Source organism: Nuphar pumila, chromosome 15 (genome assembly GCF_984573655.1).
Source record: "Nuphar pumila chromosome 15, dmNupPumi1.hap1.1, whole genome shotgun sequence".
In the NCBI taxonomy this organism is placed as follows: Eukaryota; Viridiplantae; Streptophyta; class Magnoliopsida; order Nymphaeales; family Nymphaeaceae; genus Nuphar; species Nuphar pumila.
The window spans coordinates 1,652,938-1,764,735 of NC_143263.1; the positions used below are offsets into that span (position 1 = coordinate 1,652,938).

At 39.0% G+C, this 111,798-nt stretch overlaps 2 protein-coding genes, 1 non-coding gene and 1 pseudogene across 4 annotated transcripts; 1 reads left to right on the top strand and 3 right to left on the bottom strand.

The window, feature by feature from the left end:
- Positions 1 to 268: 268 nt before the first annotated feature.
- LOC149814085 (putative manganese-transporting ATPase PDR2) lies at positions 269 to 47,650 on the bottom strand. 2 transcript variants are annotated; one of them, XM_089990173.1, is made up of 22 exons: positions 47,473 to 47,650; positions 46,347 to 46,665; positions 45,429 to 45,521; positions 41,497 to 41,708; positions 25,785 to 25,857; positions 25,520 to 25,692; positions 25,244 to 25,415; positions 23,467 to 23,571; positions 23,291 to 23,401; positions 23,115 to 23,201; positions 22,521 to 22,703; positions 22,375 to 22,425; positions 22,113 to 22,238; positions 21,904 to 21,983; positions 20,084 to 20,192; positions 19,763 to 19,891; positions 13,981 to 14,046; positions 13,730 to 13,801; positions 13,507 to 13,658; positions 12,899 to 13,010; positions 12,700 to 12,816; positions 269 to 1,638 (listed from the first exon to the last, which is right to left on the bottom strand). In XM_089990173.1, exons 2-22 carry the CDS (start codon positions 46,593 to 46,595, stop codon positions 523 to 525), a joined length of 3,588 nt encoding a protein of 1,195 aa, XP_089846299.1. In that variant the 5' UTR covers positions 46,596 to 46,665; positions 47,473 to 47,650; the 3' UTR covers positions 269 to 522. The 2 variants fall into 2 exon arrangements, with proteins under 2 accessions (XP_089846299.1, XP_089846300.1); XM_089990174.1 differs by lacking the exon at positions 13,730 to 13,801.
- A 13,043-nt stretch (positions 47,651 to 60,693) lies between these two features.
- Positions 60,694 to 65,795, bottom strand: LOC149814086 (uncharacterized). The gene is made up of 2 exons (XM_089989876.1): positions 62,172 to 65,795; positions 60,694 to 62,084 (listed from the first exon to the last, which is right to left on the bottom strand). The coding sequence occupies exons 1-2, from the start codon at positions 65,793 to 65,795 to the stop codon at positions 60,795 to 60,797; spliced, it is 4,914 nt and encodes a 1,637-aa protein (XP_089846002.1). The 3' UTR covers positions 60,694 to 60,794.
- A 20,710-nt stretch (positions 65,796 to 86,505) lies between these two features.
- LOC149814087 (putative inactive receptor kinase At5g10020 pseudogene) lies at positions 86,506 to 94,708 on the bottom strand (annotated as a pseudogene).
- An 8,378-nt stretch (positions 94,709 to 103,086) lies between these two features.
- On the top strand, positions 103,087 to 103,160 carry TRNAE-UUC (transfer RNA glutamic acid (anticodon UUC)). Its single transcript has one exon. It is a non-coding gene; the product is annotated as a tRNA-Glu (tRNA).
- Positions 103,161 to 111,798: the final 8,638 nt, after the last annotated feature.

Here is a 111,798-nt window from a genome sequence, read left to right on the forward strand (position 1 = left end):
ACTCATTTGAAAACAGCCACTCAATGGTTCCTTGTTCTGGATGCAAAGAATTCAGTAAAATCTCCATTTTCCTACATAAAATCAACAAAGGGGCCCTTTACCTGCAAGATGAGCCAAAATTCTGTAGCATCTGAAACTGCTTAAAACAGCACCCACGAGCAGCTTTTCAACTACTCGACCACCCCCAACCAGATCTGAACCGGCCTATCATGCAACAGTTCAGCTACTCAGTGTTCAGAACACTAGTGAAAGGCTACAGCAACACGCAGGACAAAATATGTTTCATGCCCTTTTGGTACAACTTTGGATTATACTCCCTAAGAAAGAAAAAAGAAAAATAATAATACAGTTTCATGCCTTCAAAGTGTACAGATCTATCAACGATCTGCAAATAAAAAATGTTCTCCAACCCCTACCCAAGCATAACTCTAAAGTAAATTAAACAATGCTGATGATAAAACCCTCTAAAGAAAAAAACTATGAAAATTGTGGTTAAATTAACGAGATGGTTACTAGGATACACTACAAGTCCTTCTTTTGTGCCACCGTGGCCTGCCTTCGCCGCCTTTTCCATGCTGGAACTTTCCCTGGAAATGCCCACCGTAGTGTCCGCTCCCATACAAAACAACTTAAAATCATGAGCATTGCCCATCCAAGCAGCTTCGCACCAAAAGGCTGAGGCAAAGGTACCAACTTCAACCAATCATTCAAACTCCTGAACAGATCAGATGTAATAGCTGTGAAAAACACTACTGATGCCACGAGTGCATAAAAGAAAGGCTTGTTCTCCCTTATGCTCTGGTTAAAAGGATGACCCATGTAGTTTACAGCAAAGGTTGCAACCTGAATCATCATGCTAGCCATGTAAGAGACGGTGTTCACCAGATTGGGATGGAAGCCCGAATCTGGCTCTACGCATTCCTCAGGCATGTACTTCTCGGCTTCCTTCACAGATGAGATGAGGAAAAACAGGTGAATGGCAAACTGACCAAGCAGGGAAAGAAAGACGTAAGCACAGAATATGTTCGGGTGTGGTCGCTGGGGCGACAGAGTGGAAAGTGGCCGAGCATGTGAGATGAAGAGGAAGAATGCTGCTGTGAAGACACCACTTATGGTGGCTTGCATGTCACCAAGTTTAACACCATCCAGGTACATTACGCTCAGAACGTAGGCAGTGGCCAGGCAGTTGAGGCCAAGAATCTTGAACATCTGAAGTGTGGTTACAAGTGTACTCCGACCTTGGCGGATTATGTCCAGTGTGGGTGAAACTGATGCATGTTTTGCAGTGAATGGTGATGCCATTGATGCATCTCCAAGCTTGACAATGGGTGGTGAACGGCCATCACCCTCTTCATTCATCTCATCCATGAGCTTCTTCAGTTTGAGGTGCTTCTTCTCAGCCGCAGTTAGGTGGCGATTACTGGTGGCAAGAGAATCTGATTCTGATGCCTTGGATGGTTGACCGGGTCTATTTTTACTCTGCCCAAATTCATCTCCATTCAGATTCAGTGGCTCCATCCCTGGCCTTGGCTTCTTTGATTTGCCTACCTTCAAATCAGCCTTGGAAGACTGTGCTGATGATGAATCATCTGGTTTAGCCGGTGGCATTGCATTCAAGAGGGCAACACCAACATGGGCCTGCAAAATGTGTTTAGCCCAAGAAATATTAGGCTCAGATCTAAAATATTCCTCCTGAAAACAGAAGGATTTTAACTACTGGAAGTGTGGCTACTAACTGCAAGGCCAGATTAATAAGCACCAACTCCTAAAGCACATGCACGATAAATAAGAATTCAAAAGATCTATGATAATTAAAAAGGTTTTGGCTTTAGGATCTGTGCATCAAACCTGAAGTTCATACATGATGTTAGACTTTAGCCTACATCAATGGGATACGTGCATAAGAAACAGGTAACACGGCTTTGACTAGAATTTTTCATCTCAATTGTGCTAGCAGGATACTATATTTTAGTTTCCACCATAATATACCCATGTAGTAGCCTTAAAAAGTATATATGATGAGTTTTCTGTTTCAATATCCTGGTAGCATAGCCTTCATGGGATATGTTTAGAGTAACAGTGAATTATCATATCAACTTAGACTTAAACATGATCTAAGGGGTTTTGGCCTAGTGGGGTGGGGCCTTGGCTGATAGACGGGTAGTCAAGGCTCGATCCCATGGGCATCACCCCTCTCCGCAAGCCAATGCCCAGCATAGGCCCCGGGGGCAGGGGTCTCAGCCTCGGAGTTTTACACCACCAGCATGAAGACCATAGGTATGGCAGGCTGAGCCAGCACAGCCAGATCTTCATGCTGGGTGCAGTTTCTTCAGGTTATAAATCGAAAAAAAAAAAAACTAGTCAACACCAAGTCCTCAGCTCATCGAACCTCATATTCAGGTTGAAAGACCCAGATAGGTGTTAAAATGTAATCTCGTATTTGTATAAATATATATATATATATATATATAGAGAGAGAGAGAGAGAGAGAAAGACATTTACATATATACCACACTATGTCACAGGGATTCGGCCAGACAGGTGCCGCACCCGCGTCGACACGACGCGATGCGATGCGGGTGCGGTCAACCCGACCCTGGATGCGTTGACCGCACCCAGCGTCATTTTGGTCCAATTTCTTGATTTTTTTTTTTTTTAAAATCCCTGTGAAATGGGCTGCGGAATTTAAAAAAAAAATCTGCTGACAGCTGACCGCGCAGCGGGACCCGCCCCTTGCTGGATTTTGATTTTGATTTTGGCCTTGATAGCTTCAGTCTCTTTAGAGTTGCCTATTCCCTGACGAGGACTTCCAGATTCTTCACCTCTCCCCACCCCTTGCTGGATCCCTGCAGGTAGTGATGAGAGAATGAAAGGACGGAACAGCCGATGCCTGCTTGCTGCTGCTACTCTTGTTTTATAAAGGGGGCACTTGTGTCCACAACATCTGACAAGCTTTGTTGGCATCCCATGCTATTCCTGCCTCCAAACAATGAATTCGCAGCGTTGGTTAACTTGGAAATGATGATCCATCTTCCTCAAAAATTAAAACCAAAATTCAAGAGCCTTTTGAAGTCTTTATCCTTCAACCATCCAGATCTTTCTTCGTCAAGGATTTTCTCTCTCCATAATAAATGATAATGGTGGTGGTAGCCTTGGTGGCTATTAGTATTCACTTTTCTCCTGACGAGATGGGTGCTTTAGCCGTAGCCTAGTGTAGACCTCTCTTTTCCACATGTCAAATCCAATAAATTTCTTTTAGCTGTCATCCAGAGTCTAGACTGGAGATCTGTGTGCAACTGTATATAAAATGAAATTTGAAGAACCCTAGGCAGTGGCGGTGGAGCCGTAGGCCTCGTGAAGACTCTCTCTCCAACAAACCACATCAAACCTTTCGCTTATATTTTTTTTCATGAAGACCAAAGAGTTTCAAACATGATTGAATCATGACAGTCAGCAGAACGCAGCAGGCTGGGTCGATCAGATTGTCAATCCTTTCAGTTCATCAATTTTGTCCCGTTGCGCCAAAGTACACAACAAGCAGAACGTACGTTACAAGTCTTCAAACAAACACACCAGCAAAAAAAAAACTGGTTATAAGTCCTATATATATATTTTTTGCCGCACCCCCTCACCCGGGTTTTTTGGAAGTGCCGCATCCCCGCACCCGCACCCATGTGACATAGATACCACGTATATATGCAAATATATCTCTATATATAAATATATAGTAATTCTTGTAAAACACGACAAGGTATTTTTGTCTTTTTTGTTTTACGCATATTCCAATAGGAATATGTTGTATTTATTTTTTATTATTTAATTTTTTTCATATTTCATTTTTCTTTTGGTCAAACCTTGGGGGGCCAAATATAGTCGTTGGGCCCCTCCAACGACTATGTTGGAGGCCCCTCCAAGGCCTCCTTTGGTTCCTTATAAATAGGGGTATTTCCCCTTGTTGTAAGCAAGCTTGTGAGCTCAAGCTATTTTCTCTTTTTCAAATATATTTCTTTTTCATGCCTTTGTGCATGATTATTTTTGTGTGTACTTGTTCAAGTGTGATTTGAGTGCCTTTGTGCACATCTCTTGTGAGGTATTTGTGCTTGCATGTGTATTGTCTCTTCGTAGACATTTTTACATGGTATCAAAGCTTGGTTAAAGATTGAAGATCGTGTGATTCTTTGTTTTTTGGGTGCCTCAAAAAACGTGCCTTTGGCTTTTTGGAGTTTGGAGTGGGGGACTTCTCTTCCTTCATTATTTTAGAAGGGCCTTACGACAAATAAGATTTAAAAATCTTATTGGGGTACGTATTTCTTCTTCCATCTTTCCTCTCTAATGGATGAAAAAGAGTCTCATTTCTCTCTTTGATTTAAACTCAATGGCTTCAACTATTACGCTTGGGCCGGAAATATGGAGGCTCACATAAAAGGAAAAGGTCTTTGGGGTTATGTGCAAGGCACAATCCCGGAACCGGAACCCAAAATCACCGTGATAGAGAAAGGTGAAATCAAGATCCTTGAAGGGGAGGAAAGAATCAAAGCTCCTGAGGAGTATTCGAAGAAGCATGATGAATGAGAAATGAAGAATTTCAAAATATTGTCTTGGATTTTTTCTTCCGTTGAGACCAAAATCAACGTGAATATTATCAAATTCAAAAAGGTTCCTCAAGCATGAAAGTATCTTGAGAAAATGTATACTTCTAGAGACTTGTCTCATAAATATTACCTTCAAAAGAAGGCTCTAACTCTTCTTCAAGGCGAAATGACCATTAGAGAATATTTTGTGAAACTTTCTTCCATGTGGGATGAGCTTGCTATGCTCGAACCAAAATAGAGTGGAGAGGCGATTGAACTTCGCTACAAACAATTAGAAGAAGATCGATTCTTCAATTTTTTGAATGGGCTAAGGCCCAAATTTGAGCAAATAAGGTCTTCTCTTTTGTCATCTTTCACTACTCTTGAAGATGTTATCACCAAATTAAGTGGGGAAGAAACCCGTATGGGTCTAAGTAAGCAAGGCTCTAACGTGCTTGCGGTTCCATCCAACTCCGAAGACAATGATGGGGTCAATGCGGTGTCTAGACCCAAAAACAATTTAAGAGCCTATCGTCCCCCTCATTTTAAAAATCAAAATCAAGGAGAAAATGGTGGACAAGGTGGAAAAAAGGATTATAGCAAAATTATTTGTCATTTTTGTAAAGAACTGGGGTATATCAAACCCGTTTGTCCCAAATGGAAGAAGTTGTTAGCCATGACCACCACTAAGCCGCAAAAGGAGGAGACTTCTTCAAATGGATTTCTTTCGCTAAACCAAATTGTGGAGGCACTTCAACCTCTCCTCAAGGGAGCCATCTCGGGAGCCGCTATATCTTCTTTCTCTCCTCCAGGTAAAACTTTTTGGATTTTGGATTCGGGTGTGTCCTTTCATATGTCCCCAAACATGTATACTCTTTCCGAATATTCAAAAAATAGTTCTCCATCTTTTGTTTCTACTGCGGATGAGACTTCTCTTGAAATTAAAGCTGTTGGGAATTTTGAAACTCAAAACTTTTTCATCCCCAAAATTAGATTTATACCAAAATTAAACTTGAACCTTCTCTCTGTTTCTCAACTCTCGGATCATGGATGTGCTATGTCACATGGGTGCGGGTGCGGGGATGCGGCACTTCCAAAAAACCCGGGTGCGGGGGTGCGGCAGGGGCAAAAATGTAAATATATATATATATATATATATATATATATAATTTTGAAGTTTTAACAGTTTAACATTTAACAGTTAACATTGTCATAATATGATTCATCATGCATGCAGTATATCAACATAAATATCAAATTATCAATCAAATAAGTAAAGCAATTACATAAATCGACCTAAATATCAATCAAATAAGTAAAGTATAAAAGAACTAAATTACATACCAAAGTATATCCTGATGAAGTAATGGATGTTAATAATTTTCTTCTTCATCATCAAATGCATCATTAAAAGGAATACTGGGCTCAGCTAAATCCATGTTTGTTATGTTGAAATCATGTTCTCCCTCGAAGTCACACTCTTCTAGGTTTAAATCCCAAAATTTGGATGTTCCTTGTCTGCGTTATAAACCCAATTTGAAAATGATAAATACAATACAAGTATATTTAAATAAAAACTAAGAAATAATCAAATAACTAAGAGAGCAAATTAGTACCTATATTCATCATTGCTTCGCGAAAGAAATCGAAGATTTGAATGAACATATATTAAATCCTCTGCACGCTTGCTAGTGAGTTTGTTTCTCTTCATGTTGTGGATTTGAGAATATGTGCTACAATTTCTTTCACAACAAGATGAACTAGCAGGTTGCGATAGCAATCTTAATGCAAGACATTGGAGAAGAGGTGTTTCTGATCCAAATGTTGACCATCATGTGATATGATCTATATTATCTTCTTCTCTCGAGAATAATGTCGGTCCATATAATCTCGAAGATGAAAATTTTTCAAACTCTTGTGTGACTTGAGGTAAAAGATATGCTTCTAGAAAAAGTCTTGTCATACACATATTTCTATGTCTTGATAGCTCTGGGTCTAAATTTGGAGGGACACGACCAATACCACCAGCCCGCCACTTATTTGCATAATATTTTGGATTAAGAGAATGTGTCATTCAATGGAAATGAGTGTTGCTCTTATCCCATCTTCTGACTAAAATTGAATGAATATGATTAAAAAAATCTGAATCATCCAATGCAGGATTTTTTTCTTCATGCTTGAAAGTTATAACTTGTATTTTTTCAATCATATTATCCCACATTTCATAAACTCTGTGAAGCATGGGCTTATCCTTATCAACTTCTCTTAACATTTCCCAAATAGATTGCGTAAATTGAAGAAAGTATACCACTCTGTCCCAAAACTCATCATCAAGAATGAATTTTTTAATTTCTTGAGCCTTGATATCATCATCAGCACGATAGAATGTCCAATTTTCATCAGTCACCATGTTAATCAAAGCATTCTTCACTCTTTTAATCATCTTCATCATCACAATGATGGACGCAAAACGTGTTTCAGCGACCTTCAACAATTTCAGATCAGAATGCCTATTAAATATAGCATTAGCACGATGGTGGTTAACAACAAAATTCCTAATGCTTTTGACATTTCTTTTGAAATCTTCAATCCATGAACATAAAGCATATGCTTGTGAATTTTCTTCTTCTTTGGGGTTGCAGATGCTCTTTAGGGCTAAATTTAAGTTGTGTGCTACACAGGGAGTCCAAAAAATACGAGGGTACTCACTCTCTAAACTCAACGCTGCACTTTTACAAACTGGAGCGTTGTCTGTAATGATTTGTACAACTTTCTGATCACCCACTTCTTTTATCACTTATATAAACAATCCCTTCAAATACTCTGCATTTTTATATTCCCCAGATGCATCAACTGCTTTCAAGAATATTGGGTCACTAAGCGAACAGGCAATAGAATTGATTAATGGACGCCTTTGAATATCTGTCCATCCATCAGACACAATAGAAACTCTATTTTTCTCGCATGAATATTTTTTAATCTCTAGCAACCTCTCCACATTTGCCCTCTCTTCTGCAAGAAGTGTGGTTCGTATTTTTTCTGAACTTGGAGGCACATAACCACTCAAATTACAATTTTCTAAGGATGTTACTAAATCCTTTCAATAAGGATTTCTAGCCGCATTAAATGGGAGTGAACCAGAATAAAAATACCTCCCAACTTTTCTATCCAATTTTTCTCTTCCATATGTATTGAATGATGCTTGTATCGTTCCTCTACCTCCTACATTGACTTTTCTTTTTTTTCAGCATCTTCTTGGTGGCTTGCAAATGACACACTGAATGCAGAAGAATCGGCCATTGCCTTTCTCTTCTCATATTCTTCTTGTATTGTCTTCGCATTGCCTCATCAACTTTTCTGCAAGCTGAAATGCCATGTCATGCTATCTTCAACAAATGAGCCTTCACTCTTGTGTAAGACCCAACAAAATCTCTTTCGCAGAGCTTGCATCGAAATCTCTTGTTTCCACCACCTCCTTCTCCAGTTTTTGCAAGTTTATCTGCATGTACCCATAGTGGCCCCACATCATCAATCCCACTGCAACTATCAGCAAAACTAGCAGCAGAACTCACATGTTGGGATGAGGATGACGCAAGTCCTTTCCCTTTATCCGTCATTTTTATCCTGAAAACACAAAAAAAATACATTAAAATTTTCAAATCAATTATACTCGACCCCCTCCCCCTGTCGAAAACACAGGGAGAAGGGGGGGCTCAGCCCCTCCCCTGCCAACCAAACAAGAGAGCGAGAGGGGGGGGGGGGGGGGGGGGGCTCGGCCCCTCGCCTGAAATCAAAGGGAGTAGGGTGGGGGGCTCGGCCCCTTCCCTACCGAAAACAGAGGGAGCAGGGGGTTCTCAGCCCCTCCCCTGTCGACCCAACAAGAGAGCGAGAGGGGGGGCTCGGCCCCTCCCCTGTCGACCCAAAAAGAGAGCCAGAGGGGGGAGGGGCTCGGCCCCTCCCCTGTCGACCCAAAAAGAGAGCCAGAGGGGGGAGGGGCTCGGCCCCTCCCCTGCCGACCCAAAAAGAGAGCCAGAGGGGGGGGGGGGGGGGCTTGGCCCCTTCCCTGTCGACCCAACAAGAGAGCGAGAAGGGAAGGGGGTGCTCGGTCCCTCCCCTGCCGACCCAAGAAGAGAGTGAGAGAGGGTACATACCTGCGAAAGGAGAGGAGGAGCCTGAGAGGTGGAGCTGGCAAGAGAGAGCTCGAGCTCAGGGGGAGAGGAGAGGAGAGATTAGGGCAAAAAAAAAATTGCCCTAATCCTCCTTTTCATCGGGGAAGAAAAAATTTTAATGTCAAAACAGTGGACAAAAATGACCCTGGGTGCGTTGACCGCACCCAGGGTCGTGTTGACCGCACCTGCGTCGCGTCGACGCGGGTGCGGCACCTGTTTTGCCGAGTCCCTGTGACTTAGTGGATGTGATATTAAATTTTTCTCTAATAAATGTTTAATACAGGATCGTCAGTCTGGAAAATTGATTGGGGAAGGCTCTAGGAAGGGAGACTTATATTATATGGACTCTCTTCAAGTTCCTAAAAAATCTTTTTATAATGTTGCCCAACATAAAGATATAAGTGTTTGGCACAAAAGACTTGGTCATCACAATATCACCAAGTTATCTTATTTGCATTTTGCTAAAAAATCTTTGTAAAGATACATTCTCTTGTAATGATTGCATTTTTGAAAAAATGAGAAGTATGCCTTTTGAACAAAGATCCATGTTTACTTCAAAAACTTTCGAAATTGTTCATTCGGATGTTTGGGGACCGACACCTGTTGTTTCAAAGGGAGGATTTGCTTATTATGTGATTTTTGTGGATGATTTTTTTAGATACTCTTGGATATATTTTCTTAGACATAAGCATAAAGTTTTTTCATGCTTTAAATCATAGCATGTGATGATTAAAAATCAGTTTAATAGCGGCTTAAAGATTTTTAGAACCGATTCCGAAGGAGAATATCTCTCAAATGAATTCAAGAAGTATCTTGAAGATAGTGGTATTGTTCATCAAAGGTCATGTCCTAAAACCCCTCAACAGAATGGGTTGGCCGAAAGAAAACATAAGCATATCATTGAAACCACTCAAACTCTTCTTATAGCTCAAAATATTTCAAAAAAAAATTGGGTCGAAGCAGCTCTTACATCTGTCTATCTTATCAATCGTTTACCATTTAGAAATTTGGGTAAAATCTCTCCTTTTGAAACACTATACAAAAGGGAACTTGATTATAACAGATTGTGAATTTTTGGTTGTAAATGTTTTGTTCTTACAGATAAAAATGACAAACTTTCACCTAAAGCTATTCCCTGTGTCTTCCTTGGATATTTCGAGACTCAAAAAGGCTTTCGTTGTTACGATTTTAAAAATGATAAGTTATATGTTTTAAGAAATGTGACGTTTTTAGAAAATGAGAGTGGTTTTGAAAAAAATGAATCTCACCACGAAAATGTTGATTATTCTTTTTTATTTGACCTATTATCCAGTAATGATGATATGTCTAGTGATGATGAAATATCATCAAACCATGGTAATGATAATGAAGTAGACATTAACGACTTCAACTCACCCAGTACTCAAGAAAACAGAACAACAAATGACCCAATAATCTATTCTCGTAGAGATAGAAATACTTTCAAAAGTGCAATTAAGCAATATAGTGATTCTATTCCCACACATGATCCCAGACGATCTGAAAGAAATAGGAAGTCTCCAACAAGATTTGTCTCTTTTGACTATTTTTCACCTAAGTATAGAGTTTGTCTTAGTGCTATTCATTCTTATTTTGAACCAAGAAATTTTGAGGAAGCCAAAAAATGTGTCGAATGGCAAAAAGCTATGGAAAATGAACTCAGAGCTCTTAGGAAAGCTAACACATGGAAATTTCAAACTCTACCCTTTGGAAAGAAAACTATAGGTTGTCGTTGGGTGTTTAAAGTTAAGACTAAGAGCGATGAATCTCTGGAGAGGTATAAAGCTCGCTTAGTCGCGAAAGGGTATGGTCAAGAATATGAAATTGACTATGAAAAGACATTTGCACCCGTAGCACAAATGGTTACAGTCAGATGTTTTATCACTATTGCGTCTATTAAAAAATGAAACATTTTTCAAATGAATGTTAAAAATGCCTTTTTAAATGGTGATCTTAATGAAGAAGTTTATATGGATGCCCCACCAGGTATGAAAGTTCCTAAGGATAAAGTTCTTCATCTTCGGAAAGCTCTTTATGGCTTGAAACAGACACCCAAAGCCTGGTATGACAAATTTAACAATGTTATTTTAGAAAATCGATTTTCTTCCTGTTATACAGATACTGCATTATTTATCAGAAAATCCGATGCAGGTATTGTGATATTATTATTATATGTTGATGATATGTTAATAACAGGTGATGATGTCAAAAGAGTCAAGGATATCAAATCCGGCTTGACTTCGAAATTTGAAATGTTAGATTTAGGGTTTCTAACATATTTCTTGAGAATTGAGGTTGCTTACTCCCAATGTGTTTATTTTCTATCTCAAACTAAACTTGCTTGTGATATTATTGACAGGTCAAGAATCTTAGATGACAAAATTTGTGAAACTCCTAAAATAGTGGGCTAAAAAATGAAGATTGATGACGGGATCCCTCTGACCGATCCTACTCCTTACAGACAATTGGTAGGCTCGTTGATGTATCTTAGCATCACACGGCCTGATTTGTCACATGTGATTCATATTGCCAGTCAATTTCAACATGCTCCTACAACGGTTCACATGAGTGTCGTTCTTCGCATCATCAGATACTTAAAAGGAACTGCAAATAAGGGAGTATTTTTGTTTTCATCCTCTGAATTAAAGTTAATTGCATATATTGATTCTGATTGGGGAGGTGATACCAATAACCGTCACTCCACCACTGGTTTCTGTGTTTTCTTAGGTGAATCGCTGGCCTCTTGGAGGTGCAAGAAGCAACAAAAGGTCTCTTTGTCCTCCACCGAAGCTGAGTATAGAGCCATGACATCTACAACCATGAAAATAGTATGGATTAGGCGTCTGCTAGAAGATATGAGAGTTAATATTCAAGAACTAACAAAGCTATACTATCACAATAAGAGTGCAATATACATTACCAACAATCATACTTTTCATGAGTGCACAAAGCACATAGAGATGGACTGCCATTATGTTCGAGAAGAATATTTGAAGAAGGTTATCGATCTTCCATATGTGACATCTGAATATCAACTAGTAGACTTCTTCACCAAGGCGCTTTGCTCCCCTAGATTTAATTTTCTTTTGGGCAAACTTGCGGTCATCACACTGTAAGTTTGAGGGGGGGGTCAAAATGTAATCTCGTATATGTATAAATATATATATATATATATATATTTATACATATATATAGAGATACATTTACATATATACCACGTATATATGCAAATATCTCTCTCTATATATAAATATATATAGTAATTCTTGTAAAACCCGACAAGGGTATTTTTGTTTTTTTTGTTTTGCGCATATTCCAATAGGAATATGTTGTATTTATTTTTTATTATTTCTTTTTTTTCTTTTTTTCTTATTTCTTTTTTCTTTTGGTCAAACCTTGGGGGGCCAATATAGTCGTTGGGCTCCTCCAACGATCACATTTGTGACCGTTGGAGGGGCTCCAACGACTATGTTGGAGGCCCCTCCAAGGCCTCCTTTGGTTCCTTATAAATAGGGGTATTTCCCCTTGTTGTAAGCAAGCTTGTGAGCTCAAGCTATTTTCTCTTTTTCAATATATTTCTTTTTTATGTCTTTGTGCATGATTATTTTTCTTACGCCTTTGTGCGTACTTGTTCAAGTGTTATTTGAGTGCCTTTGTGCACATCTCTTGTGAGGTATTTGTGCTTGCATGCGTATTGTCTCTTCGTAGACATTTTTATGGTAGGTTGCAGCCTCCCACTGCACGGACTAAAACTTGAAACACCATAAAGACAGTACTTACCAATTCTTCCTTTTAATTTCATGTTTGCTTTGTAGCACTAAATTGTTACTTTTGGCAAGAGTTCCACATAGGATGCACACATGCATGGCAAATCAGACTTATTTTATACTAATCCAAAGATATGAAGGATTGTGCAGCACAGAACATGTTAGGATGTTAACCTGCTTTAAAGCCCCAACATCATTTGTCCCATCTCCACACATTAAAGTTATCCTTCCGACTGTCTTGAAAGTGGTCGTGATAAGTTCCTTTTGATCTGGGGCAACCCTTGCAAAGACCTAAATTTGTTATGGGAAAATATATTATTAGATGAAACAAATATATGAACAGAAGTTTCAACCCAACCCTGAGGATGCTCACCTTCACAAATGGAATGACTTGGAGGACAGCTGAAGTTTGTTGCAACATATCAAAGCAGTCTCCACCAATACAAAGATCAAAAGACTCCGACAAAGATTCCACTTCATTCTGGCTGCATAAATGACTATGACATGTAAGGAGCAATCGTTTATAGTTTGGCAGAAAACATCACTGGCATTCCTAAATTCTGCTCAGATGCAAAATTTCATAGCAGCTCATCACATTTCTTTCAAGTACCAATGGGAATGTAACATACACATAACAAAATAGATGAGTCCTTATGATGACTATGGGAGCAGATGGATTCACATCAGTGAGATGTATTGGATTCTTGTGACCTAATAACGGACTAAGTTCATAGTGGCTGGTTGGGTATGGATAGCCATAGGTTGCCAGAGCACGATATGCTCACAACAGGCTTGCACACAAGGTTCTTCTCATGTAGTGCTCCAGATGGGCAGGGGAAGTAGACCCAGAAAAGTCGAACAGGTGAGGATCTCTGGCACTAATTGACTTATGACTATTTTCATAGAAAGATCCAAGATATGATAGGGGATGCCTAAGCAAATTTTGCCACAAAATTTGAAGTTACTTTACCATATGCTCACCAGTAAGAAATTATCTCACTTTCCTCTGGAGAGATCCATTCGAACCCCTGGGAATTCTTCACTGGAGTCAGAATCAATGTTGGTTTAGAAATTATATGAACTTGGCTTGCAACATGGCAGGCTGTCAAGGCTTGATCTCCAGTGATCATCACCTAGAAAGAAACCATGGTTAGGAACAATGTGAACCATGAAATACACCAGTACTAGATTTTACGTGGTTTACCAAATCATGGGATGATCCTTTCAACTCAGACAAAACAGCAGCAGAGTCTGCTCTAATAGGACAATTGAAAACCTGATAGTTAAAGAAACAGTAATACCAAATTAGAACCACCAAATTTGCATCAACCATAATCACTTTGCATTTGACAAGCAATCACCATGACCTTGCATATTGTGCAATCAGAACAGCCAATCTGTACAAACAGTGAGCAAAAATAAGAGTGAAAGGATAATCTGTTTGAAGGTACTCACCGCAAAACCAGCAAAGATCAGATCACTTTCCACCAAATCTCTATCCAAGTTCCTGGCCTCGCTGATCTGTGTCCCATAACCATGAATCAACACTTAGAAGGTACAAACAAAGGTCCACATTTTAGGTAAGCTGAACTCAAGAAAACACTAGAAACAGCAATGACCAGAATTGCTTCGTGGAACTTGTTTTCTACTTTATAAGCATGGCAACACGTGGAATCCAAATTACATGACTATTTTGAAAGTTCTCCAGATTATAAGGAATTCCGATTATATGATGTTCTTGTTAAATGGTAGCTATATATATATATATATATATATATATATATATATATATATATATATATATATATATATATATATATATATATATATAGTGATTGGTAGCTGCAAAATCCATAGGTACGAAATCCGTGGTCAAACATGTTGACCGTCCATCGTGCATGTTGATGGACGGCCAGTGCAAAACAAAACAAAAAATCATGTTTTTGAGGAGTTTTTCTGCCAAAGGGGCATTAGCAGCGACAAAATTGTTGTCGCTAATGCTCTGAGCGGAAAAATGCATTAGCGGCGATTTTTGTCGCCGCTAATGCCCCTTCGGCGGAAAAACACATCATTTTGATGCTATTTTTTTTGTGCGTGACCGTCCATCAATGTGCGCGATGGACGGCCAGCGCGATTGACCATCGATTTAGTACCTAAGCATTTCACAGCTACCAATATATATATATATATATATATATATATATATATATATATATATATATATATATATATATTCTTAGGATTCTATGTATTTTTTATTTTGTATTTGTAATAGGTCATGCCATTAGGGGCATTTTTGTAGTTTTTATTTTTTCATTTTTTTGAAACCCTTCTAGCCATTTAGGACTAGCCCAACTAGTGTGGCTAGATGGACTAGCGCTCTTGCTCTCTTTGTTCTCTCTATATATGGGATCTCTCCCATATATTTTTGTGTGGTTTTCTTACGCATTTTATATTGAATAAAATATTATTTTCTATATTGCTTGTGTTCTTTTGTGTGCTATTGTGAATGTGCCTTAGTGGCCGTGTATTTGCATTGGTGGCGAGTGTTTTGTCTTTGTAGGCTTGTGCTTAAGCACTTTCTTGTATGCTCTTGGTAGCATTGTGAGTACTTTTGTTTGTGATTTCATTACATGGTATCATATTGTACTTGCTTGTGGCTCGTGATTGTGGTAATTTTTAAGTGTCGCTTGTAGCTTTCTCCTCCAAAGATGGCTGAGAAGGAACCCGTGACGGTGATCTCATTCAAGTTCAACGATTCTAACTACCTTATGTGGGCCGCTGCCATGGAGAATCATCTCAAAGGAAAGAAACTTTGGGGGTACCTGAGTGGCACTACTTGTGAGACAACTGATACTCACAAAGACGGTGATCAAATTAAAGTGTTTGATGACGATGAACAAGAGAAGGCCCTTAAAGAATATCATGTCAAGATGGAGGATTGGGAAGCCGAAAATGCCCCAATTTTGTCTTGATTCTTAAATAGCATGAAACTCAAGATTGCTGCAAATATTGTCAAATTTAAAAAGGCATGTGAAGCTTGGGTTTTTTCAAGAGTATGTTCGTGTAAAAAGATTTAGCATGACAATATTTTCTCTAAGAGAAGATTCGGACTACGAGACAAGGAGACAAGCATGAGGGATTATTATGGAACCCTCTCCCATTTATGGGATAAGTTGGTCTTACTTGAACCTAAGTAGAAAGGCTCAACCATTGAAATGAGGCAAAAGCAATTAGAGAAAGAACATCTATTCACTTTTCTCTTCAGGTTAAGACCTGAGTTTGAACAAGTTAGGTCCTCTATATTACATAGGACCATTGCAAATTCTCTTGATGAAGCTCTAGCCGAGGTATACCAAGCGGAAACACGATATGTCCAAAGGAGGAGAGAAAGTTATTGTTGTATCAAGACCCAATAACAACATTAGAACATACAAATTTTCTCATTTTGGAAGAAACAACAATGGTGTAGAAAAAAGAATCATGTCATTTTTGTAATGAACCGGGGCATATCAAACAAGAATGTCCTAAACTCAAGAAGGCGACGACCATTGAAGAATCATCCAAAAAGGGAGATGAGACAAACAAAAAGGAGGAGATCTTAAGGATGTTCATCAACCAACTTGCGAAGGTTCTTCAACAATTCCTTAAATCATCTTGAATCTGAATCTCTTGTATTAGATCTCCCATATCCAAATAACCTAAAGCCCTATTTAAATCAAACTTGTCAGTCAAGGATTCGAGAAGCAGAAGCGGAAAGCAAGGCGCTTTCAAAATTTTAAAAAGCGAGAAGCATGGAACGACTTAGAAGCGAAAGAGGAATTGTTTTGAAAGCGACCTAAGAAGTGAGGGGAAAGCGAAAAAAGAGAAAAAAAAAACCAAAAAAAATGAAAAAAGGGGGAAGCGAGCTTCCCATTTTTTTGTGCGCCTCCCAGCACGTTTCAAAAGCGCGATGTTTTGCGCTTTCGAAATGCGCTTCGGGGAAGCGCACTTCCCCACTCCCTACGGCGCTTCAGATAACTCTAATTTAAAACAAATGGACCCTTACTCAATCCAGTTGAATCCTATCCAAAAGGATCCCCTTACCTATCTAGGCTTGAACTCAATCCATGGTCCAAAATTAACCTAAACTTTAGGTGTCCCCAGGGCACGAAGGAAAACCACACGCCTATGTCCTAGGGACTCGGCCAACCGGGTGCCGCACCCGTGTCGACGCGACGTGGGTGCGGCACTCGGTGAGGTCAACCTGACCCTAGGTGTGGTCAACGCACCCAGGGTCATTTGTGTCCAATTTTTGAACAAAAAAAAAGCCCGATGAAAAGGCTTAGGGGAGGAGGATTAGGGCAAATTTTTTTTGCCCTAATTTTCCTCCTGCCCGAGTTTTTCTCCTGAAGCCTTTTGACGCCGACGACCCTGACGCCGACGCATTCTGACCTCTCCTCCTCACTCCTCAGGTACTCGCTCTCTCTCTTCTCTCTCACTCGCTCGCTCTCCGTCACTCTCACTACCTCTCTTCTCTCTGTCTCTCTCACTCGCTCTCATATAAGACCTTAGGATACCGAGATGATGTTGGGAAGAGCCCGTCCCATCTAGAGATGGTCACTGTTTAGGCTGCAGCAGGAACCATGGCCGGTGCTTGCTCATCAGTTCTGACTACTCCGTTGGATACAATAAAGACGAGGCTTCAGGTGATTACTTCCACACTGTATTTCATGTGACTAGCTTTCACACTGTAAAGATGGATTAAGTGTCTTGACTTGCGAATACACCCTGTAGCATCTTTTGTAAAAGAAGAAATGGGTCTTGTGAGATTGACAACGTATAGCCTTCTTCGACTTCACATTGGCAGAATAGAAATAATATGTTGAATAGCTTGTTAATTTGTATCTTTATCTCTTGTTTTTTTTCTTGACAGTGATCAATAGTCCGAATGTTGAGTGCTGAATTCTGACTTTCTACACTTACCGGGGTATTTTATGCGTAGTCAAATGTATTGGTCTTGATATCATGGGAAAATCTTGGCAATTAAAAAAAACAATAAAAATAGTGGAAATAAGTAAGAAAAATAATATGTTTAGGTAATAAAATACATGTGTAAAAAATAGGGAAATAAGTAAAAAAAAATATACAAAGGAGACACATTTAACATATAGAAAAGAAATAAAAAAAAAGTAACTGAAAATATCATGCTATAAATATCTTTGAAAATACCACAATATTTTATTTTATTAAGATCCATTACTTCATCATCATATACATTATAGGATATACTTTTGGTATGTAATTTAGTTATTTTCTGCTTTACTTATTTGATTGTTTCTATAATATATTTAGGTTGATTAAATTGTGGTGTTAGTTTTTATGATGTAGAATAGAATTGTAGATTGTTAATTTGATTTATTGCATGCATGATGAATGATATTATGATAATTGTTTTTTATTTCATTAGTGTTACTGTTGTTAACTGTTAAAACTTAAAAATTATATATATATATATATATATAAATTTTTATATTTTTGCGACACCCCCGCACCCAAGTTTTTTGAAAGTGTCGCACCCCTGCACCCGCACCCGCACCCGCACCCGCACCCATGTGACATAGCCACACGCCTAGTGTTTGACCCTAGAAGTGACAAAGATCAAATACGACAACATTTTTCAGAGAGCCATCGCCTTGAGGACAAGGCGAATTTGAGAAGGGTGAATTGTTACGAACCGTCCTAAATCCGACCCTGGGAAGTCATTCTGGATCTAGATCCGCTCAAGAGACCCAGTTTGACAGGGACTAGAGGATCCCATTGGATTCTTATTTTTTGTCTTTTATTTCTTTTAGGACTCTTAGCTGGTCTTTTACTTCTTTTGCTCCAAACTCAATTTTTCCAACTACATGAAGAAAATCATGTTTTGACATTTCCTTTTAATGAACCAACTTAAATAGAAGGATGTTGATTTTTCTTTTACTATCGATGAATGGCTGTATGTGTTATCAATGTATCATCCATAATGTTTTGTCTTTTGGAAAAAGCATCTTGTTTTCTATAATCAACAAGCATGATCCATTTTAGATAAGATGTATATACCAGTGTCACCTATATCGGCGATATTTTGAAAATACGGTGATATCAAGTCAGCTGATATTATCTGCAATTTATCATGATATTTTCAAAATATCTCCAATATTTAAAATATTGTGATAATATCATGAAAATCTCATTTTTTTAATATTTAAGCATACATTTTCTATTTTTTGTTTCTTTTATATTTTAAAACCTTTTAAAATTTGTTTCTTTAGATTTTTGCAAGAAAAATTATGCAAAACTATTATTTTCCTATCTTTTTTCTTATTATTTATTTTTCCAATATTTTAAAACTTCTGAGATTTTCCAACTTTTGAAAATCTCTTCATGAAATACCTTCGCACAGAACATACCCTGATATAGGTGACTATACATATTGCAGTATGAATTACTTATACTCCATTAGCTAGCAGATAAGAAAATGGGAAATGCCATCCATAATTTGTTTCTAAAAGCTATAAATCACACACATTTAAGGGAAATCACAATGTGATTACAGCTAATGTGTTTCCCTTTACGAAGAGCAGAATTTGAAATGAGAAAGATGTATCCCATCACCATGAGGATGATAAATCAATGCCTTACACAACGTGTGAATGAGTATTGCACCTATCAGAAGATATCCATGGCAAAAGAAAGAAATGAGTTTCCTTGACCTATGTACAGAAAAAATCCTCAAAGATTTAGTTCATGCATGAAAGCTTTCTGAAGAAATTACTTTCATTTACAGGAAAATTTATGGTGATGCATCACAAAGACTTTTTCCAAAAAAATATTCTAGCATTGCTCCAAGGAATTCATATTCCAGTCATGATTAAAACCATGGTCGAGACAGAGACTAGAAACTTGAACATTTAAAACACCTTTCACTCTTGAAACTAATGCTCAAAAAAAGAAGAAAAAGTAGACGGAATCTTTGAAGAGGAAAAAACCCCAGTATCACTACACCATGAAGTCAGTGATACTTCTGTTGCATGTGCTCAAATGTACTCCTTGCGGGATACCATCCACATGAAGTCAGTGATTCATCAATTAACAGGCACACATAAATCAAATAGATCTTGCAGCACTCCTTTAAATATATTAAAGAAAGAATATCATAGCAAGGCAGAGCTGCAGAACACAGAGCTTCAGCAATTTTAATTGATAATTTACTTACTGTCATTTCAGGAATAGATTTGTATGCAAGGGCTAAAACTCTAGAGCCCTGCAGAGTAAATCGCTTGTAGGTCTCAACATACTTTGGTGGTAATTCAATCAGCCTCCCTTGGATGGTTTCTGGAGCACCCTGTACAGTGAATCAATTAAGTCACTGCTAAAAGAGCAACTAAAAGCATAACAGATGATCAATTGGTATATAAAACAACATTTGACTAAGAAATAGGGATTCAGTTTTCAAGAACATAAACAAGTGCAAGTAACAAAAAGCTGCTAACAAGTACAAAAGAGCAGCAACAGGTGATGTTCAACAATGACTGACCTTGACAAAAGCAAAAAATTCTTCTTGAACGCGAACAACAACTGCCATTCGTTTCAAATGAGATGCAAAGTGATGCCTTTGTATGATTTGTACAGCATTTCCATTCCCCCTGCCATAATGAACAAATAAGAATTAAATGCGTTTGCACAATTTCCAACTCACAAGCCATTAGATGTTGCACAATCATTGGGCAAAGACAATCTCCAAGATAATAATGTTCTTTCCTAAAAGTCTCAGCAAAAACACTTCTAGAATGTAAATGACATTTGATTACAAATTTCAACTTACAAGTTGCACGATAAGTTTCTAATTGCAATATGCATGAAACCATCAACCATGACTTCATTATACAAACAAAAAAATAAGTTCAACTTGAAAAAAAGGCTCCCGAAAGAATTAACAACCAAAACCTACAGGTCATAAGCATGTAACAGCTTGCAAAGTAAGAAACCATGAATTATGAAGGTATTCATTAAAGTTTAAATAACTTAGTATAATAATGCATTTTCCAAATTTTATTACCTGCATATTCATTTTTTTTAAATTAAGAAAGCCAAAAAACTCCCCAGTATACTTTTCTTCAATTTTGATTTCTCTCTTGAACAATCAAGTGATTTTTACAAGGTAACTTATTATCTATTTTGTTAGTCATTTCTATTAACTGAAAAGGATATTTCAAACCAAACAAAGAATCATAAGTTGCAAGAGCATTTTATCACAACATTTTTGCTATAAATTCAGCAAGGTTCACACAGACGTGCAGGGACAGACAACTGCACACACGCCTATGCACACCCCCCTCCCCCTCCCCTCTTTCAGAGATGCACTCTTTACTAGATAATAGAAACTTAGAAAGTTTACCACATCTTTTGCCCCTAATGAATTTTGAAAGTAATGGTGGTTAAATACATGAATTGTCACCAGCACACTGATTGTGTGTTTTCATAAAAAGTAACAGAAATACTTATTAGTTGCACTATGATAATTTAAGGCATGTTTTAATTTGTGATTTCATAAATTTATTAAAATGCCTTCAACATTGACAATTAATAAAAAGAGACATCATGATATTCAAAAATCTGTTAGCAACCTGGGGGGAAAAAGAAGTGGTGAACCTGTAACTTAACATCAATTAAATATCGTGGACATTTTCTAGAACACACCAATATCCCGCAATGAGAGAATGTTCTCAATTTGAATCTACTTGAAGTGATGCTTTTCCCCTTCATGTAAAGCATAGGAAAATTGTCCTCATTGTTCAAACTGATTTCTCATAATCAAGCATACTTTACTAGAAAATATGGGCTGCTGTCTCTCTTCTCTGATCACATTCCACAAGCATTTCACAACATAATCAAGGCACACCTCTTCCCCAATGAAGTTCAGAAAATTAGGCCATAGCACATATGAAAATTCCAGTCCCTTTGAGTATCTTATTGATAAATGAACTGTTTCTCTAATTAATTAATATACCAGGAGACAGTCATATTTTTAATATATTTGCTCCTACAGGAAATGCTCCACAACACCTACCCAGGTCCCCAGTTTTCTACTTCACTGTTTCTAATGGCACTTTAGTCATGTCAATTATGATGTCTTTTCTTTTTTAAAGAAGTAGAAAGTTGGACACAGGACAAGGCCCAAGTACCCCTTTTCCTTTCAAAGAAAAAATCTATCCTAAACTGGACAGAAATGGCACAAGAAAGTTAAGGCCAAAATGGAATGAAAACTCTCAAAAGCTTAAAAGATTAGCTGCTCAATTTAAGAACAATGCCAGCTGAAAAGGATTAATTAACAACTGTCTATTGAGATCAGCTTACTTTTTAGGTATGGCCTTCTCATCGGATGTATATGTCCATTCTATTCCTTTAAGTGCTGCCTTCTCAAGTGGATCACCAACCTACAGATCCAGAAAAGTCTAAAAATGTATCAGCAGAGAATTTTGTACAGTCCCTCCAGAAATCTTTTAATGACAAAACCATGACCTAGCAGAAATTACCAACTAGGTTATTCAATGCTCTTGATTTACCAGTTTATTGTCCACAAATACTAAGGCATGACAAGCAGCAAGAACTTCCTGAGTACGTGCTGGGATTTTACTTGTATCAGATTCTAAATCCATACTTGAAGTCAGGCCAACAAACCCCCTAAACTCCTGATAAGTACTATCTGTGAATCAGAAGCTTGAATACATATAAATGTTTGTGTTTGTGTGTGTGTGTGTGTGTGTGTGTGTGTGTGTGTGTGTGTGTGTGTGCGTGCAAAATAATTTTCAAAGTTGACTGTCATACCATGTCATCTGATGTAAGAGTACCAGTTTTGTCAAAGCAACATATATCAACCTAAACATGGTAAAATGCAATATTAGTAAAAATGAGGCTATATATTGCATGCACGAGGGCAACTTCAACAAAATTCTGGGAGAAACAACACTAACCTTCCCGGCAAAGGGAATTCGAAATGGCTCTGTGCAAAATATTCCACGTCGTGCCAGTGCAATCAATGATGTATTGACGGCAATGGAGAGTTCCATAGGAAGCTCAGGGGGGATTACAGAAGTAATGATTAATGAACAACTCAGGAAAAGTTTGTATTTGCTCCTTGATGGATCCTCTAATTCCTGAATCAGAAAATTAATTTATCATGACTCATGAGGTATTAATAATAAATAGTCAAAATACAAGGACATCAGAGTACCTTAAGGGTGTGTTTGATACGCGGGACACACCCGTGCAGGGACCAACCGATCCCTGCCCGGGCACTGTTCTGTGTCTGCTAAGCAGGGTGGGCCATATTCAGACAGCACAAATAGCGTCTTGTGCAGGCACTTTGCAAATCACTGCACAGGCCAGTCGCAGCCCCAGGGGTGAGACTGGAATGTCCAGGACAATTGCCATGTGTGCTGCCCACGTGGCAAAGAATATTCTAAGAGATATGTACAAAGAAGGTCATTTCACGCAATCATGCTTCTAATCGAAAAGCTGTTGAAAGTAAATGTTTTCCAGAGTTCTGATGGAAAAGGAGTTTTAACCTTTTTTAGGACATAACCAGCAGCAATAAGCGCAAACACAACTAAGAAGAGAATAAACAACCCACTTTCCCAGCTGTTTGCAGTGACCTGAGAATAGAAAACATGTTTGAGCTAACCAAAACAATTGAAAACAACACAACCAAAAACTTATTCAAGATAATTCAAAGGTTGTCTACCCTCTCAGTAGAGAACAAAATTGTCCGCATCAACTTCCCTTGACTTGTCTCAAATCCAGTTCGTATTACAATGGCCAAACACCCTCCATCAGGTGTTTTTAGATGAACTGCCTACAAGTTCCAAAATAATCACGTTATTATCGAAAGGCTCAATAAGAAGAACAAGTTTGAAATACCTTATCTGGAGTATGAAGCAAAATCTTTGTCCCCCCAAACAGGATATGATTTTTATCTCTCCTTACAGACAATTTCTCTTCCTTTCCTCTCCCTGCAATTGAAACCTAAAGTAACAGAAGTAATACAACACGTCATTGGAGTAGAAAAATTATATAACATAACCTAGGGAAAATAATCAAAGATCATGGTACTGATATAGAGAAACCCACAAAATCTGTCAATACACTTGCCGCCAAGCCAAACCAATTTTGAATAATATACACTGAGAGGAAATTGATTGAATGAACTAACACCATTACGAGGAACATGACTTAGAAAAATATTTTATCTGTGGATAAATCTCCCAAGACAAATAGGAAAACATAAGCATCTGAGCCCAAGCTTACATATGCCAAGGCCAGCTTGGTATAGCTAGGCCAACAAAACCCTAAGGCTATGGTGCATATGGGAACTCTAACATTTTATGCAACCCTACAAAAGCAATGGTGTGACCTGATGGTACCCATAGTGACCCTAAGGTCATAAGTGCAAATATAACATTACAAAATATCTCTTTTGCTTTTTTGCTTTTTGGGTGGGGTTGCAGCTATGTCACATAGGTGCGGGTACAGGTGCAGATGCGGCACTTTAAAAAAACTTGGGTGCGGGGAGGATATATATATATATATAATTTTTAACAGTTTTAAGTTAACATTATGTGTATTTGTGTGCATTTATGTATTTATATATATAATATAGATAAAAATGGACTTGATTAGGGTTAACTGAATCTACTTTTGGATAGAAATGGACCTCACTGTGGTTGACTTCACCTAACACAAAGGAAGCTGTGTCCAAGTGTCGCACCCGCCTGGGTGCGGGTGCGACGCGGGTGCGGTGCCCTGTTAGAAGAGTCCGTGTGACAGGTTTGGAGTGTAGCTGCGGGCTAAGGGGTGGGATGATGTTTTCATTTGAACAAGAGACCCTCAATTTAGTTTGGCTTGAGCTAAACCAAGCAAAACTCAATCTCAATTTAGCCAAGCTCGAGTTGACCTCAAGCTATGTAACCAGAGTGTCCCAAGCCTAAATGGCCCAGGCTCTGGTTCAAGCTATAGCACTACACGTACACACATAAACTGGTTTTGTCAGTCTCCCTCTCTCTTTCAAGTGTATAGGCAGCCCTGTTCATTGGAACAGTTACCAGCAAATAGTGATGCCAGAAACCAAGGTAGTCTGCATCATCTCCAAAGGTGTCACATCTTCTATATATAGGCAGCCGTATTCATTGGAACAGTTTCCAGAAAATAGTGATGCCAGCAACCAAGGTAGTCGGCCGGCACCATCTCCAAAGGTGTCACATCTTCTAATATTCTATATATAGGCATCCCTATTCATTGTAACAGTTTCCAGCAAATAGGGATGCCAGCAACCGAGGTAGTCTGCACCATGTCCAAGGGTGTCACCTATTCTACCAGTATTCATCTTTGGCATGGTTGGAAACCTGTGGTAGCATGCTCTTTGGTTTGAATATCCTTGGTACTACTAGTTGGTTCAATTTTAGATCCAGTCTGACCAAAAACCATCCTTCCGACCAGCAGATTCCAGTGTCCTATTGGCCTGAAAGTGGTAGGCACTGACCATGATAGCTGGTGCCACCCTACTGGTTCCCTTCTAATTCATCACTGGACGGCAGTGAAAATGCTTTCAGAAACATTTTACATATCTGTGCGCGTTTACAATACAAAGATCACAAATAATGACATTCAAAAATATATTCATGTGGAAATAAATCACTACCTTCCACTGAGGTGTAGACTCGCCTGTCAGAATTGCTTCATTTACTATTGCACTTCCTGCTAGTAAAAGCATATCCGCAGGGACAGATCGATCCTGCCCATTCTGACCAGAAGAGCGCCCAATAGAAACAACATCTCCAGGAAGAAGGTCCATTCCAGTAAGCTTCACCCACCTATACAGTGAAACAGAAAAATCTCAACAAAGCAGCCATCTGCAGTGATAAGATTATGATACTATTATACTAACTGCTATCAAGCAAAAGATTCCATAACGTACTTCCCACAACGATACACCATAATAGTCTGACCATCCACCCTTACACGCCTAAGCTCGGTCAATGTTTTCAATCGGCTCTTCACCATTGTTGACTCAAACAAAAACAGCATGAACAAGGTGAATAAACTGTAGTACCAATACTCATCAAGACACCAGAGACCCACACAAAAGACCTAAAAACAAGAAACATACCAAAAAATGTCAGCAAGTATAACTTAACTCAGAGCTGAATACAAAAGCTATTAAGAAGCTACAAACTACTTGCCTGGAACACAAAGAAAGGTTCCATGCAATGCTCCTTCATCAATTTTTGGAAAGTTGGTTGAGGGTATTCAAATCTACACAATCCAAGGACACCAGAAATTGGGGCATTCAGTTGATTGGCTTTAAATTAAACACAACTAACCTAGTCTAACATTAACTAAATAACAAGAAAGAACTAAAATATTAACGAAGATCAAGTGGAAAATGAACCAAGTTCAGTAAATCAGTGTTGCATGTCTCTCCCTCCTGAAGTGCATATAGCTTGCCTTTTTCTAACACACTATCTTTCTGATTCTATGTTATCCTCTTCTCGTATTTCTCGAAAGAGAGATGTAAACATGAACCCTCCATTAATCTTTTTAATGGTATCAGATACCAAGCAAAGATCTGTAATTGCAGATCTGAGACAGGTAGAGGCAAATTGCTTATGCTTAAAATTTTCAAAAGCAAGTTTTCAGAAAAAACAATGAAGTAAGAATTCACAGAACTTCCAGATTGGATAGGATCTGGATCACTCAGATGATTGATGCTGGACCCAAAAATGAGATTAGATGAGCCAGTACAAGCCTGAAATGAGGCACTCAAAAGTTAAAAACAAACTTCTGTTAAATTGTATCAACTCATGTATATATATATATATATATATATATATAGCTTTATGTAGCTCCAGGGGCATTTCTGTTATTTTCCATTTTACGCATATTCACACTTGTGAATGTGCATGTAACTTTTCTTCTTTTTTCTTTTTCTTCTTTTCTCTTCCCTTTTCCTTTTTCTTTTTTTCTTTTCTTTTCTTTATTCCTTTTATTTTTTCTTTTTGACTAAAAGTCAAAGGAGGGGGAGACGTTGAACCCCCCTCCAACGGTTAGATTTCTAACCGTTGGAGGGGCTCCAACGTTTAGTAGGAGCCCCTCCTTTTGGTCTCCTCTTATATTATAAATAGGGGTGTATCCCCACTATTGTAACTCATTCTTGTGGGAGCCTTTGTGCTCACCTTTGCTCAATAGATTCAATCTTTTGCATTTTAAGTGTTCTCTTTGTACCTTTGTGTACTTTTGTTCAAGTGTTCTTGGTGTGTCTTTGTACACATTCCTTTTGTGGAGCTTCTGCTTGTAGTGCACATCTTTGAAGATATTTTTACAACTTCCATGTCACAGTCAATGTATGCTGCGTATTTTCAAATTATCTGTTCCTAGAGGTTTTTTCCTCAAAAAGAATAAAACTCAAAATATCACAATAAATTGAAAATTATCAAAATGAAATAACATGATATTTTCATTAAAAGATTTTTTCCATATTTTAATTGAAAAAGCTTGAGCTCTTCCTCAGAAAGAACCATTTTTTGGAGCTCAAAGAAAATACATGAAACATCAGCAATCTTTGCAACCAAGTGCATATTCATGCATCTAATATGCACTTCTTCAACGATATAAAAGACAGCTAAAACCTCAAAGATTTCAGTTTTCACAATAATATGAAGCAAATGCATGACTTTGAGTATGCCTCTGCCTTGTAGTTAGTCTAGTAGAGTCTAGTATTCCAAATGCCTATGTACTACAGTAGAGTCTTTCTATGTCACAAGGGGCGCTTTGCACCCCCAAAGTACCCATGCAGATGTTAATATATATATATATATATACACACATGAAAAATGTTGGCTACCCTTGTGGGTTACAAACTCATTAGGTACTATTTGGATGCACCCAAAACCAGGTTTGGGCAAACCTTGGTTTTCAACCGAGTTTTGCCTCAGTTTATCAGGTAGGGGGGGCTATTCCCACCCCTTTTTGCCTCTCTTTTCCCTCTACCATGGGATGCCTCCCCCACTAATGTCTTACGACCTGCTATTTTCCCATCTGTGATTGACCGAAAAACACTAATTTTTTTTTTACGTTTTTTATTCTTTTATAGCTAACCAACCATTTCCTGACCAGTGGCTGGCCGAAAAATGAGCCGGTTGTGCCTCATTTTTTATATATTTCTTTAGTTTTTTTAGTGTCCGGTCATTTTCCCGCCAGCTACTAGAGATGGCAGTGGACCGGAGAAAAATGGGGCCCCGCCGCGCCCCGTTTGGACCGGGGATGGAGGACATGAAACGGGGATGGAGGCGAGGATGGAGGTTAAAATCAAAACTCATGCGGGGATGGAGGTTAAAATCAAAACTCGTGCGGGGATGGAGGTTAAAATCAAAATTCATGCGGGGATGGACTTATGCTTTCCCCTGCCCCGTTCCCGTCCTCGTCCCCGATCCCCGTTAGTGAAATAACTAAAATACCTTTAATGATTTAATAAAATTTCATATAACTCCCTTATATATATTCCTAATTTCTAACCCTAAAGCTAAAACAACCCTCTCTTTCTTTGGGTCACCACTTCTCCAGTGAGCTCTCCTTCCTCATTTCAACATCCTTCTTTAGGGATGATAGTGGACCGGAGAGAAACGGGGCTCCACCTCGCCCCATTTGGACCGGGGATGGAGGTTAAAATCAAAACCCGTGAAGGCAGGGATGGAGGGCAGAATTTTGAGACGGAGCGGGGATGGAGAACTTGTCCCCCGCATCTGCCCCTAATCCACTGCCATCCCTACCAGCTACTGGCCGAAAAATGGCCAGGCCCAGCCATTTTTCAGCTGGTGCCTGGCTAGAAAATGGCTGACACTATTTTATTTTGTTTTTTAACCTTTTCTATTGAAATTTTTAGGCTAGGCGGCCATTTTCCGGCCAACCATCGACCAGGAAATGGCCGGCCTTGGTTTTTTCTTTTTTGAAACCATGTTTTTGGTCACCGAAACAGCCTGAAAACCATGGTTTTTTCGCAAACCAAGTTTTTCCCTTGTCATCCAAATAGGGCCTTAGTTGAAGAAACTCATAAGAAGACGTTGTAATGAAATATGCGGAAAAGAAATGTATGTCCTACAATGGACATTCACACATAGAAATCAAAGAACAAGTCCAAAAGAGGACATACACAAAAGCCAATAATGGCTAGAAAGCATAAAATCTTATAAAGGCACAAAGAGGCTTGAAGAAGCCACACTTACAAAGGGAGAGACCCCACTTATTTATAGGCAAGAGAGGAGTGAGGGAGAGTTAGAGAAAAGAAAGAGAGAGGGACCATTGGGAATCCCAACAAGGAGTCGTTGGGCTCCCAACGGTCACAATTGTGACCGTTGGGGGCCCAACGACTCTTTGTTGGGGCCCCCAATGGCTGTGCATTTAATGCACAAAAAGTACAAAAAAAAGGAACGAAAAAGAAATAAGAAAAAACAAAAAAAAGAAAAAGGAAAAAGAAGAAAAGAGAAAAAGTCTATAATGCCCCTATTGAGCGAGTTTACAGAGCTACCCCTTATCGGGTAGTGTGTGATAAATAAATAAATATATATAGATATAGATATATATAGATAAATATATTGATTACATATATTTTAACACCCTCCCTCAAGCTTTACGGGGATACAACCGAAAGCTTGTTGAGAAGAAACATGAAACGAGGAGCAGCAAGAGCTTTGGTGAAGAAGTCCGTCAACTGGTACTCGGATGTGACGTAGGGCAGTGCTATGGTTCCTTTTAGGTATTCATCTCGAACATAGTGGCAATCCATCTCTATGTGTTTAGTACGCTCATGGAAGGTGTGATTGCTTGCAATATAGATAGCACTCTTGTTATCGCAACACATCTTCGAAGGAATTGAGATGACGATGCCCATATCACAGAGAAGACTTCTGAGCCACACAAGCTCCATGGTTGTAGTGCCCATTGCACGATACTCTGCTTCTGTTGAGGATAATGACACTTTATGATGCTTCTTGCATCTCCAAGAAATCATAGAGTCACCTAAGAAAACACAAAAACCAGTGGCTGAGACTCTATCATTGGGATTTCCTCCTCAATCAGCATCCGTATAAGCAATTAAATCAAGAGATGATGAAGAGGAAAAAAATACTCCCTTAGTTATGGTGTTTTTAATATATCTGACAATCCTTAAGACTGCACTCATGTGCACAGTTGTAGGTGCACGTTGAAACTGACTGACAGAGTGAACTGCATGAGTTATGTCTGGCCGAGTGATGGATAAGTATGTCAGAGACCCAACGAGTTGACGGTAGGGAGTAGGATTCTCGAGAAGTGTCCCATCTTCCAGCCTTAGCTTTGCATTGATAACCTCAAGGGTTTCTGTCTTCTTATCATCCGAAATTCCAGACTTGGAACAAATGTCAGCGGCAAGTTTCATCTGAGAGAGAATATACCCTCGGGGAGAATATGCAACTTTAATACCTAGAAAATATCTTAAGAAACCAAGGTCAGACATGTCAAAATTTTCTTTTAAAATTTTCTTAATATCATGGATTCCTTGCTCATCACTTCCAGTGATGATCATATCATCAACATATAGTAGTAGAATAACTACAGAGGACCCTGCACTTTTCACAAACAACGCAGTGTCAGTATAACATGAACGAAAATTTAAGCTAGTCATTACATTGCTAAATCTGTCATGCCAAGCCTTTGGAGCTTGTTTTAACCCATATAGTGCCTTTTTTAGTTTAAGAATTTTATTTTCACCAATAGATACTCCTTGTGGAGTATCCATATAGACCTCTTCACTTAGTTCGCCATTAAGAAAAGCGTTCTTAACATCCAATTGATAGATAGGTCATTTTTTAACGGATGCAACCGCAATAAGAGTCCTAACACTAGTCATTCTAGCTACGGGAGCGAAGGTTTCTTCATAGTCTATTTTGTACTCTTGAGCATATCCTTTGGCTACCAACCTAGCTTTAGAACGTTCTAATGACCCATCACTTTTAGTTTTAATTTTGAAGACCCATCTACATCCAATAGATTTCTTTCCAGTGGGTAATGAAGTTATTTCCCAAGTTTTAGCCTTTTCAAGGGCACTAAGTTCTAGTTTCATGGCTTCAACCCATTGAGGAATGTTTTTTGCTTCATTATAGTGTGATGGTTCATGATAAGAGTGTAATGCAATTAGGCATGCCCTATATTTAGGTGTTAGGGACTCATAGGAAACAAACCTATTAGGAGGATTGGAGATTCGGCTAGATCTCCTTAAAGAGGTTTCTTCTATGTTGGAATTTTGAGAGTATTTTTCTAAAGCACTTATGGGAGCTTCTTGACCACGCCTAGCATAGGTTTGAATTGACCTATTCTCAAAATTATTACTTTTATTTTCAACATTACTAAGAGGAGTATCCTCTAAATCATTAGGAACTTCCTCTTCGTGAGGAGTCACATCTTTTTGAGAGAGAAGATCAAATAAGAAAGCATATTCGCTTTCATCAATATCTTTATTTTTCTCAAAGCCGTTCTCATTTTCTAAAAAGGTAACATCTTTGGATATATATAGTTTGTTGCTTTTGGGGTCAAAGCACCTAAAACCTTTTTTATTTTCTTTGTATCCTAAGAACACACATTCGATAGCTTTTGGAGATAACTTATCTCTTTTATGTGTAAGGACAAAACACTTACACCAAAAAAATCTTAATCTATTAAAATCGGGTGTTCTTTCAAAGAGTTTTTCATATGGAGATATATTTTGTAGGGATGAGGATATCATTCTATTTATCAAATAAGTGGAAGTTAAGGCGGCTTCGGCCCAATAGTACTTTGGAATTTCTTTGGAAATGAGAAGAGTCCTAGTGGTTTCCAAAATGTGTCTATGCTTTCTTTCGGCTAGACCGTTTTGTTGAGGAGTCCTAGGACATGACCTTTGATGACAAATGCCATTAGTTTCCAAGTATTCTTGAAATTCATTTGATAGATATTCTCCACCGGAATCGGATCGAAGAATGGAGATATTACTTGAAAATTGATTTTTGACAATCATATGAATTTTTTTAAAGAAATTAAAAACTTCGGATTTTAGATTGAGAAAATAGATCCACACATATCGAGTGTAATCATCAATGAAAGTAACATAATATGAGTATCCTCCTTTTGATATGACCGGAGAAGGACCCCAAACATCTGAATGGACTAATTCAAAGGGTCTTTTGGACACAAATGTTTTTTTTGGAAAAGGGGTGGATTTCATTTTTCCAAAAATACAACTCTTGCAAAAAAAATGTTTCAAAATTTAAATTAAGTTAAGGTACTACCCTTACGTTTGGCACAAAAAAGTCTTTTGAAAAGTCTAAAGTTCCAAAACTTTTAACTTGTAAAGAGGTACCATTGGCGGTGGAAACAAAAGAATTTTTGGAGTTGCTACATACATTGGATAGTCCATTTTCAATAGGGGTCATATGAAAAGATGCTCCAGAATCAAGAATCCAAGAAAGCGTACCTGGAGGAGAAGAAGAGGCAATGGCGGCTCCCGAAGTTGACGGCGATTTGAGTAGAATTTGAAGTGCTTCGGATAGTTGAGCAAGGGAAAATGACTCTTTCCCTTTCATTGGCTCCTCCTTCTTTTGTGAGATTTCTTCAATACTAGCAACTTTACCTTTTGGAGGTTCATTTATCTTTGGACAATTAGGTCTTATATGACCCGGTTCTTGACAATGATGGCAAATGGCTTTCCTATAATTGTCATTATAGTTATTTTGCCTACCAAAGTGTGGAGGCTTATAAGCTTTCATATGATTGCCGGGTTTAGACACGACTAGAACTTCATCTCCTCCTTTAATCATGCCAAGACGCGTTTCTTGGCATATTTCGGCTATGGCATCTTCCAATGGAAGCGGTTTAGATCTATGAAGAAGGGAGGACCTAACTTGTTCATATTCGGGCCTAAGCCCATGTAAAAATTGGAAAAAGTGTTCTTTTTCCATTTGTTCTCTTCTTATTTCCACATCTTCACTAGATACCCATTTGGGTTCAAGAAGGGATAGCTCATCCCATAAAGGTTCAAGAGTGCTATAGTAATCTCTTACACTCATTTCACCTTGCTTAATGGTACGGATTTTTTCTTGGCTAAAGAATTGACGAGCAAGATCTTTTTGGGTATACATACCTTTCATAAAGAACCATGCTTCATTGGCTAGGCGGAATTTAGCAATGTTGAAGCAAATCTTTAGCTCCACGTTGTTCATGAACCATGCAAGAATTTTTGCATGCTTACTTTCCCAATCTTCTACCTTGGATTGGTGATCTTCAATAGCCTTCATGCGAGCATTTCCTTCTAGAGCTTTTTCTTGATCACCATCCATTTTCGTAAGTTGAAGTTGAGGTTCCCTAATGGTGCCCATAACATATCCCCAAAGCTTTTTACCTTTGAGGTTGTTCTCCATGGCGGCGGCCCACATCATGTAGTTAGTACCATTAAGCTTGAAGGAGAGATCAATCTTTTGTTCTCCTTCCATCATATAATCAAGAATGGAGGACAAACCAAGAGAGAGGTATAACTAGTCAACTAGCTATATGAATCAAGAGCACAACCAAGGCTTTGATACCATGTAATGAAATATGCGGAAAAGAAATATATGTCCTACAATGGACATTCACACATAGAAATCAAAGAACAAGTCCAAAAGAGGACATACACAAAAGCCAATAATGGCTAGAAAGCATAAAATCTTATAAAGGCACAAAGAGGCTTGAAGAAGCCACACTTACAAAGGGAGAGACCCCACTTATTTATAGGCAAGAGAGGAGTGAGGGAGAGTTAGAGAAAAGAAAGAGAGAGGGACCATTGGGAGTCCCAACAAGGAGTCGTTGGGCTCCCAACGGTCACAATTGTGACCGTTGGGGGCCCAATGACTCTTTGTTGGGCCCCCCAATGGCTGTGCATTTAATGCACAAAAAGTACAAAAAAAAAGGAACAAAAAAGAAATAAGAAAAAACAGAAAAAGGAAGAAAAGAGAAAAAGTCTACAATGCCCCTATTGGGCGAGTTTACAGAACTACCCCTTATCGGGTAGTGTGTGATAAATATATTTATATATATATATATAGATAGATAGATATATATATATAAATATATTGATTACATATATTTTAACAGTTTTGACCAAATCGGACCACATGGATGTGTTCAGCTTGAGGCATGAAAAGTTGCATGCTCAAAATGATAATTTTAGTGGTGCTAGTGAAAGGCATGTATACAAGGAAATAAATAAAAAGTGTAAGGAAAGGCAAGGAATCTGAAGGAGTTGATCGAGATGCTTTGGCATTAGGTGGTAAGCATGGCAAAGCAGCTATTGGAAAGAGAAAGATGGAGAACAAGGAATCTGAAGGAGGTCATGATGCAGGCCACGTTGGATGAGGAGTGAAAACAACATCCCACCGTGAATCGGTGTGGCCCAACTCTTTATTAATCTCAATAAGGTTCAATAATTAATGGGGAAACAATCAACAGTAAAAAAAAATGAAGGGAAAACAGAATGCAAATAAATAATGAAGAAACAAGAATGCAGGAAAGAAAAGTGACGGCTGAAGCTTTTCAAAAATCTCCCCCACGCAACCCTAGGCGTGAGCCTTTTAAAGGCTATTTACTGGACCCGGGTCGCGGGTCCAGACTTGGATCCGAACCGCGATCCGGGTCAACTTCCATCTGCTGCTGGTTTTGGGACGTGCGAACTCCACCACGCCTGGAGTAGGTGCGCAGAGGTACCTCCCTGTGTTGTGGCTCCGTCCCTGCAAGTGGGTCATACACGCGAGGTCGCTCATCTGTCCTTTGTGGCGGATCGGGTGGCACGATGGGCCCAATCGAGTCCTGCCCTGCATCATTCTCCCCTGGTTGGGAAGAAGTCGACTCTGACAACTTGTTGTTACCACAGTAAGCATATAGATCAGCCACGTTGAAAATAGGGGAAATATGCCAATCATCGGGCAGCTCAAGGAGGTAGGCATTCGAGCCCAATCGCTGAAGGATCCTAAAAGGGCCATACTTCTTAAGACTTAATTTGCTATAGGTGCCTACAGGAAAACGCTATGGACGCAGATACACCCAGACGAGTTGACCGACCTGGAAGTGGACATCACGACGACCCTGATCTACGAAAGCTTTGTAGGCCTCGTAGCTTTCAACAAGTTTGGCACGGACTTGTCTGTGAATGTCACGCATACATTCGATGGCATCAAAGGCATCCGGAGCTAGAGCTGATAGATCTGACACAGGGGCTAGGTCAACGACATGGATGGGTGACCGACCATACACTACTTGGAACGGAGATTTACCAGTAGAACGGTTAATGGAGTTGTTATATGCGAACTCGGTTTGGGGCAATACGAGGTCCCAAGTCTTGACATTTTCCCCCACTAGGCTCCGTAACAAATTTCCTAAGGTGCGGTTCACAACTTCGGTTTGGTCATCAGTCTGGGGATGATACGCACTACTGAACTGAAGCTTAGTCTTCAACAGGGCCCATAACGATTTCCAAAAGTGACTCATAAAACGTGTGTCACGATCAGAAGTGATTGTGTGAGGTAGACCATGGAAACGGGCAACGTCCTTGAAATAATATGAGGCGACTAAAGAGGCATCGGTGGTTCGCTTACACGGGACAAAGATAGCCATTTTGGAGAACCGATCAACAACTACTAAAATTGAATCAAAACGACGTGGTGTGCGGGGAAGGCCCACGATAAAATCCATGGATACGTGCTCCCACGGCCATTCAGGAATGGGTAACGGAGTATACAGACCACTATTCTGACGGTGACCCTTGGACACTTGACACACATGACACCCTTGGATGAATTTGACAACATCTTTGCGCATTTTGGGCCAAAAGTATCGTTCATCTAAGAGAGCGAACGTCTTATCATGCCCGAAATGCCCTACTAACCCTCCTTCATGTAATTCAGAAATCAACTGAAGCGTAAGGGAGAAATCGGGCACACATAATTTGTTCCCACGGAAGAGGTAACCATTATGAATACAAAAACAAGGGTCAAGGGTGCGATCTGAAGAGATGCACCCTTCCCAGACTTGGTAAAAATCAGGGTCCGTGGGGTATAATTCCTTGCATTGTTCGAAGCCAATGACCTGCACTGACATAGTCATCAGAAGGTTGTTCTTCCTACTAAGAGCGTCAGCCACCTTGTTCAGGGTACCAGATTGATGGCGAAGCGAAAAGGTGTACTCTTGCAAGAAGCTGACCCACTTGGCATGACGAGCACTCAACTTCTTTTGACTATTCAGATACTTCAAAGCCTCATGGTCCGTGTACAAGACAAATTCCTTATAAATGAGATAATGTCTCCAATAACAAAGGGCTTGTACCACGACATAAAACTCAACATCGTAAGTGGAGTATTGGCACCTGGCCTGAGTCAGCTTCTCACTAAAGAAGGCAACGGGTCTACGATTATGACTCAAGACAGCGCCAATCCCCACTTTGGAGGCATCACACTCAACCTCAAAGACTGCACTAAAATCAGGGAGAGCTAAGACAGAAGCACTGGTCATTTTTTCTTTGATGATCGTAAAGGCTTTTCCAGCCGCGGGCGTCCAATGAAAACTAGTACCTTTTAGGCACTCCGTGATGGGGGCCATGAGGGTACTAAAATTTCTCACGAAACGGCGGTAAAAAGTGGCTAACCTGTGGAGGCTACGGATCTCTCCTATAGTCTTTGGGGTAGGCCAATCGACAATCGCACGGACTTTTGCGGGGTCGGCCTTGACGCCATCAGATGACACAATAAAACCTAAGAACACGACACTGGACGTCATAAACTCACACTTTTTTGCATTGGCATACAATTTTTCCTTCCTCAAAATACCTAATACTTGACGCAGGTAACTCAAATGATCGGACAATGACGAACTATAAATCAAAATATCGTCAAAGTAGACAACAATAAACTTCCCAATACACGGACGCAAAACTTGGGTCATCATGTTCATGAAGGTACTGGGGGCATTAGATAACCCAAACGGCATGACTAACCACTCGTACAATCCATCACGTGTCTTGAATGCCGTTTTCCACTCATCCCCTTCTCGTATACGAATCTGGTGATACCCACTTTTTAAATCTATTTTAGAGAAAATGGAGGCACCAGATAACATATCAAACATATCATCCAAATGAGGAATGGGAAAACGGTATTTGACTGTGATGCGATTGATCGCGCGGCTATCGACACACATGCGCATGGACCCATCTTTCTTAGGAGTGAGTAAGGCAGGTACTGCACAAGGGCTAACACTCTCGCGAATGAAACCCTTTTGCAGTAATTCCTGAACCTGTCTTAATAACTCGGTGTGCTCGAAGGGGTTCATGCGATATGCGGGAAGGTTGGGTAGACTCGACCCTGGCACAAAGTCAATGGCATGCTGAACTACCATTGTCGAAGGTAATCCATCAGGTAGGTCATCCGGCATAATGTCGTGGAACTCCTCTAGAAGAGGGGCAACGTCCGCGGGAATGGACACTGACGAACTCATCACGGGCTTTGCCACCAGGGCATAACAATAGCCATCTTCCTGACAATGGTTCAAGAAAAGCCGGTACGAGAGGCCTGCGAGTCGGGGGACTCGCTCAGGTTTGTCCACGGTGGGAAAGTCGGTCTCCTTGATAGGTAGAAGGACTATCTTATGGCCATTAAAGATAAAAGAGTATGTGTTCTTGCGGCCATCGTGAGTTGTCTGGCGATCAAACCGCCAGGGACGTCCCAAAAGAATGTGACACGCGTGCATAGGGGCTACATCACACCACACCTCATCGTGGTAGTGTTCCCCCATGGAAAACCGGACTAGGCATCGCTGAGTGATGGGAACCTCGTTTCCTTTCTTGAACCAGGCCATCTTATAAGGTTGGGACAACTTCTCGGTGTTGAGTTTCAAGGTAGAAACCACACTTTCAGACACCATGTTCTCGCATGCTCCGGTGTCAATGATGACATCACAAGCGTGACCCTCACAGTTGCACCGGGTCCTAAAAATGTTATTCCTTAACCATTTCGATGGGGCCGATTCTCGGGGTGTGGTTAACACATGACGGATGGACAACAAACTTTCGACGTTATCGTCGAACTCTATAACTCCCCTCTCATCCTCGTCTTCAACTAATGACTTGTCGTCACTATCACTCTCACTTGCAGATGCAGACTCTACAATTCCTTCAACAAGATGGGTGTTCTTGCTCACGGTGGGACACTTGGACGCGACATGCCCTAACTCCTGACATCTAAAACAACGAAGGGTCGACTCACTAGGTTTGGCTTTGGACCGGGTGTGGAAAGTTGGGCCTGACTGGTCAGCTTTCCTAAGGTCTGCTCTAGGCTTTGAATCACTAGGGGAGCTTGCTCCCCTGGTTAGGAAACCCGACTTAGGTCGACTGGTGGGTTCACTACGGGAAGTCCTATATTCTTGCCTCCGCTTTAGCTTGTCCTCGATGTTCATGGCGTAATTGCTGGTCTGATCTAATGTCTCAACTGTGACACAACTAAAATCATCAGAGATAGCAGGACGGAGACCCGTAATTGCTGGATCGGGGTTCGAATTGTGGGGATAATAGGCTTGGTTTGAACTCGATCCCCGATCCATAAGATTGTGGGTCTGGTTTTGACCCGGCTCAAATCCAAACTGGAGCTCCGTCCGGGTCCGATATGGGTTAGGGTCGACATGGGGTCTATTTTGAGGGTCGGAATTAATAGGTTGGTTCTGGTTCGGGGCTGCCCGTGAACCGGAACCAACTAGGTAGGTTGGGTAAGGGGTCTCTAGACCCAAACCCACTCTCTGAGACCCAATGGTTGGTCCCAGCGAAACAGGCCTGGGTCTTGTTGTATCAAAAACTGGATTGATTCCTCTTGGGTCTGGCCCAATCAAAAGGGGCTCGCCAACTCCAGCTCGTAGGGATGCGACTACAAAGCCTCCCCGTGTGGGGTCGGGAGGGAAAGGTAAGTCCCTCCCGAGCCGGGCTGACAAGACCGGGCCTGCAGCAGGGTCCAGCGTGACGTTGGGCCCCTGCCGACTCCACTCAACCTGTGACGCAGCCCGCGCAAAGCCCTGCCACGACCCAGGGCCTGCAGGTGGACCCAGCGCAACGCTGGGGCCCTGCAGGTTCGGGTTGACCTGCTGCGCAGTCGCCATTACACCTGGCCTGCAGGTGGACCCAACGTACTGCTGGGGCCCTGCAGGCTCGGGCCCACCTGCGAGATTGACGCAGTTACTCGCTGTCGGGGGTGAGGTATTCTTACCAGGGAATCGCTGTTCGCCGAGACCCCCTGGTGCTGTTGAAAGGTGTCCGGGTCAGGCATGGACGCTGGAACTGGTGGGAAGGCAGCGATATGTCCTTGTTGTAGGGGTGTCGGCTGATATGATTTGGCAGCCTGGGGACTCAAATTTGCAGACGCACCATCAGTGAGGCCTGCATCAGGCACTGCGCACGGCCCCTTGCGCGACTCGACTGTTGTCATGCGATTATCCAACCCATCCAGCCTTTTCGACAGGCCGGCGACATCCCGACTCATGCGCAACATGTTCTCCTGTATTTTCGTCAACACCTCCATTACGCGCAGCATTGGATCTTCGCTGCTCGCCTCCTCACGCGCTTCGCCTTGTACCGGATCAGTTCCCGCCTCAAGAGTCATCCCGCTGATGAAGGTGGAGCGCCTGCTCTTATACCACTTTAATGCAGGCCACGTTGGAGGAGGAGTGAAAACAACAGCCCACCGTGAATCGGTGTGGCCCAACTCTTTATTAATCTCAATAAGGTTCAATAATTAATGGGGAAACAATCAACAGTAAAGAAATGAAGGGAAAACAGAATGCAAATAAATAATGAAGAAACAAGAATGCATGAAAGAAAAGTGACGGCTGAAGCTTTTCAAAAATCTCCCCCACGCAACCCTAGGCGTGAGCCTTTTAAAGGCTATTTACTAGACCCGGGTCGCGGGTCCAGACTTGGATCCGAACCGCGATCCGGGTCAACTTCCATCTGCTGCTGGTTCTGGGACGTTCGAACTCCACCACTCTTGGAGTAGGTGCGCAGGGGTACCTCCCTGCGTCGTGGCTCCGTCCCTGCAAGTGGGTCATACACGCGAGGTCGCTCATCTGTCTTTTGTGGCAGATCGGGTGGCACGATGGGCCCAATCGAGTCCTGCCCTGCATCAGGTCATCGAGACGCTCTGGCATCAGGCAATAAGCATGGCAAAGCAACTATTGGAAAGAGAAAGTTGGAGGGCCATTCAACTCCTCAGAGAAATGAAAAGGTTCATCTTAAAGTTTATGTTGAGAATTTTGTTTAAATGTTTTTTCTGCTTAAATCTTGGGTGGAAATCTCTTTTACCTATTGCTCTTGGTAATCTATTATTGGCAACTTCTTCCCATTGGGTCATACTTTTTCCAAGTAAAAAACGACCTTTTGAGGGTTGGAAGTTTAGTACATTGTAGGTTGTAGATTTTTCAACCCCCCAAAAATCTGAATACACATTGGAAAAACATGATTTAATTGTCGGTTTCTACTAAACCAAACATATAGATCACATTTAGAGGGTTAGATGTGTAAAAAAAAAGTAAAAAATTAGAGTTTTCCACCAGGGGATTTGGAACCCAAGAGGGTAGCAAACATTTCCCCACATATATATAGGGAAATGGAAACCTACAAAATGGGAATGGTGCTAAATGAAACATGCTATTGGATTTCTTATGCTTTTTAAAAATTCCGATCGTACTAATGTGATCTATATGCTTGTTTTTATAGGAATCGCTTCTTGGAGCATTTGATTCTGATGCATGGATAGGTTTTTATAAGGTTTCAAAAATGAATGGCTTACAATTTTCATAAAGTTTCGAGGCTCCAAATGCCATTTTTTTCATCCAAAATGCATGATCCAAGTGTCCATTTCCACTAAATCAATCATGCTGAATATATCTATGGGAACAGAATTTTGAAAAAAAAACAACAGAAATCTATTAGAATGTTTCATTTAGCACTGTGCAAATTTTGTAGGTTTCCAATATATATATGAGAAAATCTGTTGTGGTTCGGAACCACAATATCATACGGTGGTACACTTGTTTGGATCTAATCATATACATGTGTTTAACATGGTAGATTTAATCATCTTCGATACATAAATGAATTCAATTTATGTATTCAAGAAGATGAGGGTCATTTAAAATGACCCAAAACATCAACTTGGAGTCAAGTTTAATGCATGAGAATAGTAAAGGGATTATGCTAAGCATGACCCAATGGTTAGTTTTTCATGGTATTTCCGTCTAGATTCTTTGGCTTGTATACAGAAAGTCTTCCGTATGTATACTCTGCATCTTTCGCTTATCATTGCATCTTCTCTTTCATCACCCCTATTTCATTGTTCTGAGATTAGATTATATGTAGTGCACCATCATAAGTTATGGTGGTTCAGTACCATAAAGCACCCCTGCACCTAAGTTTTTTGAAATTGCAGTGTTACACCCTTCACACCCGCATCTACATGACAGCCTATATGTGTTTTGGGCCAGATACATGCCACTGTACAATCTATAGTATTCAGCAGGACACGTACCCGTATTAGTTTGGTGTTCGACTATTTATAGATGTAAATACCATGATATTCCATTACACAGCAATAAGTGTTATGCCCCAGGATGATTTGACACAGCGCCACCTCTAGGAACTCTTGAACCTAAAACCATGCTTGCCATTAAAAAGGAAAAATAAAATGAATATGGAAAATTATCTGTGTTGCGACAAACATAGGATGATGAACTTTGGACACCCCACATAACTAGCAGCAAGGCACTGGACATGAACACACAAATACCATTCATCAGAAAGAGCAGCAGCAAAGAGTAATAGCTTACACATTCCGACCCCATTTCTCAGTGGCGGCAGCAACTTTTGCTTCTGAGCCATGCCCAGTGCTTCTAAGATAAAAACCAAATGCTTCTTTTGATGGATAAGGAAGCTTGCAAAATGTCCGCATCTCATCTGAAAAAATGAACCTTTGCTTTCTAAAATCAAAGTATATTTCCTCTGAATCAACCGTCTGGGATGGTGAAGACCCTGCCGTTTGCTTATTTGTGAACCCATTCAACCAGGAAAAGATTAAAGTAATCCAAAATCAATATTAAGAATATAATTGAAGGACCCAACAAATAAATAGCAACAAAATTTAACGGTATTATAACAAATGACTATAAAGCTAAAACAGCAGGCTTAGTTGAACTGCTCATAATTCAAAAATACATTATCCAGAGAACATAACAAAGAATAAAGTTTCAGGAAAACAATGTCGAAGTAAACACCATGGGAAAAAATTGCAGATGCTAGACTAGAAAATAAACAGAAGGACAAAAAGAAAAAGCAATGTTCTACAGAACAGCATGATACACGCACGAGGTACAAGCATCACACATACAACCATGCTTATGCATGTCCAAGATCAATCATTTGCGAAGGTTTTCACCCAAAAGAACACTTCTCTTTTTTCACAATGAGTCACAAGGCAAATAAAAATGGCAAAGACTATAATAAACTGCAGAAAGCCTTGAGGCTGAAAACCTGAGTTATGTCTACCCATTTGCATACCAGACCAAAGCCTTTACATTAATATACATAGTTCTAAAGAGAAAGAGAACTTGCATCTTTGTAAGTTAAAACTAACACATACATTAGACAACACTTACATCACAAAAACAGCAATAGTTATGTAATGAAATGGGAAATAGAATGCAAGATAATGTCTCTTATGTGCTTACAAGAATACTATATCAAATAGCACAAAGACCACTTATGGGTCAACAGTCAGTCACATAGGCCACACAAGGGCTAAGAGCACACATAAAAAATATAGGAATTTATATTACAAAATGCTTGAGAAAGCATTGGATTTAGAAGAAGGGGAATACCCCCATTTATACACAACAAGGGGCCATATAGCCATTGGGATCCTCCCCAGCAGCTAGAAATAGAGCCGTTGGGGAGGTCCCAATGACTCTATGGACACTTTACACTAATGCCCTTAAAGAAAAATAAAATCCCAACAAAGGAAAAATAAAAAATAAAAAGACTGTCCTAATGGGCACAACCTATTATATGACTTGTGAAAGGACTTGGGTCCTGTCTTACTGGGATCAATGCATGCTGATACGGCTGCACCGGAGATAGAAGAGGCTTGATTTTTGAACATTGGTTGAAGTGCTTTCATGGTTGAGCCCACACTTTCACCATTTCTTTCAAAAGATGATCCCACAGAAGCCACTTTCTTTTCATCTCTTTGATCTTCTTTCCTTTTTGAGAAAAAATGCTTGATGTGACCCGACTCATAACAAAAATAGCATATCAATTTGTCACTCTTCTTGTATTCATAGTCTTTTCTTCCATGATTATTTGAGCTTCTTCCATAATCATTGGAGTTTATCTCATACTCATTAGAGCTTCTTCCATAATCATTGCTTCTCCCAAAGTGAGGCAGCTTGTAGACCCTTGTGTGGTTTATGTGCTTTGACATAGCAATAACCGACTCTCTGTCCTTAGTAGAGGGAGGTTTCTTCAATCTATTTTCCTACATAGTTAATTCTTCAAAAGTTTCAACTATGATTGCTACACCTCATCCATGAAGGAGGGTCGATTTGGTTCCTTCAAATTTGGGTTTAAGCCCATTAACAAATTGGTAGAAATATTCTCATTTAATTTGTTTTTCTAGAGTTTTATGTCTTAAGAGCAATGCCACTTAAGCTCTGATAAAGCCAATTTATCCCAAACAAGAGAAAGAGTATTATAATATTCTCTAATACTCATTTCTCCTTAGGTCATAGTTCTAACTTTATTTTGCACATTGCATATATGAGCAATGTCTTTTAGACAATACATATCTTTGAGATACTTTCATACTTCGCTAGCAAAATCAAATTTTGTCAAACTTGAACACTTCTTGATGTCAACACTATTGATGAGCCATTCAATGATCATGGAGTGACTCATCCTTCATTCTTTCTATTTTTTCTTATTTTCGGAGACGGCTTTAGATATCTCTTCTCCTTGGAGTGCTACTTCTTTGCCATTTTCAAGCTTAGTAAGCATGAGCTTTGGTTTTCTTTCAGTGCCATCAACCAAACCCCATAAATCCTTTTCTCATATTTTGTTTTTAACTATAGATGCCCACATCACATAGTTTATATCGTTGAGTATCACGGGAATGGAGATGACAACTCTTTCATCTTCCATTTTTACAAATAAAAAGTGCAGAGAGGGAGAGAGAAAGAAAAAAATAGAAAGAAAGGAGGTAGAGTGGAAGTAGAGTACTCTTTGGACACCATGAGCTCGTGATCACACGATCCATACTCTTATGTCCACACAAACAAGTTCTTCAACCAATGGCTGTGATACCATATAATGAAATGGAAAATAGAATGCAAGATAATGCCTGTTATGGGCTTACAAGAACACTATATCAAATAGCACCAAGACCACTTATGGGTCAACCCTCAATCACATACACATAGGCCACACAAGGGCCAAATGCACACAAAAAAAATATAGGAATTTGTATTATAAAATGCTTGAGAAAGCATTAGATTTACAATAAGGGGAATACCCCCATTTATATACAACAAGGGGGCATAGAGCCATTGGAATCCTCCCCAACTGCTAGAAATAGAGCAGTTGGGGAGGTCCCAATGACTCTATGGACACTTTACACTAATGCCCTTAAAGAAAAATAAAATCCCAACAAAGGAAAAACAAAAAATAAAAAGACTGTTGTGCCCCTAATGAGCACAACCTATTACATGACTTGTGAAAGGATGAGAATACCCCTAATGGGTATTTGTCTATTACAATGAATACACACACACACACACACACACACACATATATATATATATATATATATATATATATATATATATATATATATATATATATATATATATATATATATATATATATATATATATATCATATATGTACAAATATATACGCATATATGTATATCTTAACAAGTTGTACTTTGGATTCCCTTTCAGGAACAAAGATAAAGGCCATGTGAAAATGACCAAAATACCATTGACTAGAAAAATTAAGAAAACAATAACCAAATAAAAATCTAGTTTCAGATGTTTCACCCATAGAAAGCCTCAAGGCTGAAAACCATCATTTATGTCTAACCATCTGCACACCAGATCAAATTCTTTATATTATATTATTAATACATATGCCTTGAGAGAATGGAACTTACTTTCTGATCGCTTAAAGTAGATAAGGTTATATACATTTCAACTAAGGAATTTGGACCATGAACCATGATTTTCTGATGATTTAAGCTGGGTGTCCAACCTCCTGGTCTTTCTAGTGTGCTTATTTTCATCTTCGGCTTGATGAGATATGTCTGCCTCACTTTATGGTCTACACAAATCCAATTTGAAAATGGATTTTTATAAATAAAATTCACGTTTAGGTAACTGTAGAACATAATGTTGTTTATGACATAATCCATGTTTAGGAGTCATATCAAGCCATAGCAAGCCTTGGACATATGTTATCTGATCTCACAGGGGGAAGATTTTGAGAAAGGCGATCACCACCGAGTCCTTTTTCCTTGGACAGGATAAGCCAAATAAAACTAGCTAAGAGTGTTACAAACTGACAGTTGAGAATTCAATCATTCAAACAGAATCATATACAAAATCCATGAGACAGTCGAAGAAAACAAAGAACATGGTCTATCCAGGAATTTTATACAGCTATTAAAAAAATAAAAATAATACCAAGAAAAAGGATGGACGGCACCTACAATTTTACGATGATAAAGTGGCACGATTTCTTTTAAACCAGAAAATTTTGAAGGAGTAACTTTGCAAGCATCCGCATCATGAATACCCTTAGCCTGCACAAAAGATCATAGCTTATCAAAAAGACAAAGAAAAATAAAGATACCAACAAGTTATACACGACCATAAAAAAACAACACTCCGACAACCCAACAAAAAAAAAGGTAGTCATGCTAGGGGAAAGCCCCGTGGAATTCGAACCCGAGATCCCCCAGATCTGATAGTGCGACCCAACCATCCAGCTATCTCATTTGATCCCTCCAACAAAAATAAAGAAAGAAAGGAAAAAAATGGAAGTAGCGATGAATTGAAGAGTGTGCATTCCATGCTTCAACTGCCCATTGAACCTTATGCTCTAACCCCACTTCAAAAATGACTACTAAAACTTTAACAGCCATATGAAATAAATCTTAACTACTAACAACATACACCACATCAAAGCAAGTGATGAATGTGTGTCGACTTCTAATCATGAATTTGGAGCAGCTCAAAAAGGAAGGATCAGGAAACTTCTAGTTTGATGATCTTGAAATCATCTTTACATGACAAAGGACCTTTATGACATGCACAAAGCTTAGGTAAAGCAGAAAACCACAGTCCATTAAATTCCATAAAATGGCATCCTAGACTTGCTCATAGAATTACCAACCTAACAACCAATTATAAATAAACGCTAAAGCCAAATCAAAAGATAAAATTCTTATCTAAATAATATTATTTAAATGTGAAAGATGATACATGAGATGCTATAAAATATACAAGGGATGATCAATAGAATGAAGGATCATGACATTCAGATCAACCAGTTAAGGTTCCATGACTGGTTCATACACAATGATGGGGTTCTTAATCAGAAGCTTAGATGGCATTGATCATCATACCTTACTAGACTGAACGAAGCATTTGAAATCAACTGACCAAGCAGTGAACAAAAACGCTAGAATATGAACAACGGCCATCCCACCAAGAACTATAGCTGCATCGGTAAGGTCCAGGCTAGGCAAGAGCGTAAACACCCAAAGAGAATATAGAACAGCAAATGGCCACACATCCAAGCGCCACACCCAGTTCCTCCACTTCAACAAGTCCACTCTCTCCACCACTTTACCATCAACCTGGAACCTCGACATATTTTGCCTCGAAGAAATTCTCTCAAAGACCCCTCTTTTCAATATAACTTCATGATAACAATACTGAAATCTGCAAAAAATCAGACCGAAAACACTCGGATCATCCGATGGCCCACTAAAAGCAAATTTGCAAATAATTACTTCTTCTTTGTTAAATGTAACCAGAAAACGAAATTCAAAGTTCATAAAAAGAAAGAATTTAACTCTAAAACCGGCCGGTTCATGTGTAGATAAATTTCTAAATTCAAAATGGTACATACATAATAGATGCATATTAGCTCAGTGGTGTAGTTTTAACGTCCATAATTGTTAACTAATTACTAAAAATTTAAGAGGAATTTGAATGAGAGGAAAAAGATTCGATCTTGAATCTTGAAAGAGTAGTGGAACACAATTGCTATGAGGTTGATTCACTTTTTTGCTAGATCAATTTGAAAATGTCGAATTTAATTTGTCTTTCCCTTAAACAATCGGGTAAGGAATACGTGGAGAAAAAGGTTTTAGGATGAGAAGCCGATAAGGAGGCTTGTAATTTTACCAATTTATCGTTAAGCCACGACAGAAGCCTCTGAACTGCACTAATTACGTGATAAACGGATCAGAAATCTATCGACAGTATACTTTTAAGAATCAGAGAAATGGAAACGAAATTTGCAGAGGTTACGGTAGTGATCTGAAGGACAATACAAAATGTCACCTCGATTTAATAAAATATCTTCCGCTATAGCAAAAGAAACTAAACAGATCGCCAGGAAAACCAGAAAAATCAATAAAAACCATAGTTTTGATCGCTTAGTTTAATTATAGTCCAAAAAATCCGAAAAAAAAAATGGAAAATTTGTGAGAAAAAATATCCAAGTTTCCGAAGAACACTTACCTCGCCTAACTAGCTGAATGATCATACATCAAAAAACACTAGAAAAAAAATGAGAAGGCGAAGATCGAAGATTCTGGAAACCGTTTCTAGGGTTTCGCCAGGAAGAATAGCGTCGGGAGTTCGGGGGTTGAAGACCACGAAACCGCGGATTAGAAGGGGCAAAATCGGAATTTCCACTGGGGAATCAAAGGCAGCCTTCTCCCTCAAGTAGGGATGGCAGTGGACCGGGGGAAAGCGGGGCCCCGCTCCGCCCCGTTTGGACCGGGGATGGAGGGCATGAAATGGGGATGGAGGCGGGGATAAAGGTTAAAATTCATCCCCGTGCAGGGATGGACTCGCACTTTCCCCCGCCCCGCCCCTTTATATTTTCTCTTACTATTTACTAACCCTAAGTTCCTAACCCTGGACTGGAGCTGTCGTTGTCGCCTCTTTCCCTTCTCCATCTGCATTATCGTTGGAGTCGGGCCGTCGCCAACCACCGTTGGCCGACGCCATCTCTCCCTCCTTCCTTTCTTCTTCCCTCACTCCATCTCTGTCGTCGCCCTGTGCCGCTGTCGTGAGCCTCCTCTGTGATGTCATCTCCTCCCTCTTTTCTTTTTCCTTTCCCCGTTTGTGGCCTCGCGTCGCCGACCCCTCTCCTCACCTTCTTCTCTTTCCCTTTCGTCCGAACGTCGGCCATTGTCAACGCCCCTCCTCTTCCCATCTTCCTCGCCTTCTTTTTCTTATTCCCCTTCTTTCTTCTTCTCCCCATCTTCCTCACCTTCCCTTTCTTCTTCACCTTCTTTTTCTTGAACCTAAGAACTACAACCAATGAAGATTAAACTCATTTCTGACATTGTACATTTCAACTTTAAGGGAATATGTTGTTGATGGACGGTTGACACTGCCTTAAGTTAATGATTACGAAGGAACTATCATACAGGTTTGTTTTCATTTTCTTTTAAAATAATAATGATAACCATTGGTGGTATTCTGGCAAATTGGTGGTTAATTTGGTTGAGCAACATCAAATGGTTTAATTTCCAGCAATTCCTAAGTTGAACATGGATAGGCAGATCTCAAGTTACAGTGCCATATTGATAACCATTTTCACTCAAGTCATTTAAAGTTTGTTTGTTATCAGTGGACTGACTTTTTCAGATTTAAGTCCAATAGTAACAAAATATGGTGAAGGGTGCTAAATATGGGACCCTGATATGTATTCAAATGGATCAGCATGAAAGAAGGCATCACTGCTCTTGTAGTACAAAAGCCTAGTTTCACCTGTGTACATGAGTGATACAATTGAAGAACAAAATTGCATGCACTGCATGCAAGAAGAATCTTACCATATACTATAAAACTTGTACTCTAATTTTAGCTCAAATGAACATGTGGAATGAATGTCTTCATAAGAAACCTTTCGTGAATTGTGGACATGGAATGTCTTCAAGTTATTGATTTCATGTGCTTCCTAAGTCCTTTGTCCCATATTGGTGCCCTTTTATTTTTCAACACTAATATTAGTTACTTGTGCTCCATTGAACCAAATATGAAAAAATAATCAAGTGTATAATTGTTCTTTTGTGATTCTCTTCAGAAAAAGACTGAACCCACATCACAAGTTGAACTATTACAAAATTCCAGTTCTGACCTCCCTAGGCTTTTCTGAGTAATGATATTGTACTTCATTGTCTTTCATATTTGGTTATATATAGGTCAAGCATGAGATTTTATGGTCTAGACATTTGAGTGAGTTGCTTCTCTGGTATTAGCCATTTATATTTTTGTAGCCTTCTCTTTGATATTTTGTTGTACATATTTCATTTTTTTCCTTTGACTACAGGTGGATTGCACAATCTTTGGACTTTAATAAGGAGTGTGAAGCTAGTGTTTTTGAGACAACCATAAGGTTGCATTATACGGTTTAATTTTCTGGTTCAATTAGTTTTTGGATATCCAAAGTGTAGAGTTTTTATGTTGTGCCGAAATGTTATTACTAGGCATTGTAGATTTGATTCTCATTTGTTTAGTGTCTTATGTTTCCAACACCACTGGATTTCAGAGTTGTTGGTGGACTTTTAAGCACATATGACCTATCGGGTGACAAGATATTTCTTCATAAAGCCAAAGACATTGCCGATAGGTTGCTTCATGCTTGGAATACTCAGTCAGGAATTCCTTATAACCGGATTAATTTGGCAAGCAAACATGCATATAATTCAAAGCCATGTTGATGCCTAACAGTGTCATATTGGTTTATCAGATTAGTATTTTCTTTTCCATATTGGTTCAAGTTGTTACTGTTTTTGTTTGTTTCCTGCATTTCAATTTTGGTTGGTTCAAGTTGTTTCTGTTTTTGTATGAAATTTTAATTATGGAGAAATTAATTAAAGTTCACATCTGATAAGCAGTCTGGAAATTTATTGATAGTCCCTTTTTTGTGAATGTTTTGTAGATATATAAGTTGGTGGGCACTAATTTGATATGGAAGAGGAAGAACCAATGACCAATAAATTAAGTTCTCAACCTTCAAGTTCACATAGTATGTCTCAAGCTCTGGTTACACCAATTGATAGCAACCATGTTTCAATGGAAGATAATGAAGATCAATCAACTGATTCAGGTAGATTTGCACCTGAATAGACAAGTAGGCATAAATCAGTTGTATGAAAACATTTCACTAGGAAAAAAATTGGTGGAAAGGATAAGTCAGAGTGCAATCATTGTCATAAATGTCTTGCTGGTGGTGCCAAGGATAGAACTACTCATTTGCATGATCATATTAAGATTTATCCTAAACTTAAGCATAATAATATGAAGCAATATATTTTGGCTACAAACAAAGCTACAATGAATGCCAAAAGAACAATTGAGAATTGACAATTTGTTCAAGATGCTGGAAGAAGGGATCTTGCTATGATGATTATTCTACATGAATATCCTCTTAGTATGGTTGATCATTATGGGTTTAGAAAACATTCTAATACTCTTCAACCCTTGTTCAAAATGATTACTCAAAACACTATAAAGAAAGATTTTTACAAAATTTATAATGTGGAACAAGACAAGACAATAAAGTTGTTGGAAAAAACTAAGAGTAGAGTTGTCATCACTACAGATATGTGGACATCTTCCAATCAAAAGAAGGGATACATGGCTATCATTGCACACTTCATTGATAATTCTTGGAGCTTGCAAAGTCGAATCATAAGGTATTTGTCAAATGTCAATCATTTTTTTTTCAATTCTTACTAACATATTTTTTCAATATCAATATTTAATCACTTTTATTAAATTATGTTCAAGTTTTTATATGTACCTTATTGACATACCAAAGAAGTTATTGTTGAGTGTTTGATGAATTGTTTGTTCGAGTGGAACCTTAATAGAAAGTTGATAAGTTTGACGATGGATAATTGCACCACTAATGATGCAGTTGTAGATATTTTATTGGATAAACTTCTATTTGGTTCATTAATATTACATGAATGGTTGTTTCATATGCATTGTTGTGCCCATATTCTCAACTTGATTGTCCAAGATGGTTTGACTGTGATTGAAGAAAGAATTGAAAGAATTCGTGATAGTGTTGCTTATTGGACATCATCTCCCATGAGAATACAAAGATTTGAAGAGTCTGCTCATTAAATGCATATTTTAATTACCAAAAAACTTGCTCTTGATGTTAAAACTCGATGGAACTCAACTTTTATCATGCTTCAATCTGCTTTGCTTTATAAATATGTTTTACTCGTTTGACATATCGAGAGCCCCACTACAAGCGTTGTCCGACAGAAGAGGATTGGGAGGTGGCACAAGATAATTGTGAGAAATTAGAGTTATTTCATCGTGCAACATAATTATTTTCATGTACAAAGTATCCTACAACAAATGTCTACTTTTCAACTATTTGTGGGATTAGAGTTGAGATGACTAAGTTATTAAGTGATCCAAAAGATGTGGTGAAAAACATGACGCTTAGAATGCTAGAAAATTTTAATAAGTATTGGAGTGTGATTCATGGTATTATGGGAGTGACCATTGTTTTAGATCCAAGATACAAGTTGAGCATATTGAAATATTATTACAAGAAGATTTATGAAGACAATGAGACTTTAAATGAAATTATGAGGATTAAGAATCTTTGTTTGGAGTTGATTAGTGAATATGAAAAACAAGAAAACAACTCCAATGAACCTGAACTTTTTCCTCCTCCTCGATCAAGTATTGGATCCAAATGTTCACTAATTGATAATCTTTCTGACTTTGATAACTTTATACAATCTAAAGATATTGAAAAAGCATATGGGAGATCGGAATTGGAACATTACTTAGAAGATGGGATGATGCCAAGAACTCCAGATTTTGATATACTATCTTTTTGGAAGTCAAGTGGTCCCAAGTATCCTCTTCTACAAATGATTGCAAAGGATATATTTGCTATTTCTGTCTCCTCAGTTGCCTCAGTTGCTTCAGAGTCTGCTTTTAGTGTAGGCAGAAGGGTGATCAATCCACATTGTAGTAGACTTCTTCCAACTACAGTAGAGGCTTTGATGTGCTCTCAAAATTGGTTGTGGGCTGAAGCACGAGGTAATGAAAGTTCATTTTTTATAATTAGTGAATGCTTATGTTATAATGTATAACTAATGCATTATTTTTTCATTTATAGGTTCATCATCATCGAAGGATCCACAATGTTACACATTCTTAGAAGATATGGATGTGGTAAATTTTGTTCTTTTACTCACTCTTTTATCTGCTACTATTATTTGTTAACAAAATCTATTTTGTTTGGTTCATAGGAAAGTGAAGTAGAATATACAAATGTTATCAATGCTGATGATATTTAGAGTTTAATGAGCTAATGATAATTCTTTATTTGCAAGTTCATTTAGCAAATTGTTAAATTCATCATTTTTTTCTTCTATATTGTGATATGTGCATTAAATCATTGTTGAGGGGGTGAGTAGCCCCTCGAGAATCATTGTTGAGAGGGTGAATGGTGCTGGTTGCACCAGTAGGCTGAAGTTGAAGGATTGGAATTTACCTGTAAGTTTAATTTTTTACAATTAATTAGCCGATTTTACAAGGGTAAATTCTGCATTAGGAAGTAGGGAATAAGGCTTATCCAAATGACCAGATATCTTGCTTTTGGGGAGAGAATAAATATGTAGATCATGCTGATCGGAAGGCAGGGAGTTAATCTTATTGGGTAATTTCCTTGAGGTAATCCCCTTGGATGTGTAATAACACCATTGATGTGTAATTTTCTATTAAGAATATAAAAGAGGACATGGAACATGGTAAGTCTTTCAAGGGGCACTTACAGTATTTTTCATCATCATATAGAAGGTATGATGTCCATTACTCTAGCACCATCATATACAACATCCATTGAACTTTACACACACACACACACATACAGAGATTGCAAGAAATATCTACCTGGGAGGCAACACTTAGATTTGAGCTCTTCTCCACTAAACTATCCAGCTTCTCACCTTTCTCAAGGACACTGTCAATTGTTTTATGCTGCATTTATTCCAGAGATCCATGGCACATAGTCAGTAAACTATAGACATTGTTGTTTGCACTTGTATTTGTTTACTGGTAATTAAACTTGTCTAGCAATTAGATGTATCTGGCATCCAAAATGTTTACAAACTAAGAACTAGTCAATCGACTAAAATGATTTAGCAGTGGATATATAATTCTGGAACATTCAAGGAAAATAAATAACAACAGTCCAATGTTGTATTAACAGTCTGAAAGAAAGATGTAATAACATAACATTCAAAACATACACAACAATTTTACTCACAAGAATAATTTTGGTTTCATCCAAATCCCGCTGAATTTTCAACAACTTATCAGCCTCGGCAGGGTCCTGAAATTGCAAGAAGTGCTTTCTCAATATCATGTCTCACAAGACATGAACATTCATTGTGATGAATAAGAGCTTTTTCTACAGCAAACTTCCTTGTTTGCTACATTGTTGCATATGAAACAACCACATTGTTTTCAAGTCAATTTATCTATCTATACTTTAGTACAGTTAACAGATGATCATGCTATATATTTTGTGTGGGTATGTGTCTGTGCATGTGCACTTGTGATGATTATGTGATGCATTGCATGCACGCATGTATAGGAGCAAAACAACATCCATGACAGATGGAATAGCAAATAAAACATGAAAAAGCCCATGCTATTTTTGAAGATAGTTGCTAGTTATTACAATTGCTCGCATATTTTCTCTATGGTATATGTTCTTGTGTTGCTCATTATTTTATTACTAGGGGTTGGATATACTTAGAAATTAAATAACTGAGATTTTATTTTATTTTATCTTGCTTCTATTTGGTTTGTGCTTCGTTAACATATGCAAGTGATAATTATTGGAGAAGGGTTTGTTATGTGGTGGACATTGAGGAGGGATGATAAATATTGAAGGGCTTGGGCATTAGTAGTAGGGTCTTGCTGAATTAATTTGCATCATACCAATGTTATACAACTCTCAATATCACTTATTGTTGTATTGCAGCTAATGATATGGTGCATTTGACTATTCCACAGGTCTTGGTTGTAAGAAATGACTTGAAGATGGGGAAAGGAAAAATTGCTGCTCAATGTAGGTAATGTAATACTTGATCACACTCGTTCATGTAATTCTGTTGCAATATTCTAATAAATTGAAAATATATTTTTCATGTCATGCTTTTTTTGCTTTCAAATTCTTTCCTTCTGCATCAGTTATCTTTCAAATAATTATTTTCATGATTCAACAAAATCCATCAACTTTCAATTTATTCAGTATGTGAACATTTTTTAATGTGTGAATAATTTATTCATTTTTTAATTCATTTTACATGTGAGCATTTTTTCTAATATGCCATGATACAATGTTATAGAAATGTATTAACTTCTTTCATCTCTCTCTCATGCATAAATACATCACACACACACACATAGCTCGGGTCGAATGAAAATATATTGCTGACTTGAAATACATTGAGAGGAAGACACTATGGTTGGAACAAATACATTGCTAGTGCAATTTATTTGGTTTGTTTTCTTTCTTGCTGACTTTATTAGTTTGTTTCCATTTAAACAAGTTACAAAATGGCTTCATTGTAGATTTATTATCTCCTTTCTAACTTCTTTCAATGAGGTAACCTGAAGAAACTGAAACAGAGAAATCTGGTTATATATGCCAGAGCTTGGAAATATCTTTGGGTTGAACGCATAGGTTGGTGACAAAAAAGGGTGAATTTATAGATTTAATATGCTGGCCAACTTAAGCATTCTCTCTACTGTTTCATCTGCTTATTTTCTTCTTCTTTTTATGAATCAAACTTTAATTCATGCACATTTCTACATTGTTTTCATGTGCATTATGAATATCTTGGGCATGACAAAATGACACTTGTAGCATATGTAGAACATGTCAGCTCATCCCGAGATTTCATGGATGACTCAATGTTTCTCATCATGTAATCTGAAATAACTTTCACTGATGATATGATTGGGTAGGGTTGAGTCAGTATCTAGACGAGTTTGGTCCTTGTGGTCATAGTTAGAATTAGCATAAATACATCCAAGGCCTCTATGGTGATAGCGGATGACTGACTGTAGGTTGTCATTGTTGTCATGGAACTGATCATTCTAATACCTGTAATCACTTACTGTAATTACTGCTTTTGTTGTTCTGCATTGCCGGAGGTGTCAAACTTGCATTAATAGCCCAATACTCTTGGCAGGCTGGGCCTTACCGGCAGGTTAGGCCTGTGATTTGTATTAAAAGCTTAGAGCTCAACAAAATGTATCAGCTTGCTTTGTGTAACTTTTGTAATGTGTTTGCACACAGATATTATCAGACCAAACCTTTTGGCTGTGGAATGATATTGGCTTAGCTCCGACTAAGTGAAATCCTATTCATTCCTGTATGTTGAAAATTATGAATGACACTGTTCAGATTTCCAATTAATGTTGAAAAGTTGTGATAACAGAGCTTTGCTTGATGAATTGTTGGGGAAAGAAATCCTCATATGGATTTTTCGCAGGGTGCATTTGGATTTTGAGATGAGCATTCTTGTAAATGAGAATTCTCACTGGCCCTCACAATTTTATTTTGTTTAGGAACTCACGAGAATCCCAATTTCACCATTTTCTCATGAATTCCCCAAATCAAGGACAGAAATATACCTTCACCATTATAATTTAATTTACCATTTGTAAAGGTGGCAATTGTATTTTTTGAACCTTCAGGTGTCATTAATTTTATCTTTTCTTATGCACTCACTTCTGAATTCACAACTAGCAGTTAGCAATTACAAGCATATTTTGTTTTGGAGAATTGGTTTTTTTATATGGGACGGGGATGGGGTGGGGGCGGGGGTGGAGGTCCAAAGTCTCCCCCACCATGGGGGTGGACCGGGGATGAAGGTTACATTTTAGAGACGAGGCGGGGGTGGAGACCTTGTCCCCCGCCCCGGTCCACTGCCATCCCTACCCTCAAGGAAAGCTCTCCCAAAGGGCCGCTTCGAGTAAGGCCTCCTTAAAAGATGACAAAATCATGAAGAATCGCCTGATCTTTTCAGGAAAAGACCAACGGGGCCTCTGCTTTGTGTTTATTCAACCGCGAACAATGATGTAAAGGGGTCGGGTCAGATTTTACACTAATAATAGAATCCTACATAGACTGATTCGGTCTGAAGTCCGCCCACGGATAGCGACGGGAGAGATCTTATCAGATCCAGTTCCTATCAGTCGTCACTCATTAGTAGGGGTGCAAATGGGTCGAACTCAGACTGGGTCTTGCCATCTCTGAATCTGAATCCAAAATATAAATAGTAGATCTGAATCTGTATATGAATCGGATTCGAAGAGGTAAGGTTGAATCCGAATCCAAAATACATGCCATAATACTGGATCTGGCAAATTTTGAATGAAAACTAACTATTTACATGTAAAAAAAATATGATCGGATAATATTCTGAATCGGATCAATTATATATCCGAATTAAAATGTTGATCTGGATCTGAAAGTAATTCAATTGAACTGATCCGAATGTACATTTCGATCATACTTAAAGGATCCATATATGAAAAAAAAACATGTCGAACTCAGATCAGATATCCAACCATATTTGATCCATTTGCAGACCTACTATTGTGGTTTCGAACCATGATCATCTCATGTTTGATGACAAACCTTGATTACCCTTAGCCAGAGAGGCATAGCCCATGAAGGCATACGTTTTTTTTATTATTTACACGGAGAAACTGCCCCTATAAGCATAGCTCTGGCTGCCATACTTACTATATCGTTGTCTTGGCAGCATAAAATTTTGTGGGCTTGACCCTTTAAAGGCATAAGTTAAAATATCTTTATAAAATAATAACAAAATTTAAAAAATATAACAAACAGAAATGTATACATGCATATAGAATTAAGCAAGGTGAAAATAACACAATTTGTACTTTGTTAAATTATTTTTATTTAGAAAAATTGATAATACTTTTAAAATACTATGACTTTATTAGAATTTATTGCTTGTTCAACATATCATGATAAATCACAATATTTTTCAAAATATCGCATCTGGGCTTTGACCTAGACAGGGGTGACTGTCTAGCTTTACTTAATCTAAGTTTGGATGCAAAAAAATAGTGTGAATATTGTTTATCAGATTAACATATGGGAACAGCATATGCTTGACTAATTGCATTTGCAAGGGAAAGTATTTGCTACCCTCATTGGTAAGAAACCCTTTAGTTGGAGTGAATGTTTTCAACGTAGTAGAAATGGACTATTGTATCTTATTTTTTTGACATAAAATTATGTTTTCTTTTTTATAATTGAAAATTCACTACATTGTAATCCATTAATTTTCTACCCCCCAAAAAATCCAACATACACGTCCGAGAAATATGATGTAAACCATTCAATTTCTACTAAACCAAACAATGTTGACCACGCTTGGAGGGTCAAATGTGCAAAAATAAAAATAAAAATTACAGTTTTCCACCATGATGACGAGGGTAGCAAACCTTACCCTCATTTGCAAGGGCTTACCAAAATCAACTGAATGAATTTGGGTTTGTCAATTAACAAACACAAATCCATTCCATACCATTTATATTTCTTTACCGGGAAGTGAGTTGGGTGGACCTAGATTCCCGAACCGAACCGGCATAGCTAGCTGGGTTTGGACCCATAAACAATTGTTGGATCTGTCATCGGGATTCCTACTCATATGGAACGGACAAGTAAAGGGCATCAAAGAAGGGGTCAGGTCCAAGTTAGACCCGAACAACGTGCAACTCAGATGCCACCCACTGGGCTACAACTTAAAGTATTTTTTCAGTTTTAAATCTGGAAACGTTTACTAAAATACAGGTACAGGTCAATTCGGACCCGTTTGCATTAGGGCTGTCAAATGGTCGGGTTTACCTGGACCCGACCCGTACCAAACCCTATAAGAAGACTCGATTAAGACCTGGGTCTGAACCCAAAGGCCCGATTAATATATTGAGCCGGGTATAGTTTATGAAATTTTAGACCTGACCCGAGTTCCGATTATGACCCATAAATTTTTAATGTAAAACTGAAAAAAATTATTATTTTACTGCATATGGCCCAGGTCTGGTTCATGTAGTTCTTATTGGGTCCGGGTATAGTTTCTCTTATGGTGAGTCCGATAGTTTCTCATTAGTTTCTCTTATTGGGTCCGGGTATAATGCCTCCTGTCCTTGGTAGAAGTTAACGAAGCTGAATTGGTGGCCAAACGATTCAGGGCCGATATCGATACTGACCACATTGCCTGGGCGTAGTGGAACAGAGGCTTCAATTTTTGTCAATTCATGAAAACCGAGGCTTCATTTATAAGTAGATTTTTTGGCTGATAGCTAGTTTTTTATGTAAAATTTATTTATAAAATATAGTTAGATTTTCATGAGAGGAAGCTTTTTCCCAATTGTTGTCAATAAGCAGGCAAGAATGCAAGAATGTGAGCTTCCATGATAAGTGTGTTACAGTACACAAGTGAATCTCTAGTAACATGTTACAGTCACAGAAATACTACAATCTTAAAACCATATAACTAAGAGTTGATCAGAACCCGCCCATATAACTAATAATCGGGTTCTGCTTTTGTCCAGTCACGAAAATAAGATCCCAAAATCTGGACCCGCATAATTTAAAAAATATATATAGTGGATGCCCAATCATCGAACGAAAATCAGGCACGGCCAGAGTGTTTGAGTTATTATAAGAGGACATTTAGATGGTCTTTGACCGCACTAAATGTCTGGGCAGAAAAAAAGATTTAGTGACAAAGACCGCCGCTAAATCCCTTATATCATATGAACGCGTGAAGCATGCGTGCCCGATGTAACATCAAACTCGTAGAGTTCGACATTATGCCTGCCCTACTCTCTTTGGTTGCCTATGTTATATATATATATATATATATATATATATATATATAGATAGATAGAGAGAGAGAGAGAGAGAGAGAGAGAGAGAGAGAGAGAAGTTGCCTATGGCAGCCTACCTCAAGTTGTTTTTTCCAAATATGACTGCCCAGATGCATTCAACATGATCGATTTGCTAGAAAAACAACACTTGGATTGTGTTTTTTCAATAAAAAATATATTTTTTAAGCCTCAAAATATTTATGATATTTATACAAATTTTACGCCATCCATTTTTAAACCTACATTGAATGATGCAAGGATTTATTCCTGTAAAATCAAACACCTGGAACACATCTGTACGGTCAGATTAGAGAAAAACATGAAAACTAACCACTCAAAAGCCCTGTAGGCTAGGGATGGCAGTGGACCGAGGGAAAGCGGGGCCCCGCCCCGTTTGGACTGGGGGTGAAGGGTATGAAACGGGGATGGAGGCGGGGATGAAGGTTAAAATCCATCCCCGTCCGCGGGTGGAGGCGAGGATGGATGTGCACTTTTCCCCGTCCCGCCCAACCATTTTTCCCCGCAATATCCCCGCCCTGCCCCGCCTCATCCCTGTTTGAATCGGGGATGGAGGACATGAAATGGGGATGAAGGCGGGGGTGGAGACCTTGTCCCCCGCCCCGCCCCACTGCCATCCCTACTGTAGGCAGAGGTAAGTACGGATAGGTGTAGGCAGCTACTCCCTACTTTATATATGAGAAGGGAGTAGCTACCTAAGGGAGTCCATCATGACTGAAGGAGGGGTTTCCAAGTTTTTTTTCTCACATATGACCATACAGATGTATTTACATAGTTGATTTGCTAGGAAACGACACTTGGATCATGTTTTTTTTTTTCGATAAAAGACATATAATACTCAGGTTGGGTTCGGGTCAACCAGAACATTATTCGTGACAGCACTTTCCATGGCCATACCAGGAAAATTGGGTTTGGGTCAGGTTGGGTACTCAATACAAACCAAACCAAACCAAACCCGTTGACATCCCTAGGGTCCGGTGGGGAGGGAGGGGGATGTATGAACTCATTTTGATAGGAAAGCTATTTTTTTGCATTTATTACGTGGGTCTCACCATATATTTTTTATAGACATGTTTGTTTTACCTTTTTTGTAGCAAAGAGACCTTATTTCCTATGAAAGAGAGTCCCTTTCATGGGAAAGGTTATGAAACAAACGCCCCCCTAAATGTCCCTAGCGATAATCTTCCTCACCTTGATCAGAAGCAAAAGCAATCATCTAACCACAAATGCCTCTTGAAATGATACCATGAGATATCAGTGGCGCTTTTGGTATTTATTGTCTTATAAGAGCTTCAAGGCTATCATAACATGTAGCCTGTTAGTGTATATGCAAATGGAAGTATAATGATAAGGGTGGGTACCAATGGAAGTATAATGATAAGTAATGGTATTTGAATTTGGATACTAGATATTTTGAGTTCTCTCCATTTGATGAACTAGCCTTGTACAGTATAGAAAAGCATTGACATCCAACACGAGTTTGATTTATTGGGGAGCAACACAGATCCATACACGACAACCAACATCGCCCAAAAAGGAGAGAGAGAGAGAGAGAGAGAGAGAGAGAGAGAGAGCACTCATCAAACGTTGATTGCATTACAGGCAAGAAACCAAACTATACATTGTGAAAAATGACTGACAGAGAGAATAAAAAAAATATCAGCATCACAAAGTACACAGTAAAGCTCATGCCACTCAAAAGATACATGATGCCCAGAAAACAACTGCCACTACCAAAAATCCTAAACACTCATATTAGACTTCCATACAACCATGAAATCTAGAAACTATATAAAAACCTTAAAGTCCAATTATACAACCAACAATTCTCAACTCACCTTTCAATCTGAATCACTCGAACTAGAACTAGAGCTGGAGCTAGAGCTAGATGATTTCTTATGTTTTGATTTCTTGACCTTTGACATTATGTTCACTTCATTTGAATCATCTATCCGTTTGCTGTCTTCAGTCATTGAATTTTCTGGGTTTATTTCAGAACTATGGCAGGTTTCCTCTTTATTAACTCGATCAGATTCATTCATCTCTTTGAGCGAATGAACTTCAACAACAACAGGTTGGAGATTTGTTTCAACCTGTTCTGGATCAGATATCTCAGCATCAGAGTGTGTTTGTTTCTCTTGTTTTTCAGTAGGTTCACTAAGAGTGGGTTCTCCAGGATCCTGTTTGCTAAATGGCTTCAATACCAAGTCGATATCCTCAATAGTTCTTGCTTCAAGAACTTCCTGTGCTCCATGATTATCAGGCAAATCCAGAAACTGTTGGACATCTGCATGAGAACCACACTTTTCGCAATCTCCTCCGGAAAGCTGCTTCAACACTGACTCTATGTCATCAAGAGATCTGGCTTCATCAACTTCCAGTTCTGATAGATCATACCGCACTTCCAAATGCTCTCCTGCAGACCCACCTTCATAATCCATTTCATGTTCAACCAAACGATGAGTGTTCGGTTTGCTAGCCTCTCCTTCACAGAACTGTTTCAAAGCAAGATTAATGTCCTCCACTGATTTTGCTTCGAGAAGCAACATCTGTGTCAAGGAACTTGTTTCATCAGCTTCTTTAGATTCTTCACCGAAATGCATTTCCAATTTCTTCTCTGGCTTTTGCCCAGAAGGCATCTCTTCTGCAACTCCAAAATCACCAATTGTATCCAATTCTGACAGCAAGCCTTCATCAATATCTTTGATGAATTCAACCTCTCCTTCTCCCATGACCCAGACATCATGGTCAGCACCCAGGTGCCCATGGGAAATCCCAGTAGCATCTAGCTGATTCATTTCATCATCCGCAATTGAAGAATCTAATGTAGTCTCTTGAACCCTTGATGTTTCCATGTATTCTTCCTCTGCAACACATTGTTCAGTTGCATCTGATGATGACACATGGATATGATTTGGTGATTTGTCATCAAATACACTTTGCTTTATTTTAGAATTGTCATGTTCCATGTCAGCTGAGACTGCTGATTCTGGAAGTTCCACAGGCTCCAGTAGATGTGAACCAGTTAATGCAGTAATAGAAGCAGAGGCGTGATCCACAGAAACAGCATCATCAGTAGATAACTGCACATAATACTTGTATACATTTCGAGCTTCATAGGATTCTATCACCTGCAAATCAGGACATATGGATTATTTCATGCTTTGAAAATCTTCTAGAAGATCAATAGAACACAAACAAATGCTTAAGGAACTGACCTTAAATGCTCCTTGATTATCAACAGAGGTCAGACAAAGAGATGACTCATCTTCTTTCATATGCACTACATCTGATGCTAATATAGTTTGATCATCAAGCGGTGACGAGCCATCTGGCATGGAAATGACAGCAGAATCTGATTTCTCCTCAACATCGGAGGAATGGGCATCAACATGGACAAAATCTTCATCATCCTTGGTAAGTAATGGCTGACATAATTCAGAAGTATGAGCAACCCCTGAATATTTGACAGAGCATGATGGGATTGTTTGGATCTCACCAACATTATGACCTGCATCTTCCAAAATAAGCAGCCCTTCTGTTGTTGGCGGTACCCATGCAGGTGAATCAGAAACATTCAGAATTGCCTCCATCTCCGTTGCTGGCTTTTCTAGTACAGAAGAATCTGGTTCTATTTGAATTGCCTGAATGTTCTGATCTTGAACTGCTGGTAAGCCAACTTGTATCACATTAACTTCTTCAACTACTGGGGCTTCCAGTGACCTCAACTCCATCTCCTCTACCACAAACAAGCTTGATGATGCCTTCCATGAGCACTCCTCTCTTGAATGGGCCTCTCCATTAGCTTCAGCTTCTTTCAGTGCCAGTCGCCCTTCTCCATAGTGAGAATGATTACTTTCATCAGACTGGCCTTGCACATTTGCAACCAATACAGACACAGCATCTGGCAAAGAATCTTCAATATCCAAGACATTTTCTGAACCAGCCAATGAAGGCATGCTCACTGCTTCACCTTCTTCATCAACAATCTCTTTTCCATACTTGTGCACAATGTGCTCTTCGACCTCCATGCTAGAAAAATCCAAGCCTGAGGTTTCCATGCGAGTCTCAGAGTGTACTGAAGGATACCAGAAAATTCCTTTCCCCATAAACAGCTCTGCTTCAGCAACAGAAGCCAGGTCAGAGTGAGATTTTTCGAGTGCAGATGGGCTGGAATAAAAAACTGGCGCTCCAACCCGGCTATCATCATCCAAGGACTCTGGTTGCACAATGTCAGTATAATCTGATGAAGAACCACTCCATAATGACCTCAGTTTATTATTTCCTTTGTCAACATTCTCCACGGGCTTTGTTGCATTGTCTTCTGATGACCTCGAGGCACTTGAATCATCAAGATTTTCTTCAAGAACATCTGATCCTGCATGCTGTTTCCTTGAAGACTCATCGAGAGGAAGCACATCATGCTCAGATGAACCTGCAGTTACATGCTCCATATGAACATTCTTTGCCTGCAGCTCTTCAGATGGTACATCTGATTCCTCTCTTTTATGTGTATCCAAACCACCATCTAAATGTGAAACATATGAGCTTGATCCTATCATGTAGTCAAAAGTTTCAGTTTCCTGGAGGTTTGCCTCCATGATTTCGGAAGCAGCCAATTCAATATCATGAACAACCCTCACCTCACGATTCCTCTGTTCTTGCCTAACCTCCATGTGGCCCACTTCTTCTGACTGGGTTTCTGGTGATGATGGATTATCCTGAGCTGGTTGAACAGAACCACAGGTTGCTGGATGAACAGATTCAACTTCATTAGGTTTATGATGCAGGCTTTCACAACCTTCCTGAAGCTCAACAGAAGAATCTGATTGAGTCTGTAACAAGCAGCTTATGTTAGACTTTGCACTTTCATTCTGATTATTGGCAAACTTCTTTTCTTCTAACTGATGCTTATCGTAAGTACCAACATGCTGGATATTTACATCAACTGCTTCAACAACATGGCCGTGAAAAGATGATATCAAAGAATTGAAGCCGTCATTATCAATTTGTTGTTTCTGGGTTTCATCATGACTGATGTCAACAGGTGGATAAACATGAAAAAATCCCCCAAAACCTGTAACAGAATTTATGGCTGACATGTTATGAACAGAACCTGTGTTGGCATCAATCTTCTCTTGATCAATACCTCCCAAATGCGATGCTCCCAGCAGATGACTTTCATTTGTATAGAATCCCTTCTGATGAATTTCCATGAATTCTCCAAGGCTTGAAGTGTCACGCATAAGCATCTCATCCACATCAGCATGTTCATATGGAAAATCAAAAGGACTTTGTTTTGCTGATGGGGTTGAGGGTGCCCTAGCTGATGCAGGCACTGATAATGCTGCCATTTCTTCCTCTCCATCACAGGGTAGATCAAAAAGGTTTCGTTTGATAGGAGCAATGGTTGGGGCTTGAAGCTGAACAGGTTCCATAACCGTATTGAATGGAGAATCATCAGTATCCAACAGTGAGATTTTCTCATCCGATTGTAGGTCTATAAGATCCTTCTCCTCCTCGATCTTTTCGTTCCTACTAGCACATCGCTTTGTCATCAGATTCTCCAACCGTTGATTCCTTTCCAATTCAGAACTGCCAAGATCCATGACAATGTTTGCATCATCCTCAGTCCAAATGACCCCCGTTATTTCCTCTTGTCCTCCTTGCTTTCCTTCCAGAACCTTGCCACCTACCTTCTCCACCTCAATACTATCATTATCATCGCCATCATTGTTGTCATCATCAGAAACAAGTTTTTCAGAAGATTCATCAGAATTTCCATCAGATACTTCAATGGAATCTAGTTGAGGGTCTACATAATCCAACAGAGGGAGAAGTTCATCAAGCATGGGCATTACATCAGCCATAGAAGTGTCGGGAGAAGAACTCTCAGCATGCTCTGAGCTAGAGTCAGACAAATGGTCATGATGCATCCAAGGCGATACCAAGGAGGAAGCAAGAGCTTCTGAAACAAAGGAATCTGGAATTTTCCTCTGATCTTCAAAATCCTCAACGTAATGTTGAATCTCATTATAATGATCCTCCTGAATCTTTTTCTCCTCTTTGGCCATTTCTAGATCATTCATTACAAAGCAAACAGCTCTTTTACTGTTTGAACGACAATAAAGTTTGCCCTTGTTTGCTGAATCCTCTTGGCTTTCACCAAATGTCGAGTCTTCAACCATTTTTCTACCATGAATGTCTCTCTCCAAATGGCCTGTACCCAACTCTAGTTCTTCCCTTCCTTTAATATGTCTAGGAGTAAAGAACACATCAGCCTCGCTCGTAGCGCCTCCAGGCACAAATTTCTCCACTTTCGGTCTCTCCACAAGGATGCTAATCCCACTCTTCTTCGCTTCTTCCGCTTCGCAAGATGGCAAGGGCTCCCCACCTTTGATTTCTCCTCCATCATCACCCAAGTTTCTATCCTTGATTTCCAATTCTTCAATGGTATCGATCGCATTTCTTTCCTTGTCAAGTAGGAAAGCCTCTACCTCAGAATTCCCATCTTTCTCAATAACAACACGATCAACACTACCACCAACTTTAAGAGAAGAGATCACTTGGGTCCCTTCTTCTTTCTCTTCTTCAATGATGTTGGGAATATGTGGTTGCCCAAAACTCAGAAGCAATCCAAGAAGAACGGCGGTGCATATGATCACCGGCGAATTCGAAAGCAGGAAAAAGAACACAACAGGGGAAGATCTATACAACCACACAAAGAAAACGACCATGCCCACAACAAAAGGGTATTCAAGCACAGCTCTATAACACATCCTACTGAAAAAGATCAGACCTTCCTTAGCGTGGAAACCAATCTTCTTGTAATCAATATCCATCTTCATCTTTTTTGCTATTTTTCCACAAACTGATACCCCCCTAGATAAATAAAAGTAAACAATCCCAACAAAGGCTAATCCAAAGAACTATTTACAGACTTCAAATATCAGAAACCAGACAGTTACGGATTTCAAATACCAGGAATCAATAGACACTCATAAAAAATAAATGATGGAGTGTCTCCTAAATAAGAGAGGGAGGAACCAACAAGAAAAAGAATGAGAAGAAAAACAGGTTGGAGTAAAAAAATTAGCTTCTTTTCTTGATGGGTGTATCAAACAATCACAGATACGATGACATTAAAGTCTGCAACAGGAGGAAGAGATGGACTTACTTGGATTGAAGAGGGTGGTTTCTGGTGACCTCTCTTTTTCTTTCTTTTTTGGACTTTGAACATCAGAGATGATCATAGGAGACGGTGGGAGTGTTTTTGTTAACACAAAGAAGGCACGAATGGACAGCTCTTATGTAGGGGCCAGCCATGATCAGTGCCTTCCATTTTCCACCACCTTGACTCCTTTAGCTTCGTAGCCTCCATGAATCGCCGATTTTCCTTTCAAAACTAATATTCATCTCTGTCCTCCCACTTATAGCCTCAACGTTGCTTATAATGGCATCGCTATCCTCTTCCTAACGAAGCTCTTGTTTACCAGCAGGGGCTCCACTTGATTGGTAGGAGCTGTCATTGCACGTCACCTTGTGTTTGGGACGTTGCAGGTTCAAAACCCAATGGTACTGGTGGAGGGTCTGCCTAACACCTGCTTGACTATCTAAAAAAAAAACTCCCTTGTTCTTGAGGATTCAGGACCACACGGTCCACACCCAATCGCTACGATGCAGCTCATGAGTCGGGGCATTCCAGTAACTTTGTCACATGAGAAAGAAAACAAAAAAAAGAAAGTTGTACTTGTACGTAATTTTCTAGAAAGACAGATAGGCAACACTCTCCGTATCCTCTCGGGCAGTCCTGCTGGTTTCCCTCCTCCAAGCACAGATCGCCGATTTTTTCACCGGAGATATTAATTGCCGTCCGAAAGAACTCGGTGGGCCCCCACACTCTCACCTTTCGAGCTGCTATGGGGGTCCCACGAGCCATTCTGGAAAAGTAATACTATCATTAATTATGATATTCATATTAGTCTTAATGATCTGCATTTACTTTAAGTCTTTAACAATAATCAAACATAACAAATTTGGACTCGCCCAAGGACCGGAGTCGAATCGGGTGATTCGTTATGGATTCCGCTGGTCAATGTGCAACTCAGCTCAATCCAACAATAGGTTGGATAGATCCATGAATGCAAAATGGGCTTGACTTATCTCAAGAGAGTGCCTTTTTTTTTTATGTCTGCACATTTATTACTTTAATTCCTTTTACATATGCTTTTCTTATCCAATTTATTTCTTATCGATACTTTGCAAATAAAAACATAATAGCATTAAAATTTTCAGTTTCTCATAAGATGTTGGCTGCCATTCAAGCTTTTGTCCATAGTGTCAGGAGTTTAAAATGACAATTTATCAGCTCTAAAATTCTCTTAAAATCTCCAAAAAAAGAAAATTTTAGAGAAAAATATGCATAATTATAGTTTTTAGAATATGTAAAGACCAACATCTAAAAAAATGTAAAAATCAAATACAAGTGCTTTCTAAGTTTTTGCTGCTGATTGAAGTGCAAAGGTGTAATAGAGTGTGGTAATAAAGTCATTATATATCTTTTTAAATAACCAAAGAGTCATATTTGGAAAATATATATGATTTTATCAGTTTTTATCATTTATCAAAATATCTGTTTTTTTTTTATGATATTTTTGAAAATATTAAGAACATGAAATATGGGCCCTACTAGGCCCAACTGACTAAGACCAGTGTGGTCAAGCCTCTGATTCTGGGTGGGGTTTCTTCGTGTAATAAGAAAAAAAAAATACATCCATTAATTGTGACAACAGACAGCCGTGTGGACTTGGTTTCTACGCTCCAACAGTCTGCACATTGACCTCCACAAATAGATCGATTTTCTGTTCTCATTTGCTTAGCTAGACCGATACGGTTCACCTATTCAGAAGTGTTTCGTTTCTTTTATGGTTAGTTAGTTGGTCTGTTTTGCTTTTCTTGGTAGATCCTTCCACAATTTCAGAGTTGTAAGCAGCTCATAGATTCTCATATTTCATGACAAATCATTTCCACCACTAAATTGGTGTTAGAAGGGAACTACTTATCTGGAAAAGTGGGATAATTAAGCTACAATATTGCACTTTGGTGCATCCAATATCGATCTCAGATTATCCTTCTTTTTTACCAATTCACATCATGATAAATAACAATATTTTTGAAATAAATATTTGTTTTTTTGGGTATAATATCAGCTTGGCCATATTTTTCAAAATATCGATCGGCATTATCTGTGACTATGTTTATGACGACTAAAAATGTCAAAGATCAATAAATTAAGTCAAATCCTTTGAGTGTTAATGGCCTCCCTGCTAAGTAGGGTTTGTAAAAAAGCCAAATGAACCAAACAAAGGATGTTGAAGTTCAGCTTATTCTTGTGGCGCGCCAAGCAGAAGTTGGTCTTATGATAAGCCCGAACTAAATGAACCAAGCTTGAGTTGATTCGTTAAAAAAAAACAACCACATTTTGAAAAATAAAAATTTAAAACAATAGAATTTAATTAGACTCTAAATCTAGTAAGCCAAGTTCAAACTGCCTCATTTACAAAATAAATACATTGTCTCAAAGTTGTAAGCAATAACATTAGATTTGATCTACAAACATATTTGCTTGCAAGCCAAACACCTCAACCATCCATATTGTATGATATACAATACATGTAAAATATATTTATTGCTACTTAACGAGCCCACACAAGCTCAACCCAGCTGAAAAAGAGCTGCTTGTCCTATTTTATGAGTTTGAACAAGCTCTTTACAAGCCCAACACAAATGTGATGATAAAAATGGTTTGCATGTCATAATCCTTGTGGATGGTAGTGGATCAAGGGACAAGGTCTCCTCCACTCTCGCCCCGTCTTAAAATCCTACCTTCCCTCCCTGCCTCTATTCCCCAATGGGTTTTGATTTTAACTTTCATTACTGTTTCATGTCCTCAATTCCTGGTCCAAACTAAGCTAGGTGGGGGGCAGGCCCGGTTGTTCTGTCCACTGCCATCCCTATGTCAGCTTGGACAAAATGCTTTTCTTTTCTTTTCTTTTGGCCGGTGGGACTGGGACGGACAAAGTAAAGAAAAAGAAATATTCCAATGCAAGTGGTTGGTAGGGATGGCAATACTTTGAGCCTTTTGGCCATCACCAACCAACTTTATAGGATTGAAGGACACGAAATTATTCTCCTTTTTTCTTTCTCTTTATTTTTCTTTAAAAATCTTTATTAGTTAATTGTTCCGGTCACCTGCCGCCTTCAGCCTTCTCGAGAATGGTCTGAAAAGGTACGATGGATTCCAACCTTCAGGATAAAGCTTCGTAGGGAGTAATTTAACGGCAAATGAACTTAAAGGTTTAAGTTAAATACAGGACCGCCTTTGAAAGATGGGTCGAATGATGCTATAGTTTAATAGTAGATGGACTTTAAACTTTAAATTCAATACAAATTTTAAAACAAAATAACCAGTGTACACACAACTGACCAAGAACAGAGCCTTGTGAATGATGGTAGTATAAGATTGACCAGAATCCTTCATTTTTTTTCTAACGATATATTCTAACGCCTAAATAACGCATTGGCAGTGTGAACGACAAAAATAGCTTCTAAAAAAATCGCATAATAAAAATGTTTCTATTTAAATCAATTTTATCCTCAAATTATTGCACTAGTTGTTTAATGAAGGCATCATGCTGGCCATAAAGCGCCTCCTATACTCACATGCATGCCTCTTTTTACTTTTTAAAGCCCTGTAAATATATATTTTTTATTATATGATCACAAGGTCCGTGCCATGGCTAATTCAACATACATGAAGCCGTTGCTCATTTGGCCATAATTGATTAAGTTACTTCATAAATTGCACGTCTACGTGAATAGTTATCGCATCTCGAGATATCTTATGGTGCACAACTTGCCCAAATTTCTTAGTCTATGTCCAACAAGGATCCAATCATATTTTTTTTTGAGAGGAAAGAAAAGAATTATGTTAACATAAGAAGAATGGTTCGAAGTTGTAACGATGAGGCCCCTCGAGTCTGAGTTTGTGGATGTTAGTTTTTAGAAAAAATATTAAAATAACCTCAAAATTAGGCATTTTTTTTATATAGCAATGTCTCTGTCACGAGCTGGGAAGCAAAGGCCCTCGTGACGTAGCTTCGGGCAATCACACACCGAAGGCAGGCCTTTTTAAGCACACAAGCAACGCACAACACACGCACACGAGCGGAAGCAAGAGTACGCGTATGCACAAGCACAAGAGAGAGAGAGATGCAAAAAGCTTCTTTATAGATACTTGAAAGCAAAGTACATCAAGAGGGGAAGAGAGGGTCCGAATACACGGGGTACTTAGGCCGTAAGGCCTTGTGGGGCAATCTAGAGTGCCAAAGAAGTATACACATCAGAGCAAAAAGGTGAAAAACATGGCAGTCCGGAACACGCTCCCCCGCCTAAGTTGGCGCCGTCCTCGACGCCAATTGTTCATGGTAGCCTTCTACAAGCTGTCGATGCTGAAACATGCTGCTGGCTTTCTCCCAGGTGGCTTCACATTCTGGCAATCCCTTCCACTGCACTAAGTACTTTTTGACTTCCCCTAGATAGTTGTTGGAATGGTTGAGGATGATATCTGGATCTCTGTCTGGTACACTAACTGTTGAAGGGGCTCGCTGCGGAATCAGAGCACGTTGAGGCATGCTTCGTTGAGGATCTCCTTCATCTTCGTGGAATGGCTTCAGGTTGCATATATGGAATACCGGGTGCACTTGAAAGTTTGCTGGCAAGTCCAGCCGGTACGCCAAGTTTCCCACACGTTTGATAATGGTGAAGGGGCCATCATATTTGCGAATAAGGCCTCGGTGGTGGCCCCGAAAGATAGTTGTGCGGTCAGGAAAAAGCTTGGCCAACACTTTGTCTCCAACTTGAAATTCTGCTGGGCGACGCTTCTCATCTGCCCATTTCTTCATGCGCTTGGTTGCCTTGTTTAGATATACCTTCGCCAACTCTGTCTGATCTTGCCAGTTTCTGACAAACTGGTATGCATAAGGTGCTTTTCCACGTCCTCGCGCAGCAAGGGAGTGCGGAGTCTGCGGCTGTTGTCCAGTTGCGACTTCAAATGGACTATGGCCGGATGACTCGCTCTTTTGAAGATTGTAGCAGAATTGAGCCGCATCAAGTAAATCAACCCAATCCCTTTGGTTGGCACTGACAAAGTGCCGCAGGTATTCCTCCAGCATGTCGTTTATTCTCTTTGTCTGTCCGTCAGTTTGGGGGTGGAACCTTGTGCTGAAATGCAAGTTCGTCCCCATTAAGCGAAACACTTCTCGCCAAAACTTGCCAGTGAAGCATGCATCACGATCACTGACGATGCTCTCTGGAATTCCCCAATGTTTAATTATATTTCGCACGAATAACTTTGCAGTATCAGCGGCTGAGCAGGTGGCCGGGGCAGGCACGAAGATAGCATACTTCGAGAACCTATCCACAACCACATAAATCGAACTGCAACCTTGTGCTTTCGGCAAGCTTACAATGAAGTCCATGGTTATGCACTCCCACGGGCGACTCGGCACAGGTAGGGGCTCCAGTAGTCCACCGAGTCTCTGATTGCTGGGCTTGTCTTGTTGGCAAATCAAGCAAGTCCGCACATAGGCATCTACGTCATCGCGCATCTGCGGCCAGTAAAATGCACGTTCCAACAATGCCAAGGTCCTCTGTTGTTCTGGGTGACCCGCCCAAGTAGTATCATGGCACTCGTGCATCAAGCGCCTCCTCAAGGTATCTTGTCGCGGAATATATAGATGATCGCTCGCAGCGCGGAGCAAACCATCCTCTAGCCAGAATCTCCGCGTCTTTCCTTCCTTTACCAATGCAATCAATTGTTGAGCCATTGGGTCACTTTTCGAAGCTTCTCGCACTTGTTCAAGAAGGTCGCTCGTCGGTTGGCTCACACTGCCCTCCCAAGCGAGCAAAGCTGCAAGTTCCGCCTTTCGACTCAAGGCGTCGGCCACAACATTGGTCCTGCCTGGCTTGTACTCAAGGACCATATCAAATTATGCCAAGAAATCCTGCCAACGTGCTTGCCTTGGACTCAGCTTCTTCTGAGTTTGGAAGTAGCTTGTCGCAACATTGTCAGTGCGCACAACGAATTGTGATCCCAAGAGATAGTGTCTCCATGTGCGGAGACAATGCACGACCGCCAACATCTCGCGCTCGTGCACCGTTTATCGACGTTCAGCGTCATTCAACTTCCTGCTTTCAAATGCGATGTGATGTCCTTCTTGGAGCAACACCCCACCAATAGCAAAGTCAGACGCATCGGTCTGCACTTCAAAGGGTTGCCGACAGTCAGGCAACTTCAGCACTGGCTCCCTTGTCAAGGCATGTTTTAACCCATCAAAAGCCTTCTGGCAGGCATCAGACCATAGCCATGGTCTATCTTTCTTCAACAGATCTGTGAGCGCAGCCGCAATCTGCGAGTATCCCTTGATGAAGCGTCGGTAATAATTTGCAAGCCCCAAGAAAGAGCGCAACTCAGGAACCTTAGAGGGCGGCTCCCATGCTTGAATAGCTTCAATCTTCTTGTGGTCCATTTTGAGAGTGCCTCCTCTAACAATATGCCCTAGAAAATGGACTTCCTTTTGACCGAATAGGCACTTCTCTCGCTTGACATACAATTCGTGGTCCTTCAAAGTCTGAAACACAATCTGAAGGTGTTGAACATGCTGCTCCATCGATTCGCTATACACCACTATGTCATCCAAATAGACGACGACAAACTTGTCGAGGTGCGGGTAGAAGATCTTATTCATTAGGGTCGAAAAGGTAGCGGGCGCGTTCGTCAAGCCAAAGGGCATGACAAGGAATTCGAATGCCCCATATCGCGTTACACAAGTAGTCTTTGCCTCATCCCCTTCTGCAACTCTCACTAGCCAGTAGCCCGATCTCAAATCCAACTTAGAGAAGACCTTCACCTTTCCAAGTTGATCAAACAAGTCTGCGATCAAAGGAAGCGGGTACTTGTTCTTCACCGTCATTTTGTTCAGTGCCCTATAGTCGACGCACAACCGCTTCGACCCATCGTGCTTTGCTTGAAAGAGCACGGGCGCTCCAAAAGGAGCTTTGGATGGTTGGATGATTCCTGCTTCGAGCATATCATCCAATTGTCTGCGTAATTCCTGCAGCTCAGGAATTGCCATGCGATAAGGAGCCATTGCGGGTGGCCGTGCACCCGGTATTAATTCAATCTGATGATCTACCTCGCGCCTCGGAGGTAGCTTCTTCGGCATCTCGGCGGGCATAACATCACCGAACTCCTTTAATACTGACGCTAAGGCCTCTGGGACATCCGCGACTTTTTCTACCTCACCTGTAGCCCGGATTGTGACAAGAAAAGTCTTGTCACCACTTTTCATGCCTCTCTTCAACTGGAGCGCAGACACCAAACACTCACAAGGCTTTTCTGTCATCGCAGTAACCATACAGGGCTGACTCTCACTCTCAAAGCTGACAACGTTGAGGTGGGGCATCGGCACTGCCTTGTTGCTTCTCAAGAATTCCATCCCGAGGATGACTTTAAAATCATCCATGGGTGCGACTGATAGCGCAATCCTTCCTGACCAGTTGTGGATCCGCACTGGTACATCCCGAGCAACGCCATAGATGGCTTTAGCCTCTGAATTAACCGCTTTCATGCGGCTCTCTTTTTGTTCCCACTGTAATCCCAACCGTTCTGCTTCTTCACGCGAGATGAAATTGTGCGTGGCACCCGTGTCCCTAATGCCTTGGTAAGTCTTCCGTTGAGCAAAAGTTTTAAATACATCAATTCTTTGCATACCATCGGTTCCACACTGGTTGCGACCTTTACGGCATTCATCATCTGCATTGCGCCAACTGTTGGCGCTTCTGCAAGTTGATCCTCTTCCTCACCCTGAACAGCATTCGCAACTCGGGGTGCGCGGTTATCTACATTCCCTTGACCGCGGTTTCTATTGGGACATGTATCCTACCAGTGATCCCCGTGGCAGATGCGACAGTCGCGGCGCCGATAATTACCACCTTGGAAGTTATTCCAATTCTGATTATTATTTTGGCCATCTTGACGGCCATGATTCTGCTGGTTTCCCCGACCAGCATTTTGTCCTTGGTCATTTCTTCGATTGTCCCTTCGGTTGTTGCGATCATTTCCCTGCTGTCTGCCTTGAAATGCAGGGTCATTCCTATCCAGCTCGGCAAGTTTCTCTGCAACCGCAAGCGCCTCAGCTAGTGTTGCGGGGTCATGCCGGATAAGTTCTTGGTTTGCCCATCCTTGCAACCCGTTACCAAAGTAAAACAACCGATCCTCATCATCCATTCTCTCCACTTCCAACATTATCGAAGAGAATGCCTTGACATAGTCATGTACTGACCCTGTATGTTTCAATGCCAATAACCTTTTGCGGGCCATTTTCTCTTGATTTTTAGGTAGAAAGTAGTCTCGCATTTCCTTCTGGAGGTCTTCCCATGAGGTTATAGCAACCAATCCCCGTCGAACATCACCTAAGCAACGTCTCCACCAAAGGGTCGCTTCATTCGCAAAGTACATTGTTGCGGTGCGCAGCCTATCTGCGTCCTCTTCTATCCTCGCAGCTTCTAGAAATTCGTCCATCTCGTAGATAAAATTCTCGAGATCCTTTGAGTCCCGCGTGCCTTTATACTTTGCGGGCTCAGGTAGCCTGTAACGTGGTCTCTCCACATATGTCGCAACACCGCCAGTCGGGGCAGTTCTCAACTGCCGCTCTAACTGTTCATTCTTTCGTCGAACAACATCCAATTCAGCAGCCATGATGTTGAACCGACCCAACAAATCATCAAATCTGGTGGAAAAGTCCTCCACCGAGTAGTTAAGTTTAGTGGCAAGACTTTCCACCGAGTCTTCCACTCCCTCTACTGCTGTCTTGATCTCTGCATTGAGATCTCTGAAAGCAACACAAGTTCCATTAACCAACTTCTCCATTTTAGTCACTGACCCAGTCAGCTCCGCCACATCGCGCGAGATGGCTGACACCCGATCATCGGCCATGAAGTCCTCTTCAGCAGGAACCACACTGCTTGAAGGAGTCATGGCAATCTTCTTCGGCGCCATTGTCACTCCCAATGTCGACAAGGCTCTGGTACCAACTTGTCACGGGCTGGGAAGCGAAGGCCCCCGTGATGTAGCTTCGGGCAATCACACACCGAAGGCAGGCCTTTTTAAGCGCACAAGCAACGCACAACACACGCGCACGAGTAGAAGCAAGAGTACGCGTATGCACAAGCACAAGAGAGAGAGAGATGCAAAAAGCTTCTTTATAGATACTTGAAAGCAAAGTACATCAAGAGGGGAAGAGAGGGTCCGAATACACGGGGTACTTAGGCCGTAAGGCCTTGTGGGGCACTCTAGAGTGCCAAAGAGGTATACACATCAGAGCAAAAAGGTGAAAAACATGGCGGTCCGGAACAGTCTCAATACCACTATATAAAAATATTCATCCAACATCACATGTCAAACCATCCATATTCATTAACTGAAATGTTCAAATACAATTGTAGGATTTGCAAAAAAACTAAGGTTGATCTTTAGTTTGAGATTTGGGCGATTCGTGGTAAGTAAATATTTGCAAATAACTTTCTAGATAATAAAATACAAGTTTTTTAGTAAATGCATCTTGTTATGTGATCATATGTGCTTTAAAAGTATGTTGATTATTTCATGTATATGAATAGATCAACTAAATTGTATACTTAAGAATTTACATTTATGATGCTTTCAATAAGATGCATGAAGATTATGGCATATATTATATATATATTTTTTTATCACTTAATCGTATCACGTAAATGTTAACAGATGATATCACTTGTATTATGTTTGTGCTTGTTGTAAAAATAAAAAAAATGGTTAGATACATCTAGTATGTTGTGAAAAGTGTAAATAAATGCTAGGTTTTGAAAAAAGAAAGTAGAGTTCTAAGGTTATCAGAAAACTGATTTATTATGAGAATGTCACACTTATACCTTTAGAGGAGTATTGTAAGTGTTGTGGCATAATTAATTGATAATGTGTCTCTGTGATGAATTTTTATCCCTGAAACTATATCTTGCACATATGATTATATGTCGAACATTAGTTAGTGGATATATATTTAAAATTGTATTATACACTAACATTGGAAAAAAAAAGTGAAGGAAATGAATAACACACTTAAGATATCAACACAAAGAATGATAAAAAAAACTCTACTAAGAAGGATATGGTTTAGGGCTTTGTTAGAGGTGTGTGTACCTCAGTTGTACCTGAGATTTTTGAGAAATTCTTAGGTAACCCTTAGGGGCTAGAAACATTGCCTATTAGACACAAGTAGAATTAGCATGAACCACAAACATTGGGGGTATGTATAGCTCATCGAACACCTTGGATGCAGGTATAGCTTCTCGGGCTATTCGGTTAACTATCGATGAACATATTGGGCTCTCCGGCTTGCAATTGGTGAGCAAACTGCAGTTATTGTAAGTTCATAGTTTGGACCGGTTTAGACTATGTTGTAGTGAAGTGGTTAATATATTTGTTTAACACTCGTAGACTATGGAGTTGTCTACATGGGTGGTTATGCTCAACAGGCTATTTTCAGAATAACCGATTAGTATAAAGTACAATATTGAGAATGTCTACTCTAATAATGATGATGATTTCAGGAAAAATAATGAAAAAACAAAAAACAAAAAATAAAATATATAAACAACATGTATGCTAGTTAGAGAACTAAACTCAGACTATGAGCTTAGAGCTCAATATAGTTGTAACGATCGTATCTTATATTTGTAAATGAAATCTTACTGAGTTTTAGACTCTCCCCTCTCTTAACTCGACTAAGTCTGGGCAATCCCAGAACGAGTCACCTTATCCGACTTGCCTCAAACGTGATTACAACTGAAACAAAGAGCAAACACTCCCTGTCTTGCCTCTATCCGACCTGACTCGATCTAGAAAAAAAAAATCTAGACCAAGACGGTCGATGTTGCAGGTCGAGATAGAGAGCCTGACTCTCAATCTTGCCTTGTTTAGGTGACTCGACTTAGTCTGGGTGAAGCTCAATTCGATTTGGTTTGTCCCATGGGCCGAAATAGAGAGATCGAGCTCTTTGTCTCGCTTGAAAACCCAAAAAGAAATTAAAAGAAAAGAAAACTAAAAATTAAATTAAGAGTAACTAATTTTTATATCCAACTAAACTGCTTAAACTCCAAGATTTAACTCATTTACTTATAGTTGAGAAATTTCTAATTTCAATAAACTCTAAATAAGATAACTCTCATAATATAGATAAACATCCTAATTAGAGAGAAATGGGTAGGTGTTAAATCAAATATTCTAAATGATACATGCTAAATGGATTTTTCTGCTCTTTCAATGTTTTTTTTGAAATTCTGACACCATAAATGTGTTGAGCATGGTCAATTTACAAGGAATCCATACCTGAATCACGTGTTTTCGTGTGTTGGAATCAAACACTTCAAGAGCTGATCCCTATAAAATCACGTATATAGATCACATTTGTATGGTCAAAATTTAAAAATAAAATAAAATAACCCTGAAAAACTCATTTAATATGTATCATTTTAGCATATTTCATTTAGCACCTACCCATTACTCTTTAATTAGATATGGATCCAATATCTAATTAAATATAATTTATAAAAAAAAAGTCTAAATTAAAATATGGATCTAAATGATCCAATGAAACCAAGTTGCTTGGCTCCGCTCTTGCATCATTCTCTCGGCGCAGGAGAAGACTCACTCTTGAGTTTGGTCCTGCTTGCATTTTTTCAGTTGTGCTAAACTTTGTGGGTTATGGACCCACAATATGGTATCAAAACTCTTTATTGCTGCATAAGGAGCCTTGTTGGGTCGGGTCCAATATGCATGACAAAGCCAGAGATATTCTTTCCAAACTATCAATAATTATATAAGATGCAGCCTCCAAAGTGAAAGCATATGATTGAGACAAAAATTCGATTCACTCTGAATGAACCTTATCTATAGCTAACTGTGGAAGCCCATATTGATCCAAACCGATCTAGTCAAAGGTCTGAAGCATGCTTGGGTTAGGCAAGATGGGTTTATTATGTTAGGCTGTTGATTTGAAAGTATGGCATGATCCACTACAGTTTAAAACTGGTTCTAAATTAATTTCGTTAAGGTCCAATTGAGGTTAAATTGGAGATTGAGTAACGATTCTAAAACAGCTTTGTACAGATCCAACAAATTGGATTTGGACTCGTTAAGAGATATTGGTTCCAAATATAAAATATAACTGGATCTGGGCATTTGAAAAGTTTTGGATACAGTTTTAGGGAGAGTTTATTTAGGCCAAATCCTAACAGGGTTTTATCTAACCGGGTTTGGGTAAGTTTTGGACCAAAAGTGAATGGTGGTTGTTTCACAAACCTGACCACCACATCAATAGATCCACCTTGATCCAATCTATAGTTTATTTTAGACCTTCACACTCACAAGTGATTTGCACATCTCTTCACCATCATCTAGATATTTCCCGAAAATGCAATAGTGGCTAGAGGATTTTTCGATGCTCTAAGATTCTAAATCTACTAGAAGGTCCACTCCATTACAAGAATCCAATAAAAAACGTCAAACTTATCACCATACTTAATATGAACCCAATACTTTAACCATTGCTTTGCAATCCATGGTGGATGTTTGGATCCTTGACTTTTAGGTTACTTTTGGCTTAACATGGATTTGATGGGGTTAAGGTCTGGGTTAGGTTTGGATAATGGATTTGGTTTTGATCTAATTGGTTTAAGTAGGCATTATATGGGATTTGGGACAAGTTCAGGTCACTTGGGATCGGGTTTGAAGGATTTTGGGCAAGGTCTAAGTCACACTGGGTCGGTTCTAGGTTTGAGCACTGGGAACTGGTCATGAAAGGCTGTGAATTGGTCTATGGTGATAGAATATTTGAACTAGTTCGAAAATGAACCGGTTCGATTGGGTGAGGGCGAGGGTCAGTGGGAGCTTGTGAGGGACAACATAGAGAGAGCAGATCAGGTGATCTGCATGATTTGACATCCTCACCGTCCACAATGTACACAAGGACCTGAAGCATTGGACGGTGAAGATGTGAAATCACTTTCTTAAAGTGATTTGACAGATCATCTGTTGGCTAGCGGCGAGCCTTCAGCCCTCTGACAGCCTATGGTTCAAGGAGGCCAGCAGTGGGTTGCACTGCACCACTGGTTCCAGCCCTTCACAACTGGTGAGTGACAGCCGGCTGTGCTTTGTTCGGCAGGACCCCTTGCTGAGCTGAACAAAAAAAAAAAAAGATACCTAACTACAAATTTACAGAAAAAGCTACCTAACTACGAATGTATCTAAGAATGCCTAATAACATTTAGAAAAAAGTAAGAAATTAAAAGAAAATGTAAGAAATAACAAGAAAACTATATTTCCCGTAGTGGATTTCTCATCTACTTATAGACGGGAAATATCCAATTCAAATAAACTCTAAATAAGTTAAGTTTCTTAATATAAATAAGCATCCTAATAAGATATGGATTCAATATAGATCCAATATCAAGATATAATCTATAAAAAATCCAAATTAAAATGTGGATGTAAAATGATCCAATGGACTTGGGTTGTTCGGCTCCCTGCATCACTCTCTCTCTCTCTCTCTCTCATATATACGTATGAGATAATGAGAGAGAGAGAGATTTAAACAAATGTTGCATTATAAATGAAGTCTTTCTTTTTGTTCTAAAGAAAAGGAGAAAAAATTCATTGAAGCTCATTAAGGCCCGAAAAGGGTTGAGGTGGGACTTTTGGAGCTTTCTAAAAGCGTCCATAATAAGTTGACACAGACAGGATGGTGCGATTATGCGCATAGTGGCAAACGTTTTAAACGGCAAAATTCTCGTTTTGTAAAAACTCGCGAGAAATTGAAAATTTTTCATAAATCTCGCATTTTTTTCGGCAAAATCTCGACAATAAATTAAAAAATATAAAATTTAATTTTTATAAGAAAATGTTGATAGAAAATAAAAATACATGTTTTTTTCGCGATAAATAGCCGTTTAAAACGTAAATATCATGTTTAATTCATGATATTTATGTTTTTTCATAAATCTCGCAAGATTTTGAAAATCTCGCGAGAAATTGCCATTTTAAACTTTCAGGCAATTTTTCGCAATATTATCGCGAGATTTATGAAAATCTCGCGATATTTGTCACACTGATTATGCGAAGGAATTTTTCAATTGAACGATCGAAAAGATAAAATTTGTGAACACCACCAACATGGAGCAAATGATTGAGTGACACGTCTTCGGGCGCGTTTACTTGCATTTCAATCTTCAAGTAGGGCTGCCAACAGGTCCAGCATTTGATCCATCAAGTCTGTCCAAATGACTAGTTGTTAGACACTTAGGTGGTAAGCGGGGTCCTGTGTCAAGCTGAAGGCCCAGGATCGAATCCCTCAGATACATGGGGGCCACTGTTTTCTGGCAGGGGTCCGCCCAAACCCCAGCTTGCCTTTAAAAAAAAAAAAGGACACTAGTTGTTAGATTGAGACTCGGTTCGGGTTTTGTTGAGTCAAGAAAATGAAATCTCAAACCTGAATCCATATGATTTATAAAGGAGCTCTTTCTTTTTTTACGAAAAATGCATACAAAAATACTCCAGTCGAACCAGATAGGGTCAGATAATAAAAAAAAATGATAACGCAAACCAGATCCACATATTACTGGGATCGGGTTCGAGTCAACTCTAATAATATTCAGGTCAGCATCTTTTATGTCCATACCCGAATTTTTGAGCTCGTGTCAGGTCGTTACCCAATATAAACCTGACCCATTGACAAGCCTACTCTAAATATCATCATCATAAGGTTCACCTCATCCACATTACAAGCCCTCTCGGTTTTTCATTCCAATCTACCTTTTATATCCTTGGACATTTTTTTCATCTCACCCTTCGTATGACTCAACACAGAGCCTATCACAAGGACATGGATTTTCTAGGTGTTCAAAAACGAATACACAAATTTTAGTATTTAAAATATAAGAAACATGAGTTGGTACTTTTAATATAAAAAACATATTTATTATTAAAAATATCAATAAGACTTATAAAAGTTATACAAACGTTTGGATTGTCACTTTTTTTTTCTTCATATATGAACGTGAAAACCACCCCAGAGGATGTAAACCCAGGCGCAGCCCTTGACCCCAGGAAGCCATTGGTGTCGGCTTATACAAAGGGAATAACACTCCCGAGAATCAAACCCCGACTGATCGTTCCAACTCGGGTCTGAGTGTCTTGTTTATTAAACACATGACTTACATTGCCATGAGCTTACTTTTTTCAATAAGCCAATGTGGTGCGACAATATCTTTCTTTACCGCTGCAAGCTTTTTTGTCGCTCACTTGCAACTAATTTGTCATGGGTATAAAAGGCTTTGCAAACCTGCGATGCGTCAAGCTGCCCAATCTGACCAGCCTAATGATCAAAGGTCATGTACCAATACCTTTTCACGTGCTGAATTATTTCATTAACCCTACACACCACCTCGTGCGCAGCTGCTTAACGAAAGCTGATCAAGCATATTTTCAAATGCATACTCTATGTAGTCCATGCCGCTTAGTGTATAGCCTTTTCATATCAGCTATCACTTTCGAAAATGACACAAATTTTGTCTTAGCCTTGCATGCCATAGAGCGTATTGCAATTTCATGCACATGCTACAGCAAAACCTTACCACTAAAAGAACAAGACCTTGTGGCCCTCAGTTCAAAAACCAGTTGATAATTAAACATCACAACGAAGAGCACTACCCAAACTCATTCGTCGACGCCTAGGCATTCACTCACCTAGCTCCAAATCACCATACTCGGTTGGAATCACATAATGTGATCCCTAAGAGAATTAGCCCTAACCTACATGCATTCTCATGCATCCAACCACTACGCATGGGACATTGCATGCCGAGAAGTTCTTAACCAAATATCTAAAGGCAACATCCTTTGATCCGATGACACTGTTTAACCAAACAATGTTTCACGTATGTGCCATCGTATAACGATGCACTAACGACGATATCGATGCTACTCGCGTGCCTTGTTGCCACTGCATGTCACCGATCAAGCCAACGCATACTGGTAAATGAGTTGAACTGACTGAGCAAAAGAGTGTTTAAACTCAACTTGTTCTAATGGTGAGCCGAGCCTATTCTCAAGTTCATCACAAGCCAAAGTTAAACAAACTGAGCTTGAGCTAATTCATTTAAAAAAAATACATTATTTAAAATTAAAAATAATAAAATTTAGACTCTAAACCATGCTCAAACTAACTCGTTTACAAAATAAATGCATTATTTCAAAGCTGTAAACTAATTGAGCTTGTACAATGGGGTATTTTAAATTTAAACTTATCATCATTAAGTGACTCGATTCTCCGCGAGGGTTCCTTGTCATAAAAAAACAACTTTAAGCTTATTATCTTGCATGTCATACATTATTGTGTTGCTGTTAGAGGTCTTAAACCTATCATAGCCTATAACAACCACTATGTCATAACCTATAACGAAAACTATCAGGTTGTTGTTATATCATATAATGGTGATTTCATGCTTGCAGTTATAGGCTATAACAAAAAATTAAGTTATCTCTTATAACGATGACTATGAAGTTGTCGTTAAAGGCCAATCGCCATTATAGGATCATCGCGGTTATAAACTAAGTAGTCTCTATTGAGATGTATCCTTTAATGACAACCTATAATTGTTGTCATTATTACTCAAGGGAGTCCAAAACTAGACGGCCATTTTTTGTCATCTCGATAGGTCTATAGCAGTGACAAAGAGAGCAATAGCAGCCCCTTTCATCACCGTCATTGATCCTCATTCTTGTAGCGTCGCTTGCAAGCTTCACCCTTCAACCAAGTATACTCTATAAAATATATTAGTTAATGAAATGAAACCAAGCCCAACGCGCATTGTTCATGTCAAGCCTATTTGATGATTTTGAACGGGCTAGCTTCAACCATCACATTAACTTATCTGATACTCATGTCATATATATGAACACTTAGAAGTTGGCCAAAGTTTGGATCTTATCTGGATCTGGTTTGCATATATTGGTGACCTAGGTATGAAAATTGATTCCCTTTTTCAGTTCCTTCCTAGATCTAGTTGAATCTCCATCCCATACTCATCCTTTAGGTCTCCGTCCGCAGGACACACCAAGCATAGGCCCCAAGCTTGTTCGCATGCCCATGCAAACACATGATGCAGAGACACTTATTTGGTGTCCCATGGATGGAGAAACAGCATCCGCCGCTGTTCCATGCCCCCTCCGGAACAGTGGTGGACAGACACGAATAAACAATAAAAAAACAAGTTTTTTTTTTTATGCATGAATGTGGCAGGACAGCGCATCCTGGAACATCCATGGACAGTACAGGACACACTATCCTGTTCAGCACTGTCCGCAATTCAAACACCCCCCTAGGGAGCATTTGATTCACTGGACAAATGGTGGCTGGACACATTGCTTTGTCCCTGTGAATCAAACATGGACAACATTCACGTGGGGACCACACTGCCTTGTCCCTGTGTGGGTTTGTCCCGCGAATCAAATGCCTCCTTAGTTATATAAAACCAGTCCATAGACAATAAGTAAAGAAAAATATAGTTCAAAGATTTGTTTTTTTATATTTACAAGGAGAAACCGCCCCGAGAATAAGAGACCTAGCCGCACTGGCTCCGTCTGCCGTACTTACAATAACTGTCCTGGGAGCCTAAAGTAGCCAAGCTTCGGCTTGGGTAAGGGATGACACCCATGGGATTCAAACCTAGACCGCCTATCCAGCGGCCTAGGCCCCGTCCCACTACGCCAAACCTCTTTGGAGCAAAAGATTAGGGCTTGATGAATCAAATTAATACGATCTTCAATTGGCGGGATATGGGTTTTGACCTATCGTGGGCTCTCATTACCCAGCTTGTTCCATCCGGAACTAGACCCTGATTTTGTAACGGATTCCTGGATCTGTATCAAAAGGACCTCCCTACAGTGTTCACTCATGTTCTCATGACTTGCAGCTAAGGTTGCAAATGGATCGGACTACTCGATTGAACCTAAGACCTGAGTTTGTCACATCATTCTCCAATCTGGATCATAAAGTATGATCCAAATGCTTTTTTGGAACGAGTTGGGGGATCATGTGGATGGAGTTTTCTCGATCCAGAATCATATTCAGATTATTGTTTACTATCTGATGTGAACTCAAATCTGGAGAAAAAGATCCAAACCATTTTTCACACTTTATAGGTGTAAAACGCCTTGGTTTCCCAAATTTTTATTTCTTAATTAATTCAACACTAATATGTCGGATCTCGATTTGTACTTGCTACATTGTATTTAAATCTGAATCCAGATCTACCATGGTCAGACACATATACGACCCATTTGCATTCCTGCGATCAGCAACCAGTCACATGCCAAACTCTGTCCAAGAAGTAACCAACTTGGGTCGGAACTTGTATCCAATCCATTCAAGGAAAAATTATCCCTGGTCGTGGCCTTGTGGGCGTGGTGGCAAAATGTCAGCGAAAATTTTAAAACATCATAAAAATACAATTTAGCTTCAAACATCCAAATATTGCAATATTTTTAAAATGTCATGATATTATCACTTAAACAAAAAATATAGTGATTTTATTGCAATATTCACATTTATATTGATTACATCCATGGTGTCGGTTTGAGGGTTTCTTCTTTATTTTTATTTTAAGGTGTTTATTTTTGAGGTACGATGGTGAATTAGGGTTTAGGGTTTTAGGTTTTGGGTCTCTTCAGATTTTTCGGTGTTGAGAGTTACGTTAGTTCTGCCAATTTCTTGATTATTTTGTTTTTTCTTTTACAGGTCTCTTGTTGAGGGCTTTTGGTCGCTGGATTTTGAGACTGGGAATGAAAGTTAGGGTTAAAGGGTTAAGGAGTTTTGATTTGGTTGGGGGAGACCTACTTAGTGAAACAGCTTTCACCTGAAAATTCCTAAGCTAGGACCCTCGCCCTCAGGGCCTATGCCCAGCATTGGCTTGTACAGAGGAGAGATGCTCATAGGAATCGAACCTTGACCACCTGTCTAGCAGCTAAGCTCCACCCTACTACACCAACCCCCCCTTGGATCAGTGAAACAGCTATTTGAGTTTAGAGTGTAATCTTCTCTTTTTCTTTGCTTTTCGGCCTGCCTTTCTTTATGTAGAGGGAAGCCCAGGCATGTGAAACAAAGTATCGACTATATTTTGAAAATATCACGGTTTTAACGTGATATTTTAGAGGAAAATACCTATATTAAGAACAGCATGTTTTTAACGTGATTTTAGCCAGATATTAACATGATAAAAACAGTTTTAAATACTTTTAAGATTATTTATATGTTTCACATAATTTTATATATTACTTGTATGAATCACTAGAATATGAGAACTAAAAATATGGGCATTTTCAACATTTATTTTGCAAATCCAGCCATGTGGATGTGATTGGCATGGTGAATTTGCTAGGAATCAACCATCGGATCATGTCTTTTCAATGAAAAAATATGATTTTTGAATGCTTGAATATTTATGAAGATTATGAGCCATTGATTTTAAAGTCTTAAAAAAAATCTGGTTTATGCATCAAAATAGTATGATTCAATAGAGGGTTCTTACAAATCTACGCATGTAGATGTACAGTTAGATTCAAGAGAAAAGAACAAAAGTCTATAAAAATCATGGTTCACACATTAGTTCTCATATTTTTAGTTCGCATATCCTAGTGATTCTTGTATTTTATAATTTTATATACCAATATTTTCTAAGATACTCAGTAAAGTCAACTTTTTAAAAATATCATTAAAATTACCCTTTGAATGACATTTGTCACTGAAACATTATGCTTAATACCCATATCCTGGTTTGGGTATCTACCCAGTCAAAATTCTAGATCAGGTTTCAGATCCACGTAAAAGTAATCTGTGACACCTGACATGAAATAACTATGGTTTAAAACCTACGATTACGAGTGGTGTCCCTTGCCGCAAGGTTGAAGCTGGGTGTACTCTCCAGTGGGCAAGGGGACTCCAAGCAAAAAACTTGTGCCTGGCAAGAGGCTTCTCACTGTCAACCCTCTCAGCACAGTTGACACCAAGTTCCATCTTGGGTACGATGCATACATCCTTTTATTGTACCCTTACCTTTTGTTTGCATGGCCATCTCAGTGCAATCTGATAGCTCAGATCCTCTCTTTCTTGTATTGATTCAGAGATTCTGAGAACTTCTTGTTGGATGAATTTAATGAAAAATGAAACCTTAGGGGTCCTTGGGTTAGCCATATATTCCATATATTGTTCTTGAACAAGCAGAGGAGAAAAGGGAATAAAGAAATGAGTTCAGGAATAACAAGCCCAAAGAAAGCAGGTGCCAGAAAATCAATGCCACCAACTCAACTTCAATTAATCTGAATTCCGTTCCAAACCCCATAACACCGCCAAAAAGGCATCACTGAAACAATAAATCAATTACATGACAAAAAAGAAAGAATGGAGGGTTAGAACACCAACTTGAAGAACCCAGGGAGGGAATGAAAAATTGGCATCTGAAAAGCAGAGCCCATCAATGATAATTTTTCCCATGGCTGCCAAAAAAGATTTACTCTTGCCAGTTATGCTGAATCAGTAGGTAATGTACATACATGCACATCTGCACTCCTGTTGACAGTTTCATAGCACCACAGAATTCAGATCATCAAAAACCATCCTGATATTCGGTCTCTCTGATGCTGGAAGAATGCATCTAAGAGAGACTTCGAGCATGGCTTCGAGTCCTCTTTGATGCCCTCCAGGGCTTTCAACCCCAGGGATTAGCCTGTCGAAACACTCGTACATCCGATCTTCACTAGCCAACAGTTTGACCCAGTCAGTGAGATCCACCACCCCGGAGTTTGCAGATATTATCTCTCCGGCACATTTTCCTGTCAAAATCTCCATTAAGATCACACCAAAAGCATAAACATCTGCTTTTAGAGATGGGAGTGGCTTTTCGGCAATGGCCAACTCAGGGGCCCGATATCCAAGTGCACCAGCATTTAGTATCTGTTCTGCTGTGCCAGCAGGTGACATCAGACGGTGAAGGCTGTAATCAGTGAGGAATGCATTCATGTCGGGAGGTTCAAGCAAGATGTTTGTCGCCTTAAGGTTTCCATGAGGGATGCCCCCTTCATTGTGAAGGTAGTTCAGACAGCGAGCAACATCAATAGCGACCTTGAGGCGTTGATTCAAGGATAATGGTGGAAGCTTCCTAAGCTCAGGCTCTGCAGATAAGACATGCATGCATACACAGACAAACAAAAAAGTAAAAAGAGTTAATTCGGAGTTTTTGGTGACTCCATGACCAACCTGAGCTCAACCAGAGTTGAGCTCCAAGGACTTGGAGAGATTCAGCCCAATTCATGAAATTTCAGAACAAATTAACACCAAGGCAACTAGAACTGATACAAATCAAGTCCCATAAAGCTCTTGAGATGGCCTCATGATTTTAGGTTTCCCTTAAACTAAAGCATCACTAAACCAATAAGTAAACACCAGAATAGACCAAGGATCGGAGATGAACAAGATTCTTGAATAAAAATGACAAAACAGGATCCCCATGGATTTTGAATGCTCAACAAGAAAAGTTCTAAAGATAAGAGGGCGCTTACCAAAAAGGTAGTGAGCCAAACTCTCTGCATTGATATAATCTGACAAAATGAGCTTCTCATGTTCCTTTGGACCCCAATAATAGCCCCGAAGAGAAACAATATTTGGATGTCTGATGCTTCCGAGCTTCTTTGCTTCCCTAGCAAATTCCTTCTTGCGTTTAGCAAGGCCTTCTCGGAGCCATTTTACAGTCAGCATATGCCCATTGTCAAGTGTAGCTTTGTAAGATGTTCCATGGCTGCTTCTACCAAGGACTTCTGCAGGTGCACGAGAGAGCTCCTCAGCAGAGAACACGAAAGAAGTGTCGAAGAAATGCAAGTCCCCAGCCAATCTATCGGGTGAAGGCACCTTCAAGCCAGCAGCGTTCCCAGACAATGATGAAGCATCAGCAGGTGGTGAACATGAAAAGCCCAGAGATGTTTGCTTTGAACTACGAGGAGGTAAACTCTCCACAGTATAGGATTTTGCAGATTGGACATGACCTGTTTTTGACAGTGATAGGCCTTGTTCAACAGGTTCAGTCACGGTCAAAGCAACATCTCCAAGTGCAGACAATGATTTGCCATCTGAAGAAAGAAGGCAATCAGTAGAAAAGCTTGAAGAAGTGGGCATGGCCTCTGTATTTTTCTGAAGCCCAAAAAGGTGTGGCCTGGAAGATCTTTCATGATGGATATCCCTCCCGCTGATTTTGCTGTTGGAATTCTGTTGACCACCTACTCCATATGATCGTGCCTTATAAGTAATAAGCACAAACAGTATTAATATAACAATTGCTCCACCAATTGATCCTGCAATCAGTGCATCGACAACTACACGCTTCAAATGGTTCTGATGTTTTCCCTTGACATCAATGTTTGGTCCACTTTTGGGTGAAGGGGGTGAGAAAATCAGTAAAGCATTTCCTGGATGAAATGAGGAGTCAGGAAACTTTAACAAATTTTCAGGAACAACGCCACATAAGTTATTGTAGGACACATTGAATCCTTGAAGTCTTGCAGAAAGACCATCTGGAATACTACCATTTAGATGGTTGTTAGACAGATCAAGGTAGACCAGGTTCTGTAACTTACTTATTTGATGGGGTATTGGTCCTGAAAATCCATTCTTATTGAGATACAGCACCTGTAGATTGATCATGTTGCCTATGTCAGGAGGCAACAAGTCACTCAACATGTTATTAGAGAGATCAAGAAATTCAAGGCTTGAATTTTGGCTAGAAATTGAAGGCACATCTAATGGTGCAGAGACAGATGTCTGAGAGTTCACAAAAAAGATGGATCCTGTGAACTTGTTTCCAGAAAAATTTAGATAGGTCAATGTTGATGATGTGAAGAGGCTTGCCAGAAGAGGTCCGGTTAGTTGGTTAAGGCTAAGATCAATAACAGTCAGTTTTGGATAAGTCCCCATTATGTCTGGAAGCATTCCTTTCAATGAGTTGTTCGATATTTTTATAGTGGTCAATCTCAAAAACTGAGAAGTTTCATTTGGTAAGGTTCCTGACAATAAGTTCGAACTGAGATCAACAAATTCCACATAATTTCCCCATGATTGTATTGCAGTTAAATTTCCTGAAAGCCTGTTATTACTTAAATCCATAACAGCACAATGCCCTATTGATGCAGGCAAGTGGTCAGCTAGTTCATTTGAGGAAAGATTTAGAACCCTTAAAGTTGAAGATGTAATGCTAAAAAGAGGACCTGCAGCATGGAAAACAAGCAACCTTAGCATATTTGACATAATATTATTTTCTCTTCTTTTCCTTTTTTTGCTAGCTAGAGAGAGACTTCCATTAAAATCAGAAGAGTACTAAGTATAGAGATTCATATGAAAGCTCCACTACATAGGCATGCCAATGCAATTCTAAAATTTGGAAAGGAAAAATATTTTCTTTAGTTGACAATCCACAAGGCTTATGCTACATTATGTTTGCTGCGATAAAGGAATGATCTTTCGATCAAATTGAGAGATCAAACAAATAAAAAATGCTGCAAGTGCAGCATGGAAAACGAGTGAATAGTCAATCTAGTCCATACAACATAAAATGTTTTTCACGCAACAAGGGAAGTGAAGGACAAAGATGATTTCTTACAAATGAAATAAGCAGCAGGCACTAGGTAATTTCATTTGATGTCATGCTTCAACTTTACATGGGCTCAATGGAGGCTTATCAAAAACATTCTCGTCATAAAACTATACCCCCAAAATTTGATTTATTTCTTTTTATGCACTACAATCAATTGACAGAGAGCCAAGATAGCCTAGTTCACATGCATGTTTACTTCTATAAGAGTCTCCTTATTTAAATTTGCCAACTTCAACAATTATCAGTGGTGTTTCCATATATACTAGGACCATAGTATGCTAAGAGGAAACTTTCCACTTTAAAAACATGGACAAGTTAGCTATATAGGACAATGCCACCTGATACGCACATAGTGAAAATGGAATCTGATATTGAAATGTCAAGAGTTGAAGTATGGAGATCTGCACAGCTTTGGTTATTTTTTGGCATTGAGGGCTGAATTGGCATCACAAATAACTCTTCAGAAGGTTATTTCGAAAAGAAGAAAACACTCAGGAAGGTTAAAATTTCACTCGATATATCTAGAAGATAACATTAAAAGGTTATATTGGTTAAGGGAAAATTTTCCATGCCTGCTAAAATAAAACATCCATGATGTATCAAGAGGACTTTAATGGTTATGGAGAGAACAAACATTATCTGGCAAGATAGTCCTTCATTTGTTGCTTTTATAACATATATAGGACAAGACATACTAACAGTTTCCAGTGATAATGATGCCACAAATTACGGAGTTGGCACTGTTTTTAAGGGCATGACTCCTACTATTATTTGGCCTTGCTGCAAATAGCAGTACTGTGCCCATTTGCACCGATTCTCTTGGTACCAATAGACGGTCTGACAAAAAAAAAATCCTTTGACAAGCACGATCCCTGCAATACATTGAACACAAACCATAGCCAGTTTCTACATGTTTATGTTGAATGGCATGGAAAATGCTAGAGCACAAAAACAACAGTGTGCATAAACATTTTCCTATACCAAAAGGAGAAAGACATGTTTGAACTTTGAAATAGAAAGGAGGATGTCAATGTAGTAATAAAATGTATGAAAAAAATGTTATTCTAAGTTTCTAACCCATAATTTCTTGTTTGGCAATTCCTAAAAAGCCATGAAGATGTGACACCTAAAATAATGAAGATGTTTGTAATTATAGCTAACCAAAAAATTGTGTTTTAGTTCAAACAGAAAAGAAAAGCCTAAAATTATACTATGAAGCATTTATAGATGTTAGTAAATGTCGCACCTGAAATGGAGCATCCACAAGTTTCGAGCTAAAAGTTGGAGACCTGAAGTCAGTGTTAGCGTTGGTATTGCCACGTATCAGACATGGACATGGGTGAAAATAGGAGGATCTGGGTAATATAGTTACCAACCTAGCTTACAAGAACAGCACCAGCACTCCAGTGTTCTCAAAATTGACCTCTAGTTAACTTGATCACATTTCTAAGTGTGCATGTATGCCTGCATCGTGCATATATATATGCACAGATTTATGTGGTCATACACTCATACATCTACACTCATACATCTACATACACACAATTTGGTGGCTTGACATGAGTTTCTGCTTGGTTATTTAACTAGTAATTGGACAAATCAATTTTCATTATTTTGAATGCAAAAGCAGTTAGCACATCATGATTTAAGTCTTTAGTCTTAAGGACGTCCTAACTAATACATTAAAATTGTGACTGAAGAAACCTTATTTCCTCTCAATGTTACTTGTTTACATAATTTTTGTTGAGGGTGTTAACTTTTTTAGGTTTGACATGGCCAATGAGAATTGTATACAAGGTATCATTCCATGAAAAGAGGGGGACCAAGGTTTCTACCTCATTGCCATCTTCCCATATGATAAAAAGGATAGAAATAATGTAGCCATTTCCATCTTAAAATTGATGGAATTTGGCAGAATCCTTTTGTGCTTGGCTGCATCTCAAATGAAAAATTGGGTCCCAACAAAAATCCTTGTTGCCTCCACACAAGGCTTGCCATTTAACCATAGCAATCAGGTTCACTGGTTGTAGGTCATAAGCCATGAAAGCTGAAAGATCCTGGTTCACTAAGGTAGGTTCATTTGGACTAAAAATTACTCAGATATGCTTAGAACATTGAGTTCCAGATCACAGTTCATAGCTCAAAGTAGAGATAGATGCCCACTTGCACCTGAGTGCCATTTATCACTGAAAAAGATAGTATTGATAGTGCACAATCTCATAAGGAGGCCCAGCCACATCATGTGCATTTCCATAATTGCATAATAAAGTAAATTTTTTTAAAAGTATATATGTGATAGATACATATTTTAGCACAATCATAAATTTTTCATAGATACTCATTGTAGTACAATAATCTTTTAATATGAAAATCTTTAAAATACTGAAGATGCATGGACATTTTCAAGGAAGAAGACAACAACATCCTTTTAATAATATTAAAGCTCAAATTTAGAAACATTTAATAAAACTGATCCATTGTGCATGCTCCAAAACCAACTTTGGTCATCAAATCTAACACATTTTTTAGGTAATAAGTGAAGGGATCTTCTTCAGTAAAGAAGCCATACATATGTTTCAGGGGTCCAAGATACACACATACAAACACATGCACAAATATGCATGTGTGTGTGCGTTATAGTTACTAATATCAGCAAGGATTTATTTGGGAAAATTTAAAAATTAAGTGGTATTTCTCAGAAAACTCTTGGAGATTTTCATCTTCACGTTTTTTGTGGATTATCTTTTCACAAAAGAATCCTTTAAAAGATGTGAGATTTGGTGACTTACAAATATTAACATGTATGTGCATGCATGTGTGTGTGTGTGTGTGTGTGTGTGTGTGTGCATGTAGACATGATCAGTTTACAAAGAAGAGTCATTCCCCTAAAAGGCAATCAAGCAATTAGGCTCAGCAATCCAAGATTGAGTTGATAGCAGAATGGACTGTGGGAATTTGCTGACCTGCAGAAGAATTGCACTTGACTTCAATGACTATCCCACAGGTCAAGTGGGGAAGTTAGCACTGAGACATGCCATGTTGTTTGGTATAGTTTAATGGAGTTTCTAGGGTGACTTTGGATAATAGTGGACTCAAGTTCTCTTTGCATTCTCAACTGCCTTCTCTTTGCTTATTCTAGTTGCTTTGAAGGATTAGAAAAGAAAGATTAAGAGAGCCCTTCTCTTTCCCACTTTTTCTGTTTCCTTTTCTCACCTTGCGAAGAAGCCCGATCCACTCAGCCTTCAGAAGAGGCACCTCCTTCCTCCAGAGCTCCATCCGGTTCAGGTACGATTCTCTCTCCCATTCGCTCTTCTTCTTCTCTCCCTATTATCCCCTTTATTTTTGTGTGTGTGTGACTTATGAAACAAAAGAAGATTGACATCAAGCCCCTTATGCATGAGGATGGTGTTCTAAGATAAGAGTCCCACAACAATCAACAACATATTTTTCTTGCTTTGCACACCCACTGAGGATTTAGAGGCAAGAGAAATTACGACAGTGTAACAAACTCTTGTATAAAAAACAGCATGTATTCTGATAATATCGGCATATGGTTCAACCAGGAATGACACAATGGACCTGGAATCCACAGCCCCCAACAATGCAATATGATTCAATCCGATCTCCTTGATAATGGTGAAGGCATACATAATTATGTTCTTTTAAAGAGAAAACCACATGCCTATATTGATGAAATTCAACATATAAGACTGTTGATAATCATGATTCCTATGGAATGGCTCCAAGAAGCATCTATGGTTCAGGGAAATTTTGTGGCTGCAGATGACGTGCTGAAGCAGGTTACAACAACACACGCACAATAAGCGAAGCTAAGTTACATGGACACTCCATCTTTGCTCTCATATTGGAACCCCATATGTATCATTTTTAGTGGAAGCAAATCCTCCATCATAAGATTCAATTGACCCTTCACGTTTACCAACTATGCACTTTCTAAATTCTAATAAAATTCAAGGATCAAAGGTATTGTTCATAACCATTTTATTCATAAAACTCTTAGTATATCTCTTCTACAACATGCAATAGAATCAGAAGGCATTGAGTACCAAACAAGCAAGCTAGTATTTACAGTATCTAATATGCCCTACCATGTTTTATTTTCACAATTCCCACGAGCTGAATAGAATCAACAATAGCTCTCGGGCATATTTTGACAATGCGAGAGTGAAAGAAGAAGACATGATAATAAATAGTTTAAAGAGCAATTACAAGATAAACAAAAGCACAGCCAATCACCTTGAAAGCGGTTGAGACTAAGATCTAGATCACTCAAGACCATAGAACTTTCTTTAAAGAGTGCTACGGGTAGGTCCCCAGAAAACTGATTACTCTGAAGTCGCAAAGTTTGAAGAGCAACCATGGAACCAAAAGCAAGTATCTCCCCAGTGAGCTGATTATAACTTGCATCGAACACTTTCAAGCTGTCAAACAATGGAATCATATTCGGAGTGAAGAGCGACCCAGACAACCAATTGTGACTGAGATTCAGGTGCTGGATCAATCCAGTAAACGTGAGATTATTTACATTTCTCGGGAACGACCCACGAAACATATTGAAACTGAGATCAACATGAAGCACATTTTGCAATTGCGAAAACCAACTTCCAACATCATCTTGCAAGTTGTTTGAATGCAGATCGATATACTTCAACCGAGGGAGCTTCTCAAAGCCTGAAGGGAGGCTTCCACTGAAATTATTTGATGACAGGTCCAGATAAGCCAAACTCTGCAAATTGGTCAAGCTTGCAGGTATCTGCCCATCCAAGGAGTTACTAGAAAGATCCAAATATTCTAACGACGAAATAGATCCAACCTCCGGTGTCAGACCACCATGAAGACTGTTGTTCGGCAGTGAGAAATTGCCCAGCATTTTCAATCTACTGATCACCGAGAAATTGACACTCCCCACCAAACCCGAATCTGGCAATGCTATCTTCTTGACCGATCCTGCTTCACATTCGATACCGAACCAATTGCTGGGGCAACCATCTGAATCAACAGAAGCTTTGTTCCAAGAATCCAAACGCCCAAAGGGGTCTCCCTTTATCCCTGTCTTGAACTCCAACAGGGCATCCACATCAGACTGTCCCAGTGAAGAATCTAAAGCACACAGAACCAACAACACATACACCAACCAAAAAAACTGCCTCCTAACACCAAAGACCCCAACAACATAAAACCCCCAAAAGCCCATAACTTAACCCTAAGCCTACACTCTCTCCCCACAAAGAAAAAATCTAATCACACTAAACCAATAGAAACGAGATGGAAATACAAAGTCTTCAGAAATAGCACAAGTCCCATGACACTACAGCTAAAAATTCCACTCACCCACAACCCAAATCCTAAAACTGCTCATGGATAGAAGCTTTAAAAACCCCCAACTGAATCCAATGTGAAATGGCTGCATGATTAGCAGCATTGAATGCAGATCATAAATGCAAACATAACTAAGACATCAATAATCAATGAAGGAAATGCAAATTCATGCCTCAAAGAAAGCAGTAAGTACAAAACTGTTCACTACCCATCTCTTCTTTTTGTCACCCCAGCAACACCCACCAAGAATATTCTGGTGATGACCATCTGCTCCCACCCTCATCCTTAGCTCTCTACACTCTCTTCCTCTTCATTTCAGACAGCTAAAAGGTGGGTGGGCAAGTTGGTATGGTATGAAAAAACAGTACACAGAGAGAGAGAGAGAGAGAGAGAGAGAGAGAGAGAGATGGGTGTCGATGGGGAGAGTCTGCTCTCCTGATGAAATTCATGATGTGAGAAGTAGAAGTACGGCTGGCTCATAAAAAATTTTCTTTTTTTTTCTTGTTTACTTTCTCTCTCTATGCATATGTTTTCCGGTGTAGATTCAGACTGAAATTGCATTTTTTAATGTGTGAAGGCTGTGTGATTCCCATAGTTAATTTGGGTCTAATCTTTTGGACTCATTTTTGTTGATCGAAGTCAACGCCGGAGTTGGCAAGATTCCGGCGACCGACCAACCGGCGAGCCGTAGTAGTGGGGTGGGTCACGGATGGAGTCCCGAAAATGGGATGTGGCCCTGTTCTTGGTAAAATCCCTCTGAGGGAAAATATCGCGATATTTTGAAAAAATCTTGAATTCCTAGCAAAACACTGACATATGGAGAAAATATAAATATATAAAAAACATATAATTGTAAGTAAAAAACTAAAGAATAAATCAATAAAAACATTTTACAACCTTAATACATGTGTAAAACACGTATTTTTGGTATCATACTGGTTTTGAAAATAGCACGATAAATGAAGATATTTTCAAAATACCGACGATTTTTTGTGGTGACCTTGTGAGGAGGCTCCTCACGGAATGACAGATGCTGGCGCCAGGTGGGCCTGGGCCTTAAGGGTATTTTTGTCATTTTGAAAAAGTAAAAAAAAGCTGCAAACACTCGGAGTTTGGTATTGTGTCTGAGCTGGGAGGTGCACAATGACTAAATTGCCCTTATTCATGCTGAGTTAGCTGACTCCTTTGTCACTTTGAGGAAAAGGGAAAAATAGTGCTTTGCCACCTGTAGAATTATTTTTTATTTTCCAGAATCGACTGAAACATTTAGTTAATTACCTAACCATTCCCTCCACTGCGGACACATGACTAAGCGGCTATGGGTTGTCTTGATGTTTATGTGTTTTCCGGAACAGTGTATCACCAATCTTTTTCATGAGTTTGAAGTTGGGTCCATAGAAGAAATGAAGTGGGCTGTCGAAGGGTCGGATCCCGACATATTACTGACCCGATGTGACTGGAATAGTGGATCCGGAATTCCGGATAAATTGTCTGATTGAGACAGGGAGGATCCGAAGCAAACCCGGACAAAGATGCTGTTCGTGTTTTTCTAAGGGATGTCAATGAATCGGATTTTATTCGATACCCAACCTACTTCTATTCCATTTAGTTGCATTTGGTAAGCCAAAACCATGTATGATTATAATCGGATGTGGATATGGTTTTTTGCAACCGAATTCAACAAATATCTGGATTTGATGGATATCTGAATCCGTTTACACGTTAAAAAAGCAGACCCGGTATGAGCTTTTCACCATCTGAATCTAAATTTCAATCCGTTTAGCCAACATGCAGTTAGTCGAATATGGTATTGGTCACATCTGATCCAAATCCGAACCATTTACATCCTATTTGTAGAGAAGTCTAACTTGGCGGTTGCCAATCTTGGTCGACTAGGTTTAAGCCAGAGTTTAGATGGTTCAGTTTTAGTCAGACGTCCCGTTCGAATCTAACACCTTATTCTTGGAAATGGATCTTAAAATGAGATCTCAATGTGTGATCCAATCAGAATCAGAATCAGAATCAGATTCAGATTCAGATTCAGCAAATCAGACTTTTTTTATTCAGATCGCAGATTTCGACCTACAATCTGATCCAGTTTGTACCTTTTTCATGAAAAAATAAATTGCTTGCAGCTCTTTTCCTGGTTCCATCATTACCATATGAAATTTGAATCAAGATTGGATTTTATTTTTCATTCCATTTTATCAAAATCTGGACGATTTGGATGGATTGCTCAGAATTTGGATTCGGATTCTGATCAGCATTGATCTGGACCCACTGATCGCTTTGAACCCTATTCGGATCTAGATCTCAACAAGAACCTCATCTGGACCAACCACTCCATCCCACTTGCATAAGGTAAATACAGGTCTTATTTTTCTCGTACATTTGAAAAAATGGACCTTACGTGCTAGATCCGACACAGGATGTGCTCGTATTCATATTTCATTGGAAATTTTCATGTACGGTATCATCTTTAAGTCATGTTTCAAAAAACCTACTCATGTTTAAAAAAAATAACATCACTAAAAAGACCTCATTGAGAAAAAAGGAAAAAGGAAACCGTTAAAATGTCTATAAGCTAAAATTCTTATGAGGGCATTTTTTATGCAGTCGTACTTCATGATGCAGCGCCGCTGACAGCCACCCATCTCAAGATTTCTCGAGATGCAGATCATGCCCATCTCGAGAAATGCCAAGATGGGCGGCTGTCAGCGGGGTTGCATGACCCTTGCATATAATATTGTGAACACATTTCATATAAGATCTCTATTTTATTCATGTTTTGGAAAACTTATTGTTTTGCTTAAAGAAAATCAATTCGCCTCCAAATGCTAATTCATAAGCTAGGTCGAAGCAATTTTTTGAACATTATTCGAGATGTATCAAATGCATAATCTTAGATCTTATGTACATAGCTCTCTTTCTCTCTCTCTCTCTCTCTCTCTCTCTCTCTCATATAGGGTTCCTAAAGTAGCTTTCCTAATTTCTCTCTTACATAAGATCCCATGTAAATTACTTTCCAAATCTCTCTTTCTAATGGCCCTATAGAATATCATTTAAGTATTTTTCTATTTTTTATTAAAATATATTTACACTACAACCAATTTAATAAATGACATTAGAAATCAAAACACTCACCTTGCCATCTTTTTTACATAATGTTGTTTGGTACTTCATAAAATTTAAAAAAAAAAGAGTCAATTTACCTAAATATCATTTCTGGTTTTATTTTTACCTAATTTGAGATACTTTTTTTGGGATTTGTGTTTTTTTTTAATATTTGGGATATGCCCAGATTTATGTGAATTTTTTAGTTCTGAAGGTTTCTTTGTTTTCTTTTGTTGAAGTTTTTAATGTGACAAATCTAGAGGGGAAAAATCTCAAAGATGAGAAAATTTCGGATGAAATTTGCAATGTACATCCTATGTGCATTTGTGGGCTTCAATTTATTTTTTGTCAGTGTCATTTCTCTCTTTGTCTATTCTTTACGTTGCTAAAGTTCCTTAGTTAATTTTTGAACACTTATCTCTTTGTCTATTCTTTAGGTTGCTTAAGTTCCTTAGTTAATTTTTGAACACTTATCTGTAACTAGTGCTTTAAATATTTTCGATTTGTCTATATTATCAACCTTTTTAGAAGGTGCCCAAATATAGTTTCAGGGTTATTATGTGAGGCTTTGCTGAATATTGGCTACCAGTTTTCTTGTTGATGTTATTGTCCATACGTAAACTGCATACCATTTTTGAGTTTGCAGAATCATTATTTTTTCCTGCTGGCTTCTTATTCCTCTGTTTATAGCGTAGAATCATGTTTATATGTTGTGAACCAACTCATGATTGACTTGACTTTTTGCATATAGCCAAACATTAATAAGTTTCTAGTTGATATATAGGGTACTGGATTGGTTTGGTTAGAATTGGCTCTGATATATGAGCCAAGACTTGCCGGTTCATAAAATACTATAGCTTGCCTTCTTCAAGTGAGTGAATGTACTTTAATAAGTCCGATGACCTCTGCATATCAAGTCTTAGCATGACCAGGGCTCCTTAGTCCAAATTGAACTGGCATTCGTTAAAAAGCCTCATCAACTCTGTGCAAGCTTGGCATACTTTGAATCCTTTCTGAGTGGGTTAGAATATGCGCATTAGTTGTTTTTTGTTAATTTTATGCCTCAAATGGAGTTACTATAATAACCAAAGTTAACTTGGTTTCAACTTCTGATGTTATGCTATCCGGAAAAGAAGCCAAAGGGAAGTTGGTGGCATTGTCATTTGTTTGGTCTTGAGCTAACAGCTTCCACATGCACACCTACAATAAGAAGGTTAAATACCGTAAAGTTAGTAGTAGACATCAATCTAGTTAACAAGCACTGATCGGCCAGGGCTGCTCTCAGAAGTTTTGTGTTGTACTTCCCAACCTCAAATGCAGTGTGGTGAATGCTAAGCTCTGGACCCATCACACTAGAGTTGAAGCAGTGATGCCGGTAACTGATAAAGCAACTGGTTTGGCATTTTAAGATCAAAGAGCTTATGTGCAATGTTTTGAAAGGTAACAAAAAAATTTCAGGGGAGCAAGCACAATCATTTTTTGGGGTCATACTCATACAGAGTGGATCAGGCTCAACCAGATGATGTTTGAATATCGAGACTATGAAAGAGGTGATGAGGATGACAAACTCAGGCCTCAGGTGACTGCTATGGATTGCACTGAGAAGGATTATTCAGTGGTCATAATTCGCTGCAAGGATAGACCAAAGCTTCTTTTTGATACAGTGTGCACTTTGATATATATGCAATATCTGTTTTTGACTCTACTCCACCTCTCTTTCTCTTGCTGTGGTCGTGTGGTGTGTGCAGTGGGGGGTGACCCCTCCTCACTCGGATCCCACAAGCAACAGAACATGGCAACATCCTCCGGCTAGCCATTCACCATTCGCCGATCACTCTCCTCCAGTGCACCAAAGCGAATGACTTTTCAAAATATAAAAAAAATTAGATGAAGCCAATTGTAAAAAGTATGCGTTAGAGTAACTATTTGATTTTTTTTAATATTAATATATTTCAGTTTTCTATTAGTTTAACTTTTGTTCATTGGATTAATACTTTAATTTATTGACTTTATGATGTTCCTCTTGGTTTTGAGTGGTTGAACTTTTGCTAACTATTTATAAAATATTTATGATATTGTTTGTAGATTTTTTGAAAGATTAACTAATTAATTGACTATTTATTTGTAGAACGTTTGTGTTCCTTTCTCACGTCTTGCTGAATGCATTTTAAAATCAAAACTTGAGCTTGGCCACATTGCATTATCCATGAAAGATATTTTTTTTATCTTTATATCAAATAAAACTAAATTTTAAAGTATACATGCATGTTATTATATGGTACTATGCAATCCTTCTATAATTTTCTTTATTACTGAAAATATATTGTTAGTTTTTAACCAAGATTCCAAATTATGAATATTGCATGTCTTCAATTTTCTTTGTACTTGTTAGTACAGTTTATTATCATAGATTTTTTTTTTTTTACAGTTCATTTGTGCCTACCCTAATTTAAATTCTTGGCTCCACCATTACCCCCAAACCACTCATTTTTGTTATTTTTAAAGTGTTCACATAAAATGCAGCCCCCGCTGCATATCATGCATCGCCCACACGGCCCCCACCCATATTGGCATTTCTCAAGCTGGGCGTCGTTTCATCTTGAGAAATGTTGAGATGGGTGGCTGTCAGCGGCGCTGAATATGCAATGTCTTTGCATAAAAAATGCCCTGATTTTTTTAAAAACGTTACAGCTCCATTAATTTTGAGCTCCCTGATGACCCTCATTGTTCCTTTATAGATTCATTCAAAATATGGGCCTTAAAAAGCCATTTTTCAAAACATGGAGGTACTTTTAAAATGTAAGGTAAAACCGAGGGCTCCTACCACTTACTTTTAATTTTTCATTTGACTACAAAGGCGAACCTTGAACATTGAACCTTGGATGCATTCTCAGGGGCAAATTGGTCATTTTGGAACATGTAGGTACAGCCTACAGGTTCTGCATGTAAGTATATAAAAATAAAAGAATACTATGATATGATCAAGGTGTCGGCTTATGCCCGTCAGATTCCGGCCAGACAAGCGGATTCCGGCGAGTAGCATGAACTGTGTGAAATAGTGGTTGTCCACCTGTCCTTTCTGAATAATGAACTAAATAATGCATGAAATTCATCTTCCATTAATGTTATTTTGTCCAATTTTTAATGCATCGGGACACAGCAGACTTGGGAAGCCCAGTGCAATGTCAGATCCTTCCCAATCTAGCTATTGACTATTAAATGCATACACTGGTCCCTACAAGTGGTACCACCAAACCTATGTCACAAAGACACGTCCACATGAGGACGTGGATTCGACTCTCAAATTAAAAAGTTTTTGAAAAAAAGGACTCGAGGACACAGTTTTTTTTTTTAATCTATAAAAACTATTGTTTGATATTTAAATAAATTTTATTAAAATAATACTTAAAATCATCAAAATTATTAAAAAATTGCTTATACATGTCGTGTGCATGTCCACGTGTCTGCTCATTTCGTGGGGGACACTCCACCAACATATGTGTCCATGTGGCATAGCACCAAACCATGACCAACTAGAGTTAGTTTAGGCTCAAACCCAATTGACAAAGCCTACCAAGTCCTAGTCTCACTTAAGCTTGGTCTAAGCTCAATTAGGTCCATATTCAGTGTTTTTCTTTTTTTGCAAGTTGCTGGTTCGCATGGAATAATAAAAGACTCGAACTTTATTCAGGATTAGGCTACATACTTGCACGGTTCTAGTCTTCTAGGGCCATTTTCAAATTGAGTCACTGTCAAGTAGGGCTGCAAACAGATTGGATATCCTACCGATCGGATATGTATCTGATCCGAGTTCAATATGGTTTTTCCTGGATATGGATCGTTTAAGTAAGATACAAGTGTACACTAAGATTACTTTAGGATTGGGGTTGGATTCAGATCAGCATTTTAAGTCGGATCTAGAATTGATCCGACTCAAGACCCGACCCAATTATTTTTTTTTTACATGTAAAATAGCTTGTTTTGTTCAATTTTTTTTCGGGTCTAGTATTATGACATGTATTTTGGCTTACCTCCTCGAATCTGATTCAGATTCCGATCTTTTATTTACATTTTGGATTTGGAAATATCCCGCCCGAGTCTGATCCGTTTGCTCCCCTACTGATTTTGGACTTGACATGATTTTGGGACTTGACCGACTTTATTCTTAGGCTTGCGAGTCCATGGCATAGATTAAATGGGACACGATCAGGTTCATGAACTCCAGTGTTTTCTGAAGCTCAGATGTGGTTGCGCCATTAGTTGGAATATTGTTGTTCATGAACTTGGTCATATTTCAAAACGATAACCAAACACACCCTTGGCCTTGAAATGGGTTCCCGAGACCATGCAGGCTTGAAACTTGTAGTCTTTCTAACGAGTTTGAGTCAACTATTAAAGTATGATTGTTGACCCATGGGTACAGATCATGTAAGAATATGAGCTAATTAACAAACACAATTCAAAATTCCTTGGTCATAGTCTCACATGGTATGCCTGGAAGTGGGGTCTGGATCCGCTCTGTCCATTAGGACCATATGGGGATTGGGGGTGAGTACGATCTGCCAAGAAGTGGGGGGGTATAGGAACAACAATTCTTAGATTGCAAGTGGCAGATGTGCTTGAATAATTCTACTAGCTAAAAGGTCAGGTCTGTTAAACGGGTTTTTTTGGCGAGATCCATTGGGAATGAGCCCGAAATTTCCATGGTGATAAAGTAATAGGCCAGGTGTGCACCTACCAAATACCAATGGCACGCGACCGCACTTCCCCGTTATCTTTAGCCCGTCTAAATGTGTTTTAATAAATTTTTCTAGCATTATATATCATCAATCCGTTGTCGTCTAGTCCGGTTAGGATATCTGGCTTTCACCCAGGCGACCCGGGTTCAAATCCCGGCAACGGAACGCACTGTTTTGTTTTTCCTTTTCTTCTCTACTTCGAACTTTTCATCAATTTGCCTTGACACTTTTTTTTTTTTTGGAAAGACCCAAGGGAAACCCTCGCCCCCATCACAACCACACATTGGCTCGCCTCTGGTTAATTATTGAAATTTTATACTTCTTATTTCCAACATTTCATATGCCTTAAATTGTTCTTTATATTTTTAACTATAAAGGTACCAACATTTTGCCAATATTTCTTGCCAAAAAAAGTTTCAATTTATCACGAAATTTTACCTTAGAATATCAAGATTTGCGACTATGGTCATACATCTCGCCATTACTAGCCTTTGAACAAGATGACTACACCTAGTTTTTTGTTGACTCAATCAAGGAATGGACATGTTTGGCCCTTGACTCGATTAGAGATGCTTGTGGTGACTCAGGACTGTTGAGTCAATGCGAATCAACTGGGCTTGTGTGAGTTCATGGGTTGACTTGGCCCATGTTAAAAAGGCCTAAATGCTTAGCCAAGTCTGGTCTATCAGGTTTATGTGTAGATCTCAAGCATAGCTGTCTAAACTCTAAAGTCTGATTACTTAATTGGGTGTTGGGCCTAGATGTTTATACCTTGATCACTAACCTTAATTACGGAACTAAGTGGTCGAATGGATTGGATTAGGTTGGAATATGAATCTGAAATCTTATTTTAGGTTACGGATCTTAAAATAAGATCTGAATACATGCTAGGTCTTAGTTGATCAGACCCTTTTTGGATTCTGGTTGATTTTTCTGTTGGATCTAAGTTCAGATCTGGATCAAATTTGACTTTCTTTAGTTTGAACTCAGCTTGGCAAATATATGTTATGCTTGACCATGCATATTCAAGCTTGGGGCCTAACCATTCACAACCACCACTACTACTGCTACTGCTAATCATGAAAGGTGAAGACAAGGGATTTTAATCCGTTCAATTTTAGAAATGAACAACTCTACCATTGTATCGCAAGTTTTTTGTTTTGTGAATTAAATATGTACTCGGAAAAAATTGCTATTAAAAGGGGTTGAATGAGATAGCTGGATGATTGGGCTGACCATCATAACTGAACTGAGGGTCATGGTGATCCCCCTGCTTGCCTATCTTAAACCAAAGAAAAAAAGGAAAAGAAAACCAAAGGGCGTTGTTGAATCGCAGTATAAACATGCACGGGGTACAAAGCGGTTCTGTGCATGGCATGTACCACATTTTATAACGCTGGACAACGTGTGCCGCACTGCATCCCTTGCAGTGTGCGGTGTTTTTTTGGCGGGATGCACCAGTCGCACAGAGTCCAGTAGAAACGCTGCACGTCCTGTCCACGCAGCGCTTGTCCCGCGATGCAAACACACCCTAAAGCTAGATGTTTCGAACAAGGGTCTTATTGCGATATCATCAAGAACTAAACAATAGTCAAGATTGTAGTCGTATAGGCACTCGGACACCCTCCCAAGTAAGGGTGTCAATGAGTAAGGTTTGACCCGGACCAAACCCTATAGGGTTAGGGTTAGGGTTTGGTGATAAAAGAGAAGGCCCGATTAGAATCCGGGTCAGACCTGAAGGGTTCAATTAATAAATAGAGCCGGGTATGGTTTATGAAATTTCATACCAAACTCAGGCCCGACCCGAGTTTCAATTAAGATCTACACATTTTCAATGTAAAATTCATAAAAAAAATATATTATTTTACCGATTATGGTCCAGGTCTGGTTCATGTAAGACATATGATTCGGGTATGGTTTCTCTTATAGTGGGTCCGATCAAACCCAGGTACCATCATCTCAAATCAGGTTTGGGTCTGGTTTCACCTGGGAACCGAACCAAACCCGACCCCGTTGACAGCCCTAATCGGAGGGTGGTGATTAAGTGCTGAATCATTTATGCAAGTCATGTTTGTAAAAGGATCCCACAACTCTCTCTCTCTCTCTCGTACATGTATCTCAATCTTTCTTGTTAATGCCATGTATACCCCGAATTCACACATTACAGAACCAATATCTGATGCCTTTTTACCCTCAGTACATTCACAGTATGGCAATGAATTCAAATAAAGATGAAAGCAATACAAAAATTTCAAGTGTTGAGGAAATACAAAAATCAGATAACTAAACAAAAAACACGGATTTACAGTCTACTGTTGAGGAGAGGAACAAAACTGAGCAATATTCAACGCGTCTGCATATTTAAGATTGGCTAGAAATCGGCATTAGGGAGTCTGATTCTGATCCGTGAACTCTTAAGCGATAGATGCACGTGTGCAACAAGCTTCCATGGTTCGATATAATGTCAAGCCTGATCACATCAACCATGCAGCTTCCTGCTGTGCACGGCTTTAGATCAAAACTCTGCACATAGCTTTTCTCAAGATCATACACAAATTCACCCAGAAAAACCTTCTTATCTGATTCAAGTGATGCTTCTTCATGAGATCCATACATCCAACCAGAAATCTGGAACTCCTTGGGGGCACTGGTCCTGTCATAAGCGACGCTCTGCATAAACAGCCAAACTGGTTAACTTGTACAAAAAAATGGATCACATACCCAACATAAAAACAAAAAGATATTTCAGAAATTTTAACGATGGCAGGACACTAAACCTCTTACGCTCTCTCAAGAGAAATTGCTTCTACACAAGCAAGTGAAGCCTTTTTGTTTACAGACTATAAAACCATAAATTTTCCCACCCAAGCTCCCGCTGGTTTTTCAATAATACTTCAGCAATCATGTCGTACAAATCTCTCTTGTTTCTTAATTAGCCTGCCTTCAGCATTTTGGATGGTCTTTGGAGCTATTACAAAATTCCCAATACCCCCAACTAAAGAAAACTATCTTCCACTATTTCCAATTTTGAATACACTTCAACCTCTAATCTACACAGCATCACATACATCAGATCCCATTATTAAATAAATTCCTCAAATTAAAATATCACCCCAATATGACTTAGCCATAGTGCACTAACTAGACTACAAATTTCACTGATCAAGCTGATACTCTGCTCTCTGCAGTCAACAATAAGGCAGACACACAAACAATAGCACAAGAGTAAACAAATGGCACCCACACAAGACAATGACAATGTAGATTCTACCCACAGAAACAAGAAAACTCAACATTGCAGCATCACACAAGACAATGACAATGTAGAATCTGAAACACGGAACCAACTTTAATGAGATAAAAAAGCTGCCACTATTAACAATGGTATAAAAATGGGGCAAATCAAGCATTATCCAAAGTCTAGATAATCTTAACAAATTCAAATTATTTACTTTATTTTCCTGAACAAAAGTGTCCTTTCCACTTTGACTTTGACGCAGCACGCTAACTAGACCACAAATTTCACTGGTCAAGCTAATACTCTGCTCTCTGCAATCAATAGTAAGGCAGACACCCAAACCATAAGACGAGCAAAAACATGGCACCGCAGTGAAGTACCCCAGAGCCAGCTATAACCCACAATAACAAGAAAACCCCACATTGCAACCTTTTCCTTTTCACTTTTCAGGTATCCATTTTTTCTCAACCAAACAACCTTTTTCAGACTCATTTTTTTAGAGGAATGTGTCATTAACAAAAAATAAAAAATATCAAAGACCTGCTACTAGTGATCAGTCTGACAGAAATGGGCCTAACCTGGTGGGAAGTGGTAAGACCAGGGTTACCGGAAGCGCCATAGGACCCAGGGAAGTATGCTTCCCCAAAGCACGAAACGTGGTGCTTCCTACAGGTACTGGGAAGCGTGCTTCCCCTACTTTTTGTCCTTTTTTTGTTTTTTCCTTCTTATTTTTCCCTTTTTTTTTGCTTTCCCCTCGTTTCCTAGGTTGCATCCGGTTCGCTTCTCTTCTCGCTTCCAAGACGATTTCTGGTTCAATTCTAAATCGTCCTGCGCTTCCCACTTCCTAAAATTTTGGATGTGCCTCGCTTCCCGCTCCCACTTACCCGACTGGCAACTCTGGGTAAGACCAGCCAAAAGCTACAAAAGTTTCTCCTTTCACAAGTCTTGAAGGCTATGATGGACATAGAGTAAAACTGCATGAACTTGCTCATAAAACTTTTCCTGAAAAATCTAAGCATGGACAAATTTTTTGCAATAGATCATCTAAGAGTGTCTTTTCATGCCAAGATAAGGATACAGATATTTGATATGAAGCCTTCAGGGTCCAAAAGATACTTGTGTTGTTGAAACTCGGCTAATTTGGGATTAACTAGACACCATTGACAGATAACCTTTTCTATGGTCCTGCCTAACAACTACCATATCATATCTTGGACATGTATATTGGTCATGAAAAGGAACTGTTTACTGTGATGAAGCAAAAAATATGCAAGTTTTTCACACTCCAAAGTCATAAATCATCATAAGTATAATTTACAAAGCAAAACACATACCATGGATTCGATGTTACTGCCATGTTTACATTGGCACAAGCAAGCAATACCAGTTAAGGCTTTCTGATACAGATGCATACAACTATAGCATTGGTCCATGACTTCCACAGAGTAAATATAGAATTAGGTGTAAAAGGCAAAACAAGCACTAACATGTTGTGATCATCGCAAAAATTTTCCTCTCGTAATGTTCTCTCTCTTCCTTCTCTTTTTCTTTCCAACCTCTATTTCCTCCTTTTGAAGGGAGAAAATAAAAGGGCAGAAAGAAAGAGAGAAGAGAAAAGAAAAGAAGAGAAGAGGAATTCTTTTGCGGTGTCTCACTTGACCTTAATTTTGAAAATATTTAAGAAATAACTCTTCTCCGTTTTTTGAAATATTTGCGAGAAAACTGGGAGACGGGATCCGCTCGTCGGTACGAGGTTCGACCGTTCCTGACACCTTTACCAGGGGTAATCGAACCAAGGGTCGAATTCATGCCTTTTGCTTTGCTAAGAAATTATCTACGAATTTATTCTAAGTTTAAATGCACAAAGAATCATGCTTGTGCAATGCAAGGATGTATGCTCTCTTTTGAAAAATGATTTTGGAATTTTCCAAGTGTTTCTGAGATGAAAATAGAGTGAAGAAATGGTCTTTGACTCAGAACTTAAGATTTAAAGTTCTAAGTTTTTTTTGGAATAATCAGAGTTTGAGAATTTGATTTTGAAAGGAATGATTTCTGAAGTTGAAAATAAAAGGAGAAGAAAGGAAATTTCAAAGTCGTAAATGAACTTTGAATCAAAATAGAGATGAATTGGAATTGAATTCTAACTTTTGAAATTTTAAAATAAAATGTGGGAAAAATAGAGTTGAGAAATAGAATTGATTTTTGAAACTTTTGGGAATCAAAACTTGGATTTTGAAATCTAGGATAAAATGGAATCGGATTGGAATTGAAAGTGAGAATAGAAATTGATTTGAAATCTGGAATTTAGGATGAAATCTGAGTCCAAAGTCTGGATTCTAAATAAAGTTCAAAATTGAATTCTGGATTTAAAATCTAGAAATAGGAGTTGGGTTTGAAATCTGAAATGAAAATGGAATTGGATTTAAGAATCGGAATCAGGATGGGATTTGGATTTGAAAAATGGAATTGGATTCAAGATTTGGAATCCAAGATGAAATTTGGATCTGAAGTCTGAGATCCAGGGTGAAATTAGATCTGAATTTTGAAATGGAATTTGGATCTGAAGTTTGGGATGAGATTTTGATCTGAAGTCTAAGATCCAAAGTAGAATTGGGTTCTGGATCCTATGGTGGATTTGGATCTGAAGTCTGAGATCCAAAGTAGAATTGGGTTTTGGATCCTAAGGTGGATTTGAATCTAAAGTCTGAGATCCAAAGTAGAATTGGGTTCTAGATCCTAAGGTGAATTTGAATATGAAGTCTGAGATCAAAAGTAGAATTGGGTTCTAAATCCTAAAATGGATTTTGGATCTGAATCTGAGATCCAAGGTGAATTGGATTCTGGATCCTAGAATGGATTTTGGATCTAAAGTTTGAGATCCAAAAAGTGGAGATTGATACTTGAAAATCTGGAACTAAGTTGAGATTAGGATCTAACTTTGGATTTTTGGAATTTCAAAATTGATTTGGAGAATGAATTTCAAAGTCAAATTGGACTTTTGAACTTGAACTTGGAATTTATAAAATGAATCAAGTTGAATTTGAAACTTTGAATTTGATTTCAAAGTTTGGAAATGAGATAGAATTGAAATAGGAATTTGAAGAAGAGATATTCACAATCACTTGGACTTTAAAAGGAATTTTTGAAAATATGATGCAATTCTATCCTAAATGATGAATGAATCTAAATAATGGAAATTGGATTTTGAAAAGTTATTCCATTCTTTAAATGAATTAAGAATGAGGTTGAAGACATAATACATCCCTGACTATGGTCATTGAATGTATTATGTAATAACTACATTTAAATTCAAGTAAAGAATAAAATACATTTTGGTACTTTTATAGAATTTAAAATGAAATTAACTCTCAATATACCTTGACTATGGTCATTGGTATGTATATTGAGTTAATTTTAGATTAAATTCTGATAAAAGAGGAGAATATTTAAAGAAAATATGATGATTTTTGGAAAAGGGTCCAGTGTGGATCCAGTGTTATTTTATAAAAGATAAAAATACTAAGTCTTGTTTACATCCTAACTATGGCCATTGATGTAAATCATCAACTTAGGATTAATTACCTCTTACGAAATGGTGCATGTGCCATTAGTGTTTCACCATTGTGAGGATTTGAGAAATAAAGGCAAAAAGCATGAAAATGAGCCATTTATGACATTTACAATGCTCATACATCCTATCTAAAGCAAGAAATATAACTTCTCATTAAGATCTAATTTATTACAATATACAAAATTGAATTTACAACTCAAAGCAATGACTTTGTCCACATATTCCCTGCAAAACAACCGGGTTAGTATGAAAAGAGAAGAAAAATCACATATATCAATAGTGAAAAGGCTCATATGCCAAGATATATATATGAAAAAAAGGATGGAAAATGATATATATATATACATACATACATATATACACCTCCAGTGATATACATGCAACATAGATAGATGAGAGTGATACTGGCATCTACAGGCTGGGAAGAAGTGCTATTGATATGTTGCAATGCTATTTACAGGTGTTTTGGGAAAAAAAGAGTACAACAGAGGAAAGTTGCTTATGGAGAAGCCGAGTTCATATCAGACCCTTCCCCACCAGTGACTATTGTAATGGGGCCTTAGTTGATTGGCAGTCGTTGGCCAGGGCCTTGCATGAACCAGATAAAGCAAGCCCACAACCTGTTTTGTTGTTTAAGCTATGCAGGAAAAAGCTGCAGCAAATGGAATTACTGATGTTCTAGCTTTTCGGCTATCATGGCTGAGATTAAAGACAGGGTCCGACTGTCATTGGAGGCTTGATAGGGATGGAGGGACAATGGTGTGCTGGTAGTGCAGTGAATATACACAGTTATAAGTGCAGAAATGTGAAGGTATGGGTATAGCCACAGTTGGCTATATGAGATTCCTATGTTCTCAGGATGGAACATGTACAGTGAGGGAGAGTCAACTCTGGTGCTTTTGATAGCAGAATATATGCTTTTAATACCTTAATTGATATGCTGACGACATGTTCCATGACATGCTAAAAGCATGTCAAATAATATGCTAGAAGTGCCAAAGGCTGTGCAAGAGTGGTGATTCTGCTGGGAGTGTGTGTAATGCAGTAAATCAGCAAATGTGCATGCAATGAAAGAAGGATTGCTGTAATGAAATGTGAGTTACTACAGTGAATTGAAAATACATATGTACTGAAATATGATTTGTTATAACATAACAGGATTTTGATATAATAACAGAACATAATGCCCCCAGAAAGTATAAAGAGAATACATACCTGTAGATATCTTCTTTCAAGAAAAGAGGGGTAACCAGCCTACAAAGGAGCTGTAAATTGCCTTCTACTGACTTACCGTGGCCTTGTTTTGGTAATGCTTACCAGTGAAGTCTGGTAATTCCTGATTAGAAAATTCCTCACAATGTTAATTTATTTCTAATACAAACCAGCTTAGGCAACGCATGGATTTCCAACAATATAGCAAAAGTGGTTTATCAGTTTCTCAAACTGGTTGTGCATCACATAATGTTTCAAGTCTTCTGTTAAGCGACTCCATTCTTCTGGCACACCGAGGCATTGTTTCGGTTTGGGGATTTAACCAGATGTGTTTCATCCAGCCGATCACTTCTCCTATCTTCCATAGGGTGCATATCTATTAGTACCAAAAAATTTTGTCAATAGTAGCATTGGCATCATTGGCTGTGCTGATAAACTTATTAGAGGTTACCTCTTTTTGAAAAGCAGAATCATAATCCACTATACCATTCACAACAGATTTACCATGTAATGGGTCCTCGCTGAATAAGTTACTCCTCTCTGTTTGTTGAGGGATTAAACCTTCCAGATGCGCACCTTCAAGTTATTTTTTATCTTTCACTAGTAACTCAGCATCAGTATCTTGAAAGGATTCAACTGCAGTTGAGATCTGCTGACGAGCTGCTAGGTCTACCTGCTTTCCTCTCATGTGAGTCATTTATCATTTGGAGCATCCATTGCTAGTGGAGGTGAAATTTTCAACCAATTGTCAAGTGATACTATGGGCCCAGACGAGGAGAGAT

Excerpts from the sequence above, each read along its gene's own strand:
- LOC149814085 (XM_089990173.1), bottom strand. The coding sequence starts at position 46,595 with ATGTCGAGGTTCCAGGTTGATGGTAAAGTGGTGGAGAGAGTGGACTTG. Across the intron at positions 41,709-45,428 it reads CACTTTATCATCGTAAAATT|CAAACGGCAGGGTCTTCACC; the intron begins GTAGGTGCCGTC and ends TTCACAAATAAG. Across the intron at positions 12,817-12,898 it reads AAGTCATTCCATTTGTGAAG|GTCTTTGCAAGGGTTGCCCC; the intron begins GTGAGCATCCTC and ends TAACAAATTTAG.
- LOC149814086 (XM_089989876.1), bottom strand. The coding sequence starts at position 65,795 with ATGGATATTGATTACAAGAAGATTGGTTTCCACGCTAAGGAAGGTCTG. Across the intron at positions 62,085-62,171 it reads ATAATCAAGGAGCATTTAAG|GTGATAGAATCCTATGAAGC; the intron begins GTCAGTTCCTTA and ends CCTGATTTGCAG.